We start from the raw sequence: 144,179 nt of genomic DNA, 5'->3' as shown, positions 1-144,179 counted from the left end.
AAGTATATATTACATCAATTTTAATATGTATAAATGAGACATCAAATAATTTTTTATTAATATAAACTTTGGTAGATATGATCCACACCAAAATAACTTTCAATTAGATGAGGAATTTTGAAATAAAATTATTCAATTAAAAGTTATTAATGGTGTAATAGTTGGTGCAATGCTAACTTATATCCACTTATTTATTTTAGGATTAAGTTAGCAATTTATACCTTGAGTGTATTTTAAAGAAATTTGTAGATATAGTTTACTAACTTACTAATTCTAAAAAGAATTAATTAAATTTTTAGTTCATCAACCTTTTCAGATTTCAATTTTTAGTCTCTTAATTTTATGTTCAGTTTTTAGTCTTCCATTAATTTTTCATCAACATTTTTAGTCCCTTTAATTTTTTTTACCTATTTTTAGTCCTTTGTTTATTTTTATTGCTCAAAATATTTCTTTGTTTGCTTATTTTTAGTCCTCCATTTATTATATATTTGAGAATAATTTTGAGGAATAAAAATAAATAAAGAACTAAAAATACTGATAAAAAATTAATGAAAAACTAAAAGTTATCAAAAAAACCTTTAAAAGACCAAAAATTAGAATTTAAAAAGTTGAATGACTAAAAACTTAATTAATCTTTCTAAGAAATAAGTTAATGTAGTTTAACAAACTCTGTGCGCTTTTGCTAACATACATCCATTTGTTTTTTAGAAAAAAAAGTAAGCTAACAAGTTACACATCGAATGTATTGTATTGTAAGATAACTGTAGTTATAAATTAGGGATATTTGCGGTCGGTTCAGATCAATTTTGGTTAAATTCATGACTCAATCCAATCAAATTTGATCAGTTTGATTCTATTCGATTTTCACAATTTTTTTTTGAAACTCAACCCATTCATGAACGGTTTGGTTCAGTTTGGGTCAACGGATTACCCATTTAAATTTGATTTTTTTTCTTAGAACTATTATTTTATATTATAATTAATCCAAATATCCAATACAATTAACAAAATATGATCAAATGTCCGAAAGTAGTAAAATTAATTCATTTAATCATCAACATAATATTTTAAAATAAACTAATACAAATTAAAACAAAATATTCTTCAACGAGATTTACTATAATAGTATGAATCACAATTATTTCCTACAAACTAATTTCTAGCAATAAGCTTTGTTACAACCAGATTTGCTACAATAAGATTTGTTACAACCAAATCTATTGAAACAAATGAACAAAATATAATCCATTGATATTATAAACATGGTAGAAAAAATAAATATGAAAAAAAGTGAAACAAATAAATATACTTAAAAGTAATATCTTAAGAGGTTCTAACACTTATATTTTCAACACTTGGAGTTCCAATATTAACAACATTTAAAGTCAAATCAAACAACTCTAAAAAGTTTGATCGGATCTGTAAATCTAAAATCACAGCTCAACCTATACATGAACCATTTTGATCGGTTCGATTCGATTTCAACCAAAATACATAAATAACTTAATCTAAACTGTTCAATCAGTTTGGGTCAATTTGAGTTCATAAGTAACCTGTACTGTGAACACTCCTATTATAATTTACTAACATAATTAATCCTTTTGAAAATCAAATAGGTGTAAATTAACAATTAACAAATTCCTAATATAATATAACCGAACTGGATCAACCATTGCAATGAAAAGAATAAATATAAGAGATAACGATGTATCTTGTGAGAATGTTTTTTTTATCTAAGAGTGAAAAGAATAAATTTACCATAAATTTTTTCAGTTAAGATTAAAATAAACAGTCATACAAGTTTTTTAAGTGGTAATGTAATTTAATTTATAATTTGACTGCCAATGTATGTTATTATAAAATTTGATGTGATTATATATAGTATGGTTCAATAGATAAAAATATTTTTTTATATAAAATTATCAGACATTGAATTTTTTTAATAACTTATATTGTTGTAATTTGATTTCTGTTCACTATCTATTTTATATAAAAAAATTGACACTTGGGTGTAACAAAACCTTCTTTTTTTGGTACAATAACAAAAGCTAATATAGTCATGATGGAAAAAAAAATAACAAACGATTTATTAAGTTGCCTTTTCAAAAAATATGTTTAACTTATTAAATACACCATTTGCAAAACCAAAATAGCATTGTAATGATATAATATTTATAATTAAAATAAAAATTCATCATTAATTATTAAATTATTTGAGACTCAACTTTATTTGCAATTTTATGGAGTGATATTATCATTAAGAAAATACTAAAATAGATATTCTCATGTGGTACTTCGATAAAGAAAAAGATATGAAACAAATTTATAAAAAACATAAACATTGTACATATAAAAGAATAATGAACAATAAAAAATTTGAGATCTCAAAATTCATTCTAAAGTTATTGGGATAATGAAATTATATATATACTAAGATCCGTTAACATCATGTGTAAAAAAAAACAAGAATATGTATAGCTACGTCGGGGTACGGTGTGCGGAGAATGAGTTAGTGGAAATAAAATCTAAAGATTGTGATATTTTAACATTGGTGGCCTGGTGCCTGAGGGAAACAAAAGCTATTTTTTTTTATAAAAAAATTTATACATGTGTTTGTGTTTTTAGACACACTACTATTTTTGTTTTTTTTTCTTTTATAATTTTTTTTCCTATTATTAATTTGTTTCCTGGCTTTTACAGTTTCTAAGGGAAAAAAATTTCAGACAAACAATAACTAGTGTGAAGATTCAAGATGATGAAGAGATTACAAATGAGAAAACTACCAACACACTGAAGAGGGCTATTCATTACTTGTCAGCACTACAAACTAGTAATGGCTATTGGCCTGCTCAATTTAGTGGTCCTCTCTTTCCAACTGCTCTATTTGTAAGTTCAACTTATTCAAAATATATTGTTTATAATAAAATTATATTTAAATTAGTTATTAAATAAAAAAATAATCATAAAATTAATATATCTTCAATAAATTAATTTATTAAACTTAAAGCATTTCCAATACTATTAATCATAAGATATTCACTTTAGGTATCTTATATTAAAAATGATTTAATGAGTTCTCAGACTATCACGTCATATTTAGACATTCTACGTATAAATTTATTTTAAAGATAATACAATTGAACAATTCATATTTTTTTATTTTTTTATTTGTACTTAATCTTTTTGAAATTAAAATATTAATTTGATGATTTTATTTGATACAATAAAATAATTTTTTATTTGTAAGCAATCTTATCTTTAAGATAAAAAGTTTACTTTTAAGAAATCCTTTCATGTCAAGTAAACTTGTTCCAATGAAACAAAAAAAAAATTATATCTTAAAATAAGATACTCATACCAAAGAGTTCTAACTCGCTTGATTAAGTAGTGTAGATAACTTATTATAAATATTTTATATTTGAGTTCAATTTCTACTATTAAAATGAAAAAAAAAAAGATACTCATAAATATACATTGCTTAAATATGCTCTTACAAATTGCTTCTTTATTTTTAAGATGAACTGATTGGTCAAACTTATTTTAAAGGGATACAGTTTTGTCAATATTTACTTATTCATGAAAAACTCAAATTAAAGTCACTTAAAAATGATAAAGTGTGTCGGTTGCTAAATTTAATTTGAATAAGTAATACAGTTTTTATGGCTGAAATTTTGAAGAAAAAAATTATTATTTCAAATTGATTTACATACCCATCGTTGCCCAATTAACGTATGATTTTAACATGGTAACCAAAAAAATATCAATAATTATGTATGATTCATGGATTTTTTTATTTACAAATCTCGGTCAATTTTGGTTGAACAAATCTATACTGTTTATGGTTGTGAACTAAATTAATATTTAATTGTAAGAATGGACAAAATAATAGCTAGTATGGACTTATTCATTAATAAAATGATTAAATTCTTCCTTATCAAATTAAGAAATAAACATATAAATTTAATTTTTATTGATTGTTATGAGATAAAAAAATAATAAATATAATTTTCTAATTAGAGAGTCCAAATTATGTTCAATAACCAACGTATCATTAGTTTAAGTAAAATTGAGTTTGATTTCATTTAACAAGATTTTAAGTTTGAATCTTGCAAATGAAAAATTATATTTGGAGGAATAAATTCTATGAAAAGTGACTAATCAAATTTTTTGATAGAAATTATTCATTAATAAAATTGATAAATACTTTATACTAATATATATTCACCTAAACAAATTATTTTCAATATTATTTTAATATAATCAATTAAATTCCTTAATAATCATGAAATTAAGATCTCCTATAATGTGAAAAAAAAGGAAAAGGGACAAAAATACATTACATGAGCTCAAATATGTGTAATCATAATTTTTGAACTACACGTTAACCAAATTATCAACTGGTTGATCTAAAAGAACTTTAAACAATATTGACAAATTAATCTTTACAAAATTTTGATAGTTATATGGAAGTGTTTAATATTTGCAATAGAAAATTAGGATTTATTTTGTATTCAAAATATACAACATAGAAAAAAATATATAGATTTGTGTATATGGAAACAACAAATTTTTTCTTCAACAGTGTGCAGACTTGTATTTACACTGAGACTAATATCTAAATTCTAAAGAGCAAACTCCCTTCCTACTTTTTAGGTCTAAAAAACAGTCTTGAATTTTTCTAGTTTGTGTCTAGTATCCTTTGCACTCAGTTAGATGCTTCTATTTATAATGCTAACGAGATATGGATTTAAGAATTTTTTTTTAAAAGAGAGGGTTTATTTAAAATAATTTTATATCTTTTTATTTTTATATTTAAAAATAAAAATTATCTCATATATTTTTATCTTAAGAAGTTTCCTGATATAAGACATCTTATTCTTATTTTATGAATAACTTCTACATTTATAAAATAATACTCTTTGTTTATATTAATTATATTCTTGGTGCTAGCAAAATATATAATAATATTCCACTAAAATATTTATTTATATATATAATTTAATAAATGAGATCTATTAACCTTTACCAAATAAAGACCATTACATATATATTGATCTATCCAGATTATTGATATCATATTCACAATAATCTTACGATCAAGAACAATTTAGATTAAAATTATAAAAGACTTATTTCTCATTATCATAATCTTTATCATGGTAACAAGTTTCTAATTTTAATCAATGACTTGTCAAATTAATAATTTAATAAAAAAATAAATATGATAATAAAATAAAAAATAATTCTTTACTAAAATTCATAACATGATAAATTGGATCTTAGACATACATATTTATCCCAACATATTCTCTAAAAGTTGAAGTTTGTAATGCTAACACACTATTTAACATTATTTTTACTTACTTAAAATACTCCAGGTCATGTGTATGTACATTACAGGACATCTTGACTCTATATTTCCAGAAGAGTATCGCAAAGAGATTCTTCGTTACATTTATTTTCACCAGGTACACTTGTTAAATTTCAATATGATACCATGTTGAAGGAGAAAAGAAAGAAAATTATATACAATGTTAAATTTTTACCATTTTTTTTCTTTTGTAAGAAATATTGTAGCTTCATTTATTTATAACTAGCTCATCATTTTGCTTAACCATAAAATTTGAAATTTTTCATCACAACAATAAGCAATTAATACTAAAATTTACTTTCATTTGAAGAATGAAGATGGAGGTTGGGGACTAAATATAGATGGTCACAGCACCATGTTTTCTACTACACTCAATTACATATGCATGCGTATTTTGGGAGAAGGACCGAATGGAGGTCATAACAATGCTTGTGCTAAAGCAAGAAAATGGATTCATGATCATGGTAGTGTAACACATATACCTTCATGGGGAAAATTTTGGCTTTCGGTAAGCTATTTCTATTTTAAGTTAATTAATACACAAATATGCATGCTAGCTACTAATTTAAACAATCTTATAGGTACTTGGTGTAGTTGATTGGTGTGGAAGTAACCCTTTGCCCCCAGAGTTTTGGATCCTTCCTACTTTTTCCCCAATGCATCCAGGTTGAATGATTTAATTTTGATTTGTTACTCATTGTGTAACAATACATAAATGAGTTTGAGTATACAATTAATACTTAATTATTGATTGATGAATATTTATTATATCTCATTTTTACCTTAAACAATGCAGCTAAAATGTGGTGCTATTGTCGATTGATATATATGCCCATGTCTTACTTATATGGAAAAAAATTTGTGGGTTCAATAACGCCATTAGTCTTAAACTTGAGAGAAGAACTCTTTACTCAACCTTACGATGAAAATAGTTGGAAGAAAGCACGTCACAAATGTGCAAAGGTACGAGACATTGGATCCTTAAAATATGTGCATTTTTAAATTCACAAAAAATATGAAATATAATTTATAATATTTAGAACAATAGAATAAAATGCTTAGTTAGTTCAATTAAAACAAAAATAGAAAAAATAGAAAAAAAAGACATTGTTGTAAAGAAGACACATAAACATAATTAAATTTTAAAGAAACACATGTCACTCTAATATATATATAACCATTATAAAAGGAATGAACTCTAATTAACTCAAATATAATCAAAATTAACTAATTTTTTAGTTAATTAAGAAAGCTTAATATCATTTGATTCTACTAATTATGTTTAAAAAATAAACTATTTTTCTAACATGTTTTTTTTTTATTGGAATATGATATCAAGAATAAAAAAGAATCATTGAAAATAGAATATCAATTAATTAATTGAAGGAATTTTTTGGAATAGTACCATTAAAGTAATTAAATTTGACTTATATATGAGTTTAAACTTGTTCTTTGTTGCTAATAATTGAGTCCGGATGGGTTAAATATGTATAAATTAACTACAACGAGAATGCATATGTAAAATGTTTATGACAATAAATGTTAATTGTTTGTTTTATATATTGCAGGAAGATCTTTACTATCCTCATCCTTGGATACAAGATCTAATATGGGATAGTTTGTATTTGTTCGTTGAGCCACTCCTTACACGTTGGCCTTTGAACAAGTTGATCAGAGAAAAGGCACTTCAAGTAACAATGAAGCATATTCATTATGAAAATGAAAATAGTCGATATTTAGATATGGCGTGCGTGGAAAAGGTATGCTACATAAATACTAAAACATATTATTTTCCAATATATGTTAATTGAAATGTTACTAACATTTTTATTTTTTTCTTAATTGCACTTTTTTATCCTTTACTATAGTCATTTCTTGAATTTGGTCCCCTCATCTTTTTTTTTTAATCTATCCCTCCATTATATCTAATTATGTAAATTTGGATTATCTATTAACTTGTCATCCAATATTTAAAAGAAATGTTGATGCAACAATAAGGTATTGAGGTGGATATGTATAATGTAGTAGAGTATCACATCAACATTTTTGTTAAATATTAGATATCAAATTAATATATTGACAAGAGTTACTCCATTAAAATAGTGGAGGAGGGGGAAAATTCACAAAAAATTAGGAAAATTAAATTTGAGAAATGACAATAATAGGAGACAAAAAATGTAATTAAGCATTTAGTTTTTCTACAAAGAGAATTTTGTCAAACATGCCACTAACATATTGGTATTTTAGAGTTTATGTATGCTTGCTTGTTGGGTGGAAGATCCAAATGGGGATGCTTTCAAGAAGCATCTTGCACGGATTCCAGATTATTTTTGGGTTTCAGAAGATGGAATGATCGTGCAGGTAAATATATTGGATTGTCAGAATTCTTAGTGCATACATTGTAATACTTGAATATAAATTAATCAATACCATATTATAACAATAATAATAAGTAACCATAAATGAAATATAATAATGATAATTAGTAAGGTACATTGACTAATGCATTTGTTTTTATAATGCAGCCCGTAATTGGTAGTCAAGCATGGGATATAAGCTTCATTGTTCAAGCTCTACTTGCTACAGATCTAATTGAGGAATTTGGTCCCACACTTGCGAAAGCACATGACTTCATCAAGAAATCTCAGGTCAACTTAAGTTTCACAATAAAAATACGATAAGATCACAATTTTTTAAATAGTTTTCAATAGATTAACAACAATTTGTGTACGTTATATCTATCAAGCAAAAATGAATTGACGTTCTAGTATCTCAGCTCACAGACAATCTTCCAGGAGATTTTAAGAGTATGTATCGTCATATTTCTAAAGGAGCATGGACCTTTTCTCACAAAGACGATGGATGGCAACTTTCTGATTCCACTGCAGAATGTTTAAAGGTACTAACTACATGGATCTCAAACATCAATATTAATAAAGTTCATGAACAACATATACTTGTTAACTAACTAATTACTTATCCCATTTTCAGTGTTGTCTGCTTTTATCAATGATGCCACAAGAGATTGTGGGGGAAAAAATGGAACCTGAAAAATTATATGATTCCGTCGATTTCATATTGTCACTTCAAGTGAGTATTATTAAATCCATGTTAATATGCTTTCAATTGATTCATTAAATAATCAATTGTCCTTCTCCTTAATTACTATTTTTTTTATATCCTATATACTTTTGTACTATGGATATGAAAAATAAAAAATTGTCCAACACATTAGTTAATTGATCACCTATTGGGATATTGGTAAGAGTACTAAATTGTTCAAGTAACAAAGTTATAAGTTAAGTCATTTCCACAATAACTTGTGCAATACTTGGGTAACAATAATAAATTATGCATACCATGAAGGTTTGAGTATCAAAGTAACCAAAATAAAGATAGATGTAGAAAATTAAAGAGTTTAAAGTAAGTAAAGTGGTTTGAGAATTTTGTTGAACACTTGGCAGACACAGAAAAATGGGTTGTCACTATTGGATGATATTGTCGGGATTTAATCGTTATACTTTTCTAACATATAATTATTAATTACTTCTATTAATTTAAGACTATGTTATCATTAATCCAAAAATTATTCTAACCTTAATACCTTAAGCGAAAAAACTTTAATCTCTTGATTCCATTATCAATCCCTTAACTAGTCTAATCAAGCAACTTGCATTAAAAATAATTTTAATGATGACCAATAACCTTTATGTTATCCCTAGATGTAATGGTTATCATTTGTCTTCTTCAATTCACAATTCAATTGAAATTTCCAAAACAATTGAATAAATAGGATCATCCAATTAGGTGATTGAATTAAGAACAAGCAAAAAGCACAAAAAAAGAACAATAAAAACCTGTACTAAATAAGAAAAATAACAATTACATAGAAGTAGTAGTCTAATTACATTAAACCCCAATGGGAATGAATGCAACTACCCATACCCATAGAAATTGCGTAAAGAACAATCAGAGTAAAGTCTTTAAGCATAGATGCCTCCACACTATCTTTCTCTAACCTTTGGAATGCTTTTTGTATCTTTGAGTGTATTTGTTTCACGGATTAAAAGTGCATTCCCAGAAATGTACACATGAGAATGTAATATGCTCATGTTTGTTATAAGTTTTTAAAAAGTATTCTCAAATTATTGATTCCGGTGAATATTTATAACTTTCTTTTTACCATGATTTCTTATATTTCTATTTTTATGAGTAATGAGTAACTTATATTTTCACGAGAATATGAGAAGTTATTGTCTAATATACATGTATCCATGGTTATCAAACTCTCGAGTTAACTCACTAACTCTTACGAGTCCACTTGTCCTCTGCGTGTTGACTTTTGAGTAAACTTTTTTTTAGTAGACTCTGGGTAAACTCTATAAATTCTAAGTAAATTCGGTAAACTCTCGAGTTTACTACCGAGTCAACAAGTTAGCAAGTTAAAAAAATTAGATCAAAATGTAAGTTATTTTTTATTGTTTTCTGTTTAGCATTCAACATACCTTCATTTAGGATGTTATTCTCAAATACAAATTTCTTACATTTAATAATATCAAACTTTTATTCTCTAATAACATCAAATCCTTGATGAGAATGATTTACCACTACTCTAACCTCTACAAGTTATTATCTAGTAGTGATGTATTATTACTATACTTGGTTATTTAAATATTTTGAACTTTATGATTTACTATTTTGCTTTATTATATTATTGAAATGTTTAATTAGTATGTTATTTATAGATATTTTATTATTATTTTTATATGAAGTAGACTCTTACGAGTCTACGAGTTGAATCTATGAAATTCTCACAAGTATGTGTAAACTCTTGAGTTTGATAACCTTTCATGTATCTTTCATTTTTATTTAAATAATTTGAAAATTTAAAAATTATTCCAGAGAATATTGAAATGTAATCTCACACACATATTTAAAATACTCAAAATACTCAGAAATGATATTTCTGTGTTATATTTCTGGGATAACATTCCTAGGAATGAAAAAAAAATCCATGAAATAAACGCCCCTTAAGATTTGTACCCTCTTTCTAAGTTATAGGCCTTTCATATCATATTAGTTACATTAGTTTGGTTTGTTTGAGAAGCTCACTTAACCAAGTAAAATAGGGCTTGCTTAAGCAAGCACAACAGAAATTGAAGCCTTCATAAATGTGGCTCGCTTAAGCTAGGTTAATGATTTTTTTAGGGTCCAAACGCAAGGTTCACTTAATCGAGTGAGCATGACTTGCTTAGGCAAGTTCAGTGACTCAAGGGACCTTCAACTTCCATCATTCAACGAACACGCTCTTATAGCTCTCCAAAAATGATTAGTGAAATTCCTTCAAAACAAACAAAAAAAAGTAAAGATAAAATGGAAAAGGTGTAGAAACTAAATTTCTAACTTGAAAACAATTTTATTCTAAATTTAACTAAACAAGATACGAACATAATTCAAAAGCACAAGACATATATAATAATTCCACTAACAATATAAAAGAATATTTATTATTGAAAGTGAGATAGTCTCCACTTACACCTTTTTTCTTTAAAAAAATATGCCATATCATCTTACTTCTTTTCAAGTTTTATTATAAAAATCTTAAATTTTTTACTATTGAACTTTTATGGTTATGTTAGGATTTTCCTTTTTTACATTTACTTTTTTTTTACTTTAAATTTATTTTTTGACTCCTCAAATTTTAGTTGCATATAATTTCATCAAATTAATTTATTTCAAATATTCATTTTTCCTACAAATCTTATTTACTTATTTCAAATTAGTAAATAATAGTATAATATCTTAAGAATAATTTAGTATTTTAGTCTATTCTTTCTAATGCCATTTTTAAGTTCTTTTCATTTAAAGTTTAAAGTTTTAAATTAAGTATGCATATCATTAAATGTAATTTAAAATATTTTTAAATTTAACAAAAAAACTACCTTCTATTTAATTTGGTTGTATATGATTCAATTTTGACACAACCTCAATTTTGATTACTATAGAGTAAAAATGGAGGTATACCTGCGTGGGAGCCAGTAAGATCTCAAAAATGGTTGGAAGTAAGTGTTACATTGATGGACAATACAATGCACATAAATTCACTAATTGATGAAATATATTTGCTACTAATGTCTAACGTTAATGGATTGGTTATTTTTGTCATCAATTTGTAGCGACTAAATCCCACGGAATTTTATGCTGACTTAATAATTGAGAATGACTATGTTGAATGCACAGGATCGGCAATTCAAAGTTTAGTGTTTTTCAAAAGTCTATATCCAGAGTATAGGAAGAAAGAGATAGAGAATTTCATTAACAAAGCAGTACAATTCCTTGAAGATGAACAATCAACTGATGGTTCTTGGTCTGGTAAGTGGGGAGTTTACTCCACTTATTCTTCCTGGTTTGCACTTCGAGGTCTAGCTGCAGCTGGCAAGACTTATACAAATTGTGTTACCATTCGCAAAGCTGTGAAATTTCTACTTTCAATACAGACTGAAGATGGTGGTTGGGGAGAGAGTTATCTTTCAGGCGCAAAAAATGTTTGTAATTAAATGATTATAGTTTCCTTCAAATTCAATGTTAAGAAGTATAAAAGAAGTATTATTAATATTTTCTTAATGAATAAATGTGTATAATGTAGACGTACGTACCTCTTGAAGGAAATCGATCAAATGTCGTACAAACAGCTTGGGCTCTAATGGCTCTAATTCATGCTGGGCAGGTATTGTTTTAATATGTGCATGTGAAATAGATTACAGGTCCACTTCACCGTATCTTGGATTAAAACATGATTTTCTTATACGCGTTTCAAAATAAATGTATTTCTTATCCTTTTTTTTAATATATGTAGGCTGAGAAAGATCCAACTCCTATTCACAATGCAGCAAAGTTACTCATCAATTCTCAGCTTGAAGATGGTGATTGGCCTCAACAGGTACCTCTCAAATCTCGATCCTTGATAATACAGTTGTTACTAATGTGTATGCTTTGTTAATAGTAGCAACAATTAAATATTTAGCAATCAAATAAATATAAATACAATTAAATAATTTTTTTTAAAAGCTAAAGATTATATTTATTAAATAATAGAATGGACAGTTACAAATCTAGGTCTTACAACCAAAACTTTGTGAATAAGCCACATTGTCAGAATGTGTGTTTGTGAAAAACGAATATTATAAATCTAGGTCTTAGAACAATACATGAATGAACAACATTAAAAGTTGGTTAGTAGTCACATGATTACTTTAAAAAGTTATATGCATTCATATTTTAATTTTCATCATTCAAAGATTTTTTTTTAACAGCCAACAAAACAATATATTAATAATAGGTAAAGGGGTACCAAACCCATATAATAAAAAAAAACAGATAACAGTATCCATCTGCAAAGATATACCTCCCAATGATTACACTATATTTATGAGACAGAAGAGGCACCATAAATGTAGTACTATAGCCATCATGTATTCCAAGACTAAGTACAGTACAAATTCAGTGAAATAATAACTAGCTCTGTTATAGAAATTGCCATCCGAAAAGGAGCCAAATGGTGCTCTCCACCACCTAAAACCAAACTGTTATGCCGTCCCCGTGAGAGCAAAAGGAAAGTTATTTTTTCCATAAGACAGTTGAAGGTTGGCAATCCAAGTAAAAAAAACAGTAGTTGAAGAAGTTCTGTTTGGCTTTTAAATTTGATTTAATGATTCAAACTTATAGTTCCCATTTCTCACAAAAACTAGCCAGAATTCTCATTTGATGCGCTTCCTATATATGTGGGATAGGATCAATTTACATCAGATGTCAAACTTTTACACTTATACGACTTAATAACTTTTTATAGATATTATAAAATCAATCAATTCAAACCATTCGATCATATTTCATATTCTCTTTACAATTATGTATATATAAAGCTTCAAACAAGTTAGGCATTTGTTTATATGTTATCTAACAATGGACATTTAATTAATTATATTTTAAATAGCATATTATCCATAATTTATGTAGTGTCATGAAGTAGCAATTGGTTTTTGATTTATAAAAAATTTATAAGCTTGATCTACTTTATATTATTTGTGTGTGTGTTGATTTATTGTAACAGTACACTAATTGTACTTAGTAATTGATTTGAAATTGATGCATTGAAATTGAGTTTCTATTTTTAATTCTTGGTTGTAACTTATTTATTGTAGGAAGTCACAGGATTATTCTTGAAGACAGGCGCATTACACTACCCGCTCTATAGAAATTATTTTCCAATGTGGGCTTTGAGTGAATATCGTAAAAAAGTTATGTTGCCTTGTACTGCTGCTTAACTTGACCTCAAAAAGACAGTACCATATATCAATAAAGAATCCAACAGATAAAATCAAACAAGTTGTTGATTGAGTTTCATAATAATATGTTTATTCCTATTATTATATTTTTATAATTCTGAAACAATTATTCTGTATCATAGATTGCAAAAATAAAAGCCTATTAATTGTTTGTATCCAACAAAGATATATAATAAAATTACATGTTTAAATTTATTTGAAGTTTCAAATCTATACGTGGTTTATGGTAAACTTTTATAAAAGCATGGTTCCACCACAGACATGAATTTTGGACTTAACTTAGAACAAAGACAAATATTTTCATGACTAAAGACTTGTTGATGACGTCTAAATCTAATTAGATCTCAAATTGATATGTGAGAGACCATGAAAAAATATTTTGAGGACATATTTAATATTATTTTTTTGTCCTATAATATTTTTTTACTGTTTAAAGTATTATATCAAATAATTTAAGGATTAAAAATAAAATAAGCATAATTTAGCATGATTAAAAAAAAATTTACAAGGACAAAAAAATTAAATTACAAGAACAAAAAATATTTAAATCATTAAAATACTTTAAAATAAGGTGACAATTTTTTTATGACTCCACCATAAGATCCCAAATTAATTACTCCTTTTCTAAAATTCTCAAATAATTGATATAGTCTTTAAGGAAATATTTTGAGAAATAACAAGAGATAACTAAGCATTTATATTAATTTTAGAATTTAATAATAAAAATTATCATCTGTATGACTGATATTTTTGTAAAAATTAATAAAATCATTATAAATAATAACTTATGATTAATAAAATTATTATAAATAGTAATTATGATCGGATGATAATATAAAATAATTTCTTCTTAATTTTATTAGTGTGTGAAATCGGAAATAATTCAATTAATAATATTAATTTTTGTGTGGTTTGATGAGTTGATTATTTTGATCAATTTAAGAGCTCAACATTTTATACATGATGGAATACACACATATGCGTGTGTTTTAATGGGGAGGATGCACTTGTCTTGTCGTTCACGTGAATTCGATGAGCATGGAAGAGGAAAAGCACGAGTGAATGGTCTTGAACAACTGAGAACCTAGGATAAAAGCCACATGCAATTAGTCCAATATCTTTCATAAAACTAGCTTATCTGCTAGTCAAAGTTTATAAGTTATAAGTTAAAAGTTAAAAAAATTATAAGATAACTAATTTAATTAAAGTGTCTGATAAGACTAATTATAAATATTAAATGATTTATAAGTTATAAGTTAAAAGTTAAAAAAATTATAAGATAATTGATTTAATTAAAGTGTTTGATAAGATTAATTATAAATATTAAATAATATAAAATGATATATTTAATATTTTTTATATTTGAATTTATTTTTAATAACTTATATTCTTAAAAAGTAGGATAATAAATTTTTAATTTTATATTATAAGAAAATGATAAACATTAAGTGATTTTACACATATTGTTTAAACTCAATTTTTTCATTTTTTGAAAAAGTAAAATTAAATTAAATAAATTTTATTAGAATTATATTGTTTAAAATTATTTTTTACATTTAAACACTTTATTGATAATATAATTTTTAAAAAATAAAGTGTTTTTCTTTATAATTTTTTAAAATATTTTTTCTATTTATACAATAATAACTTAGATGTGTACATCTTTTATTTGCATAACTATTAAACATGATACTATTGAGATCTTCTATCCAAAACTAATCATATATATTTAAAATTCCTTTTAATGAAGGTGTGATGATGACAATTAATGAGTTGAATTGTCATGTGTGCCTGTACTAATAATAAATTAGATAAGATGAATTTTCCAAATAATAAAAAAGAGATTTTTTAAATTGAATAAAAGGACAAAATAAATATTCCAATAAAATAACAAGGATAAATTTGAGAACAAAAAAAAGTTAGTAACTTTTAAGTTAGCTTATTTTTCATAAGTTACTTATGAAAAATAAACTTGAAAAATAAACTTGTGTACCAAAAAATCTTTTGATCAAAATAACTTATAAATTCCTCAAAAGTCTTACCAAACACATGTAATTTGCTATTTTCATTAAACATTAAAGTGGTAAGTTAAAAAATCAAAATAATTTAATTGACTTATTAAAGTTAATTGGTTGATTGTCAAAATATAATAAACTTAATATATATATAGAGAGAGAGAATGAGTGAGTATAACTTTTATGAGAACACCTTTCTTATGTGAGAACATAAGAATAATTAATAACAACCATCAAATTAAATTTAAAAATAATATATGATTAAGATCGTAATATTTAAAATTTAAATTTAAAATATAATAGATCATCAAATCTCCAAAAGATTAACCGAATAACAAATAAATCTATAAAAATCTCAATTATCATCTCATAAGATATTTCAATTAAGTGGTACTCATCATCTTTAATCGCTATTATTACTATTGTGAGCGGTTATCACTATTATCATTGTTGTCATCGTTATCATATTTTTTTAGCTCATCTCCCCTTAATCATGAATAAAATATATTAAATTAATTTATCAGAAATAAAATAAATAAAAAAGTAATAAAAATTGAGGGTAAAAAGTAAAATCCAAAAAGTGCTTGAAGCCTGTATAATAAATAATAATGTGTCCTTCCACACTAACCGCACGGACAGAAATGGCGGCAGGTAGTGACGGGGTGGACATAAACGACGCCGCTTCGCCCAAAACAACCACCAGCAAGAGGGGGCGATTCACCACCTCCACCGAATCACGCCGACAAACCCTAACATCATCTTCTTCACACACTCACACCCTTCCTATCGAGCTCATCCAGGAAATCCTCCAGCGGCTCCCTGTGAAATTCCTTTTACAACTTCGATGCGTATGTAAGTCCTGGAAATCCCTAATTTCACATCCCCAATTCGCTAAGAACCACCTTCACAGCTCACCAACGGCCACCCGCCTCATCGCGGGATTCACGAATCCGGCGCGCGAATTCATTCTCCGAGCTTACCCTCTCTCGGACGTTTTCAATGCCGTTGCCGTTAACGCAACAGAGCTCAGGTACCCTTTCAACAACCGAAAGTGTTATGATTTCATCGTTGGCTCCTGTGACGGCATTCTCTGTTTCGCGGTTGATCAACGCCGTGCTCTTTTATGGAACCCTTCCATTGGGAAATTCAAGAAATTGCCGCCTCTGGATAATGAACGGCGCAACGGTAGTTATACGATACATGGCTTCGGTTATGATCGTTTTGCTGATAGTTACAAGGTGGTGGCAATTTTTTGCTATGAATGTGATGGCCGATACGAAACTCAAGTGAAGGTTCTCACGCTGGGTACCGATTCGTGGAGGAGGATTCAGGAGTTTCCTTCTGGGCTTCCTTTTGATGAATCGGGGAAATTCGTTAGTGGCACTGTTAATTGGTTGGCATCAAATGATTCAAGTTCCCTTATTATTGTTTCTCTCGATTTGCATAAGGAGTCTTATGAAGAGGTTTTGCAGCCTTATTATGGAGTGGCAGTGGTTAACTTGACTTTGGGTGTGTTGAGGGATTGCTTGTGTGTTCTTTCTCACGCCGACACGTTTTTGGATGTTTGGCTCATGAAGGATTATGGAAATAAAGAGTCTTGGACCAAATTGTTTAGAGTTCCTTACATGGGAATTTCTGACTCTTATCTGTATACCAAGGCACTTTGTATTTCTGAGGATGACCAAGTGTTGATGGAATTCAACTCAGAGTTAGCTGTTTATAATTCAAGAAATGGCACTTCTAAAATCCCCGATATTCAAGACATCTACATGTATATGACCCCAGAGGTCTATATTGAGAGTTTGATATCACCTTGTGTTTAGTATTAGGATGTAGATGCTATACTATGTCACTGGTGCATGAGGTTGTTGTTGAATCCACTAACTGCACTTTTAAATGTTTAAATGTGTTATGAATGCTATGTTGTTCTAATCACTGGTTGCAATGTAATTAGGAGATGTTTTGCCAAGTCACTAGTACGTTTGTTTGTTAAATCTTTGCTATCTGCTGTACAAATTTCATGATATTTGCTTGAAATCTTACCCAGTACATTATGAAGTAAACAAATTAGATTTGACCATGCATCTGGCTGTGAATGAAGTTCATAATAATTTGTTTTACAAGTTTGTAATAACTTTTTGACAGCTTAGTTTGTTGGCTTTTGGATCATTGGAAATTGAAATATATAGATGTTTTTCGTTTATTGAATGGTACAGTTTATTGCTTCTTTTACTTTGGCAGCATATCTTCCACAAGAATTACTGACATATAAAGAAGAATATGCACTGATTGAATCAAATCACACCATGTTTGCTTTGTTCCATTTTAGGATTAGTTTAAGCTGTGATTCTTATTTCCTATGTTTCATAAATGTTTGCTTACTGCCACACAAATTTCATGGTGTTTGCTTCAAATCTCACATCGGATTTTACCATGCATGTGGCTGTCAATGAAAGTCGTAATAAGTTTTCTTTTTACAAGTTCTTAACAACTTCTTGAGAGCTTATTTTGTTGTCTTCTGGATCATTAAAATAAATAGATGTTTTCTGTTTATTGAATGGTACAGTTAATTGCTTTGGCTTTGTTTGTTTAACATGTTGCAGAATATTGTGTATATTCGATGATGTGTTGCTAAACACTCTTTTCTAGTTTGAATATAAAATAACATTCCTCATTTTGGATTAGTGATAATTACTTAAAAAATGAAATATATCAAATATATTTTGAGATTGATCCCAAAATTTGGTCAATCTAGCAAAAATTGTGTTGGGTTGTTCTTGGAAGACTCTTTTAGTCTTTTTCTTTTATGGTGTGTTTGTATAAGGTATTCTAAGAGGGGATAGTAATTTTTAGGGGGAATTTAAAATTCCTTGGGCTAAAATCTTTTGTCCAAATATTTTATTAAAAAGAATTTAAAATTTGAGAATTTTAATAGGAAATTTTAATCAACTAAAATAAAGAAATCTAAAATCTATCTGAAAATGTGGAATTTTAGAATTCTTCCTGCACTTGTTCCTCTCTCTGAATGTCCTCACGCTCTCGCTGTCTTGCTCTCTCAACCTCGAGCACTCTCTCTCACTGGTTTGTCTTTCTCTCTTGAGCTTTCTCATCTCTGCTTTTTCTTGTCTAATCAACCTAGAGTTTGTTGATTCAGTTTTGGCCATTGGAAGTTTGATTGTCCTCATTTGTGTATGTCTTAATTTTGCATTCCTGTGAACAGTTTTAGTTGAATTTGTGTGTCTTTCGGTATGTTGATTCAATTTGGTGTGTGTGTGTGTATATATATATATGTGTATGTTTGTTCCTATTTAGGTTGTTCGTTTTTTTATTGTGTGGTTGATTATTATGTTTTTGAGCTCGTTTCTTGTTTGGCTGTGAGTTTTGGTGTAAAGGATTCTGTGCTCAAGTTGTTTCTTTTAAAAACTATTTTGGGCTGTCCATGCTCTTTAAGTGTGTATGGGTCGAGAAGGAAAGTGTTTCGTGCTATTCAGAAGCTTGGGAAAGGCTTCTCCTGAGTTTTGTGTAAAGAATTTGGCTCAATGGGTAGTGTTAGGTCGATATGCTCCTGTCTTCAAAATTCACAAGGTTGATGATGAGGTTTTGCCCTTGTTAATGCTAGAGGATCTCAAGGATGTGGGGATAAATGCTGTTGGGTCGAGAAGGAAAATATGTTTTGTCCAATTCAAAAGCTTGGGAAGGGCTTCTCCTGAGTTGGGTTTTTTTCTTCTTTTAGCATGGGAGAATTCTTAGCCATTGAAAATTAAGATGCATGTCTGAACTCTTAGTTATAGATTATCTTCTGGCATAACTTTTTAGGCTCTTGGAATGGTTAGGTAATCTTTGGCTCTAGGCCTCTTTGTATCTGTAGATGTACTGTTATTATTCTGGTAAGTGATGAATGCCATTTTTGTCTCTGTTTATTTAACATTTTATTTGAGACACGTTCTTTGGTTAAATTAATGGGTGGATGGATCATTAATGGGTGTTTAATGTTACGAGGATAGATTGTATTCTTTTCTCGTTCATAAGCAGAATGTACTTCTAGTGTTGGGCTGTGATTAGTGTTAGGCAGAGCAGATACTACAAAGCTTAGAGTATTGCACCTGTCCTTGGTTGTCTTAGCCTCTTAGGTATATAATGATTGACTTGCCTACTAAAGTCAATATAGTTTGTACTTGATAGTCTGTTGATGTTTTGTTTTGTTGCTGAGTTACATGGGGTTAGGCCCGTTAGGCGTTAGGGGTTGAATTTCTAGAATTACTGTAGTCAATACTCAATAGTGTTATTAGTGTATGATAGAATTACTTACAGGCAGAATTAATGTACGGTGAGAGTTGCCATTAGAAAGTAAATTTTTTTCCAGGCCAAACATGCTACTGGAACACTTTATGTCATCTCTAGCCATTTGTGATTATACATGCAACTGATGCAAGCCATATTAATTACACTAGAGCATAATGTGTAAGAGAATCTTGTCATTGTTTCTTATATTGATCCATAGGATTAAGTAATTGGGTTTGTGTGCATGTTCTAATATAAATAAACAAGAATAGAAATGACAGAGATGATGGGTTGATGATATGAAATAATGAAATCAGCAACAGGAAGTGTCTCTTTCCACATGCAATTTAAAATTTAGAGGCCTAAAAAGGTGATATTCAGTTCTTTCACTTTATGGAAGATTATGGATGCTTTTGAAGGGAGGATACAAGGAGAGAATAACGGTAATAGCAGTGGCTAGGCCTATAGGAATTTCTCCATTGAAAGAATTCTTCAAATATCCTATAAATGATGGGATATGACCCAAGAACGCATTGCAACGAGATGAGAGCATTCACTGCCTTGAACTGCATTATGGTATTGGACCTCAAAACATTCATGTAAAAGATGGCCCTTTAAATTTTGACCAGCTCCATTTGTTGACCTTTGGTATAAATACTAACTGAATCCCGATAACGAGTGAGATTCACAGCGTAAACATCAATAGCTATCTGGTAAAGGACAGAACCAGATACATTTATGTAACAAGTTTAGCTCCAAGGTCCTTTTCCAAATGTGACAATACATCCTTAATATCCTTAGCATTATAGTGATCAATAATATCAATAAATAAGGGGATTTTTGATTGGACTGTTTTATGTTTTTATTTTCATTGAAAATGGAAAATGGTGATGAAAATGCGCTTGGTTGAATTTTTGAAAATATTTTCAGTAAAATATTTTCTCAAACGAACTGGAAATAATAAAATCTTGTTTTGAGTATTTTCAGTTGAAATCAGAATCTCATTTTGGATAAAATGAAAACACATGGTGGCAAAAATGTAATTTTAAGTAAATATAAAAATATATTTCCGGTTGAAAACACATTTTCAGTGTTTTTATTTCTTAAAAATAGAAAATAAGAAGTCAAATTAAACATATTTTTAAAATTTTAATTTTTTAAAAATGAAACCAATTCAAAAAAAAAAAAATGCAAACCAATTGTGGCCCAACTTTCCAACTGCTCCCGGTATTGAACCACTAAAAAGTATTGGAGGCTAGATCAACAAGCATTTCCAATCACCAGTGCCACTCGGGCATCCATTATTTGCAAGGTAGAGAGAGATGGACAGTGGACTAGAGAAAGATTTTTATTTCATTGCTGTATAGATATTCATACACTACATACATATTTTTTTTGAAAAAGTCTCTTAAAAGAACATTCTTGCATAGGTGCATACTATGCCTTTGTCATCATTAATATGTTATCTATCTATAACTTTTCAAGTAAATGGTTCATTGTCCTATTATCTCTATTGTTAGTGCTCGTGAGTCGTGACCGTTATAAAGTAACTAAACTAACACATTCAAATTCTCATTTTCATTCCATCACATATTAATCAAGAACGAGGAGTAATATAATAACATGGGAATAACAATTTTTCTTTCTCTTTCATGATGAATCCTTTTTTTTTTTAAGGAATAATACTCTTGGCAATTTTATTAAGATAAATCAAAGGCAATACACAAAATCTAACCATCAGATTCAAAGAGTGAGTAACCCCGTGGAATAATAACTCTGCTGCTAACCACGATACCTGCTTAGAGCAACATGCTTATATTATCGTGCGGTGTGAAGTATGTAGCACCTGCCAATAATGGTCCCTTCATGCTTTCGAAACACAAACACCCATTCCTGTTTTTTGTCCTTCCTTAATTGAGGCATTAAAGTTTGCCTTGACAGCATCCATTGGTGATACATATTTTGATGAATCATACCGAACTAACGTATTTTCAGGAACAACAATCCTAACTGTTATAAGGACACTTAGTTTTTATCCCTTAATGTTAGGATGGGTATAGGGAGATCCAAATATGCTCTCAAATATGTTAGGATATAGTTATATATGTATTATAAATTCTAATAATAGTATCGTATTGGAAAAACAATCTAGAGTCTTGGGGGTCATGTATCCTCTACCCGACTATTGAATAGGGTGTAGAAATCCAAAAACAGTTTTCTCACTGTTTGAAGCTGTCAGCTCTTTGTGGTCTACAAAAAATGCAGATACAATTAGAATTAGAATAAGACGAACATTTTCAATTGAGAATATCATCTTTTAAAAGCAACTCACCATTCTAAACGTATAACCCTTCATTTAGAGAAAGGCACAGAGAATGGTGATTTATAACATTGACATCCATTAAGCTTGTCTGCTATCTGCACAAATTTCATATTATTCTCCCAAGTATTAAATAAGTGCTACAATCATTGGGTGATTTTTTTTCTGTCAATGAAATTAAATTGATAACATAAGAAGCCTTTTACTCAACCTTGTCTGGCCACAACTCTAACTTCAATATTTTTTACACAACTAAATTTAGATTTCCATGAGAAATAGGACTTCCATAACCATTTTTTTTTCTTGGAAACTTAGTTCTGAATAAGATGGACAATAAATCCCTTATTTCCTGACATTCCCGTAGATACTCTTCACGGTGCCCACACTGATAGAATTCAAGCGAAGTCTATTAGATAAACACCTAGATGATTTTTTATTTTTTTCAAAAGACATTTACACAAAATGAGACATTTTGGAAAATGAAATGGTATTAACTATTAAGCATGTTTCTCTTTTTTCGCCTTTTCGAAATGGAAGGAAAATAAATTGTTCAACAACATATCAACCTTTGGCAAACCTTATTGTCATTTAAGGCAAATAACTTACTCAATTGCTAGGAGCCTTCAAAGTCAAAAAAGAAATCCATCACCACTAACAAACACTGAAATTATCCAAAAATATCTTCAAATGCAGTATGCATACAAAACAAATGTGGAAGCAGTAACAGATGAAAATCTTATCAAAAGAGCTCAAAACAAAAAATTCAGTTTTCAGTTGTTGGATTCGAAAAAAGAAGAATATGATATGCGTGCAAAGGAAACATTTTTCTTATTTTCATTTGTTTGGTTCAAGTATTTAAATTCTCTTAACAAACTTTCTACAACATGGGATTGTTATTCCTAACCTTCTCTTCAATAAATGCAACCTGGAGGAGAGAAGAAAAGAAAATAAAAATGAGAATGAAAAGAAGAGATGATTAAAAGATAGAGAGAAAATATTTCAATTTCAAAATGAGTGACTGCCGTTGGAGCTTATTTTAGGCCAATTTTCAATTTCAAATTTCAAAAGCAAGCATGCCGGAAACCCTATTTTTTAACGTGTGCAATGAGTTTTGATTCAATCCATTGACCGTAAAAATCTAACCTTGAGGAACACCGTTTACAGGGATAACTGTGTCCGACCCAGCCTCCTTTTTGCTAGGATTCCATGTTTTGTAATTTGTCCTGTGCAGTCATCATATTATATAAACATGATTAGAACATATAATCATCTCAAATAAACTCATAAATAGTTACTTATTTTCTTATTGATCTAAGTTTAAATTTAGTTCTTTAACTATATAAAAAAATCATTAATTTCATTTATATCCAACCTTAGTGATATTTCATTTAGAATGATAGCTAAGTGATATTGATCCACTACGTAAGCTAGAGTTAAGTCTGTCTGAATTTAATCAGTTTTACTTTTATTTATACGGAATTATTATATATACTACTGTATTAAAATATATGATGAGCGAGAAGAACATTAAGTTTAGAACTTTGAAGCAGTTTTCTTAAAAGATATCATAAAAATAATAATATGTATGTAGCTCAAGTAAAGGGATTAATCTATAAAACTTTCCCAACTCTCGCACCGTCGTAAATCTATAAATTATATCATACATTTACATTACACACATTATTAGAGTCAGGTTTGAGGTATTCTTCTTGTAAGTAGTTTATTATTCTAGTCAATAAATTTCTTCTATATTTTTAATTTTTAACTTAAAACCCTACTCCAAAATGGTTGTGGTTAGCTTTGTGAATAATGCTTTATTTGATCCAGAGGATTAAAAGAAAAGAAAAATATTCTCACTATTTGTAATTATAATTTAAAATTAATTTATATATACATCGTTTTTAATTGTGTTATATTTTTAATTGTTTCCAAATTCCTTTTTTTAAATTTTATTTTCAACTAATGCTTTCTATATTTTCAGGTATTGTGTAATTATGTGATCTTTAAGAGTTTATATTAATTGTAATTGTTTTTGAATTCTTTTTTTCTTATTACAGTTTCAACTAATAGTACGATTTTCTATATTTTCAGCCACAAGGCAACATTAACTTAGGACAAAGTTCAATGACAAGCAAGGAGATAACTTCTTTTGGGTGTAGTTTTTTGAGATGATCAAACAACAAGTTGAAAACTAATGTCAATTGGAAATTTATCAAGTTTCCATAGACAACCCTTGACTAAGGCCATTTGCAGGTCACTCTTCCTAGACTTGCAGATATGCCTCTGATCTTTAAGAGTAGTGGGGTGATCAAACCAGATAATACCAACATTTATTTGATAAAGGAAACTAAAAAAAGAACAAGTGGAAGTGGCCTTGGGGATGGCAGTAGCAACAACACTGTTAACGACAGCTGTCAGTCAAATGGATGTTATAAGGATGATATTTAGTGGCCTTGGGGTTTCTAAATGTTATTGGCACTTCAATTAATGAGTTTGTCTCCACCTACAATGACGGCATGGAACCCTTTTGGATGGTGTCAAAAAGGGTTTAGTAATTTTTTAGTTCTTAGATTTTTTTTAATTTTTTTTTTAATTCCTGAACTTTTATGTTTTTATTTTTATTTTTAGTCTCTTAATTATATTTTTATCTTTATTTTTTTAAAACTAAAAGTAAAAAAAAATTAAAGGACTAACAACAAAAAAAATGAAATTCAAGAACTAAAATTAGAAATTCTAAAAAATTTACGACTAAGAAGATAGTTTAGCAGTAGTTTCATACTATTTCCATTTGTTTTTCTTAGTTTGTCAGAAGGATGTTGGCATTGCTTATTTTGATCATCGGGCTACTCTTAGTGGACATAGGCATATATGCAAGATTGGGAAAAGTGCCCCCAAATGGGCTGTCAAAAGGATGGTCTGTGGAAAGTTGGAAAATTTCGGATAGGGATTAACTTTGAACTTGCTGTTGGATCATATAGAAAAAACTACACCCAAAAGAAGATAACAACGAACAAAAGCATGGTTAAGCTTTATGTTCTAGCTGTTTTCAAATTATTGAATGCTACAGCTAACTGCTTTTTTACTTTGGGAACATATTACTACCTTAATGACACTTAGAGAATTATATGCACTGATTGAATTGAATGCCATATTGGCTTTGCTACATTTTATGATTGGTTTCAGTCATGATTCTTATTCCTAAGTTCTGTCTGTGGAAGAACAACAGGTGGGTGGATTTAGTGCATCATGGACAAATTGGTTAATCCATACTAATAAGGCAAAGGAACTGTAAAAATTGTGATTAAATTTGCCTATATGACCATCATCTTTTGAGACAGAAGAAGAAATGCAAAGATCAACTATATTATGGTATTCCCATTTATTTGTACTGGACAATAATTGCCTTGTAGAACATGGAGAAAGATAGGTATTCTGTTTCTTTATCTTTTGGGGGGATTGATTATTTTTTTCTCTTTAAAATTTTTTAAAAAAATTAGTCTTTGAACTTTTTTCATTTTTTTTATTTTTAATCATTTAACTTTTTTTTATCCTCACTTTCAGTCCCTTAATTTTTTTGTCCTTACTTTTAGTCACTAAAAATGATTAAAAGTAAAAATGGAAAAAATTAAAGAACTAAAAATAAAAAAGAAGTTAAATGACTAAAAACAAACTTTAAAAAAATTAAAAATAATTTTTTTAAAAAATTTAAGGACTAAAACGATTATTACCCAAGACCAGACGAACCTATATTAAATCTTTTGACCAAGAAGTAGCAGAACTGTTAAATATCTAGGTTCTTAAAGAAGTTCTAGGTCTAGGAGTTTAAACACAGTTTGGAAGTATTGTCGTTGTCCAAACCAAAATCCTGTTGATGGGAATAAGGTGGTATAAATGTTTAATGTTCTTTAGCTATGTTTTATAGTTAATACGTATGGTTTTGAAGGTTATGAGAATTAATAACACTGCTTAGTTTTTTTTTTTGTCTTATCCTTCAGACTGCTCAATTTTTAAGTAATGTTAGTTAATATTTTCATATTGGTTTTTATTGTATAGTATTGGCAACGGCGTGCAACACGTATTTATAATGTGATCAATATATTCCTTTTGTTCATCCTTGTAGCTGGATTGTTATGGTTATCTTAGTACATAAAAATGGCATAATAAACTAATTGTATTTTTTATAAATTTTTAAGCAGTTTTATATAGTGGAATATTCCCATTAGCACCTTCCACTCAACACTAGTAATTAAGTGATATTTATGTAAGCCATTGTATGATATGTTTTCAAACAAGTCATGATCACTTCAAAAAAACAAAGTTTATGTTACGTTATTTTATAAGGTATTAAAAAAATGCAACAACTTCATGATAAACATTACAATAATGGAAGATATTATTGTTAAGTTGGGACAAACAAACGAGCTAGAGAATAGCATATTGTACTAAGTACAGAATCATTAATTAGTAAACAGGGGAGATTAGAAACGATGCAGTGCATAAGCACTGTCCACATCATGATAGAAGAAGCTACTAGAATGAATTTTCACATTTTTGCCTTGTCGTTTCCTCGTTATACTTTTGAGTGACTCATAGAATTCATAACTTGCTGTCATCTTATCCAGAGAAGGTAAGAAAGGAAAATGAATAAAAATAAAACAGAGAGAATGCGGTGGTGGCACGACTGTGTGGGGCTTAATGATAAGAATGTTAACACTGATCTTCATCACATAGACATCTTGTGGATGAAGCTCAACCTTCTAAGAGTGAGTGGCAGAGAACGAAGCCGCCAACGAAAAATTGCTTATATAAGCTTATAGCTAAACGAGAAAACAAAAAGAAAAGGCCAAAATTGAAGTGGTGAGATAAAGTCATGGTGGAAATCCTCTCTAGAGAAATGGTTCTGTTGATCAAGGGCATATGCATATGCTATTCCATATGTACCTGGTAGTCTTGTAAGTCATGGAAATCCTTCGATTCTCTGTTTCATTATTTCGACAAAAGCATAGTGAGACACAATCAAATACGGAAGAAAAAAAAAGTTACTAATAGAGTGCATCATTAGTATTTTTGTTTTTTTTACTTTGAATTACTTAACTAATAAGTTAAGGTATTGGTTTGTATTTTTCTAAAATAAAGGATCTATATCATTCTTATACGTGTCTTTTATAATACTTATTTTTGTGTGTAGTAAGTCGTAGATTCCTTTTTTCGTTTTCTTCCTCTTCTTTTATCTTGAGCACACGCTAGTGTCTTTCCAAAACTGCAACGTGTCGTGGTGTATTGAACCCAACAGCAACAATTTTCATCTTATGAGTTACTACTTTATTAGAGTCTAGCAATCAATAATTTATTCTTCATCATCATCAACATCAACCACCACATGAAACTCTCTCTCTCTCTCTCTCTCACACACACACACAGTGTCTCAGACTCAACTCAACATAAACACTACTGATCACTGATCACCACAAACACTTCCACCACCTCAACCTAACATGTCATCGCAGGGTTACCTCCACCGCATAGGCTTCACCAGGAAGAGAGAAAGGCTCATCAACCCAATGGACCGAACCTCACCACTGCCACCATCTTCGGTTCAGAAACAACAAGGCATGTCAGAGTCACTTCCACTACCCTTTCTCCCTGATGAACTCGTTGTTGAAATTCTCTCGAGGCTCCCAGTGAAGTCTCTGTTGCAGTTCAGGTGCGTTTGCAAGTCATGGATGTCCCTTATTTATGATCCTTACTTCATGAAAAAGCACCTTCACCTGTCGTCTCGAAGCACCCACTTCACCCATCACAGGATCATATTGAGTGCCACAACCGCTGAGTTTCACCTCAAATCATGTTCTCTGAGTTCCTTGTTCAACAACCTTTCAACCGTTTGTGATGAACTTAACTACCCTGTGAAGAACAAGTTTCGCCACGATGGGATTGTTGGCTCTTGTAATGGGTTGTTATGTTTTGCCATAAAGGGTGATTGTGTGCTTCTTTGGAACCCCTCCATCAGGGTCTCCAAAAAATCACCACCTTTGGGGAATAATTGGAGGCCAGGGTGTTTCACTGCCTTTGGCCTTGGCTATGATCATGTTAATGAGGATTACAAGGTGGTGGCTGTGTTTTGTGACCCTAGTGAGTATTTTATTGAGTGTAAAGTGAAGGTGTATAGCATGGCCACCAATTCATGGAGGAAGATTCAGGATTTCCCTCATGGTTTCTCACCCTTTCAAAATTCAGGAAAATTTGTGAGCGGCACTCTCAATTGGGCTGCTAATCATTCTATTGGTTCAAGTTCCTTGTGGGTTATTGTTTCCTTGGATCTTCATAAGGAAACATATAGGGAAGTTCTGCCACCTGATTATGAAAAGGAAGACTGTTCCACCCCTGGTTTGGGTGTTTTACAAGGATGTCTTTGCATGAATTATGATTACAAGAAAACTCATTTTGTTGTGTGGATGATGAAGGATTATGGAGCGAGAGAGTCTTGGGTGAAATTGGTGAGCATTCCTTATGTGCCTAATCCTGAAAATTTTTCGTACTCAGGGCCTTATTACATTTCAGAGAATGGTGAAGTGCTGTTGATGTTTGAGTTTGACTTGATTCTGTATAACCCAAGAGATAACTCGTTTAAGTATCCTAAGATTGAGAGTGGTAAGGGCTGGTTTGATGCAGAGGTCTATGTTGAAACTCTGGTTTCGCCAATGAAGCATTAAGGTTGTTGAATGTTGATGTGCCACGCGAAGCAAGTGTAAGGAAGAATAAGATGTGTAAAATATTTTTAAGTCGTGTGATTTTATCGCTGGTTCATGTATGTTGGGATTAAATGTGTAATATGTATATGCAGAAGGGAGGGGCCAAGCATTGTATAGATGTTAATATTTGATGAAGCTCAGTTATGTGTTGTTACTTGTGTCGGGTTATGTATCCATCACTGATGTAAAAAAACACTGCTTCATCTATTTGTTAGTATATGGAAATTGGTATATGCTTTCTTGTATTATTGTGAGAAGCATATATTTAATGACTCATCTTAAATTCCCTGGCATTTCTTAAAGTAGAAGGACTTCTTTCTCGAGTTAAAAAGGACAAGTAACGGACTTCGTTTGAGAAAAAGGATACATTCTTCTAGTGAAGTATAAAAAACTGAAAACGGAAAACGGTTATACTTATACCTCTAAATGGTTATATTCCAAAACCTATTACGTTGCCGATGTAGCAAAGAACAATACCCTACTTGACCATAGGCATAAAGTATATGGAATGGAATAAAGCAAAAGACTCAAGAACCGGATTCTCTAGCACAACACTGGAAGCACATTTGTGGCTCCTGTAGCATGCTAGAAGATGATAGTTCATTATTGGGGTGGACCTTATCCAGATTTTCTTCAGACATGTCCTGATTCTTGATTAAGTTATGATTGTATTGTAATATACTAATAGGAGAGTTATCATGGTACCTAGAAAAAAAATCTAAGAATTCTGGTACAGTTGTTTTTTGAGGCCAATATTTTAATGAGTTTAGACACAAAAAGGAAGAGATGAAGTCATAGTTTTGCAATAATAATACCAAAATCCTTAAATCTCAGAGGGTATCATATAATTTTTCATTGTAGTATTTGAAAGTGTCGGCCATTTTATTCTTCAATTTTATTCTAGAATGACTAGAATCTTCACTCCTTGGCTTTACAAATAAAAAAATCAATTTTTTTACTATATTTTTATTGTCATTTTACACTAAAATAGACTAAACTGAATCATATTTTGCAAAATAGGAACTAAAATAGTATTTTTTTTTTAAAGTTAAAAAACGCTTACAATTTTAAGGAAAAAAATTAGAGTTTACTCTATACAAATCACATTTAATTTCTCACATTTTGAACACTTGATCGTAATTTTTCATTAATAAGCATCTTCTTACCACCACTTTCATGTAGTGGCAACTTCATCTTATAGTAGATAAGAAGTAAGTGTACAATACATGACAAGGATACCCTTGAGAGTGGATACTAGTGACTCATCACTCATCTTAAGTTCTTTGCTGTTCCAGAGTAGAATGAGGACTTTAAAAGAAAGTTGGAGGAAAAAAATAAACAAATCTATAGTTAAGTAGAAGACAACCTCCATAACTCCTATAATACAAAACATAGAGACTACAAACTTTGCTTTCTAGCACGGCGGCGGCACTGGAGGCAGAAGTATGGCTTCTAACCCACCAAGCACTCAGATGCAGCCCCAATTCCATTCCCAATGAGACATTTTTTATGACCACAAATTAATTGAGACATTTGTCCCATTAGAAAAGTAGAACGCCATAGCGGTTCGTGATGTGAAACATAAGTCAACAATTATGAGGCTGAGTGTGTGTCCACCAAAAGCAAGTACATTCTATACGAGATTTGTTGCAGTGAATCATTCAAACTCATCCATTCCTCTTAGTTAAAGAATTTTGGGATTGAGTTAGTACTAACTAACTGAACATTTGGAGCGTGAAATTTGTAGAATTAAATATATGCAATGCAATCCCATTAATGTTCAATGTAACGGATAATGTGATAGACACAATAATAATTACTATGACAAATTCTGATAGCTAGTTTTTAAAGTGAAAATTCATTTAATTACATTATTTTAGTCATATCACTAGATAAAATATCTCTTAGATAAATATGATTTTAATTGCAGTTTCACATGAGTGTGTGGTGTGGTAAGATAAACATGATATGCTACCTAGCGATACAAAACAGAGGGCGTGAAGAAGACAACATAAAGATAGAGAATTCGGTGGTTTTCTTTTTATTTACATTATCCACTCGCCGCAAAATTCAATTGGTACGGTGAGGATATAACAGTAGCTCTCTGGATTTCTATTATCCACTGAAGAGTTTTTCTTTTCTGAGAAACGTGAAGGAACCAACAAGTGATGCTACCAACCAATTCGAAACCAGGTTCTCTATTGCGTTGAGTGTTGACACAAGAAGATTCTCGGTTCATTGTTTTGCCTAATTATGCATTCTTTAATTCTGTTTTTTCAACGTAAGTTTAGATTATTAGATACTCTCTTGACGTATTATAGTTCACGGGAATCATTTGGTGATCAGGTTAAGAAAATACATGAAATTAAGGGTGGTAAAAAAAAGGGAAAAAATATATATTATATCCAATTAGCTTAGTGAACAATAGATTAAAAGAAGACCTGAAAATTTATTATACTTAATTTTTTTTCATCAAATAAGCTTGTACAAGAGAAAATAAAATCAAAATAAACCAATTTCTCATGCATTACCATATTCTAAACAGAAAAAAAGTATAATAGATGTTTGTTGTTTTCCTAAAAAAAATATTTATAACTAAAATATGTTTGAAGTGTCTGTAAAATTTGAACGCAATAAAACCCGATAAAAACTAGTGGAGATTAATTTGAATCAGTTTTTTTTTTTTTTTTCATTTCTATCTGATCTATCTAATCTAAAATACTTTTTGGAACAAAAAGAGACGCATATAATTCACGTATAAACCAAAAATAGAGGCACTCACATATAAACAAAAAAAAAGAGGCACGTTGCCGCTTTGCCTCAGTATTCACCTGTACTACTTTGTGTCCTCACCAATGCAATTAAAACGTCGTGTTTGAACGGGAAATTCCGGGGATGCCTGTGTTGTAGGAGGACTGCTAAGATCTGAATTTAGAGAACTATTCTCAAGTGTGACATGTTTCTCTTTCTGTAGACTAAACTGCTGTAGTCGATTGCATGTTTGTCTCGCATTACAAACTGTCAAATTAGATTTAGTTTGAAGGTTAAATGGGCATGCTTGGCTTTCAAAGGACTTGCTTGATTTTAGCTGATAGGCTTTAACATACGTTTAAGAAGTAAAACTGAAAAAATCTGGTTAATTTTCAGTTGAGTGATTATAAACTGAGTTTTGCTTCAATTTTGTTATGAAAGGAAAGGTTGTTTTTGCAAACACAGTTTACAAAATAAAATTCATTCAAACTCAATTTGCATATTTTAATCAAAACATGTACAAACACAGAAACCACCGTGAAATCTGATTTCAAGCTCAAGGATGGGGGAAAATGGTACGGAAGTAATCAGTTTGACTTCACATCATCATACCCACTCAACCCCCGTTTTCCTTTACTATGTTTTTAATATAGGAAAAAAAATCATACGGACAGAGAAGATGATTGCAAAGAGTTAGGAGGACAATAGATCCACCCTAAAAAAGATGTTGCTGACTGGAAAACCAATCTGATTTTTATTACGATGAAACCCAGCAACAGAAATGGCTGGTGCAACTTCGTTAAATACTCAATTAAGATGAAATCAACGTCGCTCATTATCACGAGCACAGGTTTCTGTTTCTAGGCCTACTTAAACTGGTTTCAACCACTCCATCTACGGAGCAAGCAATCTTCAGTGAATATGTCAATGATTAGTAGAACCAGCAATCTGAACCATGCCATAACTTAGAAATGTAGAAATACTAAGTCGGATGAAAAATGTAGGTATTTGATTAGAAGAGCTAAAATGCCACCAAGAAAACAGTTAAAGCTACAAAAAATAATTGTACAACTATGTATGCACAACCTCACAGAATATTCACCTGTGCCAACAAAGCTTTCTCCCACCCTCGCGCAAAATTTCATAGGCAAGTTTATACTTTTCAATGGATGTTGCACCAGCATCTATGTATTTAGATGCAGTTTCTCTTAGACTCCATAGCATCAAATTTTTTAGTTCCTGAGAGCTACTCCATGATTCCATGTCAGGAAAAACACCATCCTCGGTATTTCTTGTCCATCGGTGTAAGATGTAGCGACAAGGAACTTCTCTTAATTGCAATATCTGGAAAACCCTCAACACGTGTCTACAAAGAACACCTTCATATTCAAACATCTGACAGCTACAACTAATGCTGATATTTGATGCATTAAATGTAACTACATGCTTCTCCATATCATTTCCACATCTACGCACCATATATCTGCTCAGTCCCCCTTCCTCAAATATTTTAAACCCAAGATAGCTAAAGCACTGCAAAAGCTCTTTTTGAAATATTTTGAAAACAGTAAGAGTGTAAAGCTTTCTAAATTGTTCTTCCACTGGTTCTTTAGTTTGCAAAATCGGTTGAAAATTAGAAGTATTAAAATCCTCTTTTCTTTCTTCTTCACGGCGTTGCTCGAGACCTCTTTCATATCGAGGAATGAACTCCATGAGAGGTGTCTGGGCATTTAAAAGTGCACCAAAGAATGAATCAAGGCTTTCATTCATGGGAATGCCAGCAAAAAATGTGCCCTTTAAATATAATGGAACCCAAGATTCACGCTTCTCATACATTTCTTTTAGCCAAGCATTGTCCTTCAATCCATATTTGTTGAGTACGACATTCCATGTGGCATCAAATTCATCAACTGTCTGACTCTGGTAAACACAATTTTCGTAATCTTTTGTGAAGTCATTACCCATCAGACCCATGTTCTCTTGTTCCTTTGCCTTAATTTGCCACAAAGAAAAGCGATGATGGGTTACAGGAAAGACTTTTGCTATTGCCCTCTGGATTGCAATGTCTTGATCTGCGATAACTGTCAGAGGCAGCCGGCCAGACATTGCCCTGAGCCATGTCTGAAACAACCAAGTGAAAGATTCTTCAGACTCATCAGCAATTAGAGCACATCCAAGAAGCACAGGTTGCTTGTGATGGTTGACTCCAACAAAAGTAGCAAATGGTACCAAATAGACAGTTTTTCGGTATGATGTGTCTAAGACAAGGACATCACCAAACTGACTACATGAATATCTAGATCTTCCATCTGCCCAAAATATGTTCATGCAATTACCATAGTCAACTTCCACAGCATAAAAGAATCCAGTATCTTCTGCTTGTCTTGATTGAAAATATTCTAAAAGAATGCCATACCACTCACTTCTAATGTGATTTTGCCTACCTCCTCTAGGGACAGGGTAGTTATCTCTTCTAAATAAGTCATAATTTACCAATCCAGTATCTACCTCTTCAGCCAAAATATTAGAAGCAGGAAGACTTTTTGCCCTGCCCTCCTTTTCAGAGTCCAGATCATGGTTATGATCTTTTCGGAGGCGGTCCACTGTCCACTTTCCCGATGGCTGTCTCTTAATCCTTAAATAAGCCCCACAGCCAACTCTTAAAGGGTGCTGGAACCCCTCTTTAGAGCAAACAAATCTGCGGGATGTGATCAACCCATCATTCTTAGAACGAAACAATTGACCGATTCGAACTCCAAAACCCAAATGCGCTGCATATGCATGATAAAATTGGTAGGCTTCGTCAGGTGAAATGAACTCTTGACCCACATATGGTTCAGTCCTGGACTGCCCTTCAAGTTCTTCCTTTCTCAGACGCTTGAAATCAATAATGCCGAAGGGACAAGAGGACTCATCATTGGCTTCTTCAAGCAATTTCCTCCTTGGCCTGCGAGGAAACTCAGTAAGAGAGTTGATAACCGTAGCACCAGCACCCTTCTGTTGCAACGTTGGAGAGCAATTTTCACCACTGATTTCAAGATTGTGATTATGGTCCTTGTGAAAATGATCAACCACCCACTTTCCAGAACCATTTATTTGCACCCTTATGAATGCTGGACAGTCTGTTCTTGAACTGAGTTGATGTCCCTCCTTCGAGCACACAAATCTTCGAGAAGAAACTGACCCATCAGTTCTTGATCGATAAAGCTGACCAATCCGAACTTTAAACCCTGTTCGATTGGCATATGAAGTGTAAAACTTAAGTGCTTCGTCTGCTGTATCAAATTCTAACCCTATGTATGGGTCACAAGAGAAATCTATTTCCTCCTCCACACTAGCATTATTCATTGCCAGTTCAGTACCAACAGAATGCTCATTCACAATCATGGTCCCAAGTTCTTATCCATTAAATTCTAATAATCCATATGGACAATGGAGAAAATTTCTAGGCGAAAACTGCAATGTTTCAAACTCTTCCAGGCTTTTAGGAAGTTATCTATAGACTTTTCTTTTCTTCCACCTCCCTCTTTCAAGTCAAGCAGAAGCACATTCCAGTTCCATGTGCTAAGGCGAAGGCACATATTCCTGTAATAACTGAAATATACATACTTGGCATAAGATACAAACTTCAACACAGCTATGACCTTACTTAAAAATGTAATCATCCCTATCCTAACTCTTCAGGCACATTTTCCCCATTTTCTCGGTGAGCATACAATTTGACAAGATATAAATATAATAATCTAGAGGTGTAACTAATAAAAAACAATCGTTTGAAGTAAATTGAAGTTTTGAGCGAAATCATAAAAAAACACCGAAAGTCAACGCAGCAGGAAATAAATCAAGAAGCTAGGGTTTCAAAAACAAAATTTACCTTGAAGCATTGATGGATTGGTTGGGAGATATAGAAAACTGTGAAATTGGAACGACGATTAGAAAAGCAGAATCAAAAGGAAAAGGAAGGAATTTAAAAAGAGAAGATAGAGAAAACGGTGAATGTGTTGTCGTGAGTTTGGCGTTGGCAGTGTAGGATTCTGAAATAATTAGAGTCCGGATCCGGATCGGAATACCATACCATTTGTGTTTATGCATCAGTCCTCCTAGAAATTACTTTAGTCTTCATTAAAACTCTTTATCCGCACAAAAACATTATATCATCTCTTTTATTAGGTCAAAATATCTATATGATATTTTATAGATATAAATATTTTTTGTTTTATTTAAAAATATATTTTACAATAAAACATTTAAATAAGACCTAAGTTTATTTTTTAATAAATTTAATTATAAATTTTAACTTTATTTTTTTATTAGATCAACAACATTAACATTTAAAAAAAATATAAGATTTAAATAAATTATAACAAATTTAATATTATAATAATAATACTAACAATTAATAATTATTTATAACTTTTTAAAATAAGTCGGTCTATTGAACTTTAAAGACTTTTTGCATGGCTTATGACTTGATTTGTTTAACTAAGTAGGTTTTATAAAAAAAAATTAACCTATTTTCTGAAAAGTCTGAATTGACCTGGTCTAATATAAACTAGGCCATAGGTTCCTGCCAAGCTACCTGACCTATTTCTGCCAATAAACTCCAACATTTGGGCTATTTCTCTTTTTGGGCTTTTAGAATGATCAATCCAAAAGATCAAAATACAATCCGAAAAGAGTAGAAAAAGCAACTTGGGAAATGTAGGAAGCAACTGCCCAACATCTGTCATCATAGTCCAAAAATTTCACACAGAGAGAAAAAAAAAGATATGCACTCAGATATCATATTCAGAGAGTACTGTTTTTGATAAGTTTGTCCATTTTAACAAAATTATATTAATAATGCTTTATGATTTGATAATAATGAAATTAACTGAAAAAATTATATATTATATATTTTTAATATATAATCTCTAAAAAAATATGACGTGATATTAAATTTTAATTTTACAGAACGTCGAATAATTTTTTTTAAAGAACTTATATACCAGTAATTATTATAAACTTTCAACATATTTTAATAAAAAAAACTCAAAACAAACTTAAATAATAAACATATTGAAAATTTCTAATTATATATATATGGTTTGTTTTATTACATGAATTTTATTTTAATAATAGAAAATTTATATAAAGTTTTTTTTACATTGTGAATCAAATAGAGTTGAATTATAAAATATTTATTATAAAATTCAATAATTTTATGTTATATGATATTTTATTAGTAGATGATAATATAAAAAATTTATGAATTAATTTAAATTTATACAATTTTAAGAGCATTTTTTTTCTTTCTTTCTAATATAACTATGATGCATTGACAATTGACCATTTCTATATTATTATTAATCCATTAGATTGTCATGTACGGTAAAATTATCAACTTTTTTAATAAACATAATTTTTCATTATATAAATAATGTTCAAAGTATTAAGAAAACAAAGTGAATGAAAAATATTAATACACAGAATAAATTGAAAAGTAATATGAAACGTGTGAATCAATTGATATTAAGTTATTCTAACTTAATTAATGATTTTGAATTTAAATTTTAAATATATAATTATATTAAATATTTAAAAGAAGATCTTTATCACTTTCAATGGATAATACCTATGATTTGTAAAGAAAAAAAATATACTGCATAGTACTAGAAAAAAAATATAAACATATATCTAATTGTTGTGCCAATTAAGCAATGATGAAACAAGTAAGAAATGAGTTTGTTTAAATTTTAAATTTTTTTAAAATAAGTGTTTTTCTCTATAAATATTTTTTTAAAGAAACATATAAGATTTATTTTTTACAATAAATAGAAAATTATTTTTTTAAAGCAAAACAGTTTAGACAATCACACCTAAGGAAATAATTTTTTTATTAAAATAACAATTTATTTAAATAAATATGTTTAAACAAACTAATCCATTAAGCTTGACAGACAAAAAATTGATGTGTTTAATAAAAAGTAAGATTTAGGTAGTGTCTGATCTAATATTTTTTATTTTCTTCTTAGAAGGAATAATAGGATCAAATGTATTTTGAAAAAGCGCTTAAAAATTAAAGGAAAACAATCATTTAAAAACAAACAGTGAAGGAGCTTTTAAGAAAACTTGACTTCTTTCTATATCCTTCCCTCTCCCTCTCTTTTTCCCTACTTCTTTTTCAACTTGTATTTGATATGGGAGAAAAAGTGAAAGAAAGAAGAATTTGAAATTTGAATTTAAGAAAAAGCAGAAGAAAATAAATTTTTTAAAAGTTAACATTTTTTTCTCTCATTTTTTTCATTTTTTCTCTCAATTAAACATAGAACATGCACCCCTATTTCTCTTTGTATCTATTTATGTTTTTCTCCTTGGGAAATAAAATTTACTTGGTGTCAAGATTTATTTTAATCTTTATATTTTTTGTCCCAACCTTGATCACATATCATGAATATCTTCTGACTCACTGAATTGAATATTAATTTTATCTATAATGTGTAATTATCATTAATCCAAAAAAATTTACATATAAAAAAATTAAACACAAATTATCTCATTAAATATATTATTCTTTCATTAAATATATTATTCTTTCATATGTAAATGTAAATATAGTTGTACGTTTTTACACCATTACTTTAACCTTTGAGTTATTTTAATCTTTAATTTATAGTAATTTTAAAATTAAAAAAATTAAGTTCACATTTTCTTAGTGACACTGGCATTAACGTATAATTTGAGATAATTTTTTTTACTGAAAGTTCTAGATAAAAAGTGATGTATTCAGTAATTTTAATTCATTTTTAATTAATAGAGTCAATATTATATTTTACTCAGTAAAATGTATGTGAAAATATATATTATTAATATTTTTCTTTCTGTTGATATTACAGGTCAACAACTATCAATAATTCAATATCATCTTGTATTTCTTTGACCATTATTTACTCAATAAAAACATGCAAAACTTGTTGACTTGGAAAAATATATAGCAACTTCTCAACTCACAATGGCTCTACCTGCAACCATTCATTGCTCCATTTTCAATACTTTCTTTCCATTAATGGACAAGCCCGGATTTTGTTTAATCCGAATGTGCAACTTCATTGTTGCTTAAATCTCCAAATCAAACCTAACATTTAAAACATGACAGCTACGTTTTTCTTTTGGAGAAAAAATTCTTAATACTAATTTTTCTGGTTAAATATCCAAATTACGGTGATTATAAAAAAATTACAAAAATATAATAATATTTAATGTTTTTTTATTTTCAAAACATTAAATATATTTACTTTTTGATTTAACATTTTATTAGTTTTTGTTGTTTTCAAAATATCAAATAATATATTTACTTTTTTATTTAATATTTTATTTATAAAATATTAAAAAATTAACAGAAAATATAATATTTCTCATTTTTTATATCATAATTAGATAATTAGATAGTACTGTATTTCTCATGTTGATTGAAATTTTTTCTTACTAATTCACAAGTTGATGCTGCTGGGAGGACGGGACAACCGACAAATTTCTTGATTTCAATGACGTAAAATGGAGAATACATAAAAGACTTTCCCCTTTTTTTAGTCAATACGGCTTATGGGACAATTTAGGAAAATAAAAGAAATATAAAAAAAATTATCACTAAAAATATAAAAATATAAGAGATTGATAAATTGATCATAAAAAAATAAAAAAAATATAAATTTAATTTTTGAATGTATAAAAAATATGATAAATTAATTCTATAAATAATTTAATGTAAATTGATTTTTAAATTTGATAATTTAATATTAAATTGATGATAAATATATAATTTATTATGAAATTAAATAGTTATATAAATTTAATCACTGGCATTTTTTATAAATATTAAAATTATATTTTTAATCTTTTAAGAAATTTCTGATGACATCATGAAGATAAATTTTACTATTTACTAAAGAGAAAATAAAAATCCTAATTTGCAAAATGTTCGATTATCGTGAGGGAAGGAAGGGACCCAATTTGCAATCCGACGTCATTGCGATGCCTGTGACCATTCTTAAACAAGCGCGGTGTGAGAATAGCAAAGAGCGATAACCCATAAATGAAACTTTGGATCAAAATGAAAACACAAGAAGAAGAAGAAGAAGAAGAAGAAGGGTTGGTTGGTCCCATTCCATAGGAAGAGATCAAAGAGAAGAGAAAAGATGTTTGAGCCGCAGCAGCTATACACTCGAGCGAAGACCGAGGAATTCGACCTCGAATCAGGGGAAACCCTCTACCCAGGGCTGAGCGTCGGCGAGAACCAGCTCCGATGGGGCTTCATCCGCAAGGTCTACGGCATCCTCTCCGCCCAGATCGTCCTCACCACCCTCGTCTCTGTCACCACCGTTTTCTATACTCCAATCAATGACCTCCTCAAGGGCAATTCCACCCTCCTCCTCATCCTCCTCTTCCTTCCTTTCATCTGTACGTCTCTCATTTCTTATTTTATTCATTTTGTTCCCATCTCCTTTAAAAAAGTCCCCTCTTAGGAGGCGCTGTTTATAAATTTCCCTTTTTCTCGGTTTTCTAAGCAATGTAGGAATTTTTAGAGTAGAACAATTTTATAGATCTCTTATTAGGAATCTGAATACTTTTCAGTTTTGATTCCCCTGTTGAAGTACCAGCAGAAGCATCCTCATAATTACATCTTGCTTGCACTCTTCACCGTGTCTATCAGCTCCACCGTCGGAGTCACTTGCGCCAACACCGACGGTTCGTTTTTTATTTTTCCGATTTGTAGAAATTCAAAGAGTTTAAATGAAGGGTTTTTAAATTGTTGATCTGAAATGAATGTGAAATGCAGGGAAAATTGTGCTTGAGGCCTTGATTTTGACCTCCGCTGTGGTTTCATCTCTTACCGGCTATGCCTTTTGGGCGTCCAAGAAGGGCAAGGATTTTAGCTTCCTTGGCCCAGTGTTGTTCACCTCCCTCTTTACTCTCATCCTCACTGGCATGATGCAGGTCCCTCTCTTATTTCCTCATAACTAATCATTTTTTTTTTTATCTTTAGTTTGTAAATTTCATGATGAGTGCACTCAATGTTTTAAATATTGGTTGTGTTGCGGTTTTGTCGCATTTTTCGATATCTCAGAAAATCGTAGACAAATGCGGTCCCAATTGGGATCGCGGATAGTTAAAAAATCTTGATGCTTCAGTCCAAATCACGGTCCAAAACCTTGAGTGCACTATGTATGTATATGGTGGATGTTTTGCTTGCAACTTTCCTCTTGCTTAATACTTGCTGTGGTTTGGTGCAGATGTTCTTCCCTCTTGGACCTACTGCCCATGCTATCTATGGTGCAATTGGTGCTATGATTTTCTCTGGCTATATTGTATACGACACTGACAACCTGATCAAGCGCTTCACTTATGATGAGTACATTGGAGCCTCCGTCACTCTTTATCTTGACATACTCAACCTCTTCCTTTCCATCTTGAGGATCCTCCGGGAAGCAAATAATTAGTCATCTTGAGGTTGAGAGGTTGAGTTATGAATCAAATTCAAAAGACTATGTTGCTTCTTTATAGTATACCGTAGGGGAAGTATTGTGAAATATCTGTGCTTCTCTTGTACTCCTTTACAGCTTATGATGATACTTTTAATGACATGAAATTTAAAGCTTTACAATTGTATGTATGCATGATATAAGAATCTCCCTTGCGAAATATTTTCTTCTTGCTTTGTTTGAAGTGAGTTGTCTATCAATTTAATGCAGTATGTATAGAGTAATTGAATTGTTAATTTGTTATACCGCCACCTGATATTGTGATGTTGTTGGTATCATGTAGAATTATAACTTGGAATGATTTGCTGTACAGACTTTAGGTACAATGTGGATGATAACTCTGTAGTGTTCTCTCTAATTTTGCTCAGGGTAGTACACAATGTCAAATTGCATATCTTCAATGAGTGTTAGCAATACATTCTTTAACACTTTTTTCAATACACTCGTAATCTCTCCGGTTGAATGGAACTCGTGTATTCCACTAGTTTGGGAATGAGATCAAATAAGTAGAGAATGAGACATGAGACCCCATGTTTAGTGAAATCTATATAAATTTTGCCCAATAAGAAAAAGTGCGTTGGAAGTCGTGTCACAGTGTATGTTTTTAGCATTTCTCTAACTTGAAACATGAATTTGGGCAGTCAACTGCTTAAGTTTTGTGCGTATTGAATGTTTGGCCAATATAACAAGCAAATATTGGAAAATAATACAAGTTGTTTTTGGATTAATCTCCCTACAGATTACAGAAGTTTGTGCTGATGGTTACTTTCCTATTTATCCATTGCAAAATTTAATTCACTGTGAACCTTCAAACTACAGATCAAGTTTTCTAAGATTGAATTATAGTTAACCAACATATAATTTCTGTAACAAGAACCATGCCACATACATTTTCACGTTTTTTCAGCCAAAAATAGAGCTTCTAGTACAAAGTAACTTGGAACACCCAATAATGCTACTACGTACACTCTTCCTGTGTTGCAAAATGTACGTAGGGGAATCTTCACTAGAAAATGCTCAAAGGAAAGGCTATTCAAATCACCTGTCCCATGAGTGTGTTTCACTTCATATCTCACCAATAAAAACATGTCATTTCAAATATCCACCTAGACTTCTCACTTTTCCCATATTGTCCTTATCAAATTGCACCTAGCGGCACCTAGAGGAACGAACCATCGGAGACCCATCCAACCATTTACATGATTGAACAAAAATATTATTGTTGAAGATGGTTCAGTACACGAATGAACAATTTTTTTTGGCTGCTCCATAGAAGTTGAGATTGTTGAGCGTAAGAAATAAATATAGCACAGTACAACGTTGCGTCGATTCTTAAATTTTTTCGGGCATTCCATTCAAGTGCCAATAATTTCTACACTCTAAATTTCATGTGTTCACAAGGAAACAATAAAGTGTTAACGTTGAAACGATAACAAGAAATCAAAATCTTGCTTTGTTTGCGTTGAAACAATTACATGTTTTATTTTCAGCTTAATTGGAAAATTCTTGAAGGGTTTCAAGGCTTTGAATAGGTGTAATTGGGAATAGGTGTGTTGATATTTCCTAGCATTGAAACAATTAGGTGCTCTATTTTATTCTTGTTGGGAATGCAAGGCAATTTTGCGATGAGATATTCTTTTAATCAGATTTTGTGATGTCATGATGATGATGGAAGAAAACGGACACCAATGGCGTTGAAACCGTACAATGTTGAAACAATAATAACTAATGGAAAAGTAGGGTTAACAGAGTAAGGGTGTTAAGAAGTCTAGGTAGATGTTCTAAATGACATGACATATTTTTATATTTTTATTGGTGGGATACGAAGTGAGACACACTCATGAGACAATATTTTTATAATTATTCATCCAAGTCGTCATATATTTTTCATCACATCAATTAGCATGTTAATTACAAAACAATTCTCACGGAAAGGAGAAAAGCTTGTAAAAAGGTCTATAAACCATTGCAAGACGTACAATACTCGTGAGAACTAGTTACTGTAGAAGAAAAAAGATTTACTCCTATTATGGATATTATCAGTTTATCACAAACCCTGTATCATGGATAATGATTGCTCTACAAACAAGAACAAATACTTTATTGTTTTCAAGTACGGTTTCTGTCGCAGAAGATCACCAAGATATTAATCTGATATTCAAAGTTCAATAAGGAATACAAAATCGTTAAAGAGAGCAGCTCAACCCTCTAATAGGAAGATTGGGGTGCAAAATCACCCGATCCAAACCAATTTAAATTGTTGGGTTCCCTTGAAATACGCATAATAGAAAGCAAAAGAAAAATCTTAAAGCGACTTCTTCAAATCTTAGAGCTCTCTCCACACATTATTTAAAACCAAGGATAATAAAAGGCAATGACCTTAAGAGATGGCATGCAAACAACTATTACCATTAACTCTAAATATGCAAAACTTACATCGCAAACATTTTCTAGAAAGCTTTTTGGCTTAGGAAACTTGTTCATTATACAACTTAAGTTTTTTTTACCCTTCAATTTATGATTAAGAGTTAAGTCCTGAAGATTATTGATATGGAATGAATGAGTTATAAATTACTAGTTATGAACTCACAAATTGGATTGTTCACGAACAGAAGAGTTTGTGAGGTGAGACTTGATATTATTCTCAAAAGAATTATTCTCATGGTGCTCAGGTCTCCTAGGATTTAACAAATTCCTTACAGCATATATTGAAACAGCAAAACTAACAAAGTTCTTTTATGCAAAAGAAATATTTCAAAACAACCTCTATCCGCTAAGTCATGTTTAAACGATATGGTAAGATCGGATTGAAGATAACAACACAAAATATCCATTTTTTAGGCAGGCATTAATTCAATTTAAAAATTAGTTTTCTAAATTAGTTAATGTGGTAACCTTTGGAGATGTCTACTGTAACAAATAATACAAACGTTCATTTAATTATAAGACTGAATAAAAGGATCCTATTGTCAGCTGTCTGGCTGTTTCATGTTTAAGTATGCAATGTTAGGGAGAGAAAAGGCTTACAGCTTACCCCATTGCATACCATCTACCATGTTTATGTAAATGCAAATAATTACAAGATGCTGTCAGCTTAGTATTACTAAACAAATTCATACTGAAGTGCAGCTCTCAATTCATATGTAAGTAATTGCATTTGAGGAATCGATGCTGGAACAGATATATCAGTAATAAGGTGGCTCCATATGACATGATTATGCAATCCTAATAAAATAGCAAATGCAAATAACTGAACATGCCTTCCTGTAAAAAAGATACACCGAATATGGTGCAAGAACCTTCCTCAAAGGGGATGAAGAATCCACAATAACTTACAAATTAAGCTTGTATAAGACATAAAAAAACAATTTATTTACATTGTTAATTTATAAGAAAGAATTATACACTAAATAAGTAATTCGTGTTTAGTAATTAAAGCACCGATGATCTGAATCCACAATCTGCTCATTATTTGACAGCCACATCATCATCATCTTCAATATCCCAACTAAGATCCTCATCTTGGTCTGCCACACTCAACCTCTTCCGCAAATCAATCCTACTTGCGGACCCAACACCATCCCCTTTACTCTCATCATTGCTTTCAATATCTTCAATTTCATCCCAGCCAATGTCTTCTTCCCCAGGCATTGAAGGCTGGCTTGAAACAACTGAAATATCACTGTCTTTGCACGATCCATTGTTATCATTATCTATCTTCCCTTCTGATGCCTCTTTTTCTTCATATTTGGCATCCAACTTATCCCCACTGATACTTACATTCTCAGGAACATTAGATGCCACATTCTCCGACTTATCATCAACATCAGTTTTAGATTCAGAAGCAGCAACACCCGTCTCATCTTCCTCTATCTCCAAATCCTTCTTCACAACCTGAACATTATCAACAATCTTCGCATCACCCTCTATCTCTGAATCCTTCTTTCCAGCCTGAACGTTCTCAACACTGCCACCATCCGCGACAATGTAACCAGAATTTCCCTCCTTCACCCCTGAAACCCTACTGTTATTACCTAAAGGCTCATACCCATCATTGCCATCATCATCGAAATCCCAGCTCAAATCCTCCTCTTCATCCCCAGAAAGTGCGCGCTTCACGAGCTTAGCCCTTGCATCCTCGGCTTGCCTCAGCTTATCAAGTCTATAAAAATACCTGCTCCAGAAACCCTCATCATCAATCCTACTAGGAACAACCTTCTCATAAATCTCATCAACAACTTCATTCTCTTCAATCAAATTCCGAATCTCCTCCTTCTTCTCATCCAACTCAAACCCTAATTTCCACTCATTGAAATTCCCCAAATCCTCAGGCTCTGCCAAATAGGTATTCACATCACACTGAAGCGCACCCACCAGCGTATCAAACCTACTATACCGTTTCAAATCCAAACCACGATCACTGCTACCACTACCGCTCAACAGTTTCTTGCTAGCATTGCTATTATCGTAATTGTTCGAATCGAAAGAATCGGAATCGAAATCAGAGGCTAAGAGAGAGTCCCTACCGTGAGAGATAATCTGCGCTGTCGAGTTCCAAACGGTGATGCCGATGTCGTCGATGGCTTGGCCGACGGATTCGAGCGACTCCTGCGCCACCGACGCGCCGACGTCGAGCGACGCCGGCAGCTCCTGGACGGCGCGTGAGGCGGCTTCGCGGATCACCGCCGTCTCCTTCCTCAAACCGGACCCGAATTCCTCGAGATCGCGACGGTAGTTCTCGAGGACGGATTCGGATTTCGAGGCGAGAGTTTGGATGAGGCCACCGAAGCTCCACGCGGCGTCGCTCGGAGGCGGATCGGGGCTGTCCGATACGGCCGGCGGCGAGTTGGGCTCGTCAGCGAAGACGGACTTTAAGAAGTTCATGGCGGCGCGGTTAAGCGGTGTTTGGATTTGGAGGAAACTAAAAAGGGTTTATGAACTCTGGATTTTGCGCATGGTAACGATGGTCGGTGGAAGAAAAAATTGGCGGATGGATGTGTATGTATGGCAACGGCATATGATTGTGGATTTATAATATGATGTGATATGATGCATGTGAATCTAAATGGAATCGCATTCACGTCCATCGCATCACATCCATCCAATATATTCAATCAATTCAAATTTTCCATCTTGTGCAATGTTATCTTCCATTTCAAACCTCTCCTTTTTAGTTTAGGTGCTGCGTCACTAAATCACTTCATTACCAGGATTTTGTGTTCTGTTATGGTAGACTAAATATTCTTATTGAATGAAACATTGATGAAAACATAAATAATACTTTTATAAAGTCAAAAGTTAAAATGAGAATTCTATAAAATTAATGAAAATACTCTCTTCATTTCAAATTTTTTTATGTTCAAATTTTTTTCCACACAAATTAAGAAAAACAATAAACAAGCTAATTAGTATATTTTTACTAAAATATCCTTAATATCTTCACAATTGCTATAAATATATTATTAATTATTTTAAAATTTATTTTTTATTTGGATAAAAATTATAATACTTCATTAAAAATTGAAACAATTTTTTTAATGTTAAAATCAATCTATTTGAAATAAAAGGAATAGTAAATTAAGGATTTGAAATTTTTTAAATACATAGCATGTAAATATTTTGTATGCATTTAAAGTCGAATATGGAATATTCAAGTCACATATTTTCAAATTAAAATTAAAAATGTATGTTGAATATCGAATATATGATTTGCACATTTATGATGTTCTCGCACAACTATTTTAAAATGTTGTTAGATCTTAATGTTAGTTTAATCGTTGGAAACGATGCAAGTAAATTCAGTATAACTATGAATATCAATCAATAGGAATCAATATCAAGAACAATCAATATATAACTATGAATACAACTTAAGGTTCCTCATATTCATGTTTTTACTTACACAACTTTTTATTTTTTTTATAACTGACACAAATTTATGAAAAATACATAACCTTGAAATTGCTGATTATGTTAGGTTCTGAACAAAAAGTAGTAGTACAAATGTTGATAACGACCTTTTAGTTGTCATTCTCATCCAATTTAAGTAACTATCAATGCTATTAAACAGTATCGAATTTATCATTCAATGGATTATGTGGGTTGAAAAGTAGATAGATATATCATATAGTACGAGAGAGACGACTTTCATTTTTTTAATGAGATATATAACTTACCTTTGTTATTTTAAAAAATTTAAATATATTTTTATTCTCAAATATCTTGAAATGTTCCATGAAAAAAATATCTTGAAATGTTAGATTTAGTCCTAATAAAAATTTAATACAATTTTAGTCTTACATTCACCCAAAAACACATTTTTTAGTCCCCAATAAAAAAACTAAAATTATATCACTTTTACTAAATATAAGGATTAGGATTAAAAACACATTAAAAAAACCAACATTTCAAAAAAATTTAAAGGGTAAAAAAATATACTTTATCCTTAAAAAATAATAAAAATACACTAATCATGGTTGGGATATAATACATACTTTAATTACTTGTACGACTTTATCTTCTCTATCGTATTTCATCCGCAAGCACAACTTACCTTAACATAAATTATATCCTAGTTTGGTAATTGTCATATCAAATCTATATTTGTTAAAACTTCTCACAAAATGCTTTGATGTACCTCATGAAGGGTGCTAGATTTTGTAAAGAGAACTGAAAATGATGAGAAGAATGTGAACTCATGTGCAGTCAATCATTCCCAATGGCATCTTCACTATACCAGTATGAAAGCTCGATAATTTTAACTCAGTTTGTTTTACAAACACATAGTTGGTGTCTTGTCCACATAAACTCATGGACCTTAAGTTGCCTATAAACAGCAACATGAAAATTAGCTTTGGATATACAGGTCACAAAAGGACTTGTTACAAAATCACACAGCTGCAGTAGGAAAAAAAAACTTAGCTCGATAGTCTTTCAATTTCCTTGATGATAAACTCCTTTCCCTCCTCAAATTGTTCATCTTCTGAACCTGAAAGGTGAAAGAGCTCATACCCGTGACTTAAAGGTGAACACTTTGATTTAGGTGTTCAGAAACTGAATGGAAATTCAGAACAACATTATGTAATCGTAGGTTTCAAATCAAGCAATTACTGAAAGTGTTATAACCTTTTCCTGGGGACAGATTATGAAGCAATTCTAGTGGCTTCTCCTGGTTTTTCGACAAAATAATTTTTACTTCTCGAGGCTTATTAGGATTAGCAATGAAAACCTGAATAAACATGTGAGAAAAGATCAAAACAAATACATAATCATCTCCAGTTCTCCACAACAAAATCTTATGTTGTAGTGTATATTTCTTCAGAAAAAAAAAGAACATAAAACCTTTGTCAACTAGATTAAATGTACAGACAATATATTTATGTAATCTGCCATCAACCAAATTCCCAAAGCATTGCTACTAACATGGTAAAAATACAAGATTCTCCAGTTCTCAACGGATGCCAAACTTTACAAAGAGGGTTGAATAGCCCCATTTACGATATATTAGCAGGCATGATCTGGTTTGAATCCTTACATCCACTAAAGGATAAGCTCATTGCATAACTTAAAAGCATGAAGAGGAAAATTCCTTGAAAATGTGGAAAGCTGATAACTGAATATTTTTACTTGAATCCTGCTCAACCCCAAATATTACAAATAAACACAGTTAGCAGAAGATAGAAAGATAAGGTAAAAAAAACAAAAGCAATGATTTTTAAGGAAACTTGAAAAAACATGCATAATATAGCTCCAGATGTTCATCATTGCATTAAAGATTAATAATAGCATTGGCTGTTTAGTGCTTAGCATGCCAAGCAGGTAGTGTACAATAACAACCACAACCACACTTTATCCTAATAGGTGAAGTAAGTTACACAAATCAATTGACACTTGGCTCTATGGTTAGACCTGGGTTTGTGTTTACTGCTCCCCACCCACCCACCAAATCTTCATCTACCCCTTTTAAGCGAACAATATTCCATTTAGTCCACTTTTCTCACTGAAGCCTTTATTAGTCCTTTTCTCACATGAACCAACCACCTTTGGAAAATTTTCACCACCATCTACTAAATAGGTGCTAGTTCCGCTTTCTCTTGGATTGTGCATTACCCTCACCTTTTAACTTTCATTGGCACTCCATTGCCAAGTAGTCATTACCATCGAACATCCATAAACACTTATATTTGTGATTTCTAGTGGTAATGATGTACAGGTGTCAGTGTTTTCAATGGCAGATGACAGAACATCCGGAAGGCCAAAACTCCGCCATATAAACACACCATTGCACCTTATGGTGGGCCTCCCTTCACAAATTGCCTATGACAGTTGGCAAAAAATCCTCCACACCATTCCGCCACGGCCACTATTTAACACACCCAGGTGTATATCTCAATTTTCACACTAATAATATTACTGCATTACATATAACCAAACTGACCAGATGTTGTTAATCAACTATGAAATCATCTTAAAAACCATGAATTATCAAAACAAAATTTGTTCAAACAGTGTTTCTCTACTTGATAAATCATTTGAGATAAAGCATACCGCAGAAAATTGGAACTGAGGAAATTACATGCAATTGGTTGTTATGGTAGTGATAAAAAACAAAAAACAGTAAAACAGAGCTATAAGATAAAATACTCTTCACTATATGTGCAAATTGCAGCTAACAGAGAAACCAAGCTATACAACACTTAACAGAAACAAGGAAAATGTTCAGTTGTGCATAGCATATGGCATATATCAGGAATAGCGTAGCAAGTAAACGCATAAACTGAGCATATCATGTGAGCATGCCCATTAGTCATGGGTAGAAAGGAGAATATCAAACAATTACACAGGGTTATGAGAAGTTATACCCTCAGCAATGTCATCATGACTTTCAAGTATCGAACTTCTAAGATGAACTGTTTCATTATCTGAGAATTAGGAGATTCCAAAAGAAATTCCGAGAGAAGCTAAAATTCATAGAAATCTAATTGTTAAAATCACAAATAAAAATAAGACCGGGAAACAAAAACGTCGAAAATTGTTGCCAGAACAAACCTTCAAAGACTGCCTCCTTGTGACATAATTAGGAGATGTCAAGAATTTCTCATATAGATCAAAGAACTGGGAACTGAAATTTATAATTCAAAAGTAGAAAGTAGTTTTGCTGAACAATCTACCTCTCCATGAATAGTCAAATTTATAAATTGAAAATTTATTTATTTTATTGTAATCGATCACAGTATGAATATAAATATAAAAATATTCAAAACGGAGAGGCAGGGGAAAAGGAACCGGCGAAATGTCACCCACAGATAAGGAAAGGCGGTAACATATCAAACCGTACCTTACGCAATTGGATCTGCTTTTCTTTTCTGCTCTTCTGCCGCTTGATGCAACCTCGACCTGGAAACGCTCGTTTTGGCAAAATCTGAATCTGAAGCATTGGAATTTGGAAGCGATTCGATTCAATTCGATGCGAGGCCACGATTGGATCAACACGCTGATCCCCGACGAGCTACTCATCGAGATCTTCCGCCGCCTGGACTCGAAGTCGAGCCGCGACGCCGGCTCCCTCGTCTGCACGCGGTGGCTCCGCCTCGAGCGCTTCACACGCGCCGCCATCTCCTCGCCGCGCGTTTCTCCAACGTCACCACCGTTCACATCGATGAGCGCCTCTCTGTTTCAATCCCCGCTCACCTCGTAAGCTCTAATTTCCCTTACTTCACTCCCAGATTTCTCTCTCTGTTCTCTGTTCCTTAATTTCTCTGTCTAATTGTTTCTTTCCCTTCGTTTCTCGCAGGGGAGAAGACGCGCGAGCGGCAATTCCTCGGTGAAGCTGCACTACGTGAATGATAAACACGGCTCTGCCTCTGACCAGAGCGATTTGGATTCACTCTGTATATCTGATTCAGGTTTGACTGCTCTCGCCGAAGGCTTTCCCAAGCTCGAGAAGCTGAGGTTAATATTCTGTTCAAACGTCACTAGCGAGGGGTTGTCATCGCTAGCAAGGAAATGCACTTCTTTGAAATCCTTAGACATGCAGGCATTTGTTTTTTTAGTTCTCTAGCTAATTCAATTTTGGTTTGCTGTTGCAATTGTTTTGTTGTGTTTATCTATTTGGTTTGAAGCTGTTGACTGTGTGTTTTTACAACATTTCGTTTACTTGGAACGTAGTGTTTTCTAGCCTTGTTGTGAAATTACATCAGTGAAGTTGCTTATCTTTTCAATAATAATACTACACTATAGCTTGAAATTACACCATAACATTTTTCTTATAAAAAAAGGAACGGATGTAGTAATAATAATCTAAGTATGTAAGTGTATGCTTTGAAGTTTGAAATGAAGGTTTAGGCTATGTTTGGTTTAGCGTTTGGCCTCCTTTAACTTGGGTGAACTAAACTCAGTTTGGTTATACGTTTGGGTTTTTTACAAGTATGTTTGCCAACTTACATTTGGCTTGAAAAAGTTTCAATTTGAAGCAATATGGATGCTTTTGCAAACTCAATTTGTCTTGTGAAGCATTGGAACTTGAGATGTCAATATCCTTTTATCCTATTAGTGCATCTTTGCCCTTGCTGCTCTATCAATAGATATAACTCAATGAGTAGTTTGGCATGCGTTATGCATATTCATCATTTTAATCAATGAGATTTTCCTTTAGGGTTGCTATGTTGGAGATCAAGGTCTGGCTGCTGTTGGACAGTGTTGCAAACAACTTGAAGATCTGAATCTGCGTTTCTGTGAAGGCTTGAATGATATTGGTTTGGTTGAATTAGCATTGGGTGTGGGAAATGCATTAAAATCTCTTGGAGTAGCAGCTTGTGCCAAAATAACTGACGTTTCAATGGAAGTTGTGGGATCACACTGCAGATCCCTTGAGACCTTGTCATTGGACTCTGAGTTCATCCATAATAAAGGGGTGCTTTCTGTGATTAAAGGATGCCCTCATTTGAAAGTTCTAAAGCTGCAATGTATTAATCTTACAGATGATGTTCTGAAAGTTGTAGGCGCTAGGTGTTTGTCTTTGGAGTTATTGGCTCTATATAGTTTTCAGAGATTTACTGATAAGTGAGCTTCTTTCTCATCATTGCTTTTTAAGATTTGTTTCATTTGACTACGCTTGAATAGTTGAATTCACAAACAAACACATGCACTGGGCATAGTACAAATTCATATTTATCTTATTTTCTGACTTTGATCAACCATTTGTAGAATTTATCAGTTCAAAAGAGCCATTCAAATTTTTTTAATCTTTTTAAAATTCTGTTTTTTGATAAGGTCCAATGACATCAATTGATCCATTTTGTCAAACCTATGTAGTGGGGTGAGACTTGATTGCTTTTGTAATTTTTTTTTTAATTTTCCTTTTACATGATCCTTAAGGGTGCAACCTTTTTTTTGTGTACATATGGACACAATGTTTTTCATGTCTCTAACTATTAATTTTGCATTCTGATAATAATTCTTTCAATTTTTTTTAGTTAGTAATACTTTTTTTTAATAATGTCTACATCCAGGGGTTTGTGTGCTATTGGGAATGGATGTAAGAAGTTAAAGAACTTGACTTTAAGTGATTGTTATTTTCTAAAGTGACAAGGGTTTGGAAGAAATTGCTACTGGCTGCAAGGAACTTACTCATCTTGAAGTGAATGGATGCCACAATATTGGAGCTTTGGGGCAAGAATCAGTTGGAAAATCTTGCCAGTACGTTTTTCTTTATGCCAAATTGTCTCAAAATGTTATAGATGCACAACTCTTTTATGCAACAAACTCCACATTTAAGAAAGAATCAGCACATGGAATGGGATAACTGCTCTGGAAAGAAGAAACACAATGAATTTTATGTTTCTCTATCCAACATCTGTGATGATAATTAATTAATCTTGTGGTGTCTTGCTTTTCCTTACATGCATTTTTGTTTTTCTGTGTTTTTATGCACGCGTGTTTGTGTGTAACTGTATGCATATATCGTTATCCACCTATGTTGCTGTACATGCATTCTTAAAATCTGATTAAGTATTTTTTTCTAGTGTAAGATGCAAAAACATCATCACACATTTCTACCTCTCACAAACTCCATGTGAACAGGGACATTGTTGTGTGCCTGTGTAACTGCATGCCTATATTCTTATCAACCTATATTGTTGTACTTGTACATGAATTCTTAAAAGCTTATTACGTATTCCATGTGTAAGCTGCAAAAACAAATGATAAAAAATATATATACATCACACATATCTACATCTCCCAAACTCAATGTCAACAGGAGAGACTGTTCCTATTGACATTGTTGTGTGCCCTGTTGGTACTAGTAACAGCCCTTTTCTGATGCAAAGAATGTGAACATGAAGATTACTTCTAACAACCTTTTCTCTGAACACTGTTGGTGATGCTAAGAGTCTCACTTTGGTGTAAGACACTATACTCGTTGAACCACATGCTTTTGAATATTTGGCTAAAATTCACACCAGCATGTTAAGACATCATTAAAAATTGTTTTGACTAGACCTTGGGGATTTGATTTGTGTATTTTAGTTATCAAGCTTGTTTGAACTTCTTAGTTTATCTTATCATCCATCTTATTCTTATCAATCTTTTTACAAACACCACTTAAAGGTTTTTAACTTCTAAAAGAAAAAAGATTAAGGCAATGTTTGGTCCAGTTTCTTTTCTTGCATTTCTTCTTTAAAGGAGAAGATGCTTCAAATACATTTTAAGAAAAGCTCTTCAAAATTTAAGAGCTTAATTTTTATAAAAGAAAAGCCAGGAAAAAGTAGCTTTATTGAAAAAGCTAACTGAAGTAGCTTTGAAAAATAACCTGCATACCTCAGCCTCTCTTTCCTCTCATCTTGAACTAGTCAGTGTGGAACACTGAAATGAAGCTTTTATTTTGAAAGTAATTTTTAAGTTAAAATACTTAATTTTTAAAGCCTTTATTTTTTATCTTTAAATTTGAATTAGCTTTTAAGCCAACAAAGAAAGTTGGGCCAAACATAAATGTGACAGAAACATATTCATGCTATGGCCATGTATTTGAATATTAGCTAATGATATTGACAAATATTTGATGTCCAAATTTCTTAATGTTAGATTTTCCCATTCGCTTTCATTAGTGATGCTAATCTTAGCTTTCTATTGCATAGACATCTCTCTGAGTTAGCGTTGCTTTACTACCAAAGAATTGGTGATGCTGGCCTTCTCCAGGTTGGACAGGGATGCAAATTCTTGCAAGCGCTTCACTTGGTAGATTGCTCAAACATTGGAAATGAAGCCATGTGTGGCATAGCTATTGGCTGTAGGAATCTAAAGAAACTTTATATCCGTCTCTGTTATAAGGTATTGTCTGCATTTCACGTTTGGTTTTCTGTGAGAAAACGCCATTCTGTATGTGTAATTCCATTTTTGGCTTCAAATTGATGTTTTTATTTTGGATGTCTCACTCACTTTCAAAATGCATTCTGCACCTCGTAACCTAGGATAACTGTGTTGAGTCATTTTGACTAGAATTAATACTGGCACACATTAGGCATGCTTCTACAATTTTGTCCTTAATATTTAAATATTTTAAAATAGTTGTTTGTTCTTTTGGTGGGTTCATATTCAAAAGTAATTTCACGTCCTTAACACAATTCAAATAAAACTCATTCTTATTTTTAGTCAAACATTTCCAAATACAAAACTTAGTTTTTAAAACGCATTTTTCCCAAAAGAAAATATATTGATTATAAGCACAAGGGGTACCTAAATCCATATCCAAGAGGATTATAAAACAGATCACATTTAAAAGGTTATTTACTATTTTTACCATCCTCAAAATAAAAATAGTTAATAACCCCATATACAAAAAACATACCCGCCGTGGGCTACCAAACCAACCCCAACAGCATTGAAATGTCCCACTAACTACCCATAAATACCAGCTGCCAAAACCGGACACAATTAACCATCCTCTGTCAACAAGCACCAAGCACCAAGCATTTAATACTGCATCTATATATATTTCCCCATCAGCTATAAATGATTCCTGCATTCCTTACCCATATCACACATAAATCATGCAATATGAGCGCATATATCCAGCTTCCCACAGCACGTAGTCGTAGACCTTTAACATACTGCAACTCAATTCCCTCAATATCTCAAGCACGCCGCATAATTTGAAGACCAAAGTGTGAGAGAATAATTAAAGGATTGAATCTTACATTTTATCTAAAGTCCATGCCATGAATTCCACTTGCTCTACCACTTCCGACTCAACAAATGACCCCTCATTAAAAATACATTCATTCCTTTTTTTCCAAATGCACCATAAAGTTGCACACCACTCCGCATACCATTTTTCCTTTGCCTCCTGCTGCCTGCAAAATGATCATGTTGCCATATATGAGATATGACGTTGCTTGGACAAACTGTAGACAAGCTTAGTCAATTGTAACACAACTTCCATATTCTATCCACCTTTGGGCAAGTGAAAAGGATATGGGAGCAAGTTTCATCTTCAAATTGGAAAAACGGGCACAATAAACTTTGCTCCTCCCCAATGGCATTTCTTTTATTAAGATTATCTTTTGTTGGAAGTCTATCAAGAATTTCTTTTGTTGCTTTGTCACCTCCTTTTGTAGTGCTTTCTTTAAGATTCCTTGATAATCGGATGACCACTTTTATTTTTTTTCTCTGGGCTTTTAAGCCAACAAATATCAGGTTGTTCTGATAGAAGGGATACACTGCATTTTATCATAATTGATTCAATGAATTCTGAGCAGTGGTTATATGCCATTATCTTTCAGGTTTTTTGTAGCTTTTAAAAGATGGCATAATTATGCCTTTATTATGCCAATTGTGTAAGTTAGTTGTGTCCTAGTTCAGTGCTTCTCTTCCATTTTAAGCAACAATTTACCTTGTATTGATTTTTAGTATAAATGGTGTGATAGCCATTGCAAGGGGGTGCCCTCAACTCTTTTATTTGGACGTGAAAGTACTGCAGGTGTGTACTGACGTCTCTTTTTTTATACCCAAAGCAAAGCAATGTAGTTTTTATTTAGTTTATTATAGCCTTTATCATTTTTATTTTACTTATCATGCATATTTTATTAGCTTGTAAAGGAGACATCTCAATACCAAAACCCTTTAGAATGTATATTAGCATGAATGAATGTTCTCTGAAGTGACGGAGGTTACTTTACTTCAATAATGTTGTAGAAACAGAATTACTGATTAGTAAATTAATTATTAATTATTACTAATAATAATAACATTTTCTATTCCTACACATTTTATTTCGTTTTGATTTCCTCTTTCTTTTGAGGTGAGCATCTTCACTATAGTTTAATGTCTTCTGGATTCTTTAAAGATTCTTGTTACATTTTTTTAAAATTTTGTATCTGATTTTGATATCCTCCACCCTCCCACACCTCCACTTTATCTCACCCTCTTTTCTGTGAAAAAAAAAAAATCATGGTTACAATGATGACAAGTTTACAAATGACAACTTGCAATGCGTTTCTTCTTTTTTTTTTATAATTTGTTCAATTTGTTGCTATGTACAACGGCAGAATTTGGTTGATATAGCTTTAACAGATGTTGGGTTAGCCCGTCCTGTAAAAAGATAATGCTTGAATCATGCCACATGGTTTATTGCTATGGTATAACTTCAGTTGGAGTAACCACTGTGGTTTCTAGCTGCCCTAACATAAAAAAGTTCTTGTTGAGAAGTGGAAGGTTAGCCAACGTACAAAGCGTCAAGCAGGCACAGTCATCTCCTACTTGTGTGTGAACCTTTAGACCTCGTCGATATAAATGTATACCTCCAAGTTTTTTCACAGTTTAATGCTTAAATGTAAATAAAGTCCCTAGTTATGACAATTGGCACAATAGTAGGATGCATGGTTGTGCATGTACTAGTGACCTTCATTATAGGGTGATGAAGTTTTCTCTTGTACATATTCTCATACAGGAGTCATGACTTTATTATAGGAAAAGTGAAAAATATAGGAGTCAATAGGCCTAGATAAATAAGTGCTGCTTTTAGTAACGTATTAATTGTTTGTTTAAAAACAATAAATCTTAAAAATGTTTTTTGTCTCTGTATTTGTTTTGTAGTTTTGGTCCTTAAAAATATCTATTGTTTCTTGCTTGCTAAAGATAACAGGATTTAGGTATACTAAGGGTATGTTTGGATTGGTGTTAGAGGATGAAATGGAATGGAAAGGAGTGGAAGGGAAAGTTGTTCTTTGGTTTGTAAAAATTGGAATGAAACAAAATGGAAAAGTTGATTAATCATATCCATTTTATTCCATTGTTTTACCCCAATTTCCTTTCTTCCAATTTTGAGGTGTCCTTGATGGAGAAAAGATTTTAAATTATAAAATAAGTATTTTATCTTTGTAAATTTTATCTTAATCACTAGTCTCTTAAATATAATAGATTTAAAATAAAGATAATATAGCAATCAAAATGAAAAGATAATGAGGAACCACCTTGCAGACTGATTTATATCGTTTTACATGATATTTACATGAGTTCATGGGAAATTTATAAGAAAATGAAAAGATAATGAGGAGATTCATGTAATAAATGTTTCGTTATTCTCTATTTGTAAAGTTGCACGAATTGTCTTAATTATTTGGGTTTTTGAAGGTTAAAGAAGTGAATATAGTAGATGTACTCCACGTTTTATTGGTTGTGTTTTTGGGTATCTCCATTGCTTGGCAAAGAGGTTTCAGAGAGCTCATTGTTGAATCGGATTCCTGATGGTGATTAAATTTCTTACGGAAGGGTGTTTGGTGTCCCATTTGTGTTATTCTTTGGTCCAAAGTATTGAGGGATGCACTAGTTTAGGGGGGAAATTTTGTGCGGATGCATGTGCTCTGAGAATGGAATCAAGTTGCATATAGTTAGGCCAAGTTTGGATTCTCTTGAAGGACATCTTAAGATCCTTAAATTTGTTGCTGCCGTTTGGCTGATGTAACCTCTGTAGTCTGTCTTTCCGGGCAGCTTTTAAGCTTTGTTTTGGGGTTTTTCCATTACTCCACCAAAAAGATGTATTCCACATTCAAAGAAATGCCTTCATCCATAATGTATTTTTTCAAGGAAAAATATTTTTTAACAATAACATACACAATTAAGCCATAAAGAATTTTGAAAAATATAGAATCAAAATATTTAGTTATAATAAGATAAGTATAATTCATTCTCAAAATTTAGATTTTATTTTTTTAATAAATAAAAATGACACAGTATTCTTTAAGAAAAACTAAATTAAATATACTCTTGATAAAAATATATTCAAATTAACAAATATTCTATGCCTTAGCCAGTGAATCATTAAGGAGGTTAGATTATAGTCCATTTAAGCAAATTGAAACAAATTGGTGTGAACTAGATTCAGAATATCCCACCTTACAAAAAAAAATCAAAGAGTAAAAGAAAAATTGGTGGAAGTCTAACACTTTACTGAATGAAGAATAAAATAAGGAGATGATAGATAAGACGACACATATAATTAAAACAATAAGAGTAAAAGAAATCTGTGATTTAAATGTCCAAAAGAAAAAGGTGTAAAAATTTATCACTACCTTGAATTTGTAGAAAAAAGTTGAAAAGACAGAAATAAATAATATATTTGTATACTAATTAAGAGAAACAAAGTTAATCCAAAAAATTTAAACATTGAATTACATTTTTAAAAAGAAACTACCACAAAAGAATAAATGACTCTAGTCCCTCACTTTCCCCCTGTTGAGTGGTGTTTTAGTCTAGAACTAAAAAAAATTAAAAAAAATCCTCCACGCTATCTTTCCTACCAAATAATTAATAAATACTTTATCTTATCCATCTTTCTTTGTATTCCTTATCCATACACACCCGCACATTATAATTGAAATTAAAACAATGTTTATCCCGTCATTAATTGAAAGCCATAAATCCCACACGTTACTCGTGTTAGGTAATTATTTTGATGGATTTTTTAACAAATAGTCTTATGTTATTTTTGTCTAGGACCGACCATGCGTATATATCCAGATACTACTATATTAGACGTTCCATTAATTAATTTAGGTCGAGTCGGAATAAAATGGATCACTATTGGACAAAGCTCACGTCTAACTAATCTGATATCTTGGCTAATGAGTACGGCAACAGTGTCTAATTGAAGCAACTATGTTAGCTGAATAATTTTATTCTTATCTTCATTAGTCCATTTTTGTAAACTGAATCCGTGACCCCAGTAGCAGGATACAAGCATTATTTACGTCACGTTATGTACATGTATTATACTCATAACACAACAACTTTATAATAATTATATAATATCTATATTAAGATTCACTCCTTTCCTAATCTCAGTACCAATCCTTACAGACAGCTCTAAACAATACTTAATGGCATACTAGAAGATTCTTGTCCCCCTATAGATTTACCATTTGTTTTCCCAATACACTAATATATATACTAATGTAGATTAATGTCTTAATCCTATTTATGTTTGGGTTGGGACATACAGAATCTTAGCAGGTAAAAAGTTTTCCGCAAAAGGCCATGACTTCTAATGCATGCCATGCATTTTGAGACAGCTATCAACTAAAGGGTTAAAAAAAAAAGGTGAAGAAATCTAATAGATCAAACAAACAGAACAAAACAGAGTTCATGTTATGATTTCAATATAGGATTTCTAATTGATAATATGCACATGCCTAGCTATTTAATTGTTTTTTTTTTTTTAAACAAACCTAGTAGCTACTTTGTTAGTTGTTTTCTACATTAAAAAATGAAACATAAGATCATAGTCTAGGTACTCTGATTTTTTCCATATAATTAAAACTAAACATTTAGCTCCAAAACAATTCAACATTTAAAAATGAAGACTAATAAGGATTAAGAGTTCCAAGGCATAGATAATGTTACCCTTTTAAGATACATGGTATGACCCATGAGAAAACCTAGTCACATTTAGTTCTATTGCCCCTTGAGAGGGGGATATATATTATTAACAATGCTATTAAAGCTTTTTCAATGTCCAAGAGATTTGCTTTTCAGAAACCTAGAAATTAATGGATGTTGGGAATAACTTGGAGTCAGGGATGTAGAAAGTTCAATTAATAAGAAAAGAATATTACTACTATTAATTAACCATGTAGTAAGCTTTATGAAGAGGACAGATAGTTTGGAGCAGAGGGAACATGATGGCCTCCACGCTGACTTGTATCCGTGCCAACATGCCTCAACCTCTCTCTGACATTATCAATTGCTTCAAAGGCATCTCTTGGCTCTGTCCTTGAGACAGATATGAAATCTCATATCTGTAACTACAATTTATTTTCATATTCATAATTACTGTTTTTTATTTAATAATTTCATGTGGCCTTTAGCTATATCATAAATGTTTTCTATTATCAGCAATTCACCATAAAGTCCATGGATTCTATGATGTGGTAGTTTTCTTCCTTTGTTAATATTTTCCGTAAAATTAAGATTTAATTTCCCATACTTATGTTCATTGTTAAAGAATTTATTACTTGAATTGTTTAACAATGAGCACCATCATGGTTAAAGGGGCCAAATTCAAGTAATTAATTCTTTAACAATGAACATAAGTATATGAGTTTGCTACTAAAGAGGTTAAATGCATTTGCTTAGTGTAACCAGCACATATGAAATATATATGTCATCCTCTTCAAAAATATCATGGATGGCATTATGTAGAAAAATATTTGGCCACTCACTCAATATGAGCTTCCTCTTCAGCTATACGCAGTTTGATGCAGTTCTAGGTTTCATGGTTGAGTAGAGCAGCCATTCAGATATATTTCCGATTTGAATCTTGAGAGTTGAAGCTTTGAAAAATATATGGCCCTTTCATTACTCAAATAGTTTTATTTTGTTTTTGCAGTTAGGTTCTAGGATTGCTTAATTCCATGTCTTGTTTCCTTTTTTTATAAAATTAAAACAGTATAATAATGCTTACCACTTTATTCATTCAGATTAATTATAGCAATTAAAGAAGAAGAAAAAATTATATATATAACGACACTATCTCTCACCTTCCTTTCCTTCCCACTCTCCCTAGAGCGTGGAGCAAAAAAACATTCAAATTAGGGTGAACCGTGATGTGCTAGGCAACAAGTGCAATTCAACTGTTGGAATGACACCATGTTTATGTCAGCACTTGTTCAGATTCCACTAGTGTTAGTAATAGTAGTTGGGTATTCATAAGCTGGTTGAACAGTAAATGATAAGCTTAATTAATTAGATTTAGGGTTATATTTAATCAATTAAGATCTAGAGTTAATGCTCAAGACCTTTGTTCGGGGAAGCAAAATAACTAGATTTGAATGAAGAATGGCTATTATTGTCTCCAACTTGGTGAGATTCTGTCATGATTGGGGAAGGTGATATAAGACCAAACCTATTTGTAGTATTTTAAGTATCGCTTTTTAATTAAAATTGAAATTTACCTCAATAACGCAATAAAACTCAGGACATTAAAAGTTGATCGCCATTATCTGAAGTGAAAGTCTATTTTTGACTAAAAAAATACTACAAATAGTTCTTAAGACACTATAGCTAATTTCTATCTTACAAATTTTATAATTCTTAATTAATTAATGTGCACTACATATTATATTATATTATAATATTTATATTAGTTATTTATATTTTTTATGAACTCAATATAAATAATTTAATTTGATAAATCTATTAGAGTATCTACAAAAAATTAATATAGACTTAATAAATGAAAATCATTTGACCCATTAGTAAATAATGGAATTATAATAAATTTAAAATATGAAACCCTAAAATGTCAATAGTGTGTATGATTATTTTGCATTAAGTATTTTATGAAAATTGTATGAAGTCATATATGAAAATATTTTGCAATATATTTTTTAATATTTTCTTGAGAGTATCGATAGCATTAAGTATTATCAATTACAAAAAAAATACTCGTTAAAAGAGTTGATAAGCTAAAGTGCAAATGTCATGAAAAAACACTTTTGTACAATTGCCGCAATCGATCAATTTAGCGGCCGATTAGAGCAATGGCAAAATCTGGGCAATAGATAAAATCATAGAGCAATGGCGAGGAGATATTTGAAAGACAAAAAATGCAAATCACAATGATTCCAACAATACATGCTTGCAGAATGATAATCAGATTCAGACGTCACAGTTTCTAGTTAGAGGACAAGAGATCTTCTCAAGTCTTTAAACACCCCAAAGTTACGTCAATGAGATGCAGTCTTGGTATCTTGCATGTCATCCACTTGAGTGCTACCATATTCTCTTTTTCAGAGTGCAAACTTCAAATATCAAACATTACTGGTTTTTCTTCTTCTTTGTTTTGTTAAACAGGTAAAATTTATTCAAGAGTAAACACGACCAATTCAACCTTTAAAAAAATTACTTCATCCAATTTAGTATCTAATAAGACGCAATCATTTTCCCTATATTTTTAGCAAATGAGTAATCCTTAAAAAGTAAATTTGTACGAACTTAGTCTTTGATAAAATCATTAGTAATTCAAATTAGTCCTTAAAAATGTTAACTTATTAAGTGAGTGGAAAAACTAAAGTGTCCAACATCTATAATTCTGAAAGAATATTTGATGCATTTAAGAGCAAATCATCGAGTGATTTTAATTTTTAAAAATACGAATTAGTTACATTTACTCTGTATTTAAGATCGTAATTTACTTCTATCCCAATCCATAACTAATAGATAAGAGTCTTTTGACAAAATAGAAAAGTCAAACTAGTCGAAGCTAAATTTAATTACTTTGTAGTATGACACATAAGTTTTAAATTTGATTCTAGCCGAAAAAATTGTGGTATATTTGAATTTGAAAAAGATAAATTCTAACTTTTATAAACTTTTTTTCACCCAAACAAAAAATGCAATCATAATTAGTATGGTAAATCTTTCTTAACGTAGAATTTTTTTAAATTAACCTCTAATTTCGAGTTCAAATCTTAAATTGCAGCAATGTTAAATATTTTAGAAAAAAATTTATTGTCTATACTCTATAGTAATTGAATAAATATCCTCTCCATTTACTAGAAGCTACAAAAGTGTTGTCTTTCAATCTCTTATTAGATCCTTTTGAATTACTAATGATTTTATCAAAGACTAAGTCAGTACAAATAAACTTTTTAAGGATTAATCATTTGCTAAAAATGTAAGAAAAATGATTAAGTCTCATGCTTGTAAGCTTGGAGGACTATTTATTTTATTTTATTATATACTAAATTGGATGAAGTTTTTTTAAAAGGCTGAATTAGTCATGTTTACTCTTGAATAAATTTTACAGGTATTGTGTCTTTCTTCTCTCCACTGGATGTTTCAAATACGGGAGAGACATCGAACTCATAGTACTATTAATTTTGTCTTGTAATTCAAACACAGCCTATGGTTTATATTAAGAGAAAAAGTTCAAAAAAAATAAAAAATAAAATAAAAACAATGTATTTTATTAGAAAGTGTAATTAATGAATTCTTATAAAGATTTTCAATATAGCATTAATAATTAATAGTAGAGTAGTATAGTTGGGAAGATAGGACATGAATTTGAGTGAAGATGGTACTATGGTTGTGCGGTGAGTCGAAAGAGGGCATGATTGGGTAGGATTTCCCTGTACAGAAAACTTGCATTGTACGGGAAAGTAAACGAATAAGACAGCTGACAGACAAGAGAAAGAAGGTCACGCAGCAGAATGATGCATGCGAGAGATTCGAATTTTGCAAGAAATTAAAATAGACATGCATTTGTTTTCAAAATGATGTGGCGTGTATGGGAGGAGTATCTCCACCTTTTGGAGATAGATAGATTTTGCTCAGTGCTCCAGGTCTCACATTAAACATTTCAAGGAAATCAATTAAAATCATTTTTGGATTGGCCTCTCTCCCCATATTTTATTTCAATTGTGGGGGACTTTCTATTTTCAAGAGATTGGCCACTTAAAAGCTCAGAACATGTCTTGTTTGTTTCAAAAAATATCAGCACACCTACGAGGAATGATTCTTGTGGGAACCATATATCCTTCACAAGAATCATCTTTAGTAGATATAGATTTAATTAATTGTTTAATCTTTATATTTAAAAACTATATTTTATTGTTTGCTCTTGGCAGTGTAATTAAAATCATAACAAAATGAAGACATAAGAAGTAATACATGGGAAAACTGCTTGTATAAAACTTAAAATTAAAAATTTTAAGTGTAGAGACTAAAACAAAAAGTTAACGCAGATATAAGAACCAAATGATCAATTAAACTATTTATTTATCTATTTAATTAGTTATTTGAATTAATTTAGTTTAATATCAAAACTTTTTTATATTGTACCAATATGAAAAAAAAATCTTATTAAAAAGATAATTATTCCAAAATTAAAATTATTACTAATCATGCACTTATCCTAAAATTTTCTTAAGCATGTTCACACAATCGTCAAGATTCTACTTTGATCAGAACTGCTATATCTTAGTCTCACAATCAATTAACACCTGAGGTGGGGTACTACTAAAAAATTAATAGAATGTTATTCTTATGTTAGTTTGTTTGTTTCATTCAATAATACGTAATATTGAGTACACAGGATTAAATTCCTGTTTATCTTGCACGGTACATCATGTTTAGTTTGTAGAGGAAGATGAAAATGTCAAAAGAAAAGTATAATAAAACGAATCAGACCCACGCCAATATTAAGCTGTAACCATTAGCTACTATATAGCTAGCCAATAAAAGCCTGAGATACAAAAGATTTTGTTTTATTGAAAAAAGAAACAAAAAAAAATGATCAAATGAAGCATCCAACCACTTTTCATGGCTTCTTGGACTACTCTTGAGGGCATGCACTAAATTAGTATGAATATTATAAAGGAAGCCTTTCCAAATTTTGAGTTGCAACCTGGTGGGGTCGTGTTGAAGCAATTTGCCAAATTTTGTGCGCATGGTACAGTGATGCTCATTAGTATAGACTAGACTCTTGTAAAATGAATTTGCAAACACAACACTTATTTGTGCTTGTGTGCCAATTCGCTTCATTGTATGCTGAAATTTGCGCATGCAAGCAAGTATGGCGGCTAAAGCCCGCTTGTTCCTTGCCAACTTATGCCATTGTCTTGCAGTTAAGGGCTCAGTGGGGACACCATGTCCCTCAAATCTCATCAACACTTCAAACAAAGATGGACCCTTGTTGTGCCTTTAAGTTTTGGGACACATGTTTAGATGATGTGTGTAGCCTTGTGGGGTCATCCACGGTGGTTGTCTAGGGGGCACATAGTGGGACCAATCATGGGTTTGGGGTTTGCATTATTATGGTTATTTGGGCTAAGGAATGAGGTGGAGGGTGGAGAAGAAAGTTAAAGAGGATGTGTATGTGGCGTTTAGGCTTGTATATGGGGTTTAGAAAGGTGACTACTTTTAGTGGGACCAAACTTTAAGATTAAGAAGACGGTTTCAAGTTTCAACTCCAAACTTTTTACTCTTTTTTGAAGAAAAAAAAAATCTTTTTCTATGTCTCTTCAAATTACCCAAGTCCTTGCCTACAACTAATTCTAGGATGGGATGAGATTTTGCTTGAAACTTTCGATGTGAAAAAGGTGGGGGATTTGGATGAGTTTGAGACTTTTTAAACAAGATTTAATTCAACAAAGAGCTTGACCATTTTTTTATGTTGTGTGTATGATATTGGATACGGAAAGGGAGTGAGATTGTATTGGCAAGAACCAATGTTTGTGAATGTGTGTGTCTGCGCGTGTGGTTTGGTTGGTTTGCCTTGCGTGTGAGAGAACTTAAGTGTGGGCTTGTGAGATAGTGTTGAGTTTGGTAGTGCGCGTGCATCACAAAGAGGTGGATATTGTGGTCATTATGGTGGCTGCCAGCCACAACCATAAGATTTATTGATGACGGCATACATTCTACATCATTTCAACCCCTTAAAACTGCAAAATTTTGATTCTAACTCACAAATTTTCATCATTGCCTTCCCCCCAACCTTTCTCTACTCAAATTTAGTTTATTCAGTCCCCTTATACCGTTCTGTTGTAGTGGTAATAGTATAGTGTATGCTAGATTTTGTGTACTTTTTCTTTTCATTTAGAATAATTAATACATTCTACCCGTCTTTATACTAAGGAGAAGCTTCTGTATTGTTGGTTATGCTGAATTATTATTGACATAATGTCCACAATACTCGTAAATTGAAAGTCAAGGAGACCACCTATATGATGGAGAAGTTAGTTTTACATGTCGGCAGAGACAGGCTACCAAAACTTCTTCTAAAAGACCATGAAGCACTAATTACTTCCTTTTACTTCAAAATTACTGTTACTTCTATATGAGACTAGCTAGTTAAACATTTTGATCCAAATCAACTTTATGTCCCCAAGTTAGAAGAGAGTCATTATATTTTACCTTGGCTTTGATTAGAAACAAAATTGCAAACTGAATGTCATTTATAAGCAGTTGTTGAGTAGTATATACAGGTTAGAATTATAAGCGTTGATGGTATTATTCCATTAGTCTCCAAAATATTTTAAAGGAATTTCAACGTGAAAATGTTCAACTTTCATGGTAACATAATGATGAACGTTATTTAGTTGTTTTTATAAACCAAGCTTTTTAAAAACTAATCACTTGGAGGATAAAGGTAATCGTTTTTAAATTTGATGCTGACATGGTTAACAAGTGTGCATGCATGCTTTGATAAATACAGAAATTAAATTGTTAAATTAGAAGAAAAAAAAATAATGATAATGCCACCTAGCTACATGAAACTGCATGAAGAATAAAAATGATGTTGGTGCTTTTCATTTCACGTACGGGCCTCCCCAATTCAAGGATATTCTCATTATTTACCTGACACGCCTGATTTCTTTTGGTTTTTTCTATTTTGTTCCTTCATATTTTTCCTTCTGCAAATAATAATAATTATTATTCTAACACCAAATATGGATCATATTTTGAGCACGTCAAGATTTTGGTTAATTAACACCTGCTCTCCTAGCAATAGACAAAGATGTCTCCATCAACTGAGGTGTCTTCACTTTTCCATTATGCAGAGGCCATTATCTATATCAGAGTATGCTCATATCAAACAGAGTCCCAAGTGATTGGGTCTTTTTACTTTTTGGTTACAAAATGCTCTGTTTACCCTATTTTTAACTGGAGCTCTAATTTAAACGGTCTATTAATTATCCCTACAGAGCTCATAAATCATAATTGTTGTTTTTCAGAACAACAATACAGCATCTAGCTCCGGTTGATGATTATGTCTCTATTTTAATAGAATTATCATTCAAATAGTTAAGTTGAATGCCGATGCTGAATTTTGACTCACGGAATCAAATTCCTTTGAATGAACAAGGTCTCTTGAAACATTACTAAATCTCCAGTTTCTTTGTGATTGTGAAAAGAAGTATATGATATGGTTTCAACATAATTATTTCTGATACTTCTCATCATCAGTTCAACCAATCATTCTAGTCAAATTAGCCCCACATATCGTTCAAACTTCAAATTTAATTGATTTTACTTTAAACTAAATACTAAATATAGTAGCAAGGCATGGAACTAACGCTACATACTAGAGAGCCCACATTGTAAAATATAATATTTGAAATAAATCAAATATTAAACAACGATATTCCCCCTTAAACCTCTCAAATCGACTTTCACTTTTCCAAATTTCTTAAGGGAAAAAAATACGAAAAACACATAATATTCTTATATACATAAACAATGATATATATATATATATATATAATCTTATATATCAATTAACTAATAGAGTTGAGTCTAGCTAAAGAGACTACTCTCTCACATTATTACGAATTAAAGATTCAAATCTCATTTGAATAAAATATCCACATTTAATGTCCGATCTATCTTAAATTTAGATTACCTCTTAAGAAAGACATCTATGAAAAACAAAATGAATCTTATATATCAAGCCAAATACTAAAAGTTACCAATTAGTTTTCATTACAAACACACAAAAGATGATTTCGGTTAAATTTTCTTTTATATTTTCTAATTATTTTAACCAATATTTGTTATTAAAAAATTAGCACCAAAGATATTGTTGTGCTTCGTATGATTTGTGCGAGCATATATGTATTAATTTGTGCTAAATAGCATCGTTGATATATCAAATACTTCATTAATAGTTTTTTTTTCTCTTTTCTTATTATCTTATTTCACCTTTGCATATGTTTCTCTCTTGTTCTCTCTACGTATCAATTAACACCTAGATGTCTTTAGATAATTTTTCCTATATATTATAAGAAGCTAAGTAGAATTAGAAGGCAGGCAGAAATGTAGAAAATATATTTGAAATATTAAACCACGTTTTTCCCTTAAACATCTCAAAACTATTCTCAGATTTTTTAAAGAGTAGTGAATAGTGATACATTAACATTTCTTAATTTTAAATATCTTATTAATATTTCTTATTTTTCACTATCTCTTTCTTTCCCATCATAAATTTTACTATACTTTTTTTTTCTCCCTCTTTCACTAGGTGTAGAATACCATTATGGGTGCATCAAACATTTTTCTTTTCTAAATTCCTAAACAAATATTCCTATATGTTATTGGAAGGAGTATGATATTTAGACGACTAAACAATATCAACACTCCATTAACATTATTCATTTTTCTCAATCTTTTTTTTTTGTCGCATCATGTTATTAATTACTTTTTTTTCTCTTCCTATCAGGTATCCAAATATAATTTTTCTATTCGAAGTTACAATAATGCAGATTAATAAGGCAGAAAGAGTCATTAAGGTGGGGGAAGAGTGGAGGCATAGAATAGGGAATGACAAAGCAAGAAAGAATTGATGAGCGTGGGCATATTAATTCTGTTGGTGTCTGTGAAGGAAGCTATGAGAAGATTGATGAACTAAAAAAAACATAACAAAATTGTTGCATATCATCATCCTATTTCACTTCATTATGCCTACTATCATGATTCTTGGTTCCATCACCCGCATGCTCATGCTCACACCACCCTTCTAATTTCTAAACACTCACTCACTCACTCACTCACTACTCTCACTCCACCTCACACACACCTATAAATCCAAATCACCCTCAATATCCTTTCCCTCACATTTCTCTCACCATTACCACAAACACCACCATCACTCTTCGTTATTCATTCTTGATCTCCAATGGCATTCGCATTCTCAGGTTTCGAAGGCTTCGAGAAGCGGCTGGAGCTCCATTTCTTCGGTGATGACCCAACCATCCTCCAACTGGGCCTCAGAAAACTCTCCTTCGACTGCATACAACAAACCCTACAAGCAGTCCAATGCACTGTGGTTTCAGCCGTTGGAAACTCCTACTTGGACGCTTATGTGTTATCAGAATCAAGCCTCTTTGTGTACCCAACAAAGATTATCATCAAAACGTGTGGGACAACGCAGCTTCTCAAATCCATTACTCCCTTGATCTTCTACGCGCAGACCCACCTCGGCCTCACCCTCTCTTTGTGCCGCTACACCCGCGGAAGCTTCATCTTCCCCTTGTCACAACCCTTCCCCCATACCAGCTTCGAACACGAAGTTACCTACTTGGAAACAACCCTCCCTTCAGACCTGTGCTTCAGAAAAGCCTCCATTATGCCCTCAAAATCCTCCTCACACTCGTGGCACGTGTTCACCGCCACGAATATTCCTCATCACTCTCACGCGCCTTACAGCCAAAACCACGCTTACACCATGGAAATCTGCATGACCGACCTCGACCCCGTCCTCGCCCGGAAGTTTTTCCGCCGCCCCGGCGACGGAAAAACCGGTGACTCCGCGGGGAAGGAAATGACGGAGCTCACCGGAATCGGCGAGATTAACTCGCACGCGCTCGTGTGCGATTTTGCGTTCGACCCGTGCGGGTACTCCATGAACGGCATGGATGGGGAGTGGTACTCCACCATTCACGTGACGCCGGAAGACGGTTACAGCTATGCGAGTTTTGAATGCGTGGGGTCCATGTCCGATGACGTGGACATAATCCACGTGTTGAGGAAGGTGGTTCAGATATTCCGACCGGGGACGATGTCGGTTTCTACGACGTCGTCGTTGGGGAGCGAGGTGTGGAGAGAGGTAGCGGGTGCGGTGGAGCCCATGGGACTGAAGTTGAGAAGCTGCGCGATGGACCAGTTCCCGGATTCTGGGAGTGTTGTGTTTCAAACATTTACGCCGCTTCGCCGGAAAAGTGCACAGTAGGAGGTAGGAATTGGATGAGGTAGGGTTTAGGTGAAAAAAATTTAGGGGTGGTGACGTGGCAGGATGTGATTGGTATTGGTTGGTTTATTATGGTGGTGAATATATTTGTTTTAGTGGGGGGGGGGGGGGGGGGGGGGGGAAGAAAGAACTAAGAATTGAAGTAGTAATAGAGAGGATTGGTTTTGGAATAGTAAGTGGTGGAGGTTGGGATACTACTGGGTCTGGGAGGTTCATCATAATGCACCCCACTTAGGCTTGTCACGCCTAAGAATTTTGAAAACGTGTTAGTGGGTGTAAAAGTGCTCTTGTTTTTTTTTTTTAGGTTATATATTGAACTTCCTTTCTCTCTTCTGTGTTTTGTGATCGATCAATCTCTTTGTATTTTAATTATGCTTTGCTTAGCTTCTCACGAGTGTCTACACACCGTGCTCTCCTACAGTTAAATGAGCCACATACCTCATGATTTTGTTCATAGATAAATTTAAAGAACAAAAATTACACTTTTTGATACTTTTTATTTTCAGCCAATATATTTCTCATTTACCCTTTGGTTTCTGGCACTGTGTTTTCAAGGATCGCTGTAGATGCATGAATCATTAACAGGGTTATACTTACATGGAATAAAGATGAGTTGGAACTTGGAATGCCACATTTTCTTTTGCATGGGCTTTTGTCTCGTTATATTTTGTAAATCCAAAAAGAAAGAAAAAAATATCCATGTACGTCTGATAAGGAATTAAACCTCAACGAAGAAAAAATAAGATGGCTATCTGAATTTGTATGTTACCATCTTTCATTCATTTGGATGGATATATAATTTTATTTTTTTTGGTATTAGGGATAGTATTGTTTTATTTGTTAAACCGTTCCTGGAATCTCAACCTTGTAAGAACATTATATTATTCTGAGTGTAATTTGAGGACGTAGCACTTATATATGCACATGCATTGCGCAGGTGTATATAACTAATTAACAAAACATGGTAGTGTAGTGGTGGCATTTTATGGGCATTAAGAAACTTAAAGTGCACGTGGCCATAATGGAATTTGGGTGACACGCCTTGTAGAAGGCAAATAGTAGATGACAAAAGTAAGAGAAAAGTAGAGAAGCAATAATAATTTGTTCCAAATTCTTGGCTGCCTTTTTTGTAAACTATGAGATCTTATTCCGAAAAAGGTTCATAATTAGTATACTCATTTGACATAATACAAATTAAACGACAAAAGACGTAAATACAATTCAGTGACTTTAGGGTGACAGTTCGGGTCCTTATATACACGTTGATTTTGAGTGAAGTCAAGATAAAGGTACGGTGGAACTTAACTTTCCACTGTAACGTTATATTGGTCTAGCTAATTCGGTCCATTAGAAAGTTGGACTTTGAAATTAAAACTGTACTTGTTGATCCACTTCATTATCAAATACTTATTTGAAATATTGCATGACATGTTTAAATACTTGTTTTTTAACGTAGTGTCATTAGTAGGGTATCACTTGGATCTTTGTGATGGTATGGTTATTTAGTATTTATGAGATAAATAATTCATGTGAAGCACTCATCAAGATGAGGGTGGGCTAGCTTATAGCTATTCAGAATGGAGCAACTGGGGTGATGCGGAAGCCACCCGGGTAGGGCTTATCAAGCGGTCTAGATCATATCCACCTCATCCAAAAGCGGGTATGTATTGGCTGTACTGAGATTTTGGTATCACTGGTACCACTTATTTACATAAAATATTTAATTTTCTGATAAAATAATAATAATAATAAATAAATAATTGATCGACCTTATAAATTTCACTTAAATATCACCCCACGTTCCCACCCGACAGCATTAATCCAAATTACATAATTATAAATATTCCTCAAACATAACAAATCTACACAAAATTCATTGAAACGAGGTTTGGGTCATAAAAAAATAGCATATGGATAAAGAAAAATGGGAAATAGGAATTACTTGTTCTTTTTGGGTTTTTTTTTTCAATTAGATTCAATATATGGATCAATTTCCTTCACCAAAAAAAAATGGATAAATTCCACAGGCTAAACAGCTGAGTATATAGTTCTCATATATTGATTGCAAATGAACAACCATATTCGTGTAGAGATTAGACTTTTTTTCTCAGGACGAAAATATATAGGAGATAAGTGATGTCTCTTTGATCCATTAGCATGGAATCGTGGACCCAAATAAAGCCCATCTGTTTCCTTAATAGGCATTTACTTTCTGCACTTCACTCAGTTTTCCTACACTTCTCATTTTTATTATGTAGATAAAATTTTCCTTAATGAGTCTCAACACTTCCTTCCCCAAATGTTATTCTAGAATGGTTATTCGGTAATACACTTGCAATCTGAAATGAGTATTCTGAAATACTCATCCAAAACATTATTCTGGAATATTCATTCTGGAACATGTTTCAAGATTTATAAGTCTATTATGAAATACCCATTTTATAATATAGTTGTAAATTTGGAATCTGTTTCATAATACCTATTTCAAAAGTTAGAAAAACCAAAATTCTTGTATGGGTATTCAAGAACATGTTTCAAGATTTACAAGTTTATTATGAAATACTCATTCTGTAATACACTTGAAAATTCATAACATGTTACGTAATACCTATTTTAGAAGCCAAAAACTCAAAAGTTCTTAATTGAATTACAAAATAGGTGTTCCATAGTACATTTCTGAATTTACAAGTGTATTATGAAATGGGTATTCCATAATAGACTTGAAAATCCCAAATATATGTTCCGAAATACCCAGAACCCTCAACAAAACCAAGCACTCACACCACAGTAGACCACAACCATATTACCTTCTTCGTGATCAAGGGAAGCAACAATGTTGCATGGGAGAGGAAAGCAGTGACAACGTCATGTGGGAGAAGGAAAGAGTGGCAAACCATGGGAGAGGGAAGTGACTCTGAATCGTAGGAGAGGAAAGCAACATCATCACATAGGAGAGGGGGGTTACCAGAAGGGGGTCTCGTGGGGGTACAAGGGCTTCTAAAGGTCAAGGGAGGTGTTAGAGATTTGAGTTCAAGACATTTGGAGGAAGAGAATATTGAAACTCATTAAAGGTAATTTAATCCACACAAGTAAGAATGGAAAGTGCAAGAAGTAGGTGGTGAAGTGCGGAAAATAAATATCTACTTAGTAACTTTGAAACCCAATTAACAAACAATGGAGTTTGTTTATAATCTTATAGTTGACCCATTATGTGCAATGGTTACAATTTTCCGATAATAAAAAAAAATTCTTAATTTAAAAGAACATTTTTAGCCTCAAAATAAGCTAATTAAAACTTAAGCACAAATTTAATAAAAACGCTATTTTTACCAATCAAATTTCGCATAAAACACGTGAATTTATCCTCATTATATCTTATTTATATGTTTCCAATTTTTCAATCATGAATATTTTTTATAAAAAAAAGACACTGTTCCACGTTGGCTTTTCGTGTGTTTTTTACGTCTGATTCGTGCTAAACAGATGTACTCTATTTAGATTAACTTAGTTTGAGACAAGAAGAAAAATTATTAGCTTCTTAAAAAAATTGGATTTATGCATAATTATTTTCTATAGTTGGATGTGTTTGAAAATCGTAAGTTCAAATGGGTATATATTATATATATTATATATACGACCTACATACTAAACCTAGACAGCAATGACGGATGGAAGAAAGAACAAACGCTTGTCATGATTGTGTGAAGTTCTTAGCCCAATGCATATGATATAATTGAAGGTTATGGACTATAGTTCAACTGAAGGAATAGGGAGGGGGGAATGGAAAACTAAATTCATAATATATGTCATATATGATATATTCATAATTCAATTCAATCAAATCTAATTGGTTTGATTCTATTTGATTTTCATAATTTTTTTTTGAAACTCAATCCAACTCAACCCAATTTATTCATGAACAATTTGATTCGGTTCAGACCAACGGGTTATCCATTTAAATTTTATATTTTTTTCTTAGAATTACTATTTTATATCATGATTCATCTAAATATTCAATACAATTAACATAATATTATTAAATGTCTGAAAGTAGTAAAATTGATTCATTTAATACCATTAACATAATATTCTAAAATAGACTAATACAAATTAAAATAAAATATTCTTCAACGAGATTTATTATTACAACCTGAATTACAATTATTTTCTATAAACTAATTTCTCACAACAAGGTTTGCTACAACCTGATTTACTGAAAGAAATCAACAAAATATGATTCATTAATATTGTAAACATGACAAAAAAAATATGGAAAAGGTGAAATAAATAACAATGTAGCTAAAAGTAATATCTTATGAAATTTCACTTGTGATTTTAACCCTTGGAATCCTAATATTAGCATTATTTAAAATCAAACCAAATAATTCTAAAAAATTTGATTGAATTTAATCGGTTCAATTCAATTTTAAATTTGATTTGATTTTGACTTAAATATATAAAAATGATCCAACTCAAATTATTCTGATCGATTTAAATCATAAATTATGATCGATTTGAATCAATTCAAATTTATAATGACTGTATCCATAAGCACCCTAATTGTTATTTCCTAAGCATCGTACCACAAGCTTTAATCAAACTAGTGAGTTGGGATATTAATGTATCAGTGAACTATGTATCTACGAAACTTAAAACCTCAATGACAATTGCAGAAAGTCTTTTTATATTCTATAATTAAGACAAATAACTTGCAATCAAAATAACGGGGTTTGGAATTTGCTCATGTCTAAGAATCCCTTGTAGCAATGTTATTAATTATGAAAACCCCAATACTATTTTGAAATGGATATAGCTAGCCATTTATATCACGTCTCAATTACCATATCTCATCACTGTAAATCATTTCCCTTTGTTGCCACAGTATTTCAGATTGGTACTCCTCATTTAAGCCCACACAAGTCAGTCCTTATCCAATATTAATTATACAAATAAAATATGTGGTATGTTAATTGGTGGATATCGGTTATTTGGACTTATTATGTAAGTGTTCCTATTGGGTTTTACTCGATGCCCACAGGCCACATGAGAGAGATTTCTGTTATCGTCTTGTGGTTATTAAATTATTATCTCATTAGACGATTATATTGTAGCATAATATTATGTGAAAAATCCTAGTCACCAAGACAGAGGACAATATCTCTCTCATTTATTCTCTTATTCAATATTTGGTGGTGTTCGTAATACAATTGAGACATTAAGGATGATTTTTATCTCCTCTTTGGGTACACATTCTTTAATCCTCTTATTTTGGGTACACATTCTTTAATCTTTAGGGAGTTGTTTCACAGACTATTTAATTATTTCTAGAAATATATACAGGACCGGAAAAAATATTCCACATTTATTATGAAGTAATAATAAAATCAATCTTAGGTATATTTAAATTCTAGAAAAAACATAATTCAATGTTCAATTTATATTTTGGAAAAATTATTTCCATAAGACATAAAAATCATGAATAAAAATTTATATATATGTGTCTGCACGCGCACACACATCACATATCATACATTACAATCACACATGTGTGTTTAATTTTTCACTAAATGTCATAACATATCACAATCACACTTTATGTGTGTTTAATGAGATATCACTGAATGTCATAGCATATCACAATCACACTGCTTTATGTGTGTTTACTAACTATCACTCCACTACTATCTCATTAAACACACATAAAGCAGTGTGATTGTGATATGCTATGACATTCAGTGAAAAATTAGAAGCTTGACCGACATAAAAAAGACTTATTGTTGACTACTGGTTTTTAATAAAGAACTAATTTTTACAACAAAAGTTTAAGATACTTATAGCATTTTTTTTTAATTTTTGGATCTTAAACCGTGCGTGTGTATGTGTAGGAACGAGAATTTTTTTTTTTCAATAATGATATTTTAATATTTATAATATATATTTTTAAGAAAAAAATAACTTAACCAACACATGTTTTAATTATTCTTTAAAATATAAAAAATAATCTTAATTAATTTTAATAATTAACCTAAGATATTTTTTAATAATATTTGAGAATAAAATTTTCATATTATATTCCCAGATAAAAATATCACAGGACTAAAAATTATACGTGAAAAGTCTTCCCCTTGTTATTGTTTTCATGTGTTATTAACATGCCATAATTGTTCATCACTTATTATTAATTTTCCATCACAGTCTTGTCAATTGTCTTGTATTAGAAATCTAAAGTCTTGCTAGAAAGTGGGAACTATATTGCAATTAATCAAATATTTTTCTTCACAACTCCAAAATGGAGCTAATTTAGGGTAGATTAAATCTTACTTATCGAGTGCGATAATGTTTTTTTTTTAAATTTCTTTTAGAAGAGATAAAAAAAAATGAATGAAAACTAAGTCCAAAAGACACACACTCCAGCCTAAAGGCATATATTGAGATTCACTAGCGATTCATGAAGGATAAGCAAAGACTCCATTGCCAATGCTCCCAACTTAGCAAGGACATTAATACAATGATTGTACTCTCTATACGTACGAAGAAGAGAAATTTCAATCCTTCGCATGTAATTGGGAATCATTGTTAGCTCATTCACGTAGAGGCTTTGATGTAGAATCTCACTCAGGACTAGTTGGATTGTGCATATAGAGCTTGAATAACCAACTACCTTTCTGAATTTAGCTACCCAACAAATGCAAATCCCATAAAACAGGGTCATAATCTCAGCATAAAGTATGTTAGATTCATTAAATCTAATAACGTAAAAATGTGTGTGTGTGAATTTGTCATGTAAGTGAATTCATTGTCAAAAAAAAAAAGTTGTCGCATTCATTCAATATAATACCATATCAATAAAATAAATTCTCCCCATAATCTTTTAAAAAAATCAGGATTGTGTGATAAATTAATTTTTTTTTAACAATACTAACACATCAAAATTAAACTTGTTGATGATTTAATTTGTCGTATTATACAATCCTCATGCAATCATCTCTTAATGAATCTAAATATAGTTATCTCTTAGCTTTTATTGTTTTACAACTTTATCAAGTGAGCATAATGTCGGTTAATAGAATCTCACACTTTTTGTTGAGGAATTTAACAATACATAATCAGAATGCTAAAAGAAATCTAGAAAAATTTTATTGTTTGACATTGATGCATATAAAAACAAAAGAACGAGATTTACTGGCTTTAACGCATATACGGATGGAATAACTAGTTATCAAAACATTCAACAAAAACTGTGTGTGCCAAACACTAAATAAAAGGATAACTAAAATATAAGTTGTTACCAAATTTAAGTGACCTTTTACAATTTTTCATTTAGGTTTGTTCGACTCAAAGGTGTGGAAAAAAAATCAGACAAGAAATAAAGATCTATTAACAGAAATAAGAAATTCATAAACATCGAGCTGGTTTGCCCGAGAGGTTAAGGGGGAAGACTTAAGATCTTCTGCACATAAGTGCGCGTGGGTTCGAACCCCACAGCCAGCACATTTTGAAACGCACTAACAAACTTTTGCTAACCATGAAAAGTTGAAAACATTTTTGTTTTCTTTCCTATTTTTGAAAAAAATTGGGCTTTCTTCATATTTTGGTATCCCTCCTTTTTCTTAAATTGGGAACCGGAACTGACCCATTATTGTGATGGACGAGCCTAATACAATAATGTCCATGTCCTACATTTGGCATTAGAAAGGAAAATATTTTTTTAATCATATTTTCAGGATTCTAATTAAGAATATTTAAATAAAATATTTTGAAAAGATGTTAACAACACACTCTTAAATACATTTTAAAAAAACATATTCTCTTTTATTAATTAAAAATTTACCTAATGCCACACAAAAGTTTTTTATAGGTCTCACTTATTTATTAAGTTTTACTCATAATTTTATAATTTGTAATAGTTTTAATTAATAGTAGAGAGTGAGTAGGAAAGATTATTAGAGAGTTGTTACTAATATTTTTAACTTTTTATTATATTAAAATTTATAAATAATTAATATTTATAACAGAATGCCACTTTTAGAAAATAGTGTATACATTGATCATATAAAAAGTTTTTATATTATTATTTAATATTTTTTGGTGTCACTCAAACACAAATAGTCATGTATGTTAAATTAGTCATTTTTCACAATAATTTCCTTTAAAATATACTTTATTTGTTCCTGTGTTTATGGAATATTGTTGACTAATTTATGTTTATTAATAAAACTGGATAAATTTATGTATTAGCATTAATTTTATCTATAATAATAATATTTTTTCAAAATTTCTCTTATTGTGAGTCTATTTATGTTTTTCAATCTATATAAGAGAGAAACAACTAATTCAATATATTTTAGTTTAAAATAATTAATGCACAAAAAACTGAAATTAAGTCTTATAAAAAAGATATAAGAAATTTTAAAAATTATGTCTTATAAATATAAAAAAAAATACTAACAATAATTTATTATTAACTGAGATTTTTTTTTTACACTGTTATTACATACAAATTGAACTTTTTTTCATTATCATTCCAAAGTCTGAAACGCGCTACACCTAAATTTCGTTCATTTATGCCGCTTCCATATTATTTAAATATTTCAATGGCAAGTCTATAGCATTTCAGGTGCAATTGGTTTCAGCCTACTTCCTATCAACATTATAAAGAATTTTTACATGCTATAAAATTTTGAATTCATACATAATTATATACTATTTTCTAAAGTCATTCTAACAAAATACTACTATATGTTTCTTATTCTATTAGATAGTAGTATTATAGTAACTGTTTGAGCGTAACGAGGATATCATAACTTACACCAGTTATGGGAAAAAATTATTACTTTTAAAAAAATAAACATAAATATGCTTCTAATATTTCAAAAAAAAATATTTTGTATTTGATCTCTATCATTATATTTACTTTGTTAACTTACTTGTCACCATGTGATAAAAAACATATTAACCGTTATAGTAAAATAAATGAATAAAATATTTTCAGATATTAAACACAAACAAAAAATCTATCAAGAATCAAATATAAAATTTCATAAATTTTTAGGAATAAATACCATATTTAGCCCAAATGGGTAGTGAATGATAGGTGCTACTGCTAGCAATCCCCAGCAATTCACTCATTCTCCTCTCGTAGAGCTTTAGTATACCCTTTATCTGAAAAATACGAAACTGTGGTAGTGCTACTGGTATACTGTATATGCATGATTCCTATTGCCTACTATTACTACAAGGAAAACAATCCTGAGTGGGATTAAATATTTATACTCTATATGAAAAATAAAGACATCTGGGCAAATAATTTAATTAAGTACTTATTTATTAAAAATAATATATATATATATATATATATATATATCTTCATAAATTTAACTATAAAATAAATTAAAGTATAAAAAAATCATAAGTTGTTTTTAAAAACCCGAATTGTGCAGTAAAAAACACACCTGAATTACAAGTTCTTCTAAACTATTCAAAATTATATATATATATATATATATATATATATATATATATATATATATATATATATATATATATATAACTATTCAAAATATCTCCAACTCTTTTATTACTTTCATTAGGGCGATATAATAATTCATAATCTACAATCCAATCAATACATTCGTACTTAAATCCAATTCAATCCATCTCTTTTAATAAATGAAAGTAGATGCGTTGATTGTTGGATTATTGTTATTAATGGGTGGTTAATGACCCATCCATTTTATTTTCCCAATCCATTGGATTATTAAATTATTGGAAATGGATTGAGTGGTTCTTCTTCCTATTATTGTTATCAAAAGTCCAAATCTTCTTGTTGATACATCTCCATCAGTATGTGATCTATAGACAATAATTAATTTACAGTTATTGAAAATGAATTTAAAGCTATAATGTATTTGTAAATGAAACAGTTTTTTTATTAGAAACCATTAATGAATGAGTTGGAGAACCATTTTTTTTACCAGTGTTGGATAACCATTTATTAAAAAAAAAATATTACAAGTACAAAAGCATCTGGTAGTCATGATAAAAGGAAGCATCAGATATGGAAAGTTTAATTTGAAACTTGACAGTGATATCTCAATAATTTGAGATTTCTTTTTGTTACACAATAATTTGAGACTGCATGTAACATTGCAAAATATGAAGGAAGAAATGACCAAGCACCTACCACTCATGAATTGATTAGTGGATGAATGGGTGAGGTTTTTTTTTTTTTCTATATATAATTAAAAGGGTCATGAATGGGTCAAATTTTTTCAATATATTTGTACTGGTAAGAAAATTAGTTTTTAGAGCAAATAAAAGGTAATTTTAAAACTATTGGCTGTTGGCAAACAAAAAAAAAATCTCATATTGCATTTTTTTTACGTCACTTGTTGATGGATGGTCAACGAGCTCAAATTCACTAATTAGTTGATGGACCATATCATTTTTTTTCCTTTTTAAGAATGGGGACGAATCGATTTCAATATTTTATAATATGGTTGAAATAATTAAGGACTCCAGCAAGTGTGTTGCGTCAACTTTCATATTTGATCTTGTTAACTAAGCTAATGTTATTCACTCTTTTTTCTTTTTCTTTTTGGTGTTGCTTTCCAATCTCATGTTAGCCAGAGAAATCTGGCCAATAAAAAGGCAGGAGTTTTATTTGCAAACTAATTAAGGGATGTGTTGCAAATAAAAGTTGGTTCAATCCATAAAAAAAATAGACATAGGCTCAATTTTTGTTGTCGATGTAAGAATATAATTGATAAGTAATTTGTAAATATTTATGTAATCTTTTTTTTGAGCATGTGTACTTTGATTCCAATGAACTTTCAAAATTCAATTCATCTACTAAACTTTTGTTTATGAATTTTTTTAAAAAAATATATGTGAAAGAAACTCGGTTACACAATAACATTTGTAGTGGGCCAAATTGCTCATTACCAGAAAATCTAGCATATTCATTTCTAATGAAAACATGAAAGCTTTTTTTGGTGAATTAAAAAATGAAAGCTAATAATAATAAGAATAATAACCGTCCAAGATCCTAGGACACACCCAATGTTCTCCAAAAAAAGATGAATAAGAAATTCCATAAATGAATTGTAGCAAAACTATGTAAGAATATGCGAGGAGCAAATTCTATGCAAGCACCGTACATTGTTACAACACATCAAGGCAAAGACCTTTATGTGGCCTATGAACATGAAACATGACATTTTTATTAATTTTATTTAGTACTACATCCAAATAAAAGACTTTGACCTTAGATCGAGGGAGCTTTGAATTTGCACAAGGGTTTTTGGCAAGAAGAAAGTTACCCCTACTCAATAAATATCTCAACACTATGAACATAGATAGGCAAGAAGAAAGTTACCCCTACTTCTTGTTGCTTATGCTTTGTACCTCTGATTGTATTTGGAACACCCCTTGTGTGCCAAATCAGCCTCAATAAAAAATTGTCTTTTTTTAAAAAAAAGAACTATCATAACAATGTTAATCGATCCACTTCGTTTTTGAAGGGTTTAGCATGAAGTATGAAAACATTTCAATTATTAAGAACCCAAAAATTATAGAGGAATTCGAGAGCTTTATTGAACTATTTTTTTCTCTCTTCAAGTTGCAAACATGGTAATATGAAAATTAAAGCATTAATTATATAATTAATCCTTTATAGTTTAATTGAGGGATTCAATTATTAAAAAAAAATTAATCAAGTTCTTTAATTATTTAAAACACTATAATTATTATGTTCTTTTCATCAATTCTATTAGTTTCATTGATGAAAGTTTTGTAAATACATATTTTGTATTAGTTATTTTTTTTATATCGGTTATAAATCTTAATAAATATATTGTTTTATATTGGTTATATTGATAATTTATGTAAAATATATATTTTAGTCAATTTTTTCTGGACTGATATAAGTAGAAAAATTATCTTGTTCATTGGACTTAAATATAATTAAATTTAACTAATTTTTCTTATTTAATGTTATTATTTTTAAAATATTCTTTACTTAATTTTATTTATATTTTTAATAAATTTTTTTATTGATGATAACAAATTTTAATAAAGAATATTTTAGAAATAATCTTATTTTTTTTTAGATTAGTAAAATTAAATAATATAAATTAATTAATATAAAATTAATTATTTTTGTTTATATATAAGTTTTAAAAAAATTTAATTATTACATAACCTAGCAGATTAAATTATTTAATAATTGACATATCTGATTGAATTTTTAATTATAATTAAGGAAGAATCGTAAAATTTGAATAGAAGACGGGTTTCATCAGCCAAAATAATTAATACAAAAACAATTTTAAAAAAACTTATAAAAAAATATTTTTTTTAAAGAGTGTTATATATAAAGACATGTGTAATAATTCACTTCACAACTCCCACAGTGAGAAAAACAAGTGAAATTGTGTGTTGTTGGTTTTATTGGGGTGTGTTTCCTTGGAAGAAGGGCTTTCTCGGTAGACAAACCCAACCATGCACTCATAGAATAGAATCTCGAAACCTGTCCCTGTGACTGTGTCTGCGTGTGCGTGTGTCACTGTCATTCTCTCGGGAGAACAAACCACAAACCCATTCCCTTTGGACTCTTGCTTGCTACCACCATTTTCCTTCGATGCTCCCTCTCTGCTCCCAAACGAAAAGTACAATTCTTCCTTTCCTTTTCGCCAGCCCCACTTCACACGTTCTCAATGCCTAGCCACCCTTTTGATCAAAGGCCTAAAATGTCTCCATTTTTTGGTGGGGTAAGCCTTCCCTCTCCCTCTAGGGTTTGAGTTTGTGTGGTTTTCTTCAAATCATTCTCATTTTTTGTTCACTTCTCCATAGTTCTTAACATACCCTTTTCTTTTTGTCAACCTCTCATCTCAATTCCCTCCTCAAAATCATATTTTCCCCCCTCACACATCACTAGGGTTTGTTTTTGTTTCTTCATGTTTCTCAAAGTCTCAAGCTAGGAGCCACATTGACCTTTGCTTTGTGTTTTTTTCTCCTCCAGGCCTTGTTTAGCTTCTCTTTTCAAACATGGGTTGTGTCCATGGCAAGTGCTGTACCCGTTACCCTTCACCCTCAGTGGGTGGCTCCAGAGACTTCAGAGAACTTGGCCCTTACTGTGCCCAAAGGAAGCACATTCTCACTCAGAGTTCACTGCAATTTGTTCCTGTCCCTTCCCATAACTTCACTTTGGAATACTCTGTGCTCACTCAGAGAGGGTACTATCCTGATTCACCTGATAAAGAGAACCAAGATAGTTTTGGCATTAGGACACAGTTTCAAGGCAACCCCAGTGTCCATTTCTTTGGTGTCTATGATGGGCATGGCGAATTTGGTGGCCAGTGTTCAAATTTTGTTAAGGATAGGTTGGTGGAAAATTTGTCAAGTGACATTGCATTGCTGGAGGACCCTGTTAAGGCCTACACTTCTGCATTCCTGACCACAAATGATGACTTGCATAAGAACGAGATTGATGATTCGTTGAGCGGCACCACTGCAATTACGGTGCTGGTTATTGGGAACACCCTTTATGTTGCTAATGTTGGTGATTCTAGAGCCGTGCTGGCTGTTAAGGATGGAAACCGCGTTGTTGCTGAGGACTTGTCCTCTGATCAGACACCATTTAGGAGAGATGAGTATGAGAGAGTGAAGCTTTGTGGGGCGAGGGTGTTAAGTGTTGATCAGGTGGAAGGGCACAAGGATCCAGATATTCAGACATGGGGTGATGAAGAGAATCAGGGTGATGATCCTCCTAGGTTGTGGGTTCAGAATGGAAAGCTTCCTGGAGCTGCTTTTACAAGGAGTGTAGGGGATAAGTTGGCTGAGACTATTGGTGTCATTGCTGTTCCTGAGGTGTCAACGGTTCAGCTTACACCTAACCATCTTTTCTTTGTTGTTGCAAGTGATGGTGTATTTGAGTTCCTATCAAGCCAAACTGTTGTTGATATGGTATGGTATACAATTTGTTGATGATGTCTTTATAGGTTGAATTTTACTTACTGTATTGCTTGTAAGACCTGTTATCTGCTCCTTTTAATTTTTTTATGAAATTTAGAAATTCTCTGTTTTCTGTTGATGACTTGCATCTTGCAAGTTGCAATTACCAACTTAGTTGAAAATATGGATGTGCGTTATGTTCTTTTTCATGTAGTTATGTTTTTTGCTTGACAATACCGTTGAAGATTTTTCTGTTCTGGTATTTGCTTTTCACCTTTTATGCTTTCCTATCTGTGATATTTGTTGTGTGGTTCTTAACTGGTTGCCGTATTCTGTTTTACATCTCAAATTGAAGTTTGCTATTATTATCTAACTACTGGTTAACTACATGTAGTTATCTTATTTCTCAATATTATTCTTTATGTCTTGCTTCAGTTGTTGGATTTTATGACAACAAATTTGTTTTATTGGTATTTAATACCTAATTATCCTTATGAGAGAAGGACATATTAGTTAACTGGCGTAATCTTATAACCTCAGTGTCATAATTATGTAAGCTTGATCTGTAAATTGTTCACAAGATTAAGTACTAATTGTTAGTCATTCTTTGATGTCCTAAATGTTTACACAATCTGTGTAGGTTGTTCTGTGAGGGATACTTCAATTTTCCACAGCTTGCTGCTGATCATCTTTGATTTGTTGCATTACTGCATTAGTGTACACAAATATTCGATGTTTACTGCCCTGTTTAATATGCATTCACAAATTATTGTTAACTATTTGTGTAAAAGTTACCTTCCACTAGTTAACATTTCTAAGATGAGTAGATGCAGAACTATGATTCAATGTCTTATCTTTGATGAATTCTGTTATTCCTTTTGTGGTGTAGGCAGCAAGTTATTCAGATCCCCGCGATGCATGTGCTGCCATTGCTGGAGAGTCTTATAAACTATGGTTAGAACATGAGGGTCGAACAGATGATATAACAATTATCATTGTTCAGATCAAAGGCCTGTCTAATGTATGATTACTTTGTATTCCTTTGGCCTCATTTATTTTAATGTTTTCTTCATTTAGACTTGTGTGAAGATTTAAGACTTACAATGTCCCTTAATATTCTATCCCCCCTAAACACGCCAATGCCCCAAAATGTTTAGTGGTGGTAAGCAATGACTTATTCTGTGGAGCCCCTTAAGAAGTTAGCTCGGGCTGTTCCTATTCAGGTGGTAATTTATTGACGGTTTTTAATGTGTAATATATTTGGATTTGTGTTAAAGATGGTGGATGATTAAGTGTAGTCAGGCTTGGTTACTCACGAGTCATGACTACCATGTGGCGATCTATAGTTTACCAGCCTCAAGAAACTACTACTTCTATTAACAAAATACACAGCAATATTTTACCCTTTTGTGTCTCAAATGCATTTTCCCTTCATGAGTGTGGTATGGCTGAGCTAAAAAAAACCCTTTGTGATTCAATTCATTGGAATCTATCCCATCATTTGTCTTGTTTATCTTATCTTTTGATTTTTTTTTTTGGTAGTCAGTTACATCTGGACTTGGAGCAGGTGAGATCAATGTCAGTACTGTAACAAGGACAAAGAGCAAGAGGGTAAAGGGAGCATCCGAAATATCTGCCACTACTGGGTTAGATGTGTGTCGTTCAGTCAGGAATGGTTTCTCTGATTTACAGTCCTGTCCACAGCATGTGGTCTCAACTAGAAGCCCAGCCATAGTGGTCCCCTCTCCGGCATGTCAAACACCAGTTGTATTGGTACAGTCACACTAGAATTGTTTCATATTAATCATTCAGGAGTGCTAGCAACACACTCCTTGTAAGATACTCCCTCCAATTGCTTAAAATTTATTAAAACTACAGAATTATGAATGAGGTTCATTAAATAAGCAACGAGACCTACACAATTTAATGATTTTCGATAAATTTCAGCCAACAGTAGAGAATGTATTAAGAAGAGTGTAGTATAGAGTGTATTGCTAACATTTTTCTTAATCATTTGATTAGGATTTGTGTAAAGTTTTATCTTATTTTATTTCATTTCATTTCTCCCTTTTCAGTAATCGGAGAGAGGCTTTGCGGAAACTTCACCATGTCTCATCATACTTTCTCCTAGGGGGTACATTTCTATGTTCTATTCTTCTTGAGTCTTCTGCATTACCATCGTAAGTTTACTTATTTGCCACTGTATTATTCTTTAAACCAAAATTCTGACTCAATTTTGTTAGGCTGCTGAAGGTTGCGGGCTTAGGGTGCATTATCTGGGCAGCTGAAGGACCCTTTTCAGAATTTAGAAAGCAGAAATGATTAATGGTCATTTTTTCTTTTCTCAACCTTTTGCTAATTCAAGTTGCTTGTCATTTAACCTTATACAAGCACTTCAGGAGTACACTAAAACATATCCTTCCCGAATAGCGCTGCACTTCACTCTCCAATTTAAAATTTGGAAAGGGGTCTATAAATAACTTGAGAGAAAGGAGATCTGTGCAGGAGTTTGGTTGGTGACTAATTGACTACTACTACTTGCAATGAATTGTAGTCAATGGTCAACTTGTAAGACAAGCCACGTGCTATTAGAATGTAAATCCATTATCCTCGTTCTCATGCTGGATCCAGTGTATCTCTTAGAAACATGTCTGATTTTTTTTATTGCTTTTCAATATTAGTTTCATGTTTTTACTGCAAATTGGTAACTGAATGAATGGTTATGGGTATAAACAATTTATGTGAATTACTGTTTCATGTGTTGCGATTCCGTTAAATGAAAGTAAGAAAAATGTCAGCAATATACTTTTTAAAACATTTTCTTTTTTATTAGGAAAAATTCATATAAGTCTCGTTAAATGAATTTAATTTCTAGACTAATGAAATCTATATGAATTTTAACTAATAAGAAAGGATGTGTATTAGAAAAATAATATTGTTATTACTCTTCATAAAAGTAATAACTACTCAACTAATAGCTAAGCATATTTTCATTTAACAAATAATGAAATACTTCAAATGGAAGCACTTCGCCACATGATAAAAATTAAAAGTTTCCATTATTTTTTGTGAATATTTTATTTTTCACCAAGAAATCTCAAGTGGTACTGACTACCGAGTCCTCGTGAAACTATTTGAGATTACATGAACTTTAATAAATAAAAAAAATTGCATTAGATAGTGCTGCTATCACTCTTAAAAAAAAGTAATAACTGCTCCAAATAATTGCTAAGAGCATCTCCAGTGTGTGGGGTGCTTCCATGATTTTTTAGGCTAAGAAACGAGTTTTTGTAAGTTCTTTTGCATTGAGCATAATGACGTGACAAAGTGGGTTCCTTAGTTGCTAAGGATAATTTTTTATATAAGAAACTCTAATGTTTGAATTTTGTGATTTCTTACGATTTCTTGCATTGAAGTAAAATTTTACATGAGTTTCTAATGACATGACACTGCGGGGACCACAAAAAGTGATATGGGGACCACAAAAAGATAATTAAGAAATTGAAATGAGTTTCTTGCATTGGAGATGCTCTAAGCATGTTTAAGCTTCAAATGTCAATAGCAAATGACTGATTTTGTCAGAAAAGTGGAAATATATCTGCCGCATGAGAACAATTAATAATTTCCATTTTTTTTGTCTCTAGTGATACTGATTACTTACTGTGTGTAATATAAATTTTGTAAAATTAAGTCTATTTAAAATTAGGATATTATTAATATTTTTAGGACATTAATTACAAAATTAAAAAAATATATTTATTATGAAAATTATAGGAAAGTATAAAAAAGTTATAAACAGCATAATTTATGCATTTTAATAAAAATATTTATTTTTTTAATTCTTTAACCAATGTCCTTGAGGGAATTGATTAGTATCGGCTTAAAATCAAGTTAGTAAACACTCATCTAAACACATTATCAACTTTTCTTGATGATAAAAGTCTATTTTGGATGTGAATTTTGATCAAATGAGTTTAATCCTTTGAGTTGTTCTATTTGAATCGGCAAATGATGGTAGATTGAGTTAAGGTTTTCAACTCTTAAAATGAGTTTAACTTAGCCCAATTTATTTTGTTATTAACTAAGTACAGTTTGAGTTGAGTTAACTCAATTTATTATTAACTTTTAAGATTTATTTGTCATTGTGAATTTATTGGTATCAATGATATAAAGTATTAATGTTTTAGTTTTTGCCTTTTAAGATAATTAGTGGATGTATTTGATGTTTCAAGTATTTAGATGTTTTGATAGACTAACTAATCTTATATTTGAATGGTTATTATTTATTTTTCATTTATTCTGCAAGTCAATCCATTTTTCAACTAATTTGTTTGGGTTGAGATTTTTAATTCATTTTCAAAATAAGTTCAACTCAATTTAAATCATTTTTTTGCAAATTGTATTGGGTTGACTCATTTGACCTTTTTTAATATGAATCTAGGAAGTTATAGTTAGCAATTTATATACAATTTTACTAGTATAATAAGTCTTTATAAAATTAAATGTTAAGGACTTTGAATTGAGTCGAGGGCAGAATGGAGTTAGTCAAAATATTTAAGTGGATACGAGACATTAATGTGAAGATAAAAAAGATGGTGCGAAAGAAGGAAATGGCACGTTTGTTTTCGTACCATGTGTCATACAACTGATAATTCAATCACGAAACAGAGTAATGACATAGAGAGGGGGACCAGCATCCTTCGTTTAATGTTTTCCTCCTCTTTTGGGCAATCTTATATTTCAAATATGGTACTATGATGAATTATTTTGGTAAAGATCATTTAAAAATTCATTAAATGCAATGCAATATGAGATTCCCTTCCATCATCATGTCTCCATCTATTTGTATTTTTTTTTTTTTGAAAGGAACATCTATTTATATTATGTACCTCCGAATCTCACCGCTGCTTTAAAGCTCCACCTCCACGGGATGCCTTGGACCATACCGCAACATTCATGAGCAATGGGCTCACACATTAATCAACCATTCTCCTTAAACAGTGTACGATGTTATTTGATGTGTATTTATGCATGGAAGGATGTGATTGTGAAAGCCAACTTTTTTTAATGTGCACATTTGGAGAGCGTATGTTTGATGAGTTAGTTTATGATACACTAGTAACTTTTAAAGGATTTATGGTCTTTTTGTCTAAACTTTTGTAATTTCTATTTTTTTTTCGAAGTTTTTGAACTTTTACTTTGTTACTAGTTACTACTTTTAGTCCAAAATATAACAATAATGACTTCAATAAACTACCAAAAACTTATCATATTATCAAGCAGTCTAATAAAATAGTAATGTATAATTTTTTTAATAAATTATGTTTGTAATTTCTTATTTGTTCTGACCAATTGATAATATCAAATAATTTTGATGATAATTTAAAACATAATTTTAAAAAAATTACACGTTATGTTAGACTCTTCCATGATATAATAAACAAATTATTGAGTAGTCAATATCATTTTATGTCATTGGTTAACATTATTATTTAACAATAAGAACTAATTAGCATAGTAAAAATTTACATTATGGACTAAAAACAGAAATTTGAAAAAAAATAGGGACAAAAATATAATAAACCCTATTTAAAATAATGTGTACATGATTTGATAATAATTTGTTTTGTAAAAAAAGTAAAGGTAAAAACATCAATTTTGATGATTATAAAGTCTGTTTGATAATTTTATTACATGTTTGATTTAGGTTATTATAGACAAGTTGTTATTTTTGAAGAACTCTTTTGAGGGAGTTCAGAGAAATACTTTTCTAAGAGAAATTCTTCTAAACACGATTTTCTCACACAATCATATAAAATAACATCAAAAAATTTCTTTCATACAAAAATTGTAAGATTTCTGAATTAAATGTCTTTTTTTTGTAATTGATAGAGTAAATTGATATTGATTTTAAATATATTTTTCATATTTCTAAAATCAAATTTATGTAAACTCAATTTGAGAGAGAGAGCTTTATCATATATAGAGATACTAATAATTAGAAGAAAGACAAACATTATATGAAGTGATTTTTGTTTCAAGTTATCATAACATATTGGTTTAATGTGACTATTACATCCATTATATTTCATAATTATTTTATTTTAATACATTAAATTTTAAAATTTTTATTATGGTACTTTAAGTTTTTAAAGTATCTCATTTTGATCCTTTCTTAGAGCATATCCAATAGAAAATCATATTTTGAGGCCTTAATTATCTTTTTGATGGATCTAGTAGTGTTACATCACTATTAAGTTTTTCTTAATTTTTTACTCAAATAGTAGATCTCATTTTGAAATCTTAAATCATTTTTTGTAAGTCCCACAAGGGACTCACCTTCTAATATTTAGTTACAACTTTTTTAAAATAATTAATTATATATATATTTTTTAATTTTTAAAAATTAAATAAAAAATTATTAATAAAAATTATTCAATAAGAAAATACTATGTTAAAATAACATAATATTTCAGTATTTATATATTGACCCTGATGGTGCCCGACCATGATCATTGCACAAATAGTGTACAATTATTTGAAATTTTAGTTATTTATATATTGATCACGTTCATGCATGATCGGGTGCATTATATATTGATCCTGGTCATGTACGACCATGATCATTGTGCAAATAGTGTAAAATTATTTGACATAATTCACCATTTTTTTAAATAAATTCAAAATTCCATTATAATGAAAATTTTAATAATATTTAAAACAACTAGTTTTTATAATTGCTAATTTTTATAACAACTTAAAAGTTACACATTAACAAATAATTTATGTAATTAAAAACAAACTTCATCATTTAACTAATTGAGAATGCGTTACAACATAATCAGTGATAACTTAACACATAAAACACAAACTATTAAACTAATAAAAAAAACTAATTAAAAATATACTTAAACATACAACTAATTAACAATAACTTAAGACATAAACACTAACTACTAAACTTCTTTAAAATATGATTACAAGTGATTTTGTGTCTCTTGGATTGATCTTTTGCCTTGTTAAACTTTATAAGAATATCTATATCTTCACGAAATTATCATACTCCACTACCTTTATTATTTGTTTTTGGATGATATTTCTTTCCTTTATTTCTTTTTCAATGGCAGACAAGTCCACAATCGATGTAGAAGAAGATGCTCCTTTCACTTTGATCTTTCTTTTGGCTGCCTTTTGTCCCATTGGGTGAGCCAGTGGTGTAGGAGTGTCACTTTCAAAAATATCAATCAGTGTCTCAGGATTAGAGGACAATGAGTAATTCCAATTTTCATTCAGCTTTGTTCTTTTCGAAGGAACTTTTTTGCATTGTTCTAACCATCTAGGTTGATCTTTCAATAGTTGTCATGCATGTTGCTCCAATGCAAAATCTTTTTTTTTTCATCTTCCTTCCCAAATAACATATGCATTAACCATCACAACGTTCTCCGTGTAACTGTTTTTCTTCAAAGCAACAACTTGCTTGTAACAACTATTGAACTTTTGAATGACCTTGTGAATTTTTTGTCATCAAAATTTTAATTGATTGTTGGATCTCTTACTTAGATTGTCACGATGTGTGTTGTAATTTTCTACAATCCTTACAAAAAGTCTCTAATTTTTTACCATCACCGTTGAATCAAGTGAGACATTAAGCCACAAATTAATGAGAAGTTTACCCTTTTCAACGGAAAAGAATAGTCTTGTGCCCTTTTTCTTCCTTGAAGAACTCCCTTGTCCTTCTTTTACTAAAATATTTTCTAACTCAATTTGGATAGAAAATTGTGTATCAATTTTCTCATTTGAAGGATTTTGTGCACGACTACAACTATTAGGAGACTTACAAAATACGGTAAAGGTGTTTTGTGGCACTGAAAGAGATTTGAAAATTTTTTATATAAGGGAATTGGTTATAAGTTATTGGTGTTGGTGGTGGTAGTGGCAAGTAAGGAATAAAATGAGGAGGAATTTGAGAATTTTCGCTCATTGATAGAGGTGGTAATGGCATGTAGGGAAACAACGGAGAATGTTGTGGATTTTCATTCAAAGGAGGTTGTTGGTAATTTTGCAACAAAATCATATAAGCTTGCCAATTAAATTGATTTGGATCCATATGACAAGAAACAAATAAAACTAGAATTTAAAATTGGAATTGGAGAATATGAGAATGATAATGGAAATAAGAATGAAAATGTGAAATTGTATGCAAATTGCTTCCTATAATGACCAATTTATAAGACCCAATAGGGATTTGTTATGTTATTGTTCTCGATTGTGACATATCTATTGTTGTTGTGGTTCATTGATTTCTTCTTCTTCTATCCGATTTGTTTCTTCCCACAAGAATTAGTTAAGGAGAGAGACAATAAAAAATGATTTTTTTAAATGCGCATTTCTTCAAGGTTTTTCTACAAGAACTCAATCTCCAACGTGAAGACCTTGAGAGTGTCTTTAGTAGCTAGATCTTAGAAGAACATATCTTCAACTTAAATTCATCTCCAAGATCATCTATTGGAGATAGCCTTATGATTTTAACAAAAATTAGTGTCCAATTGACATTTGAATTATAAAATAATTAAATAATATAATGACGATTAAAAATCATCACTATCTTTATTTTATTTTAAAAATTAAAAACCACTAAAAAATTATCTCCTCTGACCAAGATTCAGAACTCCCACCGTGAACCTTATTTGGTTCGTAAGTGCTAATTGATAATTCTCGTTTGAAAGTGTGGTGCTTACTCGTTTGAGGATTTTGAAGTGGAGGTTCGAAAGTATTGTATGTGCTTACTCGTTTTAGCTGATAGTATTTTAAATTAATTATTTTAAAAAATTTAAGTTAACAGATTAATAATGCTGCTAACGGCAATAAGAAAAAAAAGACTAAAATATAATTTTTAAAAAAAATAATACTAAAATGAAGATTTTAAAATTTAACATATTAAAATAAAATAATTATAAAACATAATAAATTAAAAATGACATTAAACCTAACATATTTTCAAAGAATGAGTAGAGAATGTATATTTTTATATTTGTCACATAATTAAAAATAAATTATTCATGAACATAAACTATTCTCAAGAAAAGAATAACTTCAATATTCCCATATTTTTATTCTCAAGGAGTGACTAAATTGATTCGTGTGGGATAAGAATAACATATATGTAAAATTTCCATTCTTATCTTTTAACTTCTTCTACACCCCACTTTTGCAAAAATATTTTAAATAAATTTTAGTTGTTAACCAAACTTTTTTTAAAATATTCACAAATGTCACATATTGTCCAAATGTTTTTCCTTCTCTTTTAACATGCGTTCATCAGTTCCCGCATTCTCTAATTAGTCTAAACATTAATTTGAATAATAAAAAATATGGGACCATATATAATACTAGAAAAGCATGTTTCTCCAATTGTTTCGCACGAGTTACTTCTTTCTACTAAAAGTCCATGCCACATTTGTCACTTTTGTGAACTCGGGAGACGGGAAGGAAATGAAACAACAAAAGAAAAAAAAAATTATAATTTTACTTATTGTACAAAGTTTCCTACAAATCAACATTTGATTGTTTTCTCTTTTACTTTAGTTGAGGATACATACAAAAAATAGAAATATAGAGAGAAGCCACGTTCCCATTAGAAGTATAGAAAGAGCTTCTTATCTATGCCATCCTGCAGCAATTTACATTGCTCCAATAATTTGCTTAACTTGTCAGCTTCTTTGGCTGGTTTCCCATTCATTAATGCTCCACTGTTAGAATCAGCACTGTTTAAACCATATGTTCCAGTTGTATCCATGCTAGGCAATTTATCAAGTGGAAGATTGCTTTCAGTATCCCTCACGTTAACAGTCTCATGGAATACATCATTTGAATCCCTATGTGGAGGAGTTTGAAATGCTTCCGGCCTCGGCTGATCATTAACGGGAAGAGGAGAGTTACAATTAACACTGATTATTTCATCCAAAGACGCGTCTGGATAATAAGATAGCCATGTTTCAGAGCTCACATTTGGAAGACCAACATGATGAGATTCTGAAATGTAAGCCGTGGAGATTGCCCTGCTAGATAAACCCATTAAACGCCAGTTGAAAATTCGACGAAAAATCATACCCCAATGTGGAACTACATGGTAGCTTGAGCCACGTAGCTCAAGTCTAGCACAGCTTTGCATTGTGACACTTGCCTCTTTAGTTGCCAAAGAAATTCCCATTGTCTTACTAGTATGAGTCAAGTACTGGATCAAGCAATTCTCAAGCTGCATCCTCTGGTTTTCAATCTCATATCCAACTTTAGAACCTCTGGCCAACCAGGATATATCATCAGGGAAATTAGGGAGCTTACAGTTTTGCAAAGCACAAATAATTGGTTCAGTTTTCACATTTGAGCTCCATCCCAAAGTTGGCAAGCACATTTTTACTACTCTATCTTCATCACAAAACTTGTCAAGTAAACCAATTTCTGGACAAGGCCAACCGGTAGGATTTGAATTGGCAGTAGCAATAATTTCTTTCATTGAACGATCTAAGGCTTCATTGAACAATGAGATATAGTCATTAGGACCCAAGTTGGAGTTAATGGCAATGTCCTGCACCCCTGAGAAAGAATTAAGATGGGCGTAAACAAGTTCTCGTATTTTCACACAGCCAAGGTTGGGTTGCAACGGTGATTCACCTGCCAGCCATTGCAGCCCTTCCCTTAATCGTGTATCACTGAAAAACCCACCTGAGTGTTCCATCTGCTGCTGGTTTTCACTGAGGAAAACAAGCAGAAAGCTACTAATCCGCAATTTATCAATGCTTTGAAGGCCCAGCTCATTAATAATAGCAGAAGAGAACCTTTCATCGTATGAGCCACATAAGATCAGCAGAGGCAAGCAGGCCCCAGAGGGAATTGACATCAGAAGATTATGAAGATGAGATCTCTGAAGTTCCCATGAGATGCTCTCAGACACAAGAAACATAACTGCACCTGCCCCAGATACCACCTCATCTAGACTACCAAATGCTGTATCCCTAACTACAGAGAGGTAGCACGTAGGATTGATGCCAGATTGACTAGAAATCCATTTCCTCCATACTACCAAGCCAGGAGATGAAATAACCACATCTTTGTCGCTAGAAGGCATCAACTTTGAGGTCAACCAAGTGCTTGCTGCTCCCATTTCATATCTACTGTTCATCTGAGAGCATAGAATGATCTTCCAGCACAAGCATTTAGCATCTGGATTTCTTCCTCCTAGTGTATCAGCAACTATATAGGAAACGTTAAGTCTTGACCATGATTTTTCCTGATTTTCATATCTCTCCCTCATAGCTATATCAATATCAAACTTGTTGAAGTTACCAGGTCGCTACATCAAAAAAGGGAACCACCAAAGTCAATAAATAAAGTCAAAGATATTCACAAAAACTTCCTAATAGACAATAAACAAATGAAAATTGCTTTTTTTTAAGGCAAAAAGGAACAAATGAAAATTGCTAGATGGTATTTATGTTCATGCACACAATGGCAACATTTAATCATGCAAAATAGGTTTTACTAATTCAGTAACTATCTTGAGGATTAATGAGAATTTGAACGTGGTCAGCAGGAAGTAATTAGCTAAATTGTTCCATAAGAATATCAAATGATGATCCAAAAACACATTTATTTTTAAAAGAAGCACGATTAAAAGCAATCGTCTTTATTTAACTCTCATCCTCAACACCTGTCCTCTGGCAAGAGTAATTTACTAAAAATTTCACAAAAAAAACTACCAAACTTACATGTATATAATGTTGAATTGGGGGGCCCAATGACATTGAGTTTAGTGCAGCATTTGATGCTAATTGCCTCTCTTCCCGTAATCTTCTTAATTTTGACGCTCGCCTCCTCCATAATCTGACAGGAAGACATGAAAAATGACTTAAAATAGTAACAAATAGTAAATACACGCAAACATTTTATTTGTAAAAATCTAAATTGTGTAATGAAACAAGGCTTAAAAACCTTAAGAACAACTTCAGCTTGGCCTCAGCAATTTCTTCATCTTGAGAATTTTCTCTAACTTCATTAATTTCATCTTGATGTTCTTGGTGAATAATCAGAGACTCATCCTTGGATATACCCTGGGCCACAGGAGGTGGCACAAAAAAATTATTCCCTAATGAACTTTCTGGTGGAGCTGCATTTGGTACAGTCTCCAATGGCCTTCGATCAACATTAGACTGCAAGTTTCTCTTTGGAGAACCTCTCACAATTAAATCGGAATTGGTACCCTTTAAAACGTCAATTCTAGGAAGTTGTGGTTCAGGTATAATATTAGGAAAAGGAAAGCTCAGCAGTGATGGACGAGTAGTGGACATATCATGATCTTTTCGACTGTCCTGAACATCCTTAAATGCCTTTCCTGATTTACTATCCTTTGGGGAGAAAATAGTTTCAGCATCTGGAATTTCCTCATCAAGTATCTGGACAGTAGTATCATTTTCAACAACTGAAACTACTTGTGGCTCATGCTTGTAAACCTTCCTCATCTGAATCTCTTTCACAGTCTCAACATGTGGTGATTCAGCTTGAATTGAGGGTGAAACATCCTCGGTTATCCTTCCAGACCTTTTCTTTAGCACAAGTTTTGAACACTTTGTGGGATAGTCAACATCAACATTGAGAAATGGGCCTTCCTTCACCATGTATGGTTCTTCAAATGTTTTTAGCAAGAACCCATGATACTCCAAGAGACCCTCTATGCCTTCATCCTAATTAAAATGACAAACGTGAATGTAAGAGAAAGTTGGAAAATTCAACAAAGCAATCCCCTGCCCCGTGCCCTCAATAGCCACACTCTCCGCTCACACAAGAAAAGGGGAAAAAATGAGACAGCACATATACACATCTATCTAAGAAATATACCTCCATAGCAAGCCAGTTAGCAACATGAGCAACAGGGAGACCTTGGCTATTCTGAAGACCAGAATGCAGAGAAGCAAGTGCCTGGGTACGTAACTGGTAAAAGTAACACAAGACATACAGATTAGGATCCTTGATCAGATGTAGCCTAGTCACATCATGACCAAAATCATTACTAAAGTGAATTCCACTAATGTATTGCGGACTCAAAGGGATTGCATAATAATAGAATCAAATTAATTTTACTTAGTTATCCTTTTGAAATTTATGCTCCATGAGAAAGATATTCTATGCAAAAATGAGCAAGAAAATTCTTGCTTTTAAGCATGACAGTATTATCATATGTTACGTAATTGATCACCATATATAACAAGTTCATTCAGGAGATGAAACTACTTCAGTTTGTCTCCAAACAACTCAAGCAATTTCCTAATTGCCTGCAATGATTGAGTAAATGTATGCCCAGTCTGTACATGGCAGCTCTAAGCTTTACAAGGACAAGTCCAATCATATTGTCTTTGTTGAGTGCAAAATAGAAGAAGGCAGGAAAATCCCATACCTTAGCAAAGTGAGCATGCATTAGGCATGCTTGAAGATAAGTTGCTTTTCTTGCAAGCCGAAAGAAGGCAATAAAATTACCCGTTCGGCACGCTCTGAAAAGGAAAACAAGAAGGAATGGTCAGATCGCAAACATGATAACCAAAAAAGAAACAAAAACTAACTTCTACAGGAATTTCAACCTTGCTACACTGCGAGCAAATAGAACTTCTGGAGTCTGCCTTATTGCTGGAGTCATCTTAGCAATTTCAAGGGAGAGCTCTGCAGGTTCAACCTAGTATGACATGCTTAGTTCCTTGGTTTTTTCGTAGTGAATAAAGCCATATAAATCAAAGCACTACAGAGGCTACTTACTTTATAACCAGGGTGCTTATCCAGTTTAAGAAGAGCATAATAGCCTCGAAACTCTTTTTCGGTGGGAATATTGATTCCTTTCTTTCTGTGATCATCATACATCTGGAACAGATCAACTGAAGTTTTGTTCATCTGTTCAATATTGAGATGAGCATCAAAGCCCTCAGAAAATCCTTCTCCTTTAGTGTATTCACATAATTCATGCATTGCAATGATATGTAATTTTATCTGAAACCACAGAAATCAACAGCTTCATTAGCCTTTGTAATCACCAGATACTGCTTTGCAACAAGCAATATATAAATATGAAATTGATAAACACCAAATTTATATATTTGGTATTAATTGTCTGAATCCACATACTTTTAAAGAACTATGAGGAAAAAAACCTTGATATTATCATTTGAATAGGAGCAATAATTTGGGTTTTATATGTAGTATTACAAAAAAAACAGGAATATTTGCTTTGATGTGTGATCTTGATTATACTATTACTCTACTAATAAGGATTACCAAACAAACGGGATAGTCAAGGCATCTAACAGGCTGCGCATGTTGCAGTGAGTCAGTCACTAATAACAAGTGGCAGTAATGTCACAACACCAGACATGACTAAACCAGAAGGAGACTTTCTGAAAGAAAAAACCAACAGATGTCCAAGTTCAAAAATATATAAGGGTTGGCGCATAAAATTGAGACTAATACAGACAGCATAACTTAGACTGACAAGAGACACTTGACCATCCACAAGGGATAAGTTTATGTTGCTAAAACTTAAAAGAGCATAATGTGTTTCCATATTTTAGGTTGATAATGGGAGTTATATATTTCCATTGGGAAGTAATAAATTTGTAAATGTTTGCCCACAGACCTTAGCTCTTTACCATGCACACTCATTAATAAAAGGGATGACTAGAACCAATGTTTTTGAACATGTATGGGAAAAAAAAAGTGATGATATATAGCCTCAAGGAAGCACCATCTGTTCCAGCATAGTAATAGCCCCTTGATTGAAAATGTGCTGCATTCTGAGGTCCATCCGAATTGCTCTCATCCTATCCCACAAGAAATTGTATACACCAAGAAACCTTTCATCATAAGGCTGATCTAGCAAAGTGAGCAGATAATCAATTGTCTTCTGCAGGATAGGCATAGGCCGGATCAGAATGGCTTCCCTCTCTGCTGTCCTAGTATACTGTCATGAATCATGATTTATGCTATTAATAATACTTGAAAAAGCAGTAAGCTGTTTAGTAGGAAAAACAATAGTATTTAGTAATATGACAATCACCTTCTTAACTGCAAGAAGTCTGCTAGTTACATTTCTATCCCCATCCACACGTTCATATTGGTCAAGATCCCCTTTTCTTTCCCGTTCTCCCCTTTCTGACTCTGAAACACAAATCAAAATTTGGGCTAAATTTTTCGGGTTGTGTAAACATTTATGCACTTAATTTGAAACTCCAAAATGAAGTTGGCTTTGGGGTTTTCTCAAACTACACTTTCCCACATTAAAAACAAATAAGGAACCACAAATGTTTATTGAGAAAAGTTCATTGCAGATTTAGAATTTGAGATCTAAAAATATAAAAATTCTCACAGGTTCACTCTTAGATTTAAAATCTGAGAAGTATACCAGGACACATATCTGGGCATAAGCCAATAATTAAATTGGATGTTTCCAAGCCTTCATTGTCAGAAATAGCAAGACCATTGGTAAAGTTGCTAGCTGAATCCATTAAATTCCCTCTCATATATTTCTGCTCCAACACAGACTGTTCATGTCTGTTTGCAAAAGCCTTCTGGTTGGGAATATCATCATTATTTTGTTCAGATTTGCTTAGTTCTACCTTGAACCGAGCTAAACGCTTTGCCTTGGCTAACATTTCACTGAACACAATAAGAATAAAGATTCTTTAAAAATAAATAATTTAAGATAAAGTAAATGCATAATGGATAAAAAATGGTGCCACTGCACTTAATATCTTACCGTTCAGAGTTGTCTTCTGAGGAAATTGAGTTTCCTTCAAGGGTTTCATTGGCTGCAAATGATGGAGGAGGTGATCTTGATCTTTTAGGAGCAGTGGAGCTGATGGGCTTGCTTACAGTGGCTTCAGAAACATTAGACAGGAAAGATTTCTGGTGAATTTGAGAATGAGGGACAGTCCTTGGAACATTTGATGTACTTCCCAGTCTAGGAGGAGACAGAGAAGGCCTGGAAGAACCATTAAACAGGCTCAATAAATTAGAGATGGGACTTCACATTTCTTTGGGAAGTCATGGACAATGTATGATGCTATGCATGCACTATTAGCATAAAGAATCCAAATCTACTTCTAAAAGATTGTCATATTGTTTTTCTCAGCATAGGGAAACACCAAAAAGGGCATTCCATTTACTCATTTCAGTTACCCATGTTGATGTAATATAACCTTGAATTCAACAAACTGAGATTTATAAGGAATTTTTCATGGACAAATGTAGTTTCATGATAAAGTTCAAAACAACAGGGTAACTGATTAATTATTTAAACACCATCACATATAATGATATAACAGAAGTTTAGTCCATAAGACTGGATTGACTTGACATATTTCAGCTTTATACATATGATACTCCAATACAAACAAGAAAAACTGATGCAGAGGTCCTGATACATAAAGAAATGTGATAGTATTACAGTTTACAGATGATATTATCTTACTTATTTCTTAGGACAGTTTGATCAGAACTCCTCAAAGCTTCAACATCTGCATATGATATAGGAGGAGATCTGGTTCTCTCTGGGTTCGGAAATCTTGAAATTCTGGCCGTAACACCAGTTGCAGAATCACGTGAAGCAATAAATGTTGTGACTGGAGATGGCCTTTCTGGAGTATCAGTATCCAAATCTGCATATGATATAGGAGGAGATCTGGTTCTCTCTGGGTTCGGAAATCTAGAAATTCTGGCTGTAACACCAGTTGCAGAATCACGTGAAGGAATAAATGTTGTGACTGGAGATGGCCTTTCTGGAGTATTGGTATCCAAATCTGCATATGATATAGGAGGAGATCTGGTTCTCTCTGGGTTCGGAAATCTAGAAATTCTGGCTGTAACACCAGTTGCAGAATCACGTGAAGGAATAAATGTTGTGACTGGAGATGGCCTTTCTGGAGTATTGGTATCCAAATCTGCATATGATATAGGAGGAGATCTGGTTCTCTCTGGGTTCGGAAATCTCGAAATTCTGGCTGTAACACCAGTTGCAGAATCATGTGAAGCAATAAATGTTGTGACTGGAGACGGCCTTTCAGGAGTATGGGTACCCAAATCTTTGTAGAACGGTTTCAGTCCATCACTCCAACTGGAAGAGTCAATGGATCTGAAAGAAAATATGAACTATGAATATGCATCACGCAATTATCATCTTAAACATAAACTATAGCCACGAAAAGAATGTCTTGTCTAAACAAAGGATAAAACATAAGTTCTTATAAAAATAAAAATAAAACAATGGTGGTCAAAAAGTGCCCTTTAAACATAAACCATGGAATTGTTTGGATTTTATCCAAGTTCTAGGTAGAGTAAGCTAGATGGGTTAAACAATGCCATTAAGAGTAAAGGCTATTTTAATGGTTACGCTGATCCACTTCAACAAGTTACAATGGCATTTCGCTCTGGCAATTTACTGCCTAACATTCACTACCTCAGAGTATCACAAAGCGTAATTATAGTTGTACAATAGAAATTCCTTTCACTTACAAAGGCACTTAACCACCACAGATTAAATCTGAAACATTTCTCCAATTTATCTATCCAGCTTAAATCCCAAGATCATGCAATTTGTGGTATAATGTGATGTGATCCCCGATTTTCAGCTCCAAAACACTTCTAACATATACCCCCCTCCTCATTCCTAATTAAAATAAAATAATCACGTATGCAACAAGCAGCCAAAAACGTTTGAACCCTTCCAAATGCAAACAACAAAGTTCAATACTAGCCACCCCTCGATAAAAACCGTTCATATCAAAATACGATCCTTTGCGGAAGATTGACGTAAAGGAAAGGGTTAATGCTAACAGGTTCAAATTCCTCACCCATTTCAACGAAGGGGGAAAAACCCAGTAAAAAAAAACTAGTTTTTAGGGGTTAATTTGAAGAGATTAACGAAAGAAAATAAAGGGTGTTGAAGAATTGACGTACCTGGGTGTGTATTGTGGCGAAGGAGCAGGAACAGGTGAAGGAGAAGGGTTAGTGAGACCGAAATTGGGTTGGGATTTGAGAGGTGCGGTGGGTCCTGAACTCTTCCCAAATCCCTGATACGACGACATTCTTCTTCGTCTTCTGTGGCATTCGTTTATTGTAATGGGAATGGAACCGAATGCAACAACTCTTGTGTTTTTAGCGCAGAACAGAAGCTTCTTCTTCTTCTAATGACCGTTTTTCTTTCTTCACTTTGGTTCAGGGTAACAACGAAAGTGCAACAATCAGGTATCGTTTTCGTTTAATCTCACAGGCCCTGCAAGAGTGAAGTTTGATAACTATGATGATCTAGTCTTGGAGCTGAATAAGTGGTGAGGAGAAAAACGAAGGCAAGCCAATTGAACTAAATTATAATTAAGACAGCTCAATTTAGGAGTATTCATTCACACAATTCGGGAGCCAAAAAATTATTCCATGTAGTTTCGTAATTTTGGCTTAACGGCTTTTATTTTTTTTACCCCTTTATTCAGATATCGCTCAATTTTTGTTTAGGTTTTCTCCACACGAATTTACTGTTTTTTTAATGATTTGGATTTTGAATATATCTCATTCGCTAACTTCCTTCCCATCTAATAATTAATCGTGGATGCTAACTTACTAATAAATATTTGTTCACACCGATTTTTTTTTTCTTTTTTCAACAATTTTTTATCCGTTTGATTTAAATCCAGATAAAATTTGAATAATCTGTGAGAGAAAATAAACAAGTAGCTCTTGCAAGAATTCTAAGAAATTCTTTGATTTCTTGCGAAAGTAGATACTTATTCATTTACTTCTCATAATCCATGAATAGTTGACACATTGAGAAATATTTAAAAAGATTTTTTCAAAGGATTTTGTGGATTGGATTTTATTTTACCATCTTTGTCTTCTCATTGCATGTCTAGTTTTGTATAAATGTATTGACATGTTATTAGTATTTTGATTTAATTTTTTTTTGTCTAACAAGTGGAATAGAATAATCCAATTGAAATATAATGATCATATGTTTGTAATGCATTATATGTTCCATAATAAATTGTACTCTTCTATCCTTTATCGAGAGTCGTTAACTATTAATGATTATTATTTTGAAATAAAAAAAAATACTAATTAAGTGATCAAAATCATGATAACATGTTTAAGAAATAAAATTATTTATCAAATATGTCACACCATATTAATACACAAACTTTATTAAATTACATCATAACTAATAGGTAGTGGTTAAATTATTTTTTAGTTGTCTTTATTTTAAGTTTTGATTATTATATATGTTTTAGTTTTTGTGTGAGTAACTTAAATATATTTTTGTTCCAACAATTAATAGTTTTTTATATAAAAAAGTATTAGTTTTGGATGCTCTACCATCATAAAATAGAGATCAGTGGTATAAAATTGCTAGAAACTTTCCAACACTTATTAAATCACCGAAAATTTCTTTCACAACCAGAATTAATAAAATAATTAAGATATTTTATTTACACATTATTGTTCGAGATGATTTCTAGTGATAGTGTGTGACGGGAACATCTTCATTTTTCACTAATATGAGTAGTAAAAAAAATTTTGGACGATTTAATAGACGGCAAAAAATGTCTAGTGATATTTCATCGTTAATTTCTAATTTCTGACAATGTGAAAGTACCAAAAGCTAACAAAGTTAAAAGATAACTAAAAACAAATACCAAAATGCATTAAATTTGATTGTATAAGGACTAAACTTATTTTTGCATATGGGAACCAAAACTTAAAACAAGACCAAAATGCATTATAATTAATAACACAACCGATGCATGTTTTCATTAAATCGAGACTGAACTTCTGTTTTGTTTTTTTTTTCACTATAAAACAAAAACATATTTTCAATTGTGTAAAAACATATTTTTTTGTGTTATAATACATGACGAAAACATATTACTGTTTTATTGGCAAGGGGGGGGTGAAGAACAAAAAAGGGTGTGCAGCTTGAGGCGAACACAAAAACAGGAGGGAGAGTGACAAGTACGAGTAAAGATCATATAGAATGGGGGTGCAAGAGAGAAGAGAATGGGAAGGGGAGAGTCTCAAGTAGGGGCTGAGAATTGAGAGGAGAAAGACAAAGTGAATGAGAGGGGAAGAGATTGTGAGGGAGGGATGAAATAGGAATTTTAATTAAAACCAAAAAATTTGGGGTGTGGAAATAGAGAAAATAAGGGTGAGAATAACATGGGCCTTCTCTATGTGCCCCAATAGGCCAATACCTACCTATCCGGCCACTTTTCTTTTCGTTGGGCCGGTCCGAAAGACAATAGGGAATCACCTTCTTCCTTTTTCTTAACCAAAAATCGTTTTTCGTTTTCTTAGTTTTAGTTCATGAGCGTGCCACGTGCCCCCACTGTCACCGTCCAGACCCAATTTTCCGTCCAAGTTCATTTTCCCGGAAAATCTTCTTGGAAGATTCCCCTGTTTTTTCCTTGCAATTGGGCACTGTAAAAAGGGATTTTTTTTTTTTTATTTTCAGTGTGGAGCATCTGGGAAAAAATGGCAGCACCAACGCCGATTCACAAAACTGAAGAGGAATGGAAGGTCATTCTCTCCCCCGAGCAGTTTCGGATCCTTCGCCAGAAAGGAACTGAGTAGGTTCCCAATCTCTTCTTAATTTTTTCAATTATTCGCTTTCTCTGCCCTATCATCTGATTATATTATATTGTGAAATGTTATTTTCTACTTCAAATAGTCTCTCTTTTTTCCCTCTGTATGAAGTGCGAGATTTTTTCGAAGGTAGAAATTGAAGTTTGCGTTCATAGAGAAGGAAGCGTCTCTGGGTGATGGGTGATGATCTTTTAGTGGCAAATGAATTTGATTGCTCTCCCGTAGATTCGTTTCTGTTTTGTGCAGCTTTTAGTTAGTTCCATTCCAAGCACTCTCTTGTTGGTAGTGTTTTATTGTGAAAAAATAGAAGTGCTATTTATTTGATTGTTAAAATATTGACTTGCTCCATTTATTAGAAGTTTCAGTCCTATAGGAAATTTGGAAAAAAAAAAAGGTAAGTTTTAGTTTTTTGTGACATTTTATCACTGAAATTTTCTGTAGCTGCATCAAAAAGTTTTTTAGTGTTAGCGACTAGGTCCAAAATTTAACTTTTATTATGTATGTACAGATACTAAAACTAAACAGTTTTTACAATAGAAATAATTATAAGGGCCAAATAATTCAACCTTATTTTATCTTGGATAAGATGTCTATAGATGTGTGACTGTATGCCGTTTTGGCTTGTCCAATTTTTTAAGTGTAATACACTTAGCCTTTAAGCCATGAAATTGATTTACATGAGTTGAATTGTAACTTTGCATGCACCGGGAACATGTGCAGATTGAAGGGTACAGGAGAATATAACAAGTTTTTTGAAGAAGGAATTTACAACTGTGCTGGCTGTGGGACTCCTCTTTACAAGTCTTCAACCAAGTTTGATTCTGGTTGTGGTTGGCCTGCTTTCTTTGAGGGTTTTCCCGGCGCCATCAATCGAACCGTGAGTGGTTTTTTGAAAACTTGTTTTCAATGCTCATTTGGCTTGTTAGCAACATTCTTGATTGGAAATTGGAATTGTATTGAATTTATGGAACTTGTGATTTTCAGCCTGACCCAGATGGGAGGAGGACTGAGATAACCTGTGCAGCCTGTGGTGGGCACTTGGGTCATGTTTTCAAAGGAGAGGGATTCAAGACCCCAACTGATGAACGCCATTGCGTCAATAGTATTTCTGTCAAATTTGTTCCGGGAAGTGCTACTTTTTCAATATGAAACCTTACTTGCTCTATTGGAGGTGTCTATTGAAAGATTGTCTTGTTTGTGGTCTTTTACAGACAGCTAGCTAGCTAGCTCTCAAGAATAAAATCGTTTTCTTGTTTAGTCTTTTGCAATGGCTTTCTGTTTCATCGAGTAAAGATTTGGTAAGTCTGCATGAATCATACATAAATCAGCATTTCTTGATGTCTCAAGGCCATTACATTGAAAATTAAATTTTTACATGGTACATAGATTTTAATATAAAATATACTATTGTTGAGATTAATTCAAATACTCGTCTCAATCCCATTTAATGATTCAAAATTAATTTTAAAATATCTAAAATAAACATACTCTAATATGTCAATTAAGAGAAAGATAACATATGACTTGCTACTTGTTTGGATTTACAATTTTGGAACCATACTATGCACATTATTCACACCCAATCCCAGAGTACTTTGTAAGGTGATATTTAGGAATGGCAAAATATACCCAAATTTTATGGGTATATGCAAAAATATTCACAAATGGGGCTTATAATTACCGGTAATATGGAGGTTGGATACGGGGTGGGTATATACCCAATTCATCCCGCACATATCATATATATATATATATATATAACATTTTGTGAAAAATAATTATATTTGTTATGATTAACTCTCTAATATCTAACAATATCATTATTAGAGAATGAAAAACTACAAGTCTTTAATTAGAGTTTTTGTTAAGTGATTAAAACATTAACTTTAATATTATGTTGGGTGATTATCTTTATAATTTTATTTATTTATCACTTGAGTTTTGACCATTTAATTATATTTACTTCTCTGTTGTATGTTTTTAATGTTATGGTTAGATTATTTAAGAATAAATTTTTATTATAATTGTAGTAATTATTTTAATTAATTTTTTATTGATTTATTATTCTTAATCTTATACTTATCGAAAGTTTACATCACGGTTCAGAGATGTGTATATAGGTATTAAGTACACGAGAACAAGTACTGTATGTCAAATTTTAGAAGACAAAATTTGAATATACTTTTCAATTTCAATTTTAATTGGTCATTATTTCCTTTTGAATGGATTAAGAGAAAAACTTCTAATCGGTGTATTGTTTTGTCTTCTGTTTATTCTAATCTATAATATCGGATCCCAATCCTCTAGAGTTTTAAAATAAAGTGCAGTTCCAATTTCCAAATCCAACCATTAAAATTAATAAAATTTAATTTTGAAAGCTACTTTACTATATAATAATAAAGTAAAATGAAAGGCTGTAATTCATGCAATTTCTTCTTTTTTTTGGCTGAATGTTTTCATGCAGTTTCTCTACCAACTGCAGAGGACCAAAATCCTATAATAACATAGTGGGCAAAACATCAATTGGTATCAGAATACAGGCTACAGACTACGGTGTCTCCGATATATAAATAAACCTAACACTAAAACTTAAGCGTTGGCTTATTGAAATGGAATATTAGAAAAGTAGAATAGGACATCTTCTATATGGAATACAGAGGGGAAGAAAAATAAAATGAATCTAATACACTAAGACATGCAAAGTTTATGATCGTAATTTACAAGAGTAGGGACATGATCAAATGAATAAGATTGATAGAGTGAAAAAATAATTAGATAGTGAAACAAAAATGCATAAATTATGCAAATTCAGTTGCCTCCCTTCATCTAACAAAAATGCATGACCAGCATTGGTAATTTGGTATACTAACCAATCTCCCCAAGGTCACTGTGGTCCTAGACCATTCCATTTTGCACATTGCCAATTTAGACCATTCCATTTTCTTGGTCATTTAAAGGTGGAAATGCTCAGGATTCAGATTTTGTTGGTGAAAGTTTTAATATAGTTAAGGAGGAACATATCCCTTCAGCTTCATCGGCATTATTTATTGGTGGCATCCGTGGCCTTGTCCAGGCAATACTTCTTATATATCTGCGGCAAAAAATTTCTTGAACTTTATGGGAGTAACTTCTGTATAAAAAATTAAGGAATGTTCCACCATGACGTTTGTTTTAACTTGTTCCTTTAGTGATTGCCAAATAACATTGATTATTTATAGAGGACTCTCCTATGCTCCACCCTGCACACATTGAGGTCCCTTGGTGCTCCTGCTGTTCTTCTCTGATTAGCAATGCAAGGCTTTATATGCTACTGTTATGATGTCTTGACAAAATAAAATTTTCATTGATAAGTGTCACAATATCCTGCTATTACCTAATTCTAACTCACTGAGGGTATCTTCCTCAAAGAGAATACATCCATGTGAACGGGACCAAGGCTGCATGATGCAATCCACAAATCATCAAGAATCTCTTGCCAAAATGAAATTAGTCACTTTTACCATTTATCCCTGTGCATGGGACCAAGGCTGCCACAACAATGCCGAGGCGCTTAATGGAAATTATACCTTGCTCATGCTTTCATCTTTCATGAGCTTCCTACTCTAACATATAAAAAAAGATTTCATATAACTTTCCTAAACGAATTGACAAAATAAATACCAATTAATCTTAGGACCACCTCTCTCTCGAAAAAATAAATGCTAAATGTTATTAGGATCATCTAATTTAATTATAATATTGAGGCATGTCAGCACCTTTAATTCAATTCTTAGATCTTAATTAAATAACCAGCAACATAAACGATCTCAACGTTCTTTTTTTTTGGGGTGTTAATAGCTTACCCGTCAAACAACTTCCTTCCTTCACCTACGGTATGCTCACTAGTAGTTTGGCATGTTCACATTGTGCATGTCTATAGGGAAACTAATGCAGTAGCAGATTTTTGACTCAAACCCACAACTTGTACTAGGAACAAGTGCACTTTACCACCACACAAATGCATAAATACAGTGATATTATTTACGGTTTCCAATGAAAAAAAGACAGTGTGTTTTTTTAATATATATAGTTTTCTTTAAAAAGGTTAAATATAAATAAGAGGTAACTATTTTGAAATTAAACTTTATATACAGTTAGTAATTTTTTTTCTATGATCAAAGCTATTTAGTACAAAACAAATGGCACAAATTACAATTGTTAAGTAATATTTCTTTTTAAAATAAATATAATTAAAACCAACTATATATGTGATATAAAATTTGAATGAAAATTACGCGTTCCATTTATTGTACGAATATAAGTTTCATACTAAATAACTTTTTTTTCTTTTTTTTATATGCAATTAAAACATAATATTTATAATAGTGGTGTAGTTTATAGTGTTAATTAGTGATAAAAAGATATAGAGATGAAAAGTGTATATGATCCCTATTATAATAGTTACAAAATATTTTTAATTTTTTTTTATCATAATATTCAAAAATTAAAAAATTTACTGAAACAAAAACAATTAATATAGAATATTTAATTGTACAGCTATTATTATTATTATTATTTGTAAATTTTTATTATATTTTTTTATTTAAATAAAAAATATCAAAGTAAATCTTATTCACAAAACAGATATGTCCAATGTGATAACATAGGTCACCACCAGAAATGCTTAGATGTTAAAAAAAAAAAATTGAAAGATAAGATTAATCATATAACATCAGATCATTCACAATATTTTACTTATTTATCCTTTATTTCATCTTTTTATTATGTTGAGATTGCAAGAGCTTGAGGCCTTATAAAGTCTGTTAAGCACGAAATCATTCTTAAAAATGCCAATGATATATATAATGAACCTATGACATCTGATTAAGTGAGTTTTGTTCTCTCTACCCTATTCTTATTCCTAATATATAGTAACACTAGGTTAGCACTATGGAATTTGCTTACAAAAAAAAAAAAAAGGTGAGCACTAGGAATCTAGCTCTTAGTCTCGCAACCAATTTATTGTTGAAATGTTATGCCAACAATGACAGCACACATATTTATCTAATTTTATTTTTTTCTCTCACTTCAGTTGCAGTGTGATATTAAAGTGAAATTGTTGAAGTATCTAGCAATGAATGCTAACTATTTGGGCAAATTTTTTGTTAAACAAAAATAATTAGGTTGATTTCTTGGTTGGTTTGAATGATTTGTGTAATAGTAGGTTGAAATATTAAAATAGGAAAAATATATTTTGTCTTTATATTTTTTTTAAATCTTGTTTTTAGTCTTTAAAATCATTCAATTTAGTTGATGTACATTGCAAGAAAACTTATTTTTATATCTTCGTCACATAATTCTCACAAAGGATGTTAATTTCTTTCCATCTTAGCAAATAAAGTGCATTTTTAAATTATTATTGTCATTGTACAAACAAAAATCTTCCTTTTTAAGCGATTAAAAATATTTAATAGAGTATATTTAATGTTGGGTAGGAACACACACCGATGATCCAATCTGAAATAACATATTATTTATTATTAATTGATAATTTTGTCTTTCATAAGTTTTTGGAGGTAAGCTATGAAAGGAACATGGACAAATATCTTATTTTTAAATTAAGATAATTATATTATTTATATAAATAAACAAAACATTAACACATTAAGTTTATGTTAATATACTTATTTCTTTTATCGTATATTTTTCAAATTAGATGACATATATTAGAAATGAAATATTATGATTTATGAGTCTAGTGATACCTTGTTGGAAAAAAAAAGTGAATTTCTCATTCAGTGGAATAGTGCATTATATATGTACACGATAGAGTTAAAATACAGTTACATCTAATTACTCACTCTAATTAAGAGCTAATTGAGAATAGATTTAGAACTATATATGAGTTATAATATAACACTTGGTTTATAGTATAAATAGATAAGTAATAAATTTACAAAATAATCATTTGTATTTTTATATCAATTAACTATATCTATTAATGAAATTAATTTTAACAATCCTCTCATAATGCAACAAAGAAAACTATGTGTGAGTTCCCCCGTAATTAAGATGAGTGGGCCAAACTTGTTTTTGTCTAGAGCCATTGCTTTGATACCCATTTTTACTATTCCTTTTTCCCATCTGAAAACTGAAACTCTCCATTTTTTGGTCACCCTGCTCCGACCTTACTTCTCCATCTTAAACCCCAACTCCCCATTTTTTTCATCTACTATCTTTAAACTCCAACCCCTCCCTCCTTTTTTGGACCACCTTCCTCCGTCCCACTCACCTGTCTCGAAACCCCAACCCCAGCCCAGCCCCAATTTTTTTTTGTCACCTTTCTCCATCTCACTCTCTGATCTCAAAACTCAAACCTTCCATCTTTTTGCCACCTTCCTCCAACCCATTTCCCCACCTCAAAACCAACCATTATTTTTTAGATTTTTCATTTTTAATTCAATTAAAATAATGAGTTGATGTGACTAAATTGAGAAATTTAATTGGTTGCAGTGTTAAACAATTCTGCATTAACAATAGATAATCATTAAACTCTTAAAATTTTAATACTTGCTGAAAACTATTTTTTGAGTAGTTGCTGCACAGGAACCCAAATAATGCTGAGATGCATAAGCATCTATCCCTATTTTTTTAAGTTTATGCATCCCCGTATTCTATCTTTCTTTGACAAATAAGACAACAATTTCTGTCGTTTTTTCCAAAATTTTTCGGAAACCTCTTTGAGATAAATAGTTTTTTCGGTGTAATTCAAAATGTGAAGTAAGTCTTCGTATTCTATTGGTATATTTGAATATTTGAAATTCAACCATTCCTGGTAAGTTCAACATTTCTCTTTCCTCTCCTTGGTTGTTATGTATGTTTGTTGTTCAATTCCAAATTGAATGATTTAATCACAAATTTGTAAACTTTTGTTTCCAATTGCAAGAACAAGCAAGAAACACAAGAGTACTCGTTGCTGCAATCACAAATCCCAATACAACAGTGACAATGAAATTATGTTTTGTAATGCCTTTCTATGATTATTCCAGTGCACAAATAAGAACATACGGTTTAGCATTTCACAATTTTTATGACACAAGGGTTGGCAACACAATCATAATAGTCTCTAACATTATCAATCGTTTCTTTTTACAATTCCAAGCTCTGCAACTTATTAAACCTTTGTTAGCTCTTTCTATTTGGGAATTTAATCAAATATTGGGTGTGTAGTAATCTTCCTTAGGCAACTGCTAAAGGGTATACAACTAAAGTCAATAGGATTTTATGAGCATGCTGACGTAGGTATACAACTAACAAGTCAATAGGATTTTATGCAACCGCTAAAGGGTACCCCAAAATCCATAATTTCTTTACTGTGTTTGGAGTTTATATAAGATGGTTCAGTCGGTGTCTCTTCAGATACACAAGTGACGCGTAATCATGCTCATGATGTTCATACAGCCACATTCATGTACACTATCAGGGTACATGCTGTTACAGCTTACAACAGCATTAGTAAGTTTGGCTGTTGATCTTGTTTTTTTTGCAGAGGCAGCTCACTCTTGCTGTATATAAACATTTGTTCTCATTATGTAAAAGTGATGTAATTCATTTTTCTCCTAAATTCAATGAATTCAACATTCTAATAGTGTCCCTGAATCTTTGAAAATGTATCGGTGTTGCATGTGCGCTATTTCTCTCTTCTATAAACTATAAGTTAGTCATCATATATTACATTTTTCCTTGATACATTTATAATTTAGTGGAATAATTGAATTGTAGTAGGTAATTGGACCATTGTCTACAATGGCTTTTCACACCAAGAGACAAATCTTTTGATGCATCAGGAGCGTATCTATAAATTGTGCCCCACAAGTCCAATCCATACCTAATATATTGCAGTATTACGAGTTTAGGTTTTTTTTGTTTCAAATCCTTCAAATATGGCTATAATAAGGCTATTTTATCAAGTCTTCTAATTACTTCTAAAGTTATTGTACCATTGCTTCAACAGCCTCATGCAAAATAAACACATAAAACTAGATCAAGATCAGGCACCAAATTGCAAGTGCTTGACGAGTTATCATTCATAAAACACACTATCATCAACAGCAAGAAATACACAATCCAAGTGATTTTAGGAAGTAAAAGCAAGTTAAGGGGGGTGATTGCTCTCACCTCAAAACACGTATTTGGTATTTCCAATCAGAAAACACCGTTTATCACATATCTCTGTATATAAAAGTTCCCTTTCCCCAAGATCAATCTCAATCACTTTCAAATTTCAATTGAACTATACTACAAGATCATTCCCAAGATCATTCATTTTAGTAGGAGTAAGCGTCTGTACTCTGTACATCATAGTAGAACCACGAAGATTAACTAGGGAGAACAGAGGTTAGCCTCATTGTCATTGTCAACTAAAAAAAAATCTCTCTTCAAAATTCTACTTTCCTTGCACGTTCTTTCTCTTTTCAAAGCATTCCTTCAAAGCATATACTTCTGTCAAGAGAGTTCATCAATAATTAACTGTTCTTATTATTTTTTTGGTGCAAAACTGCAACGATTAATTCAAATACAATCATGGCAGCTAAACTTTCTGAAGGAAATATTTCATAAATTATAATTCAATATCAGACGAACAATAAGTTAGTTGGATTCCGAATGAAAAAATTCCAACAATACATTCTTACACACATTCAACTAAAATTTTAGAAATCGAAAACACGTCACGCAAACAGAAAGGGACAGAACAAAGTGTGAAAAATGGATACCATACCTGTCTGGCATTCTTTCCAATTCCTGTTTGTTCGAACAACGCAATCCTGAAAATTACGGAAAAGAATTTCCTCAATGAATCGACGATGAATCTAAAATTCGAGGGTTTAGGGTTTAAGGAAGGGAAAATAAGTAAATAACAAAGGGAAATGAGGTTAACCTGCATCAAGCGATAGAGAGAAGAGCATTCATCGAGCTGCTTCACGTTCTCGTCATCCTCGTCCACATCGCTCTGGTGAAGCACTTGCGGTGGCGGCCGTTTTGCTTCGCTCCGGTTCGCCGGTAACTGCTCCATTTTTGTTTTTTAACTGCAAAGCGTTTCACAAAAAAATAAAACTCAACCGTGTGTACATCGCATATCACCTCTTTAAATAGTGCGCCAAGAAAAAGCGACAATTTACTCTTGGACGTCGTTTAACTATACAAAACTACTAAACGACAATATATCACTTGTTTTCTGAAATACATGGATCAATAATCAATCAATTATACTATTGTAAAAAAAATATATTAATTCTTTTTTTTACCCAAATACTGTTAAAGTTTTTTATTTTATTTGTAATTCATGAAAAATATATAATTATGATAAATAAGGTAGTTATAATGAATATATATTTAATTAAATTAATCAATTGAATGATAAATAAGGTAGTTATAATTGAATGATTATTTGCCAAATTGCTCGTTATTTGCCAAGGCATCCATTTGGCTTGAAATCACGGTATTCGTGAGTTAATTTATGAGATAAATTATCAACTTGCAGTGGATCTCATTAATGATGGAGTCAACGTGACCATGTGTATGCTTTGTTGATAAATCATATCAGGAGGATACTTGTAAAACCTATCCGGTCTTATGGAGAGATAATCAATTAGTGGGCTAGTGATTCAATGAATCAATAATTTATTTGATTTGACTCGATTTATATTTAAAAATTTAAAATTATATAGACATACATTATATATAAATATATAATTAACATTATTTAACTAAGAAAAGTCTATCGATCATTTTATATTTCAAAATCTAAAATAACAATTAAAGTTGATAACACAAGTGAAGTGTATTAATAATAAAAAGAGTATAAATAGAAACTATCAAAATTAAAACACAAGTCTCATTACTTTGCACTCTCATTATTTTCTTCTTTTAATGTGCACAAGTCCGAATTTTTAAAACCATCACCGGGTTTTTATAAAATTGATTGGGTTCGATCGGGTCATCTTGAATTACATGCATGAGCAGTCCAATGACAAAATCAATCCGATTATGTCATCGAATCTCGAATGGATTGATTCGACTTATTAGACTAAATCAAATTTCACAACTATGACGCGGAATCTCATTAGTAGAGATTGGAGATTTCAGATTCCTTATACTCCACTCCACGGGAGAAAGATAATACTTGTGAAAATTTTCTCACTAGAAGAAGTTCTTTCTCTTTTGTTTAAGTTTTATAATTAAACAATTCATCTAATTTGAATATTCAAATATTTTTTTAAAAAGAAAGTAGTATAAATAATTTATTGGCTAAATTGATCTGCAAATCCTCATTTTTTTTTTTATCAAATTTTCAGTTAGTTCTCAATTTTTTTTAATTGTGTCCTCTTGAAACTTTTGTTTTTTATTAATTGGATTTTCTTGTCTAATGGTCGTAGTGAAAAATTAGTTCTATTGAGTCACAATTTTGAAAGACTTTTTAAAATAATTTTTGGTTTCTATAATATATGAAATATTGAATAATAATAAATACTTATATAATATAGCAGATACTATACTTTTAATTTTATTTAAAAAAGAAACATGTGTGATATTTAAACCGAGAGAATGGTATAGCAAATGTAGTAGTCCATTATATATATATATATTTTTAAATTATAATGCAAGTGTCGATATAAAAATAATAAACATATATATATATATATATATATATATATATATATATGTCATATAAAAAAGATAAAAAGATTAAGTGCTATTTTGTAAAGAAAAAATTACATGTCACGTATCAATCTAAAAAAGGGATTTTTTTTAAACGACATTGCTAATTGTTAAAATCACAAAATTAAATTGTTGGGACCGTAAGTCCAACGAAATAATCCAAAGTTTTAAAGTTGTTCAAATTGAGCAAAAAGAGACACTTAATCACCTTTAGCAAGAATAATTGGGAAAGCTCCATATATAAGATTTAGGGCCCTTGTTGCATAACTTCAAAGACGCAACTTAGCTAGAATAAGAGTACATGAGGCTTTTAGAAGGTCTAAGTTAAATGAGAGGCTTGCTAAAGTACATGGAAGACATATAACTGCTTGCCTAGTCAAACAAAAGATTTAGAAAGTTCAATTACATCACATGCTCATTGGTTTCTTTTAATATTCTACTATTATATTATTTCATTGCTTAACATGTTGTTTGGACAAAAATATTTAGAAAAAGATTAAAATTCTAGTAATTTACAAAAGTATTTTAATAATTTTAAATTGGAGAATTTCAAATTCCACAAACAAAGTCAGAATTTGAAAAATTCCATACTCTTTTTTTTCTATTTTCTTTTCGTCCTCTCTTCTTTTTTTATCTATTTTTTTTTTTTGGGCAAAAAGTTTGCAAAAGCATTACAATAGAAATCTATGATCCCAACCAGGTAAACAATGAAATAAAAAAGTAGTGTTCACAACATACACAACGAAATAAAAAAAAATCATTTAAAATATACCACAACAATAATAAATAGAAATTTATAATTGTATACCCATATGTCAATTCTTAAAGCGTAACAAATTTCTTCAAAATTATATGAAAACCCTACGTATATGTATACTGAAATCAATTTTGGTTATCAATTGTTTAGTAAATAACGAAAAAAATCAAAATAAAAACAACTTAGTGAATATGCTGAGTCATCTTTTAAGAAATTAATTTGATCATATCTTTATATGATCATAAGTTTATTTGTTTGAATTTATTTTAACTTTATCTTAATTTCAAACATATTTGAAAATAATAATATATTTGTCTTTTTCTATTGTCAACAATTATGTTTTTAGAAATTTGAAAACAACCTTGACTAAATCTAACTAACTTGAGGTAAGCACATTTTCACCAAATTCAAATTATTTTGCTTTATTTATATTTAGGTGCTAGCAAAAAAATATAATAATATTTTATTAAAATATTTATTTGATTAAATTTTTAAATTAAATTATTAAATAAAATATTTTCTTTTACAAATATTAAAATACTTGTTCATGTGTAATATCGTAAATTTAGTACTAAAATGATAGTAAATTAATCATAATTATTTTAATAATCAAGATAAATGTCTAGTAACACTCTTAGTGTAATGTTGTTTATAATTTTGGGTTAACTTTAAATATGATATTATTGTCAAACTCTAATCAAAACCTTATATTTAATTGGTGAATGACCTAAGATACTCATTTATTCTATCGTTTAATTGCACTGACCAAGATCTTAATTATATCTTAATGTTCAAACTCATTATCAAGAGTCGATAAATTCTTTATTGATTAATCTTTAATTCTACAAGTATTTAATTATATCTAATGATCATTCAACTAGTGCATTAATACATTACGTATTTAGGATTAAAATATAATAAAAAAAACTTATTAATTATTATCATAATCTCATGTCAAAGAAAACATTATATTTCTTCCTAAATATAAGATAACAATAACTATGAAGAATCTTTCCTTAAATCAATTTAATGATGACATCAACATTTGTATCATCTATATATGTATTTTAATTTAATAAATAAGATTTATTAATTTTTATGCAATAAAGACTATCACATATAGATTAATTTATTCATATTATTGATATTTTATTTACAATAATCCTATAATTAAGAATAATTTAAATTAAAATTATAAAAAAATTATTTCTCCATATAAAAGATCACTAAATTGTTGAGGGGACATTATAATATTGGATCTTTAATTAAATTCTTATGTAATTTAAAGAAAATTTTCTATTAATTAATATTTTTAATTAAATTCTGTATTAATAATTTAAAAATTCAATATTATAGGATGACATTAACAATTTTGCCGTCAATGTTTTCTTATTAACAACTACGTCCCAAAATTGATTGATTGAATAGAATAAGAGGATGAAAATATAATTTTAGCGTTTAAAAATTCCTATTTTTGTATTAACATCTTTGCATTGCACATATTCACACATACCAAAAAAAAAAAAAAAATCTTTGCATTGCACACAGTGCTAACCTAGTTAGTAATTACCATAGAGAGACGTTCTACGTTTAAAAGTCTTTTTAATTTAAGGCTTAAAGCTCTTGCAGCCTCAGCATAATAAAATAAAGGAAGAATAAAACAAAAAACTGTGGATTTTCTTTCTAATTCTCCTATGTTCTAAGATCAATCTTACCTTTGATTTGTTCCAAATTTGCTTCAATCGGGTACGTCTGGATCGTTAAATACTGTTATAACTCTGGTTTTTCTCTTCCGCGTCTATTGGGGATCTTCTGTGTATTCAGGGGCTGCCAATAATATTGAAAATATAATTTTCTTTGATCACTTTTCTGATCCGTGACTGTGTGTAGAGTATTGATATGTCATTGAATTCATTTCGGTACTTTCAGTTTTCTCTCTTTTTCATCTGGGTATTTTCTAAATGCTGTGAGCACTGGGTCTTGGTAGCTTTTGTTTTTTTTCTATTTCTCTTATTTTTTTTCTGTTCGATTATTGATTGATTGATTGTTTTTTCTCAATCTAAACGTTTCAGGAACTCACATATTCTAGGCTGCAATACTGAGATTCAGAGGTAATGGATTTTCTTCTTAAATTCACTCATTGAATTATAATTCAGTTAGTTTTTTCTTCTTTTCCTTTTCCTTGGTCGATAATATTAGAAAGTTTATTTCGAATTTCCCCGATCAATTTTAATTTTCACATTATCCCTTTTAAAGAAACTTGTATTTGGATTCAGTAAATTTTGGATGCTTGTGAATGATGCTAAATAAATTCATAAAACTTGACGATATATATATTAATTCTGGTTTGCAGATAAATGGCATCATTGGTAGCCAGTGGTAGCAGTCAAATGGCTCCGTCAGTTTCTGTCCAAGAAAAAGGGAGTAGGAATAAGAGAAAATTCAGGGCTGATCCACCTTTAGGTGAACCAAATAAGATTATTCCTTTACCTCAACATGAAAGCCTCAGCTATGAGTTTTCTGCTGAAAAGTTTGAAATAACCCCAGGTCATGGACAAGTTAGTGCTTCTGGCATGTGCAGTGTAAGCCAAGATCATTCTGATGCGTTGAAGCTTGACCTTGGATTGTCTAGTCCTGTAGCTTCATCTGATGTCAGGATTAGCCAACCAAAGGAGGAACTTGAGGTAGATGAATTCCATGATGCCGATTGGAGTGATCTCACTGAAGCCCAATTGGAAGAACTTGTTCTGAGCAATTTGGACACCATTTTCAAGAGTGCAATTAAAAAAATTGTTGCGTGTGGCTACATTGAAGACGTTGCTACAAAGGCCATCTTAAGGTCTGGCATTTGTTATGGATGTAAAGATGCTGTGTCTAATGTAGTTGACAATGGTTTAGCATTTCTTAGAAATGGCCAAGAGATTAATCCTTCACGAGAGCATTATTTTGAAGATTTAGTGCAACTAGAGAAGTATATTTTGGCTGAATTGGTCTGTGTTCTTCGAGAGGTTAGGCCATTGTTCAGTACCGGGGATGCAATGTGGCGTTTGCTAATTTGTGACATGAACGTGTCACTTGCTTGTGCAATGGATGGTGACCCTTCAAGCAGTTTAGGTAGTGATGGCATTGCTGATGGCTGTTCTTCTGTTCAGACTGAATCACAGTCAAAATTAGAAACAAAAGGTCCTGAATTGAGTCTTCCAAGTCCTTGTAAATCAGTCTCCTCAGGTTCTCAACCTAAGAAATCCTCTGTGGAAGGAAATACTGGTTTGGACAAGTCAAAGAATTCTCAAATTCTTGTTGGACCATCGGAGAAAGAGGCTGCAAATTCTGGACGTGATTCTATTGATAAATCATCTAGTACTTCTGGGACATCTCAATCTCCTTTGGTGGAAGAAAAGTGTGGAAATATTAGAAAGGTCCATTCCAGTAGCACTAAGAGAGACTACATTCTTCGACAAAAGTCATTCCACATGGAAAAAGGCTATCGAACATATGGGTCTAAAGGGTCTTCAAGAGGAGGAAGACTGAATGGTTTAAATGGATTAATCTTGGATAAAAAACTTAAATCTGTATCTGAGCCTACTACCATAAACTTAAAGAGTGCATCCATAAACATAAGTAAGGCAATGGGAGTTGATGTGACACAAGACAATTTAAATGCTGATTTTTCATCTAATGATGGACCATCAACCCCCACTGCATTTAGTCTGGATTCTACTGTTACTGTTTCTCGGTCAACCAACACTTTATCTTCAGTGCACGATGGAAATATACCTGCAGTTGGTAGCTCAAACGTATTATCAGCTACAGATACTAATCTTTCTCTTTCTTTGTCTTCAAATAGTAAGTCTCCTACAACACCTGTCTGCTGCAATAATAAGCCACCTAATAGTAGTTGTATGGGGATACTGCATGACAGGTCCCTGGGGAAGTGGATACCCCAAGATAGAAAGGATGAGATGATTTTGAAGCTAGTTCCAAGGGTTCAGGAGCTGCAAAATCAGCTTCAAGAATGGACAGAGTGGGCAAATCAGAAGGTTATGCAGGCAGCTCGTCGGCTGTGTAAGGATAAGGCTGAGCTTAAGACATTGAGACAAGAGAAAGATGAAGTTGAACGTCTTAAAAAAGAAAAACAATCTCTAGAGGAAAACACTATGAAGAAGATTTCTGAGATGGAAAATGCCTTGTCTAAAGCAAGTGCACAGGTAGAACGAACCAATGCTGATGTCCGGAAATTTGAGGTGGAAAATGCTGCACTGAGGAAAGAGATGGAGGCTGCTAAGTTACGAGCGGCAGAATCAGCCACAAGCTATCAAGAGGTCTCAAGGAGGGAAAAGAAGACCCAAATGAAGTTTCAATCATGGGAGAAGCAGAAATCCTTGTTTCAGGAAGAGCTAATGACTGAAAAACACAAATTGGCTCAGTTGCAGCAAGAATTAGAGCAAGCTAAAGTGCAACAGCAGCAAGTTGAGGTATACTATTTCAAGCTTATTCTAACTGCTTTTCAACGTGCTTTTTATTTTGTAATGGTTCACCTGATATCTATGCTAACATATATGGCTCAGGTTGTAATTTGCTCCCAGTTGTTCAATATAAAAGCCTTGTCCCTAAAAAGTAAGAACTTTAGTTAGGGAGTAATTATCTGAAATTTCAAAATTTCCCAACTCTCATTTTATGCTCAGAAATAAATGAAATAAATTTGAATTGACACGCATTGACATTTTATTTGTTATTCATCTCTATGCATGGTTTAACCATTGACATTGTTACCATTAGAATGAGTGGGTAGTGCCTGTATTAAATGAATCAAAATGTTTTCCCCTTTCCATGGTGTTAGCTAACAAGGTCATATCCTTCTTACCTTCTAAAAGGTCAAGAATTGAAATGCCTTCCCTCACCAAGAAATTAATGCATATGATGATATATCATCTTTATTCTGTCCTCGTGCATCTTGTTTGATTCATACTTTGAAGGTTCTATTCATCTTGTGGTGGCAAGACTTGTCTTTTAGTTAAAGTATTGATTCCAGAACCACAAAAATGTAAATATTGTTTTACAGAAGTGAAACATGAGAGTACAGTTTGGTACACGTGCATCACTTGAGATTCTGCCGGTGCCACCATATTCAATGTGTAAATGCCAAATGAGTTTAGTTATGAAGTCTGTTCTCATCATAAAGGAAAAATATCACAGGCTAGGTGGCAGCAGGCAGCAAAGGCAAAAGAAGAACTCCTCCTGCAGGCCAGTTCTATAAGAAAAGAAAGGGAACAAATTGAGGAGTCAGCAAAATCAAAGGAGGACATGATCAAACTAAAAGCAGAGGAGAATCTGCACAGGTACAGAAATGGCATCCAGAAACTTGAAAAGGAAATTGTGCAACTGAGGCAGAAGACCGACTCTTCCAAAATTGCTGCACTGAGAAGGGGAATTGATGGAAACTATGCCAGCAGCTGTATGGACATGAAAGGCACGGCTCTGAGAGAATCGCAGGCCACTTTTATCTCAGAACTGGTTTCAAATTTAAATGACTGCTCTTTGATAGGGGGTGTAAAACGGGAAAGAGAATGTGTCATGTGCCTTTCTGCGGAGATGTCTGTTGTATTCCTCCCATGTGCTCATCAGGTAGTTTGCACAACATGCAATGAGCTCCATGAGAAACAAGGAATGCAAGACTGTCCTTCTTGCAGGAGCCCCATCCAGAGGCGTATTTTTGTTCGTTTTGCCCGTACATAATTTATTTACTTGAATGAAATGAGTGTTTTGAATAATGTCTGTTGGGACACTCTTGCAAAGAATAATGCATTCAGAATTATGCATCTCGAGTTTAAGATACATTAAGTTGCTTTCAATGCCAAGTTTGATTTTTCTGTTGCAGCTTTCTTTCTTTTTCTTCTGATGTTCTGGTTTTGCTTGAACTTCTCTTATTCTCTCATGAAGCTACGCCTGTCTTTCTCGTTTAAATATAATGCTCAGCTCTTTACTTTTTCATCCTCATTAGTAATATATAATTTTTTTGGCTCAGAACAAAAATCTGACTAACATTTGCTTAACATGAACATCAAAATGGAGATTTTGGTCCCATAATGAGAAGGCCACAACTTGCTCATTCAGAATTAAAAAGCAAGATGGAGTAGATGAATAATCTTAAAAAATAAAGCAAAGTAAACATCATATCTACAGATATTCTTTACTGAAATTAAATTATGATAGAATGTACGAGCTGCAAGGTATACACAATGCGTCGATTCCTAAATAAAATTCTAAAACTTGTTAGAATGAAACTCTCTGTTTCTAATGAAAATTACAAAATATCATTAAGCTGGAAAAAGCCATAACATTTTGAAATTTGACAATATTTTGGACTGGTTTATTATATTTAATTTATAGACAACATTGGTTGCTTGTCGGAAGTCTTAAATTCTATCTCGTGTTTGCAAACTGCTTTCTTAGAGTAAAACTGAAATACCTTATGGGAAAAATGTAGTTGAAGAGCCATTTTGAAATAGTACAAGATTGGGAGCAAGGTTTCAAAAACATTAAACATGAGTTGCATTGTCTTACTATTATTGATCTTATTTGGTTCAAACAAGATTGCTTTGTAATCTATAAAAAAAAGATGAGTTGCTTTGTGTGACGTGACTGCAATGTTTTGATTGCAACTGCATTAGGCCATGATTGTAACCCACGACGGTTGCAACTCCACTGAGATCAAAGTTTAAACCATTGGATCACTACAGCAGTAGTTAGGTTGAGATTTCTTTCTGTAGCCGTATCCATTTCATTGTTTTCATTCTCTTCATTACCCTTGTGGTTGCCACTTCCATTAGTTTCTTCGTAGGAGGGGAATGAATATCCTCTCACACAAGATTTTCACATAATCGTATCATATGAAAAAATTGTCTTTCTTAATTTTCACATAGACTAATATAGATTTTGATAATAGCCCTCCTATTCAATGCATATGAAAATAGAGAAATAGGTACAGAATTTATTCGATAAGATAATATGAAAATCTCACATGAGAGTATCCACACCCTTGTAGAAGAAAGATGCTTGTGAGATGGAGATCACACAAGAAGCTGCACCTGTAAATTAACATCCTTTCATGAAAATGCACATCTTGGCAACAAATTGTTATTTTGCGCTTGAGCTCACTACAAGTCTATAGTATTAAAAATGTAACATGAAATCACTCACGTCTTTACTAAAAACTTAAACTTTTGAAATTAATGATTCATGTCACGGTAACAGAGTATCAAGTACTTTAGAGTTTGATCCTTGTCATCCTTATTCCTGTAATAAAAAATTTGAATTTCAAGCATAAGGTAGGTGAGCTTTTGTATTATCCATGTTTCTAGTTTAAAAGGATCTTGTGTGATGATGTTGAAGCTATAATATAAAACTATTTACGTGCCTTCACCTGATAGCTTGAGATTTTAAATTTTTTTTTTACTTCATGATATTTAGACCTTTTGTATATTGAGAAATTCTATAATATCCTTGAAAATGTAAGGATTCTGATATTACATTTTGAGAATCTCTCTTAGTGTGCCTAATTAAACTCATTCAATTAAACTAGCGTACCCCATTGTCCAGAGGCTCTTCGCTATGCGAAGGTATGAGGGAGGGATATTGTACGCAGTCTTACCCTTGCATACGCAAAGAGACTGTTTCTGGATTCGAACCCATGACCAACAAGTCACCAAGACACAACTTTACCGCTGCACCAGGGCTCGCCCTCAATTAAACTCATTCAATTATTGAAAAAAAAAAGAACTGTACTAAAATTCTTAGATTTTTTAAAATATAGTAACTAGTGGCGGTACATATTTTGTGTCTTGTGAGAGCTAGCTTTGACACAATGATAAGGTATTAAGGTTGCTCTCCTTCTCCATTCCGCTCCAATCAAATCACAAGAAGCAAATGAATCCATTGATGAAAAAGATTCAAGGCAAACAAGTTTCATAGGAGCTACATCATGTGCTAAATGGAGAAGGAAAAAGATGAATGAAGACACCACTTCAAGTAGAAGATGAGTCTAAAAGAAGTTCACTACCATAGAAAGTAATGAATAAAAGCTTAAAGGTAGAAGAAGATGAATGAAGGGAGAGAAAGAGAAGAACATAAAATTTAATGCTTCTAAAGAAGTCTGAACTTTGAAATTTAATTCTCAAATGTTCAAATCAAGAGATCACAACTAACAAGTTTAATCTTGGAAATAGTCTTTGTTTACAAGGATAAAGATATGTACACGTGCACTAGATTGGCCATATATATTTTGTGATCCTCTTGAATTTTTCTTTTAGGACACGGCCTTTTTGCTAAGGAATGTAATATTGGTGATTTCTTTGTTTGTATGCGTAAGGTGCACCTTCATTGCTCCAATTGTATGTTCTACGTTATTTTGGAGGTATTTAATATTCTTACCAGTGAATTGGAATATTGCAATTTACGGTGGATTCAAATGTTGAGATCATGCAGCATTTCTGCTACCTTGCAAAAGTACATGCGATTTCTTTTGTATGTCCATTTAACATGATTATGAAAAGTCAATAAATGTGAACTAGCTGGTAAGGAATGGATAAGGATGTTGGTTTGATTCTCATTGTCAATGTGAAAATCTTGTTAATGATACTTCTGTAAGTTCTCATTAAATCTTGAAGCATATACTGGTCATGATGAGTTCCTAGGATCAATTCACCTAAATTTTATTTTATAAAAAAAAAAAACATGATTATAAAAGGCTTTCATGGTTGCATATATTTCACCTAAATTTTCGATCCTTTTTTGGTAAGTAAGGACTTTTCTATATCTGTTTAACTTTTGTAGACTGTAGCATTCATCATCCTCTAGTTGCTTGTGTACAGGGCAATACGATCGTTTCGTCCTTGTCCTGCTTGTCCATAATATTTTGGCATTTCCTTTGATGCAAGTATCGAGCATCTTATTCCAATACCCTCCGTTGACTAGCCAATGACAATTCAGCATGTGGCATGTTTTCCAGGAATCTTTTGTTGACTGTACATAATAATTCCCAAAATTTTATTAACTCAATTTTAAATTGTATTTTTTTTATGTAAGTTTTAAATTGTATTCTTTTGTTGACGAAATGTTTGCAACTTTGCATATCACTAATGCTGAAGTAGAATCATTACACGAAGAATTGAAAAACAAACACAAAAGAAAATCCACTAAAATAGAATCCAGACGTGGATGTTTGATTTTCAGGTGAAACAAACTTGAGACAAAAGTAATTTTGTCAAAAGAATTAAGGTCTTCACTCTTATTTTTATCTGTTTGATTTATGTTGGAATACACATTCAGTATTTCTAACTTTAATCCAAACATACACATACATGAAGAGTACTCCAAATTAGTCAATAATATATATATTATCTTTGATAAAAGGAGGAGTATGCTTGGGTTCTAAGCTAATTAAGAATCTTGTGAGGTGCTTATGATACACAAACCATGGCAAGGCATGCAACAATTAAGCTAGTAAGTAAGTGGAGGCCATTTACATATGGGCAGCATAGTGATGAGATACATATCAAGAGTTGATGTGTCCAAGAGCAATGTGTTGTGTACTCAACTTCTGATTCAAGAACCTGCACCCTTAGGATGAACGGGGGCGTGAACAGCGCCATCGTCACCTTCAGGGACAATCTCACTTGTGTGTGGAGAGTGGAAGTAATATAAGAATTGTTAGTAAAACCAGGATTAAACCTTTGTGCAGTGCTCTAATTCTCTTCTCTCTCTACATACTCAGTCGTATATATGCATGAAACTTATTTTCTACATCATTCAATCATTAACTATATGAGATTATCAAGTTTGATACATTACTGATGTACATCAAGCCATTTTAGATAACTATTTAAGAATCTCATTATTTGTGGATCTTTGTAGCAACTATCAAGTACTTTGATTAATAATCATTCACTCCGTATTTGTTTCATTTAGCTTGCTAAAAATATTGACAGTTAAGTCAGACAGAAAATTGATTCAGGAAACTTACTTTAACTTTCTAAGTTTCATAACCTGATTAGAATCTTCCTTAGAAGATTCCCATATAAATTTTTTGATCAATTACGAACTACCTACGCTCGAGCGATATTATACAATCTTACATCTATTGTTAGTCATGCTTATTGCAATAGATTAAAGGCCTCGCTGATTTAATATCATCAATATCTACTTGATCTTCTAACTAACTAGCTAATGTCTAACTAACTAGCTAACTAACCATTGTTAGTATCAATCTTTTAACTAAAAATTTCTGAAAAATCTTTTGAGCGCCAAGTTTTATACTTAACTGAGAAGGGTTTAAAATTTTCAGCTTAGCATTTATCCATTGGTCACAATTCAATCTATTTCTTGTGACTCAATTGTTCACTTCAAAGGTAGGGTCTTTGTTGTCTAATAATAGTGTGCAAAAATTATTAGTGGTTAGTATTTAATATGTTGCATGGGATTTTTTTTTATAAAAAAAAGAAGAACTTAGAAGATATCAACTAAAAGAGTACATATATTTAAAATTAGAAAGAGGCATATAAATAATTCGATCAAAAGAGAATTTAAATTTGAAATTAAAGAGAGAGATAAAAAAAACACGGGTCAGGTGTGAGATTACTCTTTCATTGAGAGTGCCAAGACTACTCTCTATAAAACTCTGTTTAGTCTAATTCAAATATTTAATACTATTACTAGTAAAGCTCCTATCATTGTTTATTAGTAATGTAGTTTACTAACACTAAGGGTAAAATTATTCTTCATATAAATTGTAAAGTGTATCATAAGAGTTTACCTATTGAAACAACTGCATGATGATTTTACATTGGTGTGGTCTTCAGATCTTGTCTGTCTCTCTCGCTACCTACGTTATTGACTTTTGGTTTAGTGAAAAGGACTCTAAAAAAATCTCTGTTTTCCAACTATCCTTTTGAGGGTTAGAATAGCTCAATCCAAATGACAATTGCATACTGCATATACAAATTTTATCAAGAGATTATTATGATAAGTTTAGGTTTTTTTTTTTTAAAGAGCACAAATATTTTCTCTGGGAAGCAATTCTACTCAAGTTTGATAGGATTATTATAAACAACAAACTCTTTTTCTGAGCAGTTAAGGTAGCTGCATATCAAAAGCTCAAAGTCAAGATCATTGGTTAAGCTGGAACAATCCTATGCCAGATGATTCATATACTCGGTGATAAAGTTTATGTTGTTTAAAAAATTATAAGACAGATATAATATTTATTAATAACAGCTCTCTGACCAGGTTAAGAGGAATGTATAATTAATTTTTTTTATGTTCTGGACATAAATAACAATACTTGCAATTAAATTATAGCTTTCTATAGTACATCCGAGAAAGCTAAGATTTCAACTCACATATTATATAAGAAAAGTATAAATCTGCATCAGCATACCCAATGGATGCTATGCCGTAAAAAATGTCCGCAAATCACGGGATGTATATGGAGGCTTCTACTCCACTGGGCATTGGCTGACCCTACTTAAAAAAACCATTAGTTAATCTATGCAAATTTTTTGTAATGTTTTTGCTATTATTAATTAATATAAAAACAGGATGTTAGTTAACTTATCTGCTCTTGTTGGTAGCAGTTGGCCTTGTTTTCTTCTGTTGGAAAAGAAGCTCAACAACATAGCGCCATTGTCAACTCTTCTGACTCTATCTACCTCCCTCCATGGAGTAGTTAGGACCTAATTTTGTCTCCACTTATTCCATATATTGGCTCGTTTGTATGATGTGCCACAAATTAAGGTGCTGAAAGAAAGAATGAACATTTTATGAAATCAGAAACATTGAATTTTTATTTTTCTTCCCAATAACCAGTTTGTTAGATTGTTTCCCTGGTAAGATGTTTGGTGTCATTAGAAGAAAACTCCGGCACCTTTATTCAAGGATATTGTGGCTACTATGGAAGCGCCCCAGGTCTAAAGTTGTTATCAAAAGGTTTAGAAAATTGAACTTTAAGGGTCACCATAAAGCAGAATTGTGTAAAAACAAATCTACAAGTGACCCAAATGGCCTCTTAGTTGAGTCTCAATCTGGAAGGGCTATTAGGATTGCTACATTCAATGTAGCAATGTTTTCACTTGCACCTGCTGTTTCAGAATTTAATGAATGGGTTGTCTCCAATCATGAGAATGGATCTAACAAGAAGAGTCTTCTTGCAAAGGGTGATTTTCCTAAGAGTATATTAAAGCAATCTCCATTGCATGCCTCTCTGGACAAGGCTCAGAGTCTTTCTGACTCCGAGATTCTGCCACGTTCGAATTTGAAGGTTTCTATCAATCTCCCTGACAATGAGATTTCATTGGCAAATAGTAGATTGCTTGCTTCAATAGAGAGCAAAGAGGGCACATCAGATACAATTATGGGAAATGTTTCTGGCAGGCATCAAGTTCCAGCAAGGTCTCCTGTGTGCTTTCCTTTCATTATGAATTACTGTGAGGGCACTGAGAGATTCACATGCAGCAGAAGCATCCTGGAAGTCCTGAGAGAGATTGATGCTGATGTGCTGGCCCTGCAGGATGTGAAGGCAGAGGAAGAGAAGAACATGAAGCCTCTTTCTGATTTGGCAGCTGCCTTGGGGATGAAATATGTGTTTGCTGAAAGTTGGGCTCCAGAATATGGAAATGCCATCTTGTCCAAATGGCCAATTAAGAAGTGGAGAGTTCAGAAGATTGCTGATGATGATGATTTCAGGTGCTTTATTCCTCCCACATTTTCATTGAAATAATAATTGCCACTTTTCAGTTTTCATCATGAAAGTAGTTAGTTATTATTTTCATCTTTCGGGGGCAGGTCAGCCCCTCAAATCAATATTCATGCCTTGAAATATTAGTCTTTGACTCTCGATTGGAGATACCTAGGACGACAACAAAAGAATCATGAAAGTAGTTAGTTTATTACTATTTGTAACGACGGCTAAGTTGCACTGCCAATTGTTTGTGTGATGCAGGAATGTTTTGAAGGCTACAGTTGATGTGCCCTGGGCAGGAGAAATAAATTTTCACTCTACTCAACTTGACCACTTAGATGAGAATTGGAGAATGAAGCAAGTACATGCAATAATTCGCTCCAATGACCCTCCTCATATCTTGGCAGGAGGTCTAAATTCTCTATATGGAGCAGATTACTCATCAGAGAGATGGACAGACATTTTTAAGGTATGTTCTTAGTTCACACAACTAATACATTAAAATGAGTTTCTTTTTCACACCCATCTTAGAGAATTTGTTTATATTGTAGTATTATGAGAAACTTGGAAAGCCTAGGCCAAGGTCAGAAGTGATGAACTTCGTGAAATCAAAAGGCTATGTTGATGCAAAGGATTATGCAGGAGAATGCGAGCCCATTGCAATCATTGCCAAAGGCCAAAGTATTTTTATTTTACATTTTTACTTACTCAATTGCTTCTTTGCTTACTAAACTTATTTATTATTATGATTGTTCATGCTTCAAAGTTTAATTTGAGTGCTGAAATAGATGTGCAGGGGACATGCAAGTATGGCACAAGAGTGGATTACATTTTGGCTTCCCCAAACTCACACTACAAATATGTACCAGGGTCCTACTCAGTCATTTCATCTAAAGGAACTTCTGATCACCATATAGTGAAAGTGGACATTATGAAAGTAAATGCATCTGCTCAGAAAAATGCCATTAGACAGTGCAGGAAACTAAAGAGGAAAGTTGTGAAAATAACACCACCATGTTCTGCAACAGGTGTAAGGGAATCAACCCCACCTCCCAAAATATTTGTGCCATAAGAAATTGATTGATAGAAGTGATATGGTATATTTGGATAAACAATGTATTTTCAGTTAGCTATAAAGTCAAAGTGGTATGGCCATGCAATGGAGTTTGACATTTCTTGGTGCCCTTGATTGAGCCTCAAATCGATGAGGTTTCCAAATCCCATACATGTATAATACTATTGCATTATTTCCCTTTCCACTCATTTTTGTACCTTGTCCTTGCTCGATGCTTCATATAAATAATTCAGTTCAGGGTATGATAACTGCACCAAACTGTACAAATAATTCAGTTCAGGGTGGATAATTCTGTATGTAAATATCCAATTACTTTTAACAACATCTTGCATCATATTGCAAGTAATTTAAATATTAAATTAATTTCAAGCAATAGTTGAGTTTATTTTGGTCTTGGCAACAGGAGATACTGATATTTACGATTCAAACCACTTGTGCCACTTGATGAGAATTGACTACGGATTTCCCACATTGACTTCCAACAAATATAGTGCATGAGTATATAATTAGCTTCTGTTTGGATTAGGAATTTAAAAAATTCAGGGAATTTGAAATGTCTAGAATTTGAATTGCTTTGATTTTAATTTTCTTTATTTTTTAAATGCTTTGTTTGGATAAATCAATACAAATTTCTTCAATTTTAAATTTTTTGTTTGGATAGGGCAATTCAATTTCCTCCATATGCAAAATTTCAATTTTATATTCTAAATAGATGAAATTTTAATACTAAACTTTATAGAAAACAAACACAAGCTAATTTTGAAATATTAATTAAAAAATATTTTTTAATAATTTAAAAATATAAAATATTGATAATTTTAACTAGAGTTGTTTTGCCTAACCACAACCAGTAATGTTTTTAAACTGACACCAACTAAGGTTATTTTTCGATCGACATCAAATAAGATTTTTTTGTCAAAGTGTGCCGGAAATATTTGTCAGCTGACATCAGCTGGAGCTATTTTTCGACTAACGTTGGTTGAGTCTATTTTTCAACCGATGTTGGTTAGGTTTTTTTACCAACATCGGCTAGGGTTTGTTTGGCCGGCCTAAAAAATTATGACAAAAAAATCTACTAAATATCGGCTAAAAAATAGCTTGGTCGATGCCGACCAATAGAACCTACCCAATGTCAGTTGAAAAACATCATTGGTCAACGTTGACCAAAAAATCCCTAGTCGAAGTTGGCTAAAAAATAGTCCTAACCAATGTCAGACCAAAAATCCTACCCAACATCGACTATAAAATAGCCTTGGCTGATGTTGGTTAAAAAATAGCTCTAACTGATGTTGACCAAAAAAACTCTAGTTGATGTCAACGGTAAGAACTTAGTCGATGTCAACTAAAAATAGTCATACCCGATGTCGGTAAAAAATACCTAGCTGATGTTAGCAAAAAAAATCCTAACCAGCATCAACCAAAAAACCTAGTTAATATGGTTAAGAAATAAATCTGGCTGATGTTAGCCAGAAAACCCTAGTCGATGTCGATAAAAAAATCTTAACCGATGTCGGTTAAGAAAATCTAGTTGACATCAGCCAATACATCCTAGCTAACATCGACTGAAAAATAACCCTAACCGATATTGGCTACAAAATAGCTTTGGATGATGTTGGCTGGAAATGTGACACCCTCTACCCCTCACATATATACTAATAAGGAATAAAAAAAATTCAAATATTAATTAAAAGTATTTTTAAAATATTTTTTTTTAAACAAGTCTTTCAAAGGGGAAAAAGGCTCACATTCATTTTCTTCTACATCATATTCAAACTTGTCCAAATAAATAATAAAGTATTCTCGACTCAACAAGGTCTTCATACAATTAATATAGAACCTATATCCTAATGTCACATTCTATCAGAGCGTTGTGTTCTCGTGTCCTCTAGCATGAGGTTCTTCATAGTCATCCACCTATTCATCTGCTCCCCCGAACACAAAGTTCAAGATCATCACAGGATCCAAACACAAACAACAAATCGGGAGTGAGTTATCACATTGCTAACTACTAGAGAGAAACAACACAACATATAGTAGCCAAATACAATTTACTTAGCATATCTCACATTATTTCATCACTTTGTCATTCATCAATCACACTTTTCATCCATCAATTACACCTTTCAATCATCAATCACTATACACAGAAATCACACACTCCGATCAAGACATAATAACACATCAATTTCATAATAAACAATTAGCAAGCGTATGCGACAGTTATGCTAAGACTCAAGCCTATATGCAATGTGGTACCATGTCAGTGAAAAACCACACTGGGGCGCTTAGGAGTACATAACAAGACACACCACACAATGGGTTTGTCAGGTCACTCTCACTAAGTAAGATCATAGGGAGACCAGTCAGGGTCACGATGTTTTGCGAGAATGCTCCAACCATATGAGATCAGCATAGGCTTAAAGGAGCACTCAAACCCGGTGACCCCCAAGGCCTACACTCCGAAGAGTCCGTCAGGGCCTCTCCCTCCTGATTCAGGTCCAACCCCTAAAATAATTTTTGCATGCAGACACTGCTCATGAATTATACAATACCCACGACCTTACACTCGTGTTTTAAACACGTTCAACACAATCGCACTATGATTTAACATTGGCTCCTAAATAGGAAACCTACATTTTCTCTTTAACACTGCGCATCAACGCTTTTCTCAAGATAACACTGGTCGGGTTATTGTACAATTCATAGCTTACAACACAAGTAATTTCACATCAAGTGTTAACTACACACTTATCCACAACTAGAACTCATTCACAATTTCACTTCTCATAGTGTGACAATCCACCATCACATGTTTACATGTATCTCACAAATTAACACATGTTCAACTTTACACTTATACTCAATCTCAATAACAATATTATAATCTCGAAGCAACATATTCTTCTACAATTCATCACATACTCACAATTTGAATCATCATTTCATATCCTCAATATAACAATTTATATAAAACACTATCACAACATTAGGACTAAAACCCCTTAACTAATATTACACAATTATATCAAAATCATAGGTCGAAATATACAAATATCAAGAACACAATTTATCAAGCAATTTTCATTAGGACATCAATATTTTATTTATAATCATAAAGGAAAAATTGCAATTTAATAAACATCTCAAAATAAAACCTCAATTTAATCCTCTAAGGATCCCTACACATGTTCTCACTAATCCCCAACTGTGAATAACTCATCCCTTACCTCTGAGCGGACTCGCGTGTCTTCAGCCAGGGATAGCAACATCTTTAGCGGTTCCCTGAAATTCTTTCAGTTATTCCTCCGACTGCTCCGATAGAATTCCCAAACGTCAGAGAGACGGAGAAGAGATTGAAACCTCCACTTATACTGTCTTCATGCGATTCCTTTTTCTCCTTCCACGAATATTATCTCGCAAATCCCAACGGTGGAAGCGTGCGGAATTGAATTTCGAACAACATATCCAAATTTCACAATAATCCAACGGTTAACGAAACCGGGATCGTAGTTTTACCAAGACAGCTCTGGGTTTCTGCGGGAAAGAAAAAGGCTACAATGCGAAGGGTGTTTCTCTCAGTTCAGACATGATATCAAAATTCCCAACGGTGAGAATGCTCGGAATTCTGTTGCGAACATGATACTCAAATTTCACGACGATCCAACGGTGAACGGGTTCGAGATCGTCGTTTTTCTGAGACTGGTTTGGTGGGCTGCGGGAAAAAGAAAGGGTTTTGAGAGGAGAAGGGGAAAAACGAAAATGAGACCAAAAAGGAGGCAGCTGACTTAACATAACTATTTATACCTAGGGTACTCAGCCTATTATTTGCTCTATATTTATTTATTTATTTATTTTTTTACTAAAAAGCTTTTTAAATTTATTTACGAAAAATTGGGATGTTATAGGAAAAACTTAGTTGATGTTGACTGAAAAACCCTAGTAGGTGGCTACTCAAAAGTTAGTCATGACCGATGTCGGTAGAAAAAATCTAGCCAACGTCAGCCAAAAAAATATTGATCAACATCAACTAAAAAACCTGGTTGACAACTGCAAAAAAAATCATTGGCCAACGTTAGCAAAAAATTCTCATGACTGACGTCAGTAAGAAAATAACCCTAACCAACATCATCTAAAAAAATTCTTAGTCGACATCGGTAAAAAATAACTTTGGTTAACATCATACAAAAAAATTTAAACCGAAAAAACCTCGGCCAATATCAGTGAAAAACAACTTATGTCAATGTCGGCCGTAAAAACTTTGGTCACTCATAATTGCGAATGTTGAGCGACAAAAGAATCGCGAGTAAGAAAATGAGTTAAAATGAACATCTCTAAAAAAAGAATTTCAAATTCTATATTTTTTAAAAAAATTTGAAATCTCACTATTTTAATCAATCAAAATGATTTATAAAAATATTAAAAATTAAATCTCCTTTCAAATATTTTATCAAAATAAGTTATTTCATCATGAATCATTTTAAATTTCTTAAAAAATGAATTTCTTTACTGAATTATTCCATCCAAATTTTTTTTCGTATTTGACATATGTAAGATCATAAATCAACTTTATTATAAGGAGTGCCTGAGGAACCTAATCAAATTTCGTATCTTTTTAAGTCTCAGAACACAATTAGCCCATTATGTCCCGTTGAGTACCTACCCTGCAAAATTTACACACAAGTTATGAAGTCCCAAGAGTGCTTTTGGAAATATCAGCCCAATTTTTAGACTAGAGCTTAGATTTAAATTTTGAGCTTGAATTTAACTAAAGCTTTTTTTTTAAGTTTGATTAGATCATAATTTGATTTAGGTTTAATTCGCAAGAAATCCAAAAGAATAGAAATTTATCAAGTTTTGGCCTCATTTTAAAAATATGAATTGAATTTGAATTTTTTTTTGTTTGGTTTGCTAAAACCTGCCACCCACGTCAGTAACCTGTTTTATCACCTCTATAGTCTTTACTAATAACTTGCAAGTTATTTGTATGAATTAAAACTAAATAATAATAATAATAATAATAATAATAATAATAATAATAATAATAATAATAATAATCTGCTTATTATTAATAGGCTAAAATATATTTTTGATTTCTCATCTTATTTTTTATTTCAGATTAATTTTCTAAAATTAAAAAGTTTCACTGTAGTAAGTGTATATGTTAAATCAAATTGAGTCTTTCATTAGTTTTTTACCCAAATGATATTAATTTCAGTTAAAGTGGTGGATATGTGAAATTTCATACAGATTGCCACATGTCATCAAGTTAATAAAGTTAATGTGATGAACTTGCGAAAGAATTAAATGAGTCTAACAAGGACTAAAGTGAAAAATTTTAAATTTGACTAAATTTAAATGAAAAAAAATGATGAGGGTGAAAAGTATATTTTAGTCTTAGTGTTATTATTAAATAAAAATAAATCATGTGTCTTTAAAAAAATAAAATACAATAGATTAAAGAAGAAAATAAAAAAAATAGTTAGATCAACATACATTATTTTTTTTTTATCTATTTGACTTATTATGTCAAATTTTAAAAATAAATAAATGGAGATACAGTAAAATTTTAAGAAGCTTAAAAGTTAATTATTTAAAATATATATTTATATGATGTATTAAGATTCAAAATTTAAAATTAATTTAGGATTTAAATTTGAATTAATTAATTTAAACAATAATAGTGAGAGGAATTAAATATATAAATAAAAACTTAACTTGATATAATTATTTTTTAAAAAATTACGTAATTTAATTAGATAAATAATACTTAAAAAATAGGATTAAATATTTAAATTTATAAATATGATATTCAATAAAATCAAATATTATTATTTTACCCATCAAAATAAAACATTGAACTATACTAGTGAAAAAAATAAATTGGGGATAACGTGTAGATGGGCTTGGTAAAAGGTGCAATTCACGTAAACGTTAGTCAACCAAATCAGGCTTTTGTTATGTCCACTTTCTCTTTTTTTTCTTAGTACACTCTCATTTGTTTTTTTTTTTAACTTTAATTATCATATATACCATTTATACTCATGTATCCTATATGTATGTGAGGTAAAAGTTCATACACTTCCACACTATTGCTTCTTACACTTTTCATTGCATTATGAAAAAATTCATTCCCCCATATAAAATTTGTTTCCTGCACTTTTCATTGAATTATGAAAAAGTTTATTATGGATTCTTTAATCTGTATTTTACACAGAAAAAAAAAATAATACCGATGTACCTCTATTAGCAATCAAACCAACTATCATCACAACCACCACTGTCATACCTACGTAAAACTTACACCTTGACCAAAGCAGCACAATGAACCTCTCACCACAATGAAAAAATCAGAAGAAACCGAGAACACAAAGAATGGGCGTGCTACCGTAAAAAAGTAACTTAAAAGGAAGAAGAAAACACCTAAGGGTATTTTTGGGATTTTATTTTATTGCAGGGTGCACAAGCAATATGCTGGTGCACCTAACAACAGACTATATTGTACCATAGTCGTGTGGACCAGGCTTGTGAAATTCATGGGCTTCCAGAGAACTGGGCTAAAATATCTTCCACACAAGAATAGGTAGGGGGGGTTAAACAAAAAACTCTAGTATTTTACTTGGGTGGTTGTGAATCTGAGATTCATTTACCCAACTTCATTTATTTGTAGGGGGTCCTACAAAATACATTAAATACAATACTCATTTCTTTTCATGCTTCTTGAACGTAGCATGTATAATTTGCTTCAGTTCTTGCAGGATAATCCAATGTCATTTTCAACATTCCAAAATATTTGTACACCACTACACACTATAACCTTTCTCGGCCATGGATATTAGTAGGTTAGTAAGGGTATATTTTACAAGATATTTGAATTAATTTTTAAATTTTTTTATTAATTAAAAAATTTGTTTGATTGTTTAGTAAATAAATCATTTTAATAATTTTTAATATTTTTTTAGATGCTATTTAAAGTATTATTTTTTAAAATATTAATTTTTAACTTTTTTATTTATTTATTTTTGTCCTTAAATATTTATTACATTTTCTTTTTAATCTTATCTATTTAAAGTAAATTTTTATTATTCTTTTTGTTTTTGTAGTTTTATATTTTTTAGTTACTTTAATAAATAATATAACCAAACACTTATTATTCCATATAATAGTTTTTTTAACTTTTAGCTACCATCTCTTTTTCAGCTTTCAATTAATTGTTCCAGTTAATTTTATTAAGTATTATAAAAAATAGAAACACTCATCGTTACTTAATGTTATTTTGGGGAATATGTTCATTATGATACGTTTTTGTCAGGTCTTGTTTTTTTTATATAGGCAAAAGAAAATATTAATAAAAATCAAAAGGCACAACAAGCATAAAAAGAAAGATAAACAGATACAAACTATAACATAAAAAGTGACTACTAAACCTCCCTTCTTTCCAACCATGTCCTCTCCTTCTCAGTTACCTAATCCCAACGCAGAAGAAGAATTAAAAAGAAATGCGCATTGTCTGCTTCTTAACTCTGGATCTACGGTTGTGACTTGTGAGAATTATAAACATTGTACAAGGAAGAAGGAATAAAGACAAAAAAAATCCAAATTTTAAACCTTTTCCCTTTGGTTGCACAACCATACCTTCAATGTTTCAGAACCAATTTCCTGACCAAAAAAACAATGGAATACTTATCTCCGATATGATGGAAATTTCGATCCAAATTTTATAAGTGAATTTTTTAAGTTATTCTTTTTATGTTTTTAACATTATTTTTTATTTCGAAGATGTGATATTTACATATAATTTTACTTAAAAAAATTATATTTTTATTTAATTATGTGTAAAATAAACATTATTTTTTATTATTAAGAAGCCGTTGGTTATAATTTCTTAAAAAAAAAATACATATTTTAGTTTCTTCACCAAAAAAACTCTTGAAAGAAAAAGAGATGCTCTAAACTTAACAAATTAGAAACCCATTTGCATTCATGTCACTCTAATAAAAAGAAGAAAAAAAAACAATTTAAAAAAATCCAGCGGAGCTGCTTGAATTCATTGTGATCGTCATTGGGTTGTTTTTGTCAATTAATTAAAAATAATTCAAATTCCAATTAATATAATTTCACATTAAAACATATAAATGAGCAACAAACCCTCACTCCTTACATTAATTTTGAGATTAAGTTAAACTTATCAGATTATTCATTCTGTATCAGAAATGATTCAAATTCCACGTTAAGTATATAATGTGGTTCATCTGTGAACCATTTAACCTATGGGTCCACAGTAGAAAGCGCCACAAAGTTTATTTATTTATTTTCTAAATTTATTTCAATTCAAAACTATTTTACATAATCAAATTCTTTTCCAAATCAATTTAGAAAAACAGTCACCGAATCAATTGAGAATTTCGTTCACACGGAACAGTCATAATTAAAGAAGACACAACACTAAAATAAAGAGAGAAAAAAAAAGTTAAAGCTGACAAAAAATTTTAGTTTGAGAAAAGTGTATCATGATTCTCCTTGTCCACGGGTAGTTTTTAAGTGATTTTAAATTCTTTTGAAAGGAATAAATTTGTTCTTTTATTTTTATATTTTGCTGTCTTTTTATTTTCTGGAATTGAATATTTTGTTCTGTCTTTGAATTGAACTGCAGAAAGAGAGAATGCCTTTAGGCTTAGGCAACCTGGGTTTCTGCCAGAAGCAATAAGAATAGAAAAATACAACAGCTGCTGACATTTGAACATACAATGACACAACTCTTCACCAAACACCACACCAAATTATGGAGGATTTTCGTCTCTCCTCAAAACAAAAGACAGAAAATTATAGACCATGATTTTATGGCCGAGTATTTTTTTATCTCATCAAAATTATTTTAGAGAATGTTAACTAATATTTCGCAGTTGGAAATGTACAAAACATAACCCAATCTTCTCTACCAAACGTTGGTGAGATGGTGGGGACTTGACCAAGGCCAACCATTCCATGATAAAAAATATGCACCGGGAAAATAATTCAGTATCATGCAACCTATACTGTTTCAATATTATTATGTATATAATAAGCTAGTTTGTTTTTCTAATTTAATTCATGATAATTCTTTCTTTCTGTTCACGGAGACTTTTTTTCTCGGATTATTTCAAAATGAAACAAAGTAAACAAAACTAGTAAGAAAAACGAAACAACGTCAAAGATAATCTGAATCTGGCCAAATTTCCCTATTTTAATTTTTTCACTTTACATTACAAAAGGGTGGGTACACAGACCTACAAGCAGAATCCCTTTTTAGCCCACATAATTAACAACCCCATAATACACTTCCGGAAATTTTACAAATCAAACACCCCATCTCCCTCCCTTCTTTCTTCTTCTTTTTTTTTTTTACTTTTAGTTTATTTATTTTCTCCATTCTAATCTGAAATTACAACCTAAACTTGCCCTTAACAACCAACCTCCACCACAACAACCACAAGATCTTACAATCTTACAAGATGTCATAAACTAATCCAAACTTCTTTTATTAACACTTTGGCCCCCAAACTTTCCCCAATTCCAGATCCGCCCTCCCGTTTAAAAAAATCACGGTCAGGTCAGGACTCCAAAATCAGAGGGAGCGTAACGGAGAAGCAGAAGATTCTAGATTAATGAACAGAACGAAGAAAGGAAGCCAAGGTAGGTTAAAATTGGGACCCGAAACCCAGAAATGGACGCGAATCGGCTCATTCAAGCCGAAGAAGACGCCTGAGATCACGGGTCGCGGAGTCGGCAACCGCAACCGCCGGCTGCTTCTTCGAAAACGACGGCAAGGGCAGCGCGGTCGGCGATGGCGACACCGAGAACGCCGATCCGGCGTAAACCTGGCGTCCGGACCTGAAATCCACGATCCGGATCTGCTTCTGAACCATATCCGGGTCAGGTCCGAGCCTCTGGGTACCAACGACGACCAAATTGTCACCTTCCTTCTTCAAAGCCCCGGTTTTCAGCTTCGAATCGAGCGACTCCCCCCTCCGGAGAATGGTGACCTTCTCCATCTCCAACCTCGAAAACCTCGAATCATCGAAGCTGGGCCTTTTCTCCACAACCCGTTTTCTCTGTTCGGGTCGGGTAACCGGCTTCCGCGTGCCCCTGAAGTAATTGTTGTTGTGTGTCCCAGAGGTTCTTCTCCGGGAAAACCCCGCCGGTGGAACAGCGATGCGGTGGGTGAAACAATCTTGTGGCCGTAGAACCTCCGTGCCCATGGTGTAGAATTTATGAAACTGGAAAAAAAAGAGAAGGGTGGTGTAGATCTGAAGGAGGTTAGAATTTAGTTTCCTTGTTTAGCATATGTGGTTGGCCCTCCTCGGAAACAAGGAAAGGAGGAAGGGGCAAAATGGGAAGAAAAGAGAGAGGGGGTCGGGTATAGGAAGGGAGAGAGAGGGTGAAGGGTAATATATAGGGGAGAAAGAGGAAGGAGACAAAGGTGGGTTTCCACCTACTTTGCGATGCGCGTGAAGAGAGAGATAGTGGGTTTCATTTCACAAGTGGAACGGGTTCTTTCCGTTAACGCTCGACGTCACACTCTTTTTTCTTCCTTTCTTACTCTGTTTGACGTCAGGGAACGGCACCGTGTAGGCTCGGTTAGTTGTCATTCTCGGTGGGGTCCAGGTGAGGTTGCCCAATAATTTTGCAATTTCCAAGATTTTTCTTTTTTCTATTAAAATAAAATTGATGTATATTTTGGCCATCTTCAACGATGTGTAAAAGTGGTAGGAGAGGTTAGCCTGCTAAATCATTATGCACTCTTTTTCATTTTTTAAAAATATTTAATATTTTAACATTTTAAAATCTAATTAATACATTGTTCTTAAATATATTATTTAATATCCCATATTAATAACATAAGCATTATTAGAGATTAAGACATTAAATAAGGATATAATAAATTTTAATTTTATTAAATATTTCTTAATCTATATGTAATATTTTTAAACATCATGAGAAAGAAGTAGTAGTAATAATGAAAATCTCACTTGATACTAATCAATGTTTGATCCAAGTGATATTAGACTTCATTTTTTTATGTTAAGTTTTGAATTTGAGTATTGTGGATGACAAAAACTTATTTGGAATATTTTAAAATTTTAATATAATAATTGTTATTAATTTTAGTTCAAAAATTATTAGTATAAAAATTTGTTTGAATTAAAATATTTGTGATAATATATATATATATATGGAATTTTTGCGTCGTGATATATTAATATCGTTGAAATAATTGAATAAAAAATTTATGCTTGTTTTGAGAATTGAATCTACATGAGATATTTTTATGATAAAAGAGACACTGAGACATCATGCAATATAAATTCGACTCGTAGACCTTTTGAAAAATTTATGATCCCAAACGCTTCTAAGAATTAAACAATTAAGTCTAGTGATTCTCAAAACTACTAAGTTGTGGTATTTGTTTGTTTAAGAATTGAATTTAGTGAATTGTTGGTATTATAATTTTGTGTGGATGTTTTATAAACATGTATATGTTACTTTAATTTAATTTTGCATATATCATGATTGAATTTTTCGATTACCACACCGAATGAGAATATTATTTGCAAATTTTTTTGAAATTTGCTTTATTCACTAAGATTATTATTTTATTAAAAGTATTATTTCCAAAATTCGAGAAATAAGTTTTTGAGACAAAGAAGAATAAAAGAAAAGATTTAGTTCATTAGTAGTTAAACTTTGCAATTGTTCATATTTGGGAATAAAAGTATTTATTTATGCAATAACTCATTTATTATAAAATTTTAGTATTTTAAACCATTGAAAATTTTACATTCTTATTGTATAGACTTTTTAAAGTATATTTTTATTGTAATAAAGGACGGTTAAGAAAAAAAATCTTATTAAAAATTATGAATCAGATATTTTATATCAATAGTATAAAAAAAATGATCACCTACTCCCTGCTGACTAATCTACTCCCACTCCCATGGAAGAATTCAAACTGGACAATAAATATTGCTAGTAGTAAATTATCAACAGATATTTTAAATAAGAAATATTGTTGGTCTGAAATAGTCCAAACGTAAGAAACTACTGTAAGAATTACACTAAAATATAGATGATTTTTTTTGGTCATAACCAAATACAATTGAGCTTAGTAGATGAAAGTTGCGAAAATGCTTATAAAGACATCCAATGTCTCAAAGTTAATAAAATTACAGTAACAGTTTTTAGGATTAAGAAGAAAATACCTGTTATGAAAAGAGTTTTGGTATTTATGTAATGTTTATTTTTTATGTGATTTCTAGTATGTTGGTAACTTTTATTTAGATGTGATTTTTTACATCAATGTGATGCACGTTTTATTTGGCGTCCTTCAAAATTGGACTCGCATTCACTGAAGCTAAAGTGCTTGTTTGAACACGCACTTATAAAATTAATTTTGAATTAATGTAATTTATAAAACTAATTTTAAATAAACGTGAGTCAGTTGGAAAGTGAAATTTTTAAATAAACTAATTTTATCATACAAATTATTTAAAAACTTTCAATTAAAATTGATTTTGGTTTAAAATTATCAAAATATGCATGTTTATGTATTTAATTGTTGCTATCCATTAAGATAATAGGGATATATTTAAAATACATTTTGTAACTCAAGTTTAAGGTGATGGAGAAATTATTTTTAATTATTTCAGCTAAACTTGAGTCCAAATTTCAAAATTATGTTTCCAACATACATCTGAACATCTTAGACTTAAAAATATAACAATACGTGTTTCTAAAACAATGTAGATCCAAACACGTATTTTAATCAATGCAAAAATTATTTTTGACCCATATAAGACTTAAGTTTAAAACTCAAAATACACATCAAAACACAATAATTTAAAATACTGTAGCTTGCATGTCTTTTTAAAAAAAAACTTATATTATATGACATCAACCAACATGACTAAGTAACACAAATAAACACGTTAATAGTGATCTTTTATCTACTTGACGTGGAAATTAGGGTATACTTCGATTTGCAAATGCAATTCTAAACATTCATGCATATGGTAAGGATTTTTATATTATCAATTAACTAGAAATAATCGTAAGTATATATTTTAAATGTCAATTATAAAAATTAATAACTATATTATGTATAATAGTATGTAATTGAATAATAAAATAAAAAGGCTTTTCATTATATGTTGTTATGGTGTATGTCACACATATTGTTTTGAGATAATTATCAAAGTTAACGTGTGATACACTGGGAAGACCAAAATCTAATCTAGGGGTGTATTGAATTAGATTTTTTTTTAAAAAAAATTAACATAAAAATGTTTTATGGATTTTAAAGATTGTATAGGAATATTATGATTTTTCATATTTTTTTATAAAAATTTTATGATGGTTTGAATTTTAATGAATTTATATCATAAAAATTTAAAATAATTTTATAGATTTATAAGATTTAAAAGAATTTTTTGAATTTTTTAAAAACATTCAAAATTACAAGAGTTAGTGAAAAAAATAATAAAATTTGATGAGGTTTGAATTAAAAAAAATAAAATCAGTATAATTTTTTAAATTTTTTAATAATTATATTGATTTTAGTTTTATATTCTTCTATACTAACATTTCTTGTAATAGCATATTCTCATTCACACTTTTAGATTTGAATAATAGATTTAAAATTTTACGTTAATTTTTTTATTCTTTTAATTACTA

General features: G+C 31.6%; 14 protein-coding genes, 1 non-coding gene and 2 pseudogenes across 37 annotated transcripts; 11 read left to right on the top strand and 6 right to left on the bottom strand.

Annotated features, from left to right (window-relative positions):
* The first annotated feature begins 2,673 nt into the window (after positions 1-2,673).
* On the top strand, positions 2,674-13,780 carry LOC100781065 (beta-amyrin synthase). 4 transcript variants are annotated; one of them, XM_006598269.3, is made up of 15 exons: positions 2,674-2,886; positions 5,379-5,468; positions 5,682-5,879; positions 5,953-6,037; positions 6,168-6,334; positions 6,940-7,131; positions 7,619-7,732; positions 7,897-8,019; positions 8,148-8,270; positions 8,363-8,461; positions 11,377-11,433; positions 11,548-11,916; positions 12,018-12,098; positions 12,228-12,311; positions 13,573-13,780. In XM_006598269.3, exons 2-15 carry the CDS (start codon positions 5,382-5,384, stop codon positions 13,693-13,695), a joined length of 1,902 nt encoding a protein of 633 aa, XP_006598332.2. In that variant the 5' UTR covers positions 2,674-2,886; positions 5,379-5,381; the 3' UTR covers positions 13,696-13,780. The 4 variants fall into 4 exon arrangements, with proteins under 4 accessions (XP_006598332.2, XP_040865909.1, XP_040865910.1 ...); XM_041009975.1 differs by having other exon boundaries at positions 2,675-2,886; positions 11,749-11,916; XM_041009976.1 differs by lacking the exon at positions 11,377-11,433 and having other exon boundaries at positions 2,675-2,886; positions 11,749-11,916.
* Positions 13,781-16,362: 2,582 nt separating this feature from the next.
* Positions 16,363-17,615, top strand: LOC100780337 (F-box/kelch-repeat protein At3g23880-like). The gene is given in 1 exon segment (NM_001317466.1): positions 16,363-17,615. A coding segment is annotated over 1 exon segment (1,182 nt). The 5' UTR covers positions 16,363-16,372; the 3' UTR covers positions 17,555-17,615.
* A 9,094-nt stretch (positions 17,616-26,709) lies between these two features.
* LOC100779800 (F-box/kelch-repeat protein At3g23880) lies at positions 26,710-29,329 on the top strand. Of its 2 annotated transcripts, XM_006597502.4 has the most exons (2): positions 26,943-27,284; positions 27,840-29,329. In XM_006597502.4, exon 2 carries the CDS (start codon positions 27,894-27,896, stop codon positions 29,043-29,045), a length of 1,152 nt encoding a protein of 383 aa, XP_006597565.1. In that variant the 5' UTR covers positions 26,943-27,284; positions 27,840-27,893; the 3' UTR covers positions 29,046-29,329. The 2 variants fall into 2 exon arrangements, with proteins under 2 accessions (XP_003546119.1, XP_006597565.1); XM_003546071.5 differs by having other exon boundaries at positions 26,710-29,329.
* A 3,455-nt stretch (positions 29,330-32,784) lies between these two features.
* Positions 32,785-35,973, bottom strand: LOC100780519 (protein FAR1-RELATED SEQUENCE 7). Its single transcript, XM_006597501.4, has 3 exons — positions 35,911-35,973; positions 35,710-35,747; positions 32,785-35,429 (listed from the first exon to the last, which is right to left on the bottom strand). The coding sequence occupies exon 3, from the start codon at positions 35,220-35,222 to the stop codon at positions 32,934-32,936; it is 2,289 nt and encodes a 762-aa protein (XP_006597564.1). The 5' UTR covers positions 35,223-35,429; positions 35,710-35,747; positions 35,911-35,973; the 3' UTR covers positions 32,785-32,933.
* Positions 35,974-39,783: 3,810 nt separating this feature from the next.
* Positions 39,784-41,513, top strand: LOC100779265 (BI1-like protein). The gene is made up of 4 exons (XM_003546070.4): positions 39,784-40,271; positions 40,446-40,559; positions 40,651-40,808; positions 41,105-41,513. Exons 1-4 carry the CDS (start codon positions 40,010-40,012, stop codon positions 41,309-41,311), a joined length of 741 nt encoding a protein of 246 aa, XP_003546118.1. The 5' UTR covers positions 39,784-40,009; the 3' UTR covers positions 41,312-41,513.
* Positions 41,514-44,620: 3,107 nt separating this feature from the next.
* Positions 44,621-46,558, bottom strand: LOC100778735 (BSD domain-containing protein 1). Its single transcript, XM_006597500.4, has one exon. The coding sequence runs from the start codon at positions 46,235-46,237 to the stop codon at positions 44,822-44,824; it is 1,416 nt and encodes a 471-aa protein (XP_006597563.1). The 5' UTR covers positions 46,238-46,558; the 3' UTR covers positions 44,621-44,821.
* Positions 46,559-48,053: 1,495 nt separating this feature from the next.
* Positions 48,054-50,825, bottom strand: LOC102669911 (protein Mo25). Of its 5 annotated transcripts, none has more exons than XM_006597498.3 (4): positions 50,691-50,825; positions 50,215-50,313; positions 48,479-48,581; positions 48,054-48,341 (listed from the first exon to the last, which is right to left on the bottom strand). In XM_006597498.3, exons 1-4 carry the CDS (start codon positions 50,787-50,789, stop codon positions 48,271-48,273), a joined length of 372 nt encoding a protein of 123 aa, XP_006597561.1. In that variant the 5' UTR covers positions 50,790-50,825; the 3' UTR covers positions 48,054-48,270. The 5 variants fall into 5 exon arrangements, 2 of the variants coding, with proteins under 2 accessions (XP_006597561.1, XP_040865908.1); XM_041009974.1 differs by having other exon boundaries at positions 50,215-50,262; positions 50,691-50,821; XR_005888801.1 differs by lacking the exons at positions 48,054-48,341; positions 48,479-48,581 and having other exon boundaries at positions 48,754-50,474; positions 50,691-50,749.
* Positions 50,820-57,433, top strand: LOC100778746 (F-box/LRR-repeat protein 4-like; annotated as a pseudogene).
* Positions 57,434-69,372: 11,939 nt separating this feature from the next.
* LOC100778203 (S-adenosylmethionine decarboxylase proenzyme 4) lies at positions 69,373-70,692 on the top strand. The gene has a single exon (XM_003547180.4). It carries the CDS (start codon positions 69,525-69,527, stop codon positions 70,575-70,577), a length of 1,053 nt encoding a protein of 350 aa, XP_003547228.1. The 5' UTR covers positions 69,373-69,524; the 3' UTR covers positions 70,578-70,692.
* Positions 70,693-78,003: 7,311 nt separating this feature from the next.
* Positions 78,004-78,086, top strand: TRNAL-UAA (transfer RNA leucine (anticodon UAA)). Its single transcript has one exon. It is a non-coding gene; the product is annotated as a tRNA-Leu (tRNA).
* Positions 78,087-83,074: 4,988 nt separating this feature from the next.
* On the top strand, positions 83,075-87,171 carry LOC100777670 (probable protein phosphatase 2C 35). 11 transcript variants are annotated; one of them, XM_006597492.4, is made up of 6 exons: positions 83,114-83,365; positions 83,617-84,560; positions 85,438-85,569; positions 86,091-86,382; positions 86,624-86,682; positions 86,792-87,171. In XM_006597492.4, the coding sequence occupies exons 2-4, from the start codon at positions 83,643-83,645 to the stop codon at positions 86,334-86,336; spliced, it is 1,296 nt and encodes a 431-aa protein (XP_006597555.1). In that variant the 5' UTR covers positions 83,114-83,365; positions 83,617-83,642; the 3' UTR covers positions 86,337-86,382; positions 86,624-86,682; positions 86,792-87,171. The 11 variants fall into 11 exon arrangements, with proteins under 11 accessions (XP_014623626.1, XP_006597555.1, XP_040865907.1 ...); XM_041009973.1 differs by having other exon boundaries at positions 83,116-83,365; positions 86,091-86,321; positions 86,624-86,728; positions 86,802-87,171; XM_014768140.3 differs by having other exon boundaries at positions 83,075-84,560; positions 86,091-86,321; positions 86,624-86,728; positions 86,802-87,171.
* A 6,883-nt stretch (positions 87,172-94,054) lies between these two features.
* Positions 94,055-103,023, bottom strand: LOC100777150 (SAC3 family protein B). Its single transcript, XM_003547178.5, has 13 exons — positions 102,537-103,023; positions 101,053-101,712; positions 100,339-100,563; positions 99,985-100,238; positions 99,640-99,740; positions 99,328-99,543; positions 98,349-98,576; positions 98,177-98,268; positions 97,996-98,089; positions 97,440-97,532; positions 96,537-97,285; positions 96,314-96,428; positions 94,055-95,898 (listed from the first exon to the last, which is right to left on the bottom strand). The coding sequence occupies exons 1-13, from the start codon at positions 102,662-102,664 to the stop codon at positions 94,183-94,185; spliced, it is 4,671 nt and encodes a 1,556-aa protein (XP_003547226.1). The 5' UTR covers positions 102,665-103,023; the 3' UTR covers positions 94,055-94,182.
* A 1,925-nt stretch (positions 103,024-104,948) lies between these two features.
* LOC100305558 (uncharacterized) lies at positions 104,949-106,475 on the top strand. Its single transcript, NM_001250139.1, is given in 3 exon segments — positions 104,949-105,193; positions 105,930-106,086; positions 106,194-106,475. Coding segments are annotated over 3 exon segments (417 nt in total). The 5' UTR covers positions 104,949-105,098; the 3' UTR covers positions 106,359-106,475.
* A 6,832-nt stretch (positions 106,476-113,307) lies between these two features.
* Positions 113,308-114,347, bottom strand: LOC100778194 (uncharacterized). Its single transcript, XM_003546068.5, has 3 exons — positions 114,127-114,347; positions 113,968-114,013; positions 113,308-113,690 (listed from the first exon to the last, which is right to left on the bottom strand). Exons 1-3 carry the CDS (start codon positions 114,259-114,261, stop codon positions 113,635-113,637), a joined length of 237 nt encoding a protein of 78 aa, XP_003546116.1. The 5' UTR covers positions 114,262-114,347; the 3' UTR covers positions 113,308-113,634.
* A 3,854-nt stretch (positions 114,348-118,201) lies between these two features.
* Positions 118,202-122,541, top strand: LOC100777140 (putative E3 ubiquitin-protein ligase RF298). Of its 4 annotated transcripts, XM_041009972.1 has the most exons (5): positions 118,262-118,410; positions 118,737-118,775; positions 119,018-121,139; positions 121,233-121,281; positions 121,727-121,921. In XM_041009972.1, exons 3-5 carry the CDS (start codon positions 119,022-119,024, stop codon positions 121,768-121,770), a joined length of 2,211 nt encoding a protein of 736 aa, XP_040865906.1. In that variant the 5' UTR covers positions 118,262-118,410; positions 118,737-118,775; positions 119,018-119,021; the 3' UTR covers positions 121,771-121,921. The 4 variants fall into 4 exon arrangements, with proteins under 4 accessions (XP_006597553.1, XP_040865906.1, XP_025981510.1 ...); XM_006597490.3 differs by lacking the exon at positions 121,233-121,281 and having other exon boundaries at positions 118,202-118,410; positions 121,861-122,541; XM_026125725.2 differs by lacking the exon at positions 121,233-121,281 and having other exon boundaries at positions 118,263-118,410; positions 121,727-122,541.
* A 5,895-nt stretch (positions 122,542-128,436) lies between these two features.
* LOC100776616 (uncharacterized) lies at positions 128,437-130,836 on the top strand. The gene is made up of 4 exons (XM_003547177.5): positions 128,437-129,402; positions 129,659-129,866; positions 129,949-130,078; positions 130,186-130,836. The coding sequence occupies exons 1-4, from the start codon at positions 128,552-128,554 to the stop codon at positions 130,467-130,469; spliced, it is 1,473 nt and encodes a 490-aa protein (XP_003547225.1). The 5' UTR covers positions 128,437-128,551; the 3' UTR covers positions 130,470-130,836.
* Positions 130,837-139,663: 8,827 nt separating this feature from the next.
* LOC100776606 (uncharacterized) lies at positions 139,664-140,886 on the bottom strand (annotated as a pseudogene). The gene has a single exon (XR_001385194.3). The product of XR_001385194.3 is annotated as an uncharacterized protein (transcript).
* Between the last annotated feature and the right edge of the window lie 3,293 nt (positions 140,887-144,179).

This window comes from Glycine max, chromosome 15 (assembly GCF_000004515.6).
Source record: "Glycine max cultivar Williams 82 chromosome 15, Glycine_max_v4.0, whole genome shotgun sequence".
Lineage (NCBI taxonomy): Eukaryota > Viridiplantae > Streptophyta > Magnoliopsida > Fabales > Fabaceae > Glycine > Glycine max.
Note: the sequence above shows the minus strand (reverse complement) of the source record. Positions and strands in the feature narration are given on the sequence as shown.

Coding starts and splice junctions, on each gene's coding strand:
- LOC100778203 (XM_003547180.4), top strand. CDS start 69,525: ATGGCATTCGCATTCTCAGGTTTCGAAGGCTTCGAGAAGCGGCTGGAG.
- LOC100777140 (XM_006597490.3), top strand. CDS start 119,022: ATGGCATCATTGGTAGCCAGTGGTAGCAGTCAAATGGCTCCGTCAGTT. Junction 121,140..121,860: donor TGCAACAGCAGCAAGTTGAG/GTATACTATTTC, acceptor AAAATATCACAG/GCTAGGTGGCAGCAGGCAGC.
- LOC100777150 (XM_003547178.5), bottom strand. CDS start 102,664: ATGTCGTCGTATCAGGGATTTGGGAAGAGTTCAGGACCCACCGCACCT. Junction 97,533..97,995: donor TGCATGCTCACTTTGCTAAG/GTATGGGATTTT, acceptor TACTTTTACCAG/TTACGTACCCAGGCACTTGC. Junction 95,899..96,313: donor CAATTCAACATTATATACAT/GTAAGTTTGGTA, acceptor TTTTTGATGTAG/CGACCTGGTAACTTCAACAA.
- LOC100777670 (XM_006597492.4), top strand. CDS start 83,643: ATGGGTTGTGTCCATGGCAAGTGCTGTACCCGTTACCCTTCACCCTCA. Junction 84,561..85,437: donor GCCAAACTGTTGTTGATATG/GTATGGTATACA, acceptor TTTGTGGTGTAG/GCAGCAAGTTATTCAGATCC. Junction 85,570..86,090: donor AGATCAAAGGCCTGTCTAAT/GTATGATTACTT, acceptor TTTTTTTGGTAG/TCAGTTACATCTGGACTTGG.
- LOC100779265 (XM_003546070.4), top strand. CDS start 40,010: ATGTTTGAGCCGCAGCAGCTATACACTCGAGCGAAGACCGAGGAATTC. Junction 40,272..40,445: donor CCTCTTCCTTCCTTTCATCT/GTACGTCTCTCA, acceptor AATACTTTTCAG/TTTTGATTCCCCTGTTGAAG. Junction 40,560..40,650: donor CACTTGCGCCAACACCGACG/GTTCGTTTTTTA, acceptor TGTGAAATGCAG/GGAAAATTGTGCTTGAGGCC.
- LOC100776616 (XM_003547177.5), top strand. CDS start 128,552: ATGTTTGGTGTCATTAGAAGAAAACTCCGGCACCTTTATTCAAGGATA. Junction 129,403..129,658: donor GCTGATGATGATGATTTCAG/GTGCTTTATTCC, acceptor TGTGTGATGCAG/GAATGTTTTGAAGGCTACAG. Junction 130,079..130,185: donor AATCATTGCCAAAGGCCAAA/GTATTTTTATTT, acceptor GTGCTGAAATAG/ATGTGCAGGGGACATGCAAG.
- LOC100781065 (XM_006598269.3), top strand. CDS start 5,382: ATGTGTATGTACATTACAGGACATCTTGACTCTATATTTCCAGAAGAG. Junction 6,335..6,939: donor CACGTCACAAATGTGCAAAG/GTACGAGACATT, acceptor TATATATTGCAG/GAAGATCTTTACTATCCTCA. Junction 7,733..7,896: donor AAGATGGAATGATCGTGCAG/GTAAATATATTG, acceptor TTTATAATGCAG/CCCGTAATTGGTAGTCAAGC.
- LOC100778735 (XM_006597500.4), bottom strand. CDS start 46,237: ATGAACTTCTTAAAGTCCGTCTTCGCTGACGAGCCCAACTCGCCGCCG.
- LOC100779800 (XM_003546071.5), top strand. CDS start 27,828: ATGTCATCGCAGGGTTACCTCCACCGCATAGGCTTCACCAGGAAGAGA.
- LOC102669911 (XM_006597498.3), bottom strand. CDS start 50,789: ATGCTTCAGATTCAGATTTTGCCAAAACGAGCGTTTCCAGGTCGAGGT. Junction 48,582..50,214: donor TCATGATGACATTGCTGAGG/GTATAACTTCTC, acceptor ATGTTTATTCAG/GTTTTCATTGCTAATCCTAA. Junction 48,342..48,478: donor TAATCTGTCCCCAGGAAAAG/GTTATAACACTT, acceptor TTCACCTTTCAG/GTTCAGAAGATGAACAATTT.
- LOC100780519 (XM_006597501.4), bottom strand. CDS start 35,222: ATGATTGTGAATGAGCATTCTGTTGGTACTGAACTGGCAATGAATAAT.
- LOC100778194 (XM_003546068.5), bottom strand. CDS start 114,261: ATGGAGCAGTTACCGGCGAACCGGAGCGAAGCAAAACGGCCGCCACCG. Junction 114,014..114,126: donor CTCTCTATCGCTTGATGCAG/GTTAACCTCATT, acceptor CGTAATTTTCAG/GATTGCGTTGTTCGAACAAA. Junction 113,691..113,967: donor TTGGAAAGAATGCCAGACAG/GTATGGTATCCA, acceptor CTCTCTTGACAG/AAGTATATGCTTTGAAGGAA.